The sequence below is a fragment of the Nycticebus coucang genome, chromosome 10 (assembly GCF_027406575.1).
Source record: "Nycticebus coucang isolate mNycCou1 chromosome 10, mNycCou1.pri, whole genome shotgun sequence".
Classification (NCBI taxonomy): domain Eukaryota; kingdom Metazoa; phylum Chordata; class Mammalia; order Primates; family Lorisidae; genus Nycticebus; species Nycticebus coucang.
In genome coordinates this window covers 103,522,634-103,666,812 of record NC_069789.1, presented here as the reverse complement: position 1 = coordinate 103,666,812, position 144,179 = coordinate 103,522,634, and the positions used below count along the sequence as shown (strand labels likewise).

The 144,179-nt window shown below is 41.4% G+C and overlaps 2 protein-coding genes across 5 annotated transcripts; both read left to right on the top strand.

The window, feature by feature from the left end:
* Positions 1-61,741: 61,741 nt before the first annotated feature.
* On the top strand, positions 61,742-137,404 carry LOC128596736 (T-lymphocyte surface antigen Ly-9-like). Of its 4 annotated transcripts, none has more exons than XR_008383137.1 (7): positions 61,742-61,901; positions 94,737-94,835; positions 124,370-124,759; positions 126,353-126,655; positions 128,578-128,663; positions 128,755-128,831; positions 129,124-129,158. XR_008383137.1 is itself a non-coding variant. In XM_053606404.1 (7 exons), the coding sequence occupies exons 1-7, from the start codon at positions 61,892-61,894 to the stop codon at positions 129,214-129,216; spliced, it is 1,113 nt and encodes a 370-aa protein (XP_053462379.1). In that variant the 5' UTR covers positions 61,750-61,891; the 3' UTR covers positions 129,217-137,403. The 4 variants fall into 4 exon arrangements, 2 of the variants coding, with proteins under 2 accessions (XP_053462379.1, XP_053462380.1); XM_053606404.1 differs by lacking the exon at positions 128,578-128,663 and adding an exon at positions 128,414-128,554 and having other exon boundaries at positions 61,750-61,901; positions 129,124-137,403; XM_053606405.1 differs by lacking the exons at positions 61,742-61,901; positions 128,578-128,663 and adding exons at positions 110,619-110,783; positions 128,414-128,554 and having other exon boundaries at positions 94,757-94,835; positions 129,124-137,404.
* Positions 100,342-104,638, top strand: LOC128596737 (ras-related protein Rap-2a-like). Its single transcript, XM_053606406.1, has one exon. The coding sequence runs from the start codon at positions 100,510-100,512 to the stop codon at positions 101,125-101,127; it is 618 nt and encodes a 205-aa protein (XP_053462381.1). The 5' UTR covers positions 100,342-100,509; the 3' UTR covers positions 101,128-104,638.
* Positions 137,405-144,179: the final 6,775 nt, after the last annotated feature.

Below are 144,179 nucleotides of genomic sequence, written 5' to 3'. Positions count from 1 at the left end.
TTTCCACTTTATTAGCAGTTTCCTTCATTGTTTCCATCATTTCTTTCATTGTTTTCAACATGTGTATTCTAAATTCCCTTTCTGTCATTCCTAACATTTCTGTATAGGTGGAATCCTCTGCAGTAGCTACCTCATGGTCCCTTGGCGGGGTCGTTCTGGACTGGTTCTTCATGTTGCCTGGAGTTTTCTGCTGATTCTTCCTCATGAGTGATTTCTTTTATCTGTTTCCTTGCCCTAATTTTCCTTTCACTTCCTCTTGCTCTTTAAGATCTTGTGCCTGTGGACTAAGGGTTACAGGACCAGAAGGGTGAGAAGATTGAAGAGCAAAAAAGGGATGAAAGAAAGGAGGACCGAGTGATAAGAAAAAAAAAAAAAAAAAAAAAGAAAGATAGAGAAAGGAGAGGGGGTGGGGATAAGGAATATTGACAAAAAGAAGAGAGGCACAGAAAGAGGGAGACAGGGCAATATAGGTGTACAGTAGGGTACTATGACACAACCTTAAAAAACCCCACCTTCTGGGGGTGCCCCAGTTGGGTGGTTCCCTTGAGGTCAGCAGCTCTTTGCTAACCTGATCAGACACAGTACCCCACCTCCACCAAGTAGAGAGGAAAGACAAAAATGCTATAAATCAAACCAAAAGAAGCAAACAGAAAACTTTACGGGGATACAATGGGGTGAAAAACCAAATGATAGCGGTAGAAACACTAGCAAAAATGAAGTTGTAGTTATTAAAAAAGGCAGCAATGGGAAATTATAATTAAACTAGAAAAATTGAGAAAGAAAAAGGGATCTGTATGGAAAAGATTGAAATTAAAAAACAAAAGAACATCAACAACGTCAAAATAAACAAGCAAAAAAAAAAAATACACAACCAAAAACAAAGCAGTTTGTATATGTTATTGAATATTGTCTGGGCAACACGTGGTCTTATGGGGTATGAGATGTTAGTCACAGTTCTGATACGACTGGAGGCAGCTGATTTCTCAAACCCCAGCAGGTAGACACCCTAAATCTCTCTTCAGCCCACTTAAAAGGCACTTTGAACTTGTAAACTTGCTGAGCAGAAGCTTTCCCAGCTTTCTTGCTGGAATCACTGCTGAAGTGGCTATCCACTTACCCAGGGTGCCAAAACCGGTCTCACTCTGCCCCTGAGGGTTAGGGCTGCAAGGCGGCTCAGACCCCACCCTTAGGCTACTTGGTTGCTGGGTTACCAGCTCCCACCCGTTTCTAGCTCTGCGACCCTGAGGGCGGAGCTTGCCGGGGCAGATCACTGACAATGGATCTGTGTGACCCACCGCCAAACACTATTAGCTCTGTCTGGCTCAGCGGCTCAGACTGGGGCCCTAGACAACGGCCAAAGTTCTCCGCACTCCCGCTCAGGCCTTCCCCAAGGCAGTTCAACTCAGTGCCAAGTCCAAGGACATCAAAACAGTTCACAGGTAAGGCCTTTCTGGTTTGCAGTCTCGCTGCTACTGAACTTACAGTTGTGGGCGGGTTTAGACGGATTGAACACACGCGACCACTTGCCGGTTTTCCACTGTTTTAGTCCTCCTCTTGGGGTCCAGAAGTCTCTCGCTGACTCCCTGTAGCCTCATAGGAGTGATGATAGGCAGTTCCCACCAGCCAGAGATGCCTGGAGTCCTATCTCCCCCGACTCATGGTGCCCAGATGCAAGGAAGCTGTTACTCGGCTGCCATCTTGCTCCGCCTCCCTCGATTGTTGGCTTTTTTCATGTGTATTAATTTGAGTTCTCTATAGATCCTAGTTTTCAAGCTTTTGTCTGATTCAAAATATGCAAATATCCTTTCCCATTGTGTAGGTTGTCTCTTTGCTTTGGTTGTTGTCTCTTTGGTTGTACAGAAGCTTTTCAGTTTAATGAAGTCCCATTTGTTTATTTTGGTTGTTGTTGCAATTGCCATGGCAGTCTTCTTCATGAAGTCTTTCCCCAGGCCAATATCTTCCAGTGTTTTTCCTATGCTTTCTTGGAGGATTTTTATTGTTTCATGCCTTAAGTTTAAGTCCTTTATCCATCTTGAATCAATTTTTGTGAGTGGGGAAAGGTGTGGGTCCAGTTTCAGTCTTTTACATGTGGATATCCAGTTTTCCCAACACCATTTATTGAATAGGGAGTCTTTCCCCCAAGGTATGTTCTTGTTTGGTTTATTGAAGATTAGGTGGTTGTAAGATGTCAGTTTCATTTCTTGGTTTTCTATTCGATTCCAAGTGTCTATGTCTCTATTTTTGTGCCAGTACCATGCTGTCTTGAGCACTATGGCTTTGTAGTAGAGACTAAAATCTGGTATGCTGATGCCCCCAGCTTTATTTTTATTACTAAGAACTGCCTTAGATATACGGGTTTTTTTCTGGTTCCATATAAAACGCAGAATCATTTTTTCCAAATCTTGAAAGTACAATGTTGGTATTTTGATAGAAATGGCATGGAATAGGTAGATTGCTTTGGGAAGTATAGACATTTTAACAATGTTGATTCTGCCCATCCATGAGCATGGTGTGTTCTTCCATTTGTTAAAATCCTCTGCTATTTCCTTTCTGAGGATTTCATAATTTTCTTTATAGAGGTCCTTCACCTCCTTCGTTAGGTATATTCCTAGGTATTTCATTTTCTTTGAAACTATGGTGAAGGGAGTTGTGTCCTTAATTAGCTTCTCTTCTTCACTGTTATTGGCATATACAAAGGCTACTGATTTGTGGACATTGATTTTATATCCTGAAACATTACTGTATTTTTTGATAACTTCTAGGAGTCTTGTGGTTGAGTCCTTGGGATTCTCTAAGTATAAGATCATGTCATCAGCAAAGAGGGAGAGTTTGACCTCCTCTGCTCCCATTTGGATTCCCTTTATTTCCTTGTCTTGCCTAATTGTATTGGCTAGAACTTCCAGCACTATGTTGAATAGTAAAGGTGACAGAGGACAACCTTGTCTGGTTCCGGTTTTAAGAGGAAAAGCTTTCAGTTTTACTACATTCAGTAAAATATTGGCTGTGGGTTTGTCATAGATAGCTTCAATCAGTTTTAGAAATGTGCCACCTATGCCTATACTCCTCAGTGTTCTAATTAGAAAAGCATGCTGGATTTTATCAAATGCTTTTTCTGCATTTATTGAGAGGATCATATGATCTTTCTTTTTGCCTCTGTTAATATGGTGGATAACATTTATGGACTTGCATATGTTAAACCAGCCTTGCATCCCTGGGATGAAACCTACTTGATAATGATGTATGACTTTTTTGATGATGAGCTGTAATCTATTGGCTAGGATTTTGTTGAGAATTTTTGCATCTATATTCATGAGTGAGATTTGTCTGAAATTCTGCTTTTTAGTTGAATCTTTTCCTGGTTTTGGTATCAGGGTGATGTTTGCTTCATAGAATGTGTTGGGGAAGATTCCTTCTTCCTCAACTTTTTGGAATAATTTCTGCAGTACAGGAATAAGCTCTTCCTTGAAGGTTTGATAGAATTCTGGTGTGAAGCCATCTGGACCAGGGCATTTTTTGGTTGGAAGATTTTTTATTGTTTCTTTAATCTCAGTGCTTGAAATTGGTCTGTTCAGGAGCTCTATTTCTTCCTGGCTAAGTCTAGGGAGAGGGTGTGATTCCAAATATTGATCCATTTCCCTCTCATTGTCAAATTTCTGGGCATAGAGTTTCTGGTAGTATTCAGAGATGATCTCTTGTATCTCTGTGGGATCAGTTGTTATTTCCCCTTTATCATTTCTGATTGAGGTTACTAGAGATTTTACTTTTCTATTTCTCGTTAGTCTGGCCAATGGTTTATCTATTTTATTAATTTTTTTAAAATACCAACTCCTTGTTTCATTAATTTTCTTAATGATTCTTTTGCTTTCAATTTCATTGATCTCTGATTCGATTTTGGAGATTTCTTTTCTTCTACTGACATTAGGCTTAGATTGTTCTTCTTTTCCCAACTCCATAAGATGGCTTGTGAGTTTGTTGATGCGCTCTCTTTCTGTTTTTCGAATGTAGGCATCTAAAGCGATAAATTTTCCTCTCAAAACTGCTTTTGCAGTATCCCACAGGTTTTGGTAGCTTGTGTCTTCATTGTTGTTATGCTCAAGGAAGTTAATGATTTCCTGTTTTATTTCTTCCTTCACCCATCTGTTATTCAACAGAAGATTGTTTAATTTCCATGTCTTTGTGTGGGGTCAAATGTTTTTGTTAGAGTTGAGTTCCACCCTTAGTGCCTTATGGTCTGAGAAGATACAAGGTAAAATTTCAATTCTTTTTTTTTTTATTAAATCATAGCTGTATACATTGATATGATCATGGGGCATCATTCATTAGCTTCACAGACCGTTTGACACACTTTCATCACACTGGTTAACATAGCCTTCCTGGCATTCTCTCAGTTACTGTGCCAAGACAATTACATTCCACATTTACCAATTTTCACATATACCCTTGTAAGATGCACGACTGGTGTAATCCCACCAATCCCCTTCCCTCTACCCACATCCCCCCTCCCTCACCTCCCTTTCCCCCTTCCCACTATTCTGAGGTTGTAACTGGGTTATAGCTTTCATGTGAAAACCCTAAATTAGTTTCATAGTAGGGCTGAGTACATTGGGTACTTTTTCTTCCATTCTTGAGATACTTTACTAAGAAGAATATGTTCCAGCTCCATCCATGTAAACATGAAAGAGGTAAATAAAGTCTCCATCTTTCTTTAAGGCTGCATAATATTCCATGGTGTACATATACCACAATTTATTAATCCATTCATGGATTTTCCAGATATACAATCATATCATCTGTGAAGAGTGAAAGTTTGATCTCTTCTGACCCTATATGGATACCCTTGATCGCCTTTTCTTCCCTAATTGCGATGGCTAAAACTTCCATTACAATGTTAAAAAGCAATGGAGACAATGGGCAGCCTTGTCTGGTTCCTGATCTGAGTGGAAATGATTCCAATTTAACTCCATTCAATATGATATTGGCTGTGGGTTTGCTGTAGATGGTCTCTATCAGTTTAAGAAATGTCCCTTCTATACCAATTTTCTTAAGTGTTCAGATCATGAAGCGATGCTGGATATTATGAAAGGCTTTTTCTGCATTGATTGAGAGAACCATATGGTCTTTGTTTTTTAATTTGTTTATGTGCTGAATTACATTTATAGATTTATGTATATTGAACCAGCCTTGACACCCTGGGAGAAAACCGACTTGGTAATGATGTATAATTTATTTGATGTGTTGCTGGATTCTGTTTGTTAGGATCTTGTTGAATATTTTTGCATCTATATTCATTAGTGATATCGGTCTACAATTTTTTTTTCTCGTTGGGTATTTCCCTGGTTTGGGGATCAGGGTGATGTTTGCTTCATAGAACGTGTTGGGTACTCTTCCTTCTTTTTCTTCCTTTTGCTACAGGTTGAGTAATATAGGTACTAATTCCTCTTTAGAGGTTTGGTAGAATTCTGACCTGAAACCATCTGGTCCCGGGCTTTTCTTTTTAGGGAGGTTTTGTATCGTTGATGCTATTTCCAAACTTGATATGGGCCTGTTCAACATTTCCACTTGATTCTGGCTAAGTCTTGGAAGGTGACGTGCTTCCAAGTAGTGGTCAATTTCCTTCAGATTTTCATATTTCTGAGAATAAAGTTTCTTGTAATATTTTCATTAAGGATTTTTTTTGATTTCTGAGGAGTCTGTTGTTATTTCATCTTTGTCATTTCTCATTGATGAGATTAGAGATTTTACTCTTTTTTTCCTCATTAGGTTGGCCAAAGGTTTATCTATTTTATTGACCTTTTCAAAAAACCAGCTTTTTGATTTATTGATCTGTTGTATTATTCTTTTGTTTTCAATTTCATTTAATTCTGCTCTAATTTTGGTTATTTCTGTTCTTCTACTGGGTTTGGGGTTGGAATGTTCTTCCTTTTCCAGTTGCTTGAGATGTCCCATTAAGTTGTTAACTTCTTCTCTTTCCCTTCTCTTGAGGAAGGCTTGCAGCGCTATAAATTTCCCTCTTAGAACTGCCTTTGCAGTGTCCCAGAGGTTCTGATAGTTCGTGTCTTTATTGTCGTTTTGTTCCAAAAAATTGGCGATTTCTTTCTTAATCTCATCTCTGACCCAGCTATCATTCAGCATAAGGTTATTTAACTTCCATGTTTTTGTATGAGTATGCAGATTCCTGTTGTTACTCAGCTCAAGTTTTTTTCCTTGGGGGTCCGAGAAGATGCAGGGAATAATTTCTATTCCTTTAAATTTACTGAGGTTAGACTTGTGATCTAAGATGTGATCGATTTTGGAATAAGTTCCGTGGGCTCATGAGAAGTATGTGTATTCAGTTTTGTTGGGATGAAATATTCTGTAGATGTCTGCTAAATCCAAATGTTGGATGGTTAGGTTAAATGTAAAATTTCTTTGCTCAGCTTCTTGTTGGAGGATCAATCCAACACTCCCAAGAAGTGTTGAAATCTCTGACTATTATGGAGCTGGAGGAAATCAAGTTGCTCATGTCTGTTAGAGTTTTTCTTATAAATTGAGGTGCATTCTGGTTGGGTGCATAGATATTAATAATTGAAATCTCGTCATATTGAGTATTACCCTTAACAACTATGAAGTGACCATTCTTGTCCTTCCTTACTTTTGTTGGTTTAAAGCCTATTGTATCTGCAAATAAAATTGCAACACCTGCTTTTTTCTGATTACCATTTGCCTGAAATATGGATGACCATCCTTTCATCCTGAGTCTGTATTTGTCTTTTAAGTTAAGATGTGACTCTTGTAGGCAACAAATATCTGGCCTGAGTTTTTGTATCCAGTCAGCTAACCTATGCCTCTTTAGAGGACAGTTTAAGCCATTCACATTAATGGAGAATATTGATAAGTTTGATCAAATTTTGGGTATCGAGTTTTTCAAAAGTCCAGTGGACATTTTTAATCCTTTCACCAGTGTGGAAGTTGGAGTTTGATCAAAAGTTTCTGAGTGAGTTTACTTTTGTGGTAAAGGATTGGGTTGATCATTATAGAGGATAGGTCTGAGAATATCCTGAAGAGCTGGTTTGGTTATGGCAAATTTCTTCAACATATGAATGTCATTACAGTATTTAATTTCTCCATCATAAATGAAACTCAGTTTGGCTGGATATAAGATCTGGGGTTGAAAGTTATTTTGCTTTAGGAGATTAAAAGTCGGTGACCACCCCTCTTCTGGCTTGCAAAGTTTCAGCAGAGAGATCTGCAGTCATTCTAATATTCTTCCCTTTGAAGGTAATGGTTTTCTTTCTCCTGGCAGCTTTGAGGATTTTCTCCTTCATATTAACTTTAGTGAAGTTAATTATGATATGCCTGGGGGATGTCTTATTGGGGTTGAGTCGTGCTGGGGTTCTGAAGCTGTCTGCTATCTGAATTTCAGAATCTCTAGGCATGTCTGGAAAATTCTCTTCCATAATTTCATGCAGAAGGGCCTCTGTGTCCAGCGAGGCCACTTCATCTGTTTCTGGAACTCCTATGATTCGGATATTCACCTTCTTTGAATTATCCCAGAGCTCTCGGAGAGAATGATCCATTTTTGCTCTCCATTTCTCTTCCTCTTTGAGAGTTTGTGAGCATTCAAAGGCTTTATCTTTGATGTCAGAAATCCTTTCTTCTGCTTGCTTCATTCTGTTGCTGAGGGATTCTACTGTATTTTTCATACCTTTGAGGGCTGCAAATTCTTGCTTCAGTGTGTCTAAGTCTTTGGTGGTTTTGTCTTTAAATTCATTAAATTCTTGAGACAAATTTTGAATTTCTCCTCAAATTCCTAATTCCACTTTGTTAATCTTGTCTACAATCCAAATTCTGAATTCGATTTCTGACATCTCAGCCAGTTGTTTATGAATGGGATCTTCAATTACATCTGCCATATCTTTCCTTAGATCCTAACCTGATCTATTCTGGTTATTCATGTTACCAGAGATTTCCGCTGATTCTGCTCCATGGTTGTTTTACTCCCCTTGATTTTTTTCTCCTGGGGCTTTGTCGAAGGCCTGAACAGTGTTGTGGCCTGGGGCCACAACTGGGGCCCTGTCTGGTGTGGTGGGGCTAAGTGGTTCTGCCTTGTTTTTAGCTGGTTTCTGTTCCACCCTAGTGAAACAGATACTCTGGATTGAAGTCTCAGCTGTGCAAAATATCAGCAATTAAGTCACCCTGCCCACCACTGGCAACAATAGGAGAAGGAAAATCAAACCTTCCTACAACTGCGCACCCAGGGTACCACCTGATTTGTCCTCAGTTGATTGATTCAGTTCAAAAGGTCCAAATCAATTGTCTCAGTCTGCACCTGTCTCAGGTGAGAGAGTTTAAGAGGTTTCTGGGAACTGGATCACAGGGGTCTGGTGACTACTCTGATGTTGTTTGCTCCAGTGCTGCGTGGAGTCAGGAGGAGCCACCCAGCCAATAGATCAGTCTGGGAAGGTTGATGCCTCCTTCCCCACCGTGCACCACTGTCACACCCAGTCACCGATAGCTCTGCAGTTGGCTGACCTGGTTGCCTGTAGTGAACTGATACTCCAGGAGTTTGCACCTGCCTGAATCACAAGGAAGCCTGCCATGCCTCTGCATACTGCCTCTCTCTAGCAGGAGGAGGTGAGGCCTAACAAACTTGGGCACTTGATGAAGGTTGGGGGGTTTTCACTCAGGTGCAGTCTCGCCCCTGATTAATGTTACTGACAGAGCAGGACAGAACAACTTTGTGGTTCCCCTGTAGAAGAGAAGCTCAACTGAGTTCCAAATCAACTTGTCTTTGTTTTTGTATTGTCTATAGGCTGACGATCCCCTGAGGGCCAGATGTGTCTTAGGCTCAGTAAAGCGGACCTCTGGGTCAGCCCCGCCCTGGGAGTTTCCCCAGTTTGCAAGTTGGTGTTGCCTCAGGCAAGTCCTTTACTCACAGTCTCTGGTTGTCCAGGGAGACGGGGGTGTGGCTTCAGAATATCCAGTAGTGAGCCATATTGCTGCCAAAAGAGGGCTGCTGTTTTATGCCTCAGGGAACCACTTTTGTGGTGTGGCTCCCGCCCAGCCAACCATCTTCTCTCCGCTCCTGTGCCCCAGAGTCTGCACCGACCGGCTGCAGCCCCGGCACTGTCCACACCCCTCGAGCAATTGCCCAGGAGTCTGGACTCTTCGGGGACAGGACTCCAGACGTTGGAGTGAGAGTGGAGGGGAGCACTGGGAGCCCAGGGTTGTGGGCAGAGAACACACAGTTTTATGCCTGGCTGTATTGTTGCCAAAAGACGGCTGCTGCACTGTGCCTCAGGGAACCGCTGCTCCGGTGTGGTTCCCTCTCAGCCAACCGTCCTCTCCTTGCTCCCGTGCCCCAGAGCCGGCGCCGACCTGCTGCAGTCCAGGCACCATCCACATTCCTTGAGAAATCACCCAAGACTCTGAATTCCTGGGGGACTGGCCTCCAGACCTCAGTATAAGTGGAGGGGAGTGCTGGGAGCTCAGAATTCCAGGTAGAGACTATTATGCAGGGCAGGAGAATGCCGTGGCACCCTAGTAGGGGAGGTAGGTCCAGTTTTTAGAGGGTCTCTCCCGTGGAGTGTAGTGGGAGGACCTTTGAACTCTGCCTGATTGTTTGAGGGGCACTCCAAGCCGTTCTCATGGGGGAGAGGACTCCCATCCACTTGGTGATGGATTTTGTATCTTTTGTTTGTATCCTTGTGGTCACAGCTTGCCTCAGCGGGGTTGACGTGTGTTCTTCAAAGTTCTCTCTTAGTGCAGCTCAAATCCACCAGGTTACTTGCTAAATTTTTGTCCTTTAATTCTCCTTCTGGACAGGAGCCTCTGTGGAAAGCTGGCTTCAGTCAGCTATCTGACTCCTCCCCCTAAAATTTCAATTCTTTTGATTCTGTTGATTTTTGTTTTGTGTCACAGGATATGATCAATTTTGGAGAATGTTCCATGGTGTGATGAGAAGAATGTGTATTCTTTATCTTTGGTATGGAGTGTTCTATATGCATCTATCAAGCACAGTTGTTCTAGGGTCTCATTTAAATCTCTTATATCTTTGTTTAATTTCTGTTTAGAGGATCTGTCCAGCTCTGTAAGAGGAGTGTTAAAGTCCCCTGTTATTATGGTATTATCAGATATCATATTGCTCAGACTGAGTAAGGTCTGTTTCAAGAATCTGGGAGCATTTAAATTGGGTGCATAAATATTTAGAATTGAAATGTCTTCTTGTTGTATTTTTTCCTTGACCAAGATAAAGTGACCATCTTTGTCTTTTTTGACTTTAGTTGCTTTAAATCCACATGTATCTGAAAATAAGATTGCAACTCCTCTTTTCTTCTGAATTCCATTTGCCTGAAAAATTGTCTTCCAACCCTTGACTCGGAGCTTTAATTTGTCTTTTGAAGCCAGGTGTGTTTCTTGCAGACAGCAAATGGATGGCTTGTGTTTTTTAATCCAGTCAACCAATCTATGTCTCTTCAGTGGGGAATTCAAGCCATTAACATTTATGGAGATAATTGATAAGTGTGGTAGTATTCTATTCATCTTATTTTGTGAGAGTCCATTGCTTAGTTTTATCTTTTGCATCAGTGTGGAGGTTAGGTTCTGTCCTTTAATTTCTGAGTTTTTACTTTGCTGCTGATCCATTGTGATGGTCAGTGTGTAGAACAGGTTGAAGTATTTCCTGTAGAGCTGGTCTTGTTGTGGCGAATTTCCTCAATGTTTGTATATCCATAAATGATTTGATTTCTCCATCAATTTTAAAGCTTAGCTTAGCAGGATAGAAAATTCTGGGCTGGAAATTGTTCTGTTTAAGTAGATTAAAGGTAGATGACCATTGTCTTCTTGCTTGGAAAGTTTCGTTAGAGAAGTCTGCAGTCACTTTGATGGATTTGCCCCTGTAGGTCAACTGGTACTTACTTCTGGCAGCTTGCAGAATCTTTTCTTTTGTCTTGGCTTTGGACAGGTTCATCACAATGTGTCTTGGAGAACCTCGGTTAGAGTTGAGGTGCCCTGGGGTCTGATATCCCTCTGAAAGCAGTGGGTCAGAATCTTTGGTGATATTTGGGAAATTTTCCTTTATAATATTCTCTAGTATGGCTTCCATTCCTCTGGGACATTCTTCTTCCCCTTCTGGGATTCCTCTAACTCGTATGTTGGAACACTTCATAAGGTCCCATAATTCTGACAGTGAACGTTCTGCTTTCTCTCTCTTCTTTTCTGCCTGTTTTACTATCTATGTTATCTCAAGAAGTTTGTCTTCTACCTCTGAAATTCTTTCTTTTGCATGGTCTAACCTGTTGCTGATACTTTCCATTGCATCTTTAAGTTCCCTGATTGACTGCTTCAGTTCCTTCAGCTCTGCTATATCCTTTCTATATTCTTCATATCGTTCATCTCTTATTTGATTCGGTTTTGGATTTCCTTTTGGTTATTTTCCACTTTATTAGCAATTTCCTTCATTGTTTCCATCATTTCCTTCATTGTTTTCATCATTTGTATTCTAAATTCCCTTTCTGTCATTCCTAACATTTCTTTATAGGTGGAATCCTCTGCAGTAGCTACCTCGTGGTCCCTTGGCGGGGCTGTTCTGGACTGGTTCTTCATGTTGCCTGGAGTTTTCTGCCGATTCTTCCTCATGGGTGATATCTTTTATCTGTTTCCTTGCCCTAATTTTCCTTTCACTTCCTCTTGCTCTTTAAGTTCCCATGCCTGTGGACTAAGGTTTTGATGAGTCCTTTTGTTATAAGATCAGAAGGATGAGAAGGTTGAAAAGCAAGAAGGGATGATGGAAAGAAGGAAAGAACAAAAAGAAAACAGAGAAAGGAAAAGGGGTGGGTAAAAGGAATATTGACAAAAAGAAGAGAGGCACAGAAAGAGGGAGACAGAGTAATATAGGTGTACAGTGGGGTACTTTGACACAACCTTAAAAAAACCCAACCTCTGGGGGTGCCAAGTTGGGTGGTTCCTTTGAGGTCAGCAACTCTTTGCTAACCTGATCAGACACAGTACCCTACCTCCACCAAGTAGAGAGGAAAGACAAAAATGCTATAAATCAAACCAAAAGAAGCAAATAGAAAACTTTATGGGATAAAATTGGGTGAAAATCAAATAATAGGGGTAGAAACACTAGCAAAAATGAAGTTCTAGTTATTGAAAAAGGCAGCAATGGGAAATTGTATTTATACTAGAAAAGTGAAGAAAGAAAAGAAAAAATCTGTACAGAAAAGGTTGAAATTAAAAAACAAAACAACAACATCATTAAAATAAACAAGAAACAAACAAACAAAACAAAACAAACAAGCAAACAAAAAAACAACCAAAAACAAAGCAGTATATATATCTTGTTGAATATTGTCAATAGGTGGTCTTCTGGGGTATGAGTTGTTAATTACAATGCTGATATGACTGGAGGCCTCCGCTGATTTCTCAAACCCCATAGGGTAGACATCCTAAGTCTCTCTTCATCCCTCTTAAAAGGCACTTTAAGCTTCTAAACTTGCTAAGGAGAAGCTTTCCCAGGAAAGTGCTTATTGCTGGAATCACTGGTGAAATGCTATCCACTTACCCAGTGTGCCAAAACCGGTCTCACTCTGCCCCTGAGGATTAGGGCTGTAAGGAGGCTCAGACCCTGCCTGTAGGCTGCTCAGTCACTAGGTTACTAGGTCCTGCCCAATCCTTGCTCTGCAACCCCTAGGGCAAACCTTGTTGGGGCAGTTCTCTCACAATGGCTCCCTGTGGCCCATAGCCAAACACTATTAGCTCTGTCCGTCCGGCTTAGCGGCTCAGTCTGGGGTCCCAGACCAGGCTCAAAGTTCTCTGCACTCCTGCTCAAGCTCTCCCCAAGGCAGTTAAACTGAGTGCCAAATCCAAAAACACCAAAACAGTTCACAGGTAAGGCCTTTCCAGTTTGCAGTCTTGCTGCTACTGCACTTATAGCTGTTGGCAGGATTAGACTGATCGAACACATGCGATTACTTGCCAGTTTTTCACTGTTTTTGTCCTCCTCTTGGGGTCCAGAAGTCACTCGCTGACTCCCTGTATCCTCAAAGGGATGATTATAGGCAGATCCCACCAGCCAGAGATGCCTGGAGTCTTATCTCCCCAGACTTATTGTGCCCAGATGCAAGGAAGCTGTTACTCAGCAGCTATCTTGCTCTCCACCAATTTTCTGAATTTCTGTGAATGTCTGTTGTTATTTCATCTTTGTCATTTCTGATTGATGAAATTAGAGATTTTACTCTTTATTTCCTGGTTAGGTTTGCCAAAGGTTTATCTATTTTATTGACCTTTTAAAAAAACCAACTTTTCGATTTATTGATCTATTGTGTAATCCTTCGTTTTCAATTTCATTTAATTCTGCTCTCATTTTGGTTATTTTTTTCTTTCTGCTGGGTTTGGGGTTGGAATGTTCTTCCTTTTCCAGTTGCTTAAGATGTCCTATTAAGTTGTTAACTTCCTCTCTTTCTGTTCTCTTGAGGAAGGCTTGCAGTGCTATAAATTTCCCTCTTTGGACTGCCTTTGCAATAGAGGTTCTCATAATTCATGTCTTCATTATTGTTTTGTTCCAAAAATTTGGTAATTTCCTTCTTAATCTCATCTATGACCTAGCTATCATTCAACATAAAGTTATTTAGCTTCCATGTTTTTGTATGAGTATGCAGATTCTTGTTGTTCCTGTGTTCAACTTTTATTCCATGGTGGTTCAAGAAGATGCAAGGAATAAGTTCTATTCTTTAAATTTTACTGTGGTTAGACTTGTGACCTAAGATGTGATCAATTTTGGAGTATGTTCTGTATGCTGATGAGAAGAATGTGTGTTCAGTTTTGTTAGGATGAAATGTTCTGTAGATGTCTGTTAAATCCAAATGTTGAATGGTTAAGTTTAAATCTAAAATTTCTTTGCTGAGTTTCTTATTGGAGGATCTATCCAACACTTCAAAGGAGTGTTGAAATCTCCAACACTTATGGAACTGGAGGAAATAATGTTGCTCATGTCTGTTAGAGTTTCTCTTATAAATTGAGGTACATTCTGGTTGGGTGCATAAATATTAATAATTGAAATCTCAACATATTGAGTATTACCCTTAACAAATATGAAGTGATTATCCTTATCCTTCCTTACGTTTGTTGGTTTAAAACCTATTGTATCTGTGAATAGAATTGCAACACCTGCTTTTTTCTGATTTCCATTTGCCTGGAATATAGATGACCATCCCTTCACCCTGAGTCAATATTTATCTTTTAAGGTAAGATGAGATTCTTGTATGCATCAGATGTCTGGCCTGAGTTTTTGTCTCCAGTCAGCCAACCTGTGCCTCTTTAGAGGAGAATTTAAGCCATTCACATTAATGGAGAATATTGATAAGCCTGGTAGAATTTTGGGTATTGAGTTTTTCAAAAGTCCAGTGGACATTTTTAATCCTTTCAACACTGTGGAAGTTGGAGTTTGATCAAAAGTTTCTGAGTGAGTTTACTTTGGTGGTGGAGGATTGCACTGGTCATTATCCTGGAGAGCTGGTTTAGTTATGGCAAACTTCTTCAACATGTGAATGTCATTAAAGTATTTAATTTCTCCATCATAAATGAAACTCAGTTTAGCTGGATACAGGATCCTGGGTTGAAAGTTATTTTTGTTTTAGGAGATTAAAAGTCAATGACAATCCTCTTCTAGCTTGAAAGGTTTCAGCAGAAAGATCTGCAGTCATTCTAATATATTCCCCTTGGAGGTTATGGTTTTCTTACGTCTGGCTGCTTTCAGAATTTTCTCCTTCATATTAACTTTAGTGAAGTTAATTATGATGTGCCTGGGGGATGTCGTATTCAGGTTGAGTTGTGCTGAGGTTCTGAAAACTGTCTGCTATCTGAATTTCACAATCTCTTGGCATGTATGGAAAGTTCTCTTTCATAATTTCATGGAGAAGAGCCTCTGTGTCTTGCAAAGCCAGTTCATTGCCTTCTGGATTCCTATGAGGCAAATATTAGTTTTCTTTGAATTATCCCAGAGCTTTCTGAGAGAATGATCCATTTTTTTGCTCTCCATTTCTCTTCCTCTTTGAGAGTTTGGGAGCGTTCAAAAGCTTTGTCTTCAATGTCAGAAATCCTTTCTTCTGCTTGCTCCAGTCTGTTACTGAGGGATTCCACTGTATTTTTCAGATCTTTGAGGAGTGCAAATTCTTGCTTCAATGTGAAAATCTTTGGTGGTTTTGTCTTTAAATTCATTGAATTCTTGAGACGACTTTTGAAAGGCACCTTGAATTTCTACTTCCAACTTATCCTCTATTCTATTAATCTTGTTTGCAATCTGAATTCTGAATTCAATTTCTGACATCTCAGGCATTTATGAATGGGATCTTCAGTTGTGTCTGCCATATCTCTCCCTGGTGGGGAGGGGGTTGATCTACTCTGGTTATTCATGTTACCGGAATTTTCCCGCTGATTCCATCCCATGATTTTTTTGCACCATTTGACTAGGTGAGAAGATAAAGAGAAGTTGGGTTGGGGGCTCCAGGAGTAGTGATTAGCCAGCCCTTTGCCCAAAAGCTGGGACTGGTGTCTGTTCCTTTTCCCCTAGAGTTTTGCCAAGGACCCGTATAGTGTTATGGCCTGAGAAATTCGGGACCTGCTTGGTGTGGTGGGGCTAAGTGGCTCTGTCTTGTTTTCAGCTGGTCTCCATCCTACCCTAATGAATCAGTTACGCTGTGTTGAAGTCTCAGCTGTGGATAATTAAGCCACCCTGTCCCCCACAGGCAACTACTGGAAAAGGAAACTCAAACCTTCCCACAACCACTCACCCAGGGTACCACTTGGATAGTCCTTGGGTGATTGGCCTAGTCAAGAGGTTCAAATCAATTGTTTCAGTTAGCACTGGTCTCAGGTGGGAGAGTTCAAAAGGTCTCCAGCAACTAGATAGCAGGGGTCTGCTGGCAGCTCAATATGACTCACTCTGGTGCTCCATGAGGTCAGAGGACCCACCCAGCAAATAAATTTGTCTGGGAATGTTGATGCCTCCTTCCCCACCTTGGACCTCTGTCACACCCAGTCACTGGTAACCCCGCAGAGCTGTGACCTAGTTCCCTCCAATGAGCAGATGCTCCAGGTGTTTGTGCCTACCTGAGTCATAGGGAGATCTATGTCTTCTCATCCAGGTCACTGCTCTCTGCCACTATCTGGTAGGGGGAGTTGAGGCCTGACAACCTCAGGTGCTTAATGGAGTCTGTGGTGGTTCACTCAGTTCCAGCCCCACCCCTGATTGATGTTGCTGACAGAACAGAACAATTTCACAGAATTTGTTTCTGTCCTGGCTATATTCCCCTGCAGATCAGACACTGTTTGAGTTCACAGAAACTGCAACTCAGTCCTGGTCTGTGCCGCTGCCCGGTCTTGGCTGCAGTTTGTATTGGGGCAGAACAGTTAGCTGTCAGTTCCAGCCTCTGTCTGCCTATCTTTGTCTCAGCTATGATCCCCTGAGGGCTGGATGTGTCTTAGGCTCAGTAAAGCAGTCCTCTGGGACAGCCCTGCCCTGGGAGTTGTCATCTCTGCATGTGTATTCTAGTTCCTGTGCTCCAACCAGGCCTGTACTGCCTCAGGCATACCCTTTACTCATGGGGCCTGCGTTTCCATCCCACATCTGTTCTGCCAGTGGCTGCCACTGGAGAAGATGCCCAGCCTCTTCTAGTTGCCAAGAGAGACAGGGGGTGTGACTCCCGAATATCCAGGGGTTTGAGCCCTTTGTTGCTGCTGAGGCTGCTGCTCTGTGCCTCAGGGCACCACCTCTCCTGTATTGTTCCCTCTCAGCTGACCTTCCTCTCCTTACTCCCATGCTGCAGAATGAGCACTGACCAGCAGCAGTCCATGCCCTGTCCACACCTTTCAAGAAAATACCCAAGAATCTGGACTCCATGGAGGACAGGCTTCCAGACCTCAGGGTGAGAGTGGAGGGGAGTGCTGGGAGTTCAGAATTGCAGGTAGAGAATATATACAGTTTTATACAGTTTTATGCCTGGCAGGAGAGTGCTGGCACCTTAGTAGGGGAAGGAAGTCCAGTTTTTAGAGGGTCTCTGCCATGGGATAAAATGGGAGGGCTTTTGAACTCTGCTCGCTTGTTTGTATGGAGTACTGTGAGACATTCTCATGGGGGAGGGGACTCCTGTCTACTTGGCGATGGATTTTGTGCCTTTTGTTTGTATCCTTGGGGTCGCAGCTCACCTCAGCATTGTTGATGTGGGTTCTTCAACCTTCTCTCTTGACTAGGCTCCAATCCACTGGCTTACTTGCTAAACTTCTGTCCTTTAACTAACTCTCCATCTGGATAGGAGCCTCTGTGGAAAGCTGACTCCAGTCAGCCATCTTGCCTCCTCACATTTCTATTTTAATCCACAGATTTCATTGAGTGGAAGCTTGTAGCCCATTCTAGTCTGTCAATATCTTTTGTTCTGGGCCTTGATTTCCTTCCAGGCCAAGTTGAGAATTGTCTGGAATCCATAGTTCTCAAATTTTAATTCACTTTAAAATCCACTGAACACCTTGTTAAATCACAGGTTACTGGCCCTTCCCCCACTTCCAAGATTTAGCCAGAATCAAGTGGAAATGTTGAACAGGCCTATATCAAGTTCTGAAATAGCATCAACTATACAAAATCTCCCTAAAAAGAAAAGCCTGGGACCAGATGGCTTCACGTCAGAATTTTACCAAACCTTTAAAGAGGAACTAGTACCTATATTACTCAACCATTTCCAAAATATAGAAAAAGAAGGAATACTACCCAACACATTCTATGAAGCAAACATCATCTTGATCCCCAAACCAGGAAAAGACCCAACAAGAAAAGAAAATTATAGACCAATATCACTAATGAATATTGATGCAAAAATATTCAAAAAGATCCTAACAAACAGAATCCAGCAACACATCAAAAAAATTATATACCATGACCAAGTCGGTTTTATCCCAGGGTCTCAAGGCTGGTTCAATGTACATTAATCTATAAATATAATTCAGCACATAAACAAATTAAAAAACAAAGACCATATGATTCTCTCAACTGATGCAGAAAAAACTTTTGATAATATCCAGCATCCCTTCATGATCAGAACACTTACGAAAATTGGTATAGAAGGGACATTTCTTTTTTTTTTTTGTAGTAACTGTATGATACAGTGTAGAAGGGACATTTCTTAAACTGATTGAGGCCATCTACAGCAAACCCACAGCCAATATTGCGTTGAATGGAGTTAAATTGAAATCATTTCCACTCAGATCTGGAACCAGGCAAGGTTGCCCATTGTCTCCACTGCTCTTTAACATTGTAATGGAAGTTTTAGCCACTGAAATTAGGGAAGAAAAGGCGATCAAGTGTATCCATATAGGATTAGAAGAGATCAAACTTTCAGTCTTCGCAGATGACATGCTTGTATATCTGAAAAACACCAGGGACTCTACTACAAAACTCTTAGAAGTGATCAAGGAATATAGCAGCAGCATCTCAGATTACAAAATCAACACTCATAAATCAGTAGCCTTTATATATACCAACAATAGTCAAGCTGAAAAAACAGTTAAGAACTCTATTCTGTTCACAGTAGTGCCAAAGAAGATGAAATATTTGGGAGTTTATCTAACAAAGGACATGAAAGATCTCTATAAAGAGAACTATGAAATGCTAAGAAAAGAAATAGCTGAAGATGTTAACAAATGGAAAAACATACCATGCTCATGGCTGGGAAGAATCAACATTGTTAAAATGTCCATACTACCCAAAGCAATATACAATTTTAATGCAATCCCTATTAAAGCTCCACTGTTATACTTCGTTTTATGTGGAATCAGAAAAAACCTTGAATAGCCAAGACATTACTCAGAAATAAAAACAAAGCAGGAGGAATCATGCTACAAGACCTCGGACTATGCTATAAACAGACAGCATGGTACTGGCACAAAAACAGAGAGGTAGATGTATGTATCAGAATAGAGAACTAAGAGATTAACCCAGCTACTTACCGTTATTTGATCTTTGACAAGCCAATTAAAAACATTTAGTGGGGAAAAGATTCCCTATTTAACAAATGGTGCTGGGTGAACTGGCTGGCAACCTGATGAAGACTGAAACTGGATCCACCTATAATCTCAGTGGATTAAAGATTTAAACTTAAGACATGAAACTATAAAAATAATAGATGAAAGTGCAGGGAAAACTCTTGAAGAAATCGGCCTGGGAGAATATTTTATGAGGAAGACCCCCCAGGCAATTGAAGCAGCATCAAAAATACACTATTGGGACCTGATCAAACTAAAAAGCTTCTGCACAGCCAAGAACACAGTACGTAAAGCAAGCAGATAGCCCTCAGAATGGTAGAAAATATTGCAGGTTATGTCTCCGACAAAGGTTTAATAACTAGAATCCACAGAGAACTCAAACGTATTAGCAAGAAAAGAACATTAGCCCATTTCAGGGTGGGCAAGGGACTGAAGAGAAACTTCTGTGAAGAAGACAGGCACATGGCCTACAGACACATGAAAAAATGCTCATCATCCTTAGTCATCAGAGAAATGCAAATCAAAACCACTTTGAGATAATCATCTAAGTCCAGTAAGATTAGCCCATATCACTAAATCCCAAGACCACAGATGTTGGCATGGATGTGGAGAAAAGGGAACACTTCTACACTGCTGGTGGGAATGTAAACTACTACATTCCTTTTGGAAAGATGTTTGGAGAACGCTTAGGGATCTAAAAATAGACCACCATTCAATCCTACAATTTCTCTACTAGGTATATATTCAGAAGACCAGAAATCACAGTATAACAAAGATATTTTACCAGAATGTTTATTGCAGTGCAATTCATAATTGCTAAATCATGGAAGAAGCCCAAGTGCCCATTGACAAACAAATGGATTAATAAATTGTAATATATCTACACCATGGAATATTATGCAGCCTTAAAGAAAGATGGAGACTTTACCTCTTTCATGTTTACATGGATGGAGCTGGAACATACTCTTCTTAGCAAAGTATCTCAAGAATGGAAGAAAAGTATCCAATGTACTTAGCCCTACTATGAAACTAATTTATATTTTTCATATGAAAGCTATAACCCAATTATACCCTAAGAATATGGGGAAAGGGGAAAGGGAGTGGAGGGGGGAGGCTTGGTGGAGGGAGGATAATTGGTTGGACCACACCTATGGTGCATCTTACAAGGGTACATCTGAAACTTAATAAATGTGGAATATTAATGTTTTAACACAATAACTAAGAAACAGCCAGAAAGGCTATGTTAACCAGTTTGATGAAAATATTTTAAATTTTATATAAAACCAGTGCATGGCACCGCATAATTGCATTAATGTACACAGCTATGATTTAATAAAAAAAAAATGGGCAAAGGCCCAGAAAAGGCATTTTCCCAAAGAAAATATACAGATGGCCACAGGTATATGAAAAGGTCAATATCGCTCATCATTAGGGATCCAAATCAGCATAAGCTGTTATCTCAGGGTGCCTTATAAAAAATACAAGAGATAACAAGTGTTGGCAAGGACGTGGAGAAGAGGGCACACTCGTATACTATAGTTGGGCATGTAAATTGGTACAACTATTATGAAAAACATCATGGAAGTTCCTCACAAGGTTAATGATGGAACAACCAATAATCCCTCTTCTGGGTTTATTTCCAATGAAAGTGAAATCAGCATCCATCTCAAAATGATACTTGCATAGCCATGTTCATTATAGCACCATTTACAGTAGCAAAGATATGAAAACCACTTAGGGTCTGTCAACAGAAGAATGAAGAAAGTGTGGTGTATAGATCTACAAGGATTTTATGCCAAGTAAAATCAGCCAGACATAGAATAAAAAATTCAGCATTATCACTTATATGTGAAATTGGTAGGAACTGATCTCATAGAAGCAGAGAGTAGAATGGTGGTTGCCAGGGGCTGGGAAGAGGTTGGTCAAAGGGCATAAATGTTCATTTATAAGATCAATAAGTTCTGGGTATCTAATGCATAGAATGGTGACTATAGATTAAAGATAATCCTATCATATCATATTATTTACTTTACATAAACTGAGTGCAGTACTTAAGGGTTTAATGCCCCCCCCATTACCCTAGGTGGAGTGATGGATGCATTAATAATTAATTTGTGGCAGTCAGCTCAAATAATCACTTTGTATTCCTTGAATACTTAGCATTTTTCCTTGTCAATTATACATCAAGAAAGCAGGAAAAAAATTGGACACTTGGCTGTTAACATTTCTTCTCTTTTCTCTTTCTAGAAATTCATTATACATATATTGGTACGGCTGACAGTATCCAACATGTCTCTGAAGATTTGTTTTTATTTCTTCACTTTTTAAATTTCTATTCCTTAGACTAGATAATTTAAATTCACAAATATTTAAGTTCACTGATCATTTTTATGCCTGTTCATATCTGTTGTTGAGCCCTTCTAAGTGATTTTTTACATTTTTTTGCTCTTTTTTATTAATATTAAATCATAGCTGTGTACATTAATGTGATCATGGGGCACCATACACTGGTTTTATAAACAGTTTGACACATTTTCATCACACTGGTTAACATAGCCTTCCTGGCATTTTCTTAGTTATTGTGTTAAGACAATTATATTCTACATTTACTAAATTTCACATGTACCCTTGTAAGATGCACCGCAGGTGTAATCCCACCAATCACCCTCCCTCTGCCCATCCTCTTTTACATTTTTTGTTATTACATTCTTCAACTCTGATTTTTACTTAGTTTTACGTTATAATTTCTATCTTTACTGATATTCTCTACTTGTTACATTGATCTTATACTTTTCTTTAGTTCTTCATAATTGGGTTTCTTTAGTTCTCTAAATTTATTTATTTATTTAATTTTCATTTAAAATCATAACCGTATACACTTATGGAATACAATACGATGATTTGATATATAATGTGGGACTGATTAACATAACCATCACCTCACTTAGTTATTTTTTTGTGGTAAGACATTTAAAATTACTCTTAGTTATTTTGAAATATACCCTCGCATTGTCTACATTAGATGAGATCTCAGGAAATGCCCTCCCTCCTCTCACCAATCACCCAGCCCCCTTCTCTCCCCTCCTCCTTGCTAAACTATATTTTTGTTTTATCATTTATATGAGTGTGTAATCCCATATATTTAAATCAGACAATTTAAGTCTTTGTTGAGTGAGCCTGGGATTCCTTGGTGATATTTTGTACTGATTGATTTTCTTGTTTTGTGTATAAATCACATATTCTTGTTTCTTTGCGTGTCTTCTAATTTTGTGTTGACTATTGGTCATTTAAAATGATACACAGATGTTTCTTGACTTACAGTGGAGTTATGTCCCCATTCTTAGATAAACCCATTCTAAGTTAAAAATATTGTAGATTTAAAATACATTTAATACACCTAACCTACCAAACATCATCATTTAACTTAGCCTGCCTTAAATGTTCTCAGAACACTTACACCAGCCTATAATTGGGCAAAATCATCTAACATAAAGCCATTTTATGAGAAAGAATTGAAAGTCTTATGTATCCTATTGGATACAATGCTGAAAATGAAAAAGAGCATGAAGATTTGGGTACTCAAAGTGTGGTTTCTACTTGATTGTGTATTGGTTTTGTGTGATTGTAATGTGAAGAAATTCTAAGTTGAACCACTATAAGTTGGGGATTGTCTGCATCTGTCATGTGGCAACTCTGGAAATCCAATTGTTCCCTGTGACAGGGCTGTTTATTGTTGGTCTTTGCTGTCATTAAAAACAAAATTTGTTTAGTTACATTTCTGAACTATCTGCTATACTTGTATTCTTTGTTGTGTGTGGCTAGTGAACTGTGTGCTCTGTTAGCTCAGTGTCAGGTTGTTGTTGGGCAGAGGTGTCACTAAATGGCTGGAATAATAAGCCTCCTAGTATATGCTGGGTCTTTGCACAGGGGACTGGCCTGAGGTAGTAGTGCAGGCAGTTGGCCAGTCTGCCTTAGACTTCACTTCCTGCTGTGCACAGCCCCAAAGTCAGCCAGAGGAGAAGATTGGGGCACTCATAGCCCTATTCCTCTGTTTGGACTTACAGATCCCCAAAATCTGTCAGAGCTTTTCCAAGTCTGTCTAGGCATCTCCTCCCCAGCTTTTCCTCTCAGGGATTTAGTAGCTGGGTTGTTGCCTCTCCTGTTATTCTCTTCCTCAGATCATGAATGCAATAAATATTGCCTGCAATTTTATCCTTCTAAATGAGGCATTGTGACTACCCCACCCACCATCTTGTTATATTTTTTCTTTTACCAAGAATTGGGCAGTAGATTTATAGAGGAGGAGGAAGGAGGAAGGTGTAGAAGTGAGCCTGTGGACCACCAGTGTGCCCTGTGCTGTTTGGTCCTCTCTCCAGCCCACTTTCAGGCTGCCTCCACACTCTGTCGCAGAACCTGCAGGGCTGGACTGGTGGCTCTGCTCTTTACCACAGGTGGCAAGTCAGGGAAAAAACAATTCAGAAATTCTCTCCAACCTTCCTTTCCTGGATGCCTGACTGTCCTCCCACATCAGAAAATAGCTGCCCTGTCTCTCCCCACCACTCCCCAGAGAAGGTGCCCAGATCTGGATTCCATGTGAGGCTTTTCTGACTACGGAATTCATTTAATCACTTTTTGAAATGACTTTCTCCATTACTAGGTGGAGAAGGGGGATCAAGCAATGTTGAATGTTCTCTTTTCTGGGAATCTGAAAAACAGTTTGGCCATGAGTGTTGTGTGACTGGAGACGCGAATGAACAGCAGCTTTGCCGTGGGTGTAAACTCGCTCCTGTAATTATGAAGTCAAGAAACAGACTACACAAAGTGGGATGGTGTGTAGCGAAATTCTTTATTCAGGGTTTAGATTTTATACTTTTCTAGTCTCGTATACACTTAATCTATCATCTGTTAGTTCCATTATTGTCTTATTTTACCTATTTGAAATTAACTTGAAAGGAAATATTTTGTTATCATGTCAATAGGATCACTTTTGTAGTAAACCTCTTCTTCTAAACACTGACTAATCTCTGGGCAGGTATCTAAATAAAGATCACAAAGAACAAAGTAGCCACGGGGGACATAGTTAATGGAAGACTATCTTCAAGCGTTCACTCAGTTTACTCAGTATGAAGTAACGACTGTGTCTTTCCCTCAGGGCAGATACCTATAGACCTCTGACAATATGTTGTTAACATATGTCAACCCTCTGGTCCATATCTCTGAGGAAGGGTGGTATGCCCTTTGATCTCAGGCTTCACAGGGTGCACAGCTTCAGAGAATGGAGTTGTGGAATTTTTAACTCCAGGCAAGCTGACTCTGCATGTGTCCCAGGGTGGCCCAGGTCCCTTAAGCCTCTGGAAGAAAAGCAAGTCATTTTAAACTCACACTGAGTTCACTTTGTGTGCTTGATGTAGGATATATTTATTTCTAAATATTATCCTACACATGAGGACAGATTGGACTCCAGGTGACTTGTTTGAGAGCACTCAGCAGGATGGGAGACCAGAGGTGATGTCGAGGAATGAGTCCTGAGCTACTGGTCAGGGGTCCAGACCTTGTCCTTTGATGAGCTGGCTGACCTTTTGCAGTCTGAGGCCAGCCTGAAGATCCCTCTGTGGGGGGTATTCTGCCAGGACAGCCCTTGGGGAAGCCTCAGTGGGGAGGAGAAGGTGGCACTGCACAGGGGTGGAGTTTGGCTTTGGCTTGAGTGTGTGGAGAGGATGGTTGGTATTAGTGGTGACTGAGGGAGACATAGGGCTGCCAGAAGAAGATGAGTGCTGACATTTTGGTCAGCTAAAATGCTAAAGAGAATTGGGTGTACCTGCCCAAATAGACCTACCCCGCCATGGCAAGGTCAGGTTCATGACCCGCCCAGGAAGGATCAGACTCATGTCCCTCCCAGGAAGTAGGAATGCCGCCAATTGCTGCCCTCCCTGACCCTTTAAATTTCCATCCATCATAACCCACGTGTGGAATTCCTTTCTTGATTTCACCCCATCTGCATCCATGTGGAAATAAGGACCACGTTATTTTTACAGAATGGAGATTCCATTTTCCTTTGTTTCGTGCTTTGGGATACTCTTTCTTTCTTGGGTCCAGAACCTTTCAATATTTACACAGGGAGTGGTAGGGTGAGAACATCCAACAGGAGCTGGTATATGACAAGGGAAGAAATTCTCTGGGTGAAGATTAGGATATAAATATTTAGACTTCATTTTAGAAGGAGAGAGAGAGAAGGGAGCAAGAAACTGTGGGACATCCCTAAAGGAAGAAAGAAGGAATGCCCACAGTTGAGGTCACGTGGCCAGCTGAATGTTGAAGGGGAGGGGGGCAAAAAGCTAATTGCAGGTGATTCAGGTGGTTTCCATAAAGGGAAAGAATTAACATTTCCTTTTTGACTTGCTGAGTTCCTCAATGGCTATGAAAACTGAAATCCATGGGGGGTGGGGCAGGGAGGCTGCTGTCAAGAGAAAGACAGCTGGCTGAGGGATTGGTTTGTTTTGTGCTTACTGAAAAACTATGAGTTAGAATTTTATTATTATTTTCCTAGAAAGGCTGACGATCCTTACAAGGAGTGTGGGTAGATAACACTCTACAGAAAAAGCTTTATTCTTTGGCTGGTAACTTCTTACTTAGGAAACAGATAGTTGATATTTTTGAAAAATGAGAAAAAGACTTTGATTTATTAAGTGGGGTATGGACAGAGGAAAGCCCCCAACCTCATGACGGGTCTCACCCAACTTGGGTGTAAGCATGACTTCTGGGGCCTCTCAGTGAGCCCAGGACAGCAGGTAAGCATCAGGGAAGGGTGCATGCAAGACACAGGCTGGCTGTGACTACAGGGATCTGGTCAACGTAAGGTGATTGGCTCTTTCTCTAGACTGATGGGCTGCTTCCCCAGTGGTAGCTAACTTGCTAGTCCCTCCCAGGGAAAGCTCCTGTGAGACCTTCTTGCTTCTTCCCCTATGCTTTCTGTGCATGACAGAGCAGAGATCCTGGGAACAAAGCTCAGGCTTATCTTAAAAGTGCTTGTGTAGTTTGCATTAGTTTCCATTTTAAAATGCTAAAGAGAGCACATTTTCTCAGGTGAGATGAAGCCTGTGCCCTTTCTCATTCCCATAGTCACCTTTCCCTCCACCTTGAGGTTGTGCTGCTCAGGCTCTGGAGGCCCTTAGGAAACCATGTTCATGACAGCATTGTACTAAGGAAAGCCCTGTGACAAAAGAGGTGCCCATCAGTTTGGGATGATTGAAGAAATTGAGAAGTATCTTGTACCAGGGAATATTAAGAGGCCTAACAATGCAAATGTTTTGTTTACCTGGGAAGAATTTTCAGTTTTCACTTTGTCTTAAAAATTAAACCATAGCTGTATACATTAATGTGATTATGGGGTACAATGTGCTGGTTTTATATACCATTTGAAATATATTCATCAAACTGGTTAACATAGCCTTCACGGCATTTTCTTAGTTATTGTGTGCAGACATTTATATTCTACACCTAGTAAATTTCACATGTACCCTTGTAAGATGCACCATAGGTGTGGTCTCACCAATTACCCTCTCTCCCATCCTCCCCCCTCCCCTAACCTACCTCTCCCCTTTCCCCTTCTTCTTGGGCTATAGTTAGGTTGTAGCTTTCATATGAAAGCTATAAATTTGTTTTGTACTAGGGCTGTGTAAAATGAACACTTTTTCTTCCATTCTTGAGATACTTTGCTAAGAAAAATATGTTCCAGCTCCATCCATGTAAACATGAAAGAGGTAAAGTCTCCATCTTTCTTTAAGGCTGCATAATATTCCATAGTGTACATATACCACAATTTATTAATCCATTCGTGCGTTGATGGGCACTTGGGCCTCTTCCATGACTTAGCAATTATGAATTGGGCTGCAATAAACGTTCTGGTACAAATATCTTTGTTATACTGTGATTTTTGGTCTTCTGGATATATACGAAGTAGAGGAATTGTAGGATCAAATGGCAGGTCTATTTTTAGTTCTCTAAGTGTTCTCCAAACATCTTTCCAAAAGGAACATATTAGTTTGCATTCCCACCAGCAGTGTAGAAGTGTTTCCTTTTCTCCACATCCACGCTAACATCCCTGGTCTTGGGATTTTGTGATATGGGCTAATCTTACTGGGGTTAGCTGATATCTCAAAGTAGTTTTGATTTGCATTTCTCTGATGATTAAGGATGATGAGCATTTTTTTCATGTGTCTGTAGGCCTTGGGTCTGCCTTCTTCAGAGAAGTTTCTCTTCAAGTCCCTTACCCAGCCTGTGATGGGATCACTTGTTCTTTTCTTGCTAATATGTTTGAGTTCTGGGTGGATTCTGGTTATTAAACATTTTTTGGAGACATAACTGGCGTATATCTTCTCCCATTCTGAGGGCTTTCTATTTGCTTTACTTACTGTGCTTTTGGCTGTGCAGAAGCTTTTTATTTTGATGAGATTCCAATAATGTATTTTTGGTGTTGCTTCAATTGCCTGGGAGGTTTTCCTCATAAAATATTCACCCAGGCCAATATCTTCAAGAGTTTTCTCTGCACTCTCTTCTAGTATTTTTATAGTTTCATGTCTTAAGTTTAAATCTTTAATCCATTGAGAGTCTATCTTAGTTAATGTTGAAAGGTGTGGGTCCAGTTTCAGTCTTCTACAGATCGCCAGACAGTTCACCCAGCACCGTTTGTTAAATAGGGAATCTTTTCCCCACTGAATGTTTTTAATTGGCTTATTGAAGATCAAATAATGGTAAGTAGCTGGGTTCATCTCTTAGTTCTCCATTCTGTTCCATACATCTACTTTTCTGTTTTTGTGCCAGTACCATGCTGTTTTGATCACTATTGATTTATAGTATAATCTGAGGTGTGGTAGCGTGATTCCTCCTGCTTTGTTTTTATTTCTGAGTAATGTCTTGGCTGTTTGAGGTTTTTTCTGATTCCATATAAGACGAAGTATTATTTTTTGAGATGTTTTAAGTATGACAGTGGAGCTTTAATAGGGATTGCATTAAAATTGTATATTGCTTTGGGTATTATGGACATTTTAACAATGTTGATTTTTCCCAGCCATGAGCATGGTATTTTTTCCCCTTTAACATCTTCAGCTATTTCTTTTCTTAGAGTTTCATAGTTCTCTTTATAGAGATCTTTCACATTCTTTGTTAGGTAAACTCCCAAATATATATTTTTTTAACTCCCAAATATTTAATCTTCTTCGACATTACTGTGAATGGAATAGAGTCCTTGACTGTGTTTTCAACTTGACTATTTTTGGTATATATAAAGTCTACTGATTTATGAGTGTTGATTTTGTAACCTGAGATGCTGCTGTATTTCTTGATCACTTCTAAGAGTTTTGTAGTAGAATCCCTGGTGTTTTCAGATATACGATCGTATCGTCTGTGAACAGTGAAAGTTTGATCTCCTCTGACCTTATAGTGATACCCTTGATCACTTTTTCTTGCCTAATTGCAATGGCTAAGACTTCCATTACAATGTGGAAAAGCTGTGGAGACAATGGGCAACCTTGCCTGGTTCCTAATCTGAATGGAAATGATTTCAATTTAACTCCATTCAATACGATATTGGCTGTGCGTTTGCTGTAGATGGCCTCTATCAGTTTAAGAAATGTCCCTTCTGGGTGGCACCTGTGGCTTAGTGAGTAGGGCGCTGGCCCCATATGCCGAGGGTGGCAGATTCAAACCCAGCCCTGGCCAAACTGCAACAAAAAAATAGCCAGGTGTTGTGGCGGGCGCCTGTAGTCCTAGCTACTCGGGAGGCTGAGGCAAGAGAATTGCTTAAGCCCAGGAGCTGGAGGTTGCTGTGAGCTGTGTGATGCCACAGCACTCTACCAAGGGCCATAAAGTGAGACTCTGTCTCTACAAAAAAAAAAAGAAATGTCCCTTCTATACCAATTTTCTTAAGTGTTCTGATCATGAAACGATGCTGGATATTATCAAAAGCTTTTTCTGCATCAATTGAGAGAGTTACATGATCTTTGTTTTTTAATTTATGTGTTGAATTATATTTATGGATTTTTGTATATTGAACCAGCCTTGAGACCCTGGGACAAACCCCCCCTTGTTCATGGTGTATAATTTGTTTGGTGTGTTGCTGGATTCTGTTTATTAGAATCTTGTTGAATATTTTTGCATCAATATTCATTAGTGATATAGGTCTATAATTTTCTTTTTTTGTTGGGTCTTTTCCTGGTTTGGGGATCAAGGTGATGTTTGCTTCATAGAATGTGTTGGGTAGTATTCTTTTTCTGTATTTTTGAAAAGGTTGAGTAATGGGTACTAGTTTCTTTTTAAAGGTTTGGTAGAATTTTGATGTGAAGCCATCTGGTCCCAGGCTTTTCTTTATAGGGAGATTTTGTATAGTTTATGCTATTTCACAACTTGATATAGGCCTGTTCAACATTTCCACTTCATCCTGGCTAAGTCTTGGAAGGTGGCATTCTTCCAAGTATTGGTCTATTTTCTTCACATTTTTGTGTTTATGAGAATAGAGTTTCTTGTAATATTCATGAAGGACTTTTTTTGAATTTCTGAGGAGTCTGTTGTTATTTCGTCTTTGCCAGTTCTGATTGATGAAATTGGAGATTTTTCTCTTTTTTTCCTGGTTAGGTTAGCCAAAGGTTTATCTATTTTATTGACCCTTTCAAAAAACCAACTTTTTGATTTATTGATCTGTTGTATAATCCTTTGTTTTCAATTTCACTTATTCTGTTCTAATTTTGATTATTTCTTTTCTTCTGCTGGGTTTCAGGTTGGAATGTTCTTCCTTTTCCAGTTGCTTGAGATTTCCCATTACGTTGTTAACTTCCTCTCCTTCCAGTCTCTTGAGGAAGGCTTGCAGTGCTATAAATTTCCCTCTTAGGACTGCCTTTGCGGTATCCCAGAGGTTCTGGTATTTCATGTCTTCATTATCATTTTGTTCCAAAAATTTGTTAATTTCTTTTTTAATCTCATCTATGACCCAGTTATCATTCAGCATAAGGTTATTTAGTTTCCATGTTTTTTTTTTTTTATGAGTATGCAGATTCCTATTGTTATTGAGTTCAACTTTTATTCTATGATGGTCCGGGCAGATGCTTGGAGTAATTTCTATTCTTTTAAATTTGCTGAGGTTAGACTTGTGACCTAAGATGTGATTAATTTTGGAGAATGTTCCATGGGGTGATGAGAAGAATGTGTATTCAATTTTGTTAGGATGAAATGTTCTGTAGATGTCTGTTAAATCCGTTTGTCAAATGGTTAAGTTTAAATCTAAAATTTCTTTCCTGAGTTTCTTATTGAAGGATGTGTCCAACACTGCCAGAGGAGTGCTAAAATCTCCAACTATTGTGGTGGGGGAAAAAATCAAGTTGCTCATATCTGGTGGAGTCTCTCTTATAAATTGAGGTGCATTCTGGTTGGGTACATAAATGTTAATAATCGAAATCTCATCGTGTTGAGTGTTACTCTTAAGCAGGGGTCCTCAAACTGTGGCCCACAGGCCACATGAGGCGGTGTGATTGTATTTGTTCCCTTTTTGTTTTTTTACTTCAAAATAAGATATGTGCAGTGCGCATAGGAATTTGTTCATAGTTTTTTTTTTTTTTTTTTTTTAAACTATAGTCTGGCCCTCCAACCATCTGAGGGACAGTGAACTGGCCCCCTGTTTAAAAAGTTTGAGAACCCCTGCCTTATGAAATATGAAGTGTCCATCCTCATCTTTCTTTACTCATGTTGGTTTAAAGCCTATTGTATCTACAAATAAAATTGCAACACCTGCTTTTTTTCTGATTTCCATTTGCCTGGAATATAGATGACCATCCCTTCACTCTATATTTATCTTTTAAGGTAAGATGAGATTCTTGTATGCAGCAGATATCTGGCCTGAGATTTGTATTCAGTCAGCCAATCCGTGCCTCTTTAGAGGACAATTTAAACCATTCACATTAATTGAGAATGTTGATAAGCCTGGTAGAATTTTGGGTATTGAGTTTTTTAAAGCCTAGTGGACATTTTTAGTCCTTTCACCACTGTGGAAGTTGGAATTTGATAAAAAATTTCTGAGTGGGTTTACTTTTGTGGTGGAGGATTGCACTGGTCATTATGGAGGATAGGTCTGAGAATATCCTGGAGAGCTGGTTAGTTATGGCAAATTTCTTCAACATGTGAATGTCATTAAAGTATTTAATTTCTCCATCATAAATGAAACTCAGTTTGTCTGGATACAGGATCCTGGGTTGAAAGTTATTTTGTTTTAGGAGATTAAAAGTTGATAACTACCTTCTTCGAACTTGAAAGTTTTCAGCAGGGAGATCTGTAGTCCTTCTTACATTCTTCCCCATGTAAGGTTATGGTTTTCTTACATCTGGCTGCTTTCAGAATTTTCTCCTTCATATTTGCCCTGGTGAAGTTAATTATAATGTGTCTATGAGATATCTTATTTGGATTGAGTAGTGCTGCAGTTCTGAAACTGCCTGTTATCTGAATTTCACAATCTCTTGGCATGTCTGGGAAGTTCTCTTTGATTATTTCATGGAGTAGAGCATCTGCACCTTTTGAAGCCACCTTGTCACCTTCTGGGATTCCTGCAAGGTGAATATTAGTTTTCTTCAAATTATCCCAGAGCTCTCTGAGAGTGATCTGTTTTGGCTCTCCACTTCTCTTCCTCTTTGAGCATTTGGGAGCGTTTAAAAGCTTTGTCTTCAATGTCAGAAATTCTTTATTCTGCTTGGTCCATTTTGTTACCAAGGGATTCTATTGTTTTTCTCAGATCTTTGAGGGCTGCAAATTCTTGTCTCAATGTGTCAAAATCTTTGGTGATTTTGTCTTTGAATTCATTAAATTCTTGAGACAACTTTTGAAATGCTCCTTAAATTTCTAATTCCAATCTTATTTCCCATCCAAGTTCTGAATTCAATTTCTGACATCTCAGCCATTTGTTTATGAATGAGATCTACTGTTGTATCTGCCATGTCGTTCCTTGGGGGAGTTGAGTTACTCAAATTATTCATGTTGCCAGAGTTTTCCTGCTGATTCTGTCCCATGATTATTTTACACCATTGCCTAGATGAGCAGATAAGGCAGAGTTGGGTTGGAGGCTCCTGGAGTAGGGATTAACCAGCTCTTTGCCCAAGATCTGAGACTGGTGTCTGTACCTTTTCCCCTAGAGCTTTGCAAAGGACCCATACAGTGCTACAGCCTGAGAAACTGGGGACCTGCTTGGTGTGGTGGGGTTAAGTGGCTCTGTCTTGTTTTCAGCTGGTGTCTGTCCACTTCTAGTGAATCAGTAACTGTGGGTTGAAGTCTCAGCTATGGAGAAATATCAGCAACTAAGTCACCCCTTCCACCAAAGGCCACAACTGGAAAGGAAAATCAAACCTTCCCACAACCACACACCCAGGGTATCATTTTGGGTAGTTCTTGTGTGATTGGCCCATGTGAGGAGTTCCAAATCAATTGTCCCAGTCAGCACCCAGTCTCAAGTGGGAGAGTTGAAAATGTCTCCAGCAATTAGAAAGCAGGAATCTGTTGACAACTCGAGTATGACTTGCTCCCCTGCTCTGTGGAGTCATAAGGACCCACCTAGCAAATGAATTAGTCCAGGAAGGTTGAATTAGTCCTGGACTAATTCATTTGCTAGGTGGGCAAATGAATTCAGCTCACATGTGAGCTGAATGTGTTAAAGCTCACATTCAGCTCCTTCCCCATCTTATACCTCTGTCACACTAGTCACTGGTAACCCCGCAAGACTGTGACCCAGATCCCTCCAATGAGCAGATGCTCCAGGGATTTGTGCCTCCCTGAGTCACAGGGATATCTATGTCTCCTCGGCCAGATGGTCACACTCTGCCACCAGCCAGCAGGAGAAGCTGAAACCTGACAACCTTGGGTACTTAATGGAAGCTGGGGCAGTTCCCTCAGTTCCAGACCCACCCCAGAATGGTGTTGCTGCCACTTATATTTTGGCAGAATTAGTGATTCTGTCCCAGCTATATTCTCCTGCGGGCCAGGCTCTGTTTGAGTTCACAGAAACTGCAGCTTGGCCCTGCCTTGTGCCACTGCTGTTGTGCCAGTTCTCACAGAGCTGTTGTCTCTGTCTTGGTTGTACTCTGTGTTGGGGCAGGTGTGGTTAAAGCTCACATTCAGCTCTCAATTCTTGCCTCTCCCCGTGCTGGTGCAGTTGCCCTACCTGCTTTTGTCTCAGCTATGATATCCTGGTGGCCAGGTGCTTGTTAGGCTCACTAAAGCAGCACTTCTGACTCAGCCCCATCCTGGGAGTACACCATCTCTGTGCGTGTATTCTAGTCTCCATCCCCCACAGTGACCTGCCCAGGTGGGTACCTCCTAAGGCATATCCTTTACTCACAGGGCCTGCATTTCCATCCCAGATCTGTTCCACCAGTGGCTGCCACCAGTTGCCAAGAGAGGTGGGGAGTGTCTCTCCAAAATATCTACAGGGGTGTGAGCCCTATTGTTCCCACTATTGCTGTTGCTGCTCTGTGCCATGGGGCACCACTTCTCCCTCTTGGTCCACAGTCCTCTCTTTATCCCTGTGTCAGAAAATCAGCACAGACTTGCAACAACCCACATCTTGTCCTCACCTCTCGAGAAAATTCCCCAGAATCTGGACTCCATGGGGGACAGGCTTCCAGACCTCAGGGTGAGAGTGGAGGGAAGTGCTAGGAGTTCAGAATTGCAGGTAGAGAAATTGTAGTTTTATACCTGTCAGGAGAGTGCCACTAGTGTTAGTGGGTTCTCTCTGGGGGAAGGAGTTCTGGATTTTAGAGGGTCTCTCCCGTGGGATAAAATAGGAGGATATCAGAACTCTGCTTGCTTGTTTGTAGGAATATACTGTGAGACGCTCTCATGGGGGAGGGAACTCCTGTAGGCTTGGCGATGGATTTTGTACCTATTGTTTGTTTCCTTGGGGTTGCAGCTTACCTCAGCAGGGTTGATGTGCATTCTTCAACCTTTTCTCTTGGCTCAGCTCCAAACCATCAGCTTACTTGCTAAACTTCTATCCTTTAACACTCCTTCTGGATGGGAGCCTCTGTGGAAAGCTGGCTTCAGGGGCCATCTTGCCTCCGCCCAAATTTTCAGTTTTCAAGAAGTAAAACACATGAATTGCCATCGGCAAGATTTAGAAAACTGAATACAATGCAATCTGTATTTTGTAAAAGGAAAGCAGCCTCCAAAGTTGTGGTACCCACATGTTTATAAGAATATGCTGAAAATGTGGAAGAACCAGTAGATTGCCAAAATGGGCTATAGGAGGGCATATAGGGGAGCCCTCGGCCAGGGGAGGGAACTGGGCTTCAGATCTGGCTATGTCCTGGGTAGGCCAGGACAGTCCACCAGAGAGTGCCCCCTCCTCTGTAAATGGAGGGGTGTGAGCTTATCACTTCTGAGCGCTCCCCACTGTGAGGTCCCAGGATTTCGTAACTCCAACCAGACAGGATTCTTTTGTGGCTAAGTCAAGGTCTCTGCTCTGCCTCTCCCACGCCATCCTGTTACATTCCTGGGGGCCCAACAGGGACTGAGAGCTGGCGAGCCTGTTTAGAGTGTCTTCAGAGAGAATGCCCCTGGGAAGTCCCTGTGGCCACTTCCTCAGCCCCCAGGGGAGGAAGGAGAATACTTCTCTTCCAGCCCCCACCACCTGACCCTCTGCTTTCTCTGCCTCTGCTGTTGAGTGGGGTGTGGGGGCCAGTGCCCTCAGATAACCTGGGGAAGGTCATTATCTCCCACAGCATGTGGAAACATATTGTGGGGACTGAACTCAGGAAGGAAACTACAGCTGTGCTTTTGGAAGCAGACAATAAAATCCTTGGCTGGACCCTTTTAGTTCCTGTCTGTTTAGCAGAAAACACTAGTTTATTTCTATTTATTTATTTATTTATTTATTTATTTATTTTTAAACCATAGCTGTGTATTTATTTATTTTTAAACCATTAATGCTATCATAGGGCACCATACACTGGTTTTATAGACCGTTTGACACATTTTCATCACACTGGTTAACATAGCCTTCCTGGCATTCTCTTAGTTATTGTGTTAAGGCATTTACATTCTACATTTACTAAGTTTCACATATACCCTTGTAAGATGCACCACAGGTGTAATCCCAAAATCACCCTCCCTCTGCCCACCTCCCCCCTCGCCCCTCCCTCCCCTCCCTTTTTCCCTTTCCCCTATTCTTAGGTTATAACTGGATTATAGCTTTCATGTGAAAGCCATAAATTAGTTTCATAGCCAGGCTGAGTAAATTGGATACTTTTTCTTCCATTCTTGAGATACTTCACTAAGAAGAATATGTTCCAGCTCCATCCATGTAAACATGAAAGAGGTAAAGTCTCCATCTTTCTTTAAGGCTGCATAATATTCCATGGTGTACATATACCACAATATATTAATCCATTCATGGATCGATGGGCACTTGGGCTTTTTCCATGACTTAGCAATTATGAATTGGGCTGCAATAAACATTCTGGTACAAATATCATTGTTATGATGTGATTTTTGGTCTTCTGGGTATATGCCTAGTAGACGAATTATAGGATTGAATGGCAGATCTATTTTTAGATCTCTAAGTGTTCTCCAAACATCTTTCCAAAAGGAATGTATTAATTTGCATTCCCACCAGCAGTGTAGAAGTGTTCCCTTTTCTCCACATCCATGCCAACATCTCTGGTCTTGGAATTTTGTGATATAGGCTAATCTTACTGGAGTTAGATGATATCTCAAAGTAGTTTTGATTTGAATTTCTCTGATGATTAAAGATGATGAACATTTTTTCATATGTCTGTAGGCCATGTGCCTGTCTTCTTCAGAGAAGTTTCTCTTCAAGTCCCTTGCCCAACCTGTGATGGGATCCCTTGTTCTTTTCTTGTTTATATGTTTGAGTTCTCTGTGGATTCTGGTTATTAAACCTTTGTCAGAGACATGACCTGCAAATATCTTCTCCCATTCTGAGGGCTGTCTGCTTGCTTTACTTACTGTGTTCTTGGCTGTGCAGAAGCTTCTTAGTTTGATCAAGTCCCAGTAGTGTATTTTTGAAGCTGCTTCAATTGCCCAGGGGGTCCTCCTCATAAAATACTCACCCAGAATGATTTCTTCAAGGGTTTTCCCAGCACTCTCTTCTTTTTATAGTTTTTATAGTTTCATGTCTTAAGTTTAAAATTTTAATCCAGTGAAAGTCTATCTTAGTTAATGGTGAAGGTGTGAGTCTAGTTTCAGTCTTTTACAGGTTGCCAGCCAGTTCACCCAGCACCATTTGTTAAATAGGGAATCTTTTCCCCACTGAATGTTTTTAATTGGCTTGTCAAAGATCAAATAACGGTAAGTAGCTGCGTTCATCTCTTGGTTTTCTATTCTGTTCCAGAGGTCTACTTCTCTCTTTTTGTGCCAGTACCATGCTGTTTTGGTCACTATCGATTTATAGTATAGTGCGAGGTCTGGTAGCATGATTCCTCCTGTTTTGTTTTTATTTCCGAGTAATGTCTTGGCTATTCGAGGTTTTTTTCTGATTCCATATAAAACGAAGTATTATTTTTTCAAGATCTTTAAAGTATGACAGTGGAGCTTTAATAGGGATTGCATTAAAATTGTATATTGCTTTGAGTAATATGGACATTTTAACAATGTTGATTCTTCCCTGCCATGAGCATGGTATGTTTTTCCATTTGTTAACATTTTCAGCTATTTATTTTCTTAGAGTTTCATATTCTCTTTATGGAGATCTTTCATGTCCTTTGTTAGATAAACTCCCAAATATTTCATCTTCTTTGGTATTACTGTGAACGGAATAGAGTCCTTAACTGTTTTTTCAGCTTGACTATTGTTGATATATATAAAGGCTACTGATTTATGAATGTTGATTTTTTAACCTGAGATGCTGCTGTATTCCTTGATTACTTCTAAGAGTTTTGTAGTAGAATCCCTGGTGTTTTCCAGATATACAGTCATATCATCTGTGAAGAGCCAATGTTTGATCTCTTCTGACCCTATATGGATACCCTTGATCGCCTTTTCTTCCCTAATTGCAATGGCTAAAACTTCCATTACAATGTTAAAGAGCAGTGGAGACAATAGGCAGCCTTGTCTGGTTCCTGATCTGAGTGGAAATGATTTCAATTTAACTCCATTCAATATGATATTGGCTGTGGTTTTGCTGTAGATGGCCTCCATCAGTTTAAGAAATGTGCCTTCTATACCAATTTTCTTAAGTGTTCTGATCATGAATGTATGCTGTATATTATCAAAAGCTTTTTCTGCATCAATTGAGAGAACCATATGGTCTTTGTTTTTTAATTTGTTTACGTGCTGAATTATACTTACAGATTTACATATATTGAAGCAGCCTTGGGACCCTGGGATAAAACTGACTTGGTCATGATGTATAATTTTTTTGATGTGTTGCTGGATTCTGTTTGTTAGGATCTTGTTGAATATTTTTGCATCTGTATTCATTAGTGATATTGGTCTATAATTTTCTCTTCTTGTGCGGTCTTTTTCTGGTTTGGGGATCAGGGTGATGTTTGCTTCATAGAACGTGTTGGGTAGTCTTCCTTCTTTTTCTACATTTTGGAACAGGTTGAGTAATATAGGTACTGATTCCTCTCTAATGGTTTGGTAGAATTCTGACGTGAAGCCATCTGGTCCTGGGCTTTTCTTTTTAGGGAGGTTTTGTATGGTTGATGCTATTTCCAAACTTGATATTGGCCTGTTCAACATTTCCACTTGATTCTGGCTAAGTCTTGGAAGGTATTGTGCTTACAAGTATTGGTCAATTTCCTTCTGATTTTCATATTTCTGAGAATAAATTTTCTTGTAATATTTTCATTAAGGATTTTTTGAATTTCTGAGGAGTCTATTGTTATTTTGTCTTTGCTATTTCTGTTTGATGAGATTAGAGATTTTACTCTTTTTTGTCCTGATTAGGTTAACCAAAGGTTTATCTATGTTATTGACCATTTCAAAAAATCAACTTTTTGATTTGTTAATCTGTTGTATAATTCTTTTGTTTTTAATTTAATTTAATTCTGCTATTATTTTGATTATTTCTTTTCTTCTACTGGGATTGGAGTTGGAATGTTCTTTCCTTTCCAGTTGCTTGAGATGTCCCATTAAGTCGTTAACTTCCTCTCTTTCCATTCTCTTGAGGAAGGCTTGCAGTGCTATAAATTTCCCTCTTACGACTACCTTTGCGGTATCCCAGAGGTTCTGACAAGTCGTGTTTTCATTGTAGTTTTGTTCCAAAAATTTGGCAATTTCCTTCTTAATCTCATCTCTGACCCAGCTATCATTCAGCATAAGGTTATTTAACTCCCATGTTTTTGTATGACTATGCAGATTCCTGTTGTTACTGAGTTCAACTTTTATTCCATGGTGTCCAATAAGATGCAAGGAATAATTTCTATTCCTTTAAATTTACTGAGGTTATACTTGTGACCTAAGATGTGACTGATTTTGGAGTATGTTCTGAGCGCTGATGAGAAGTATGTATATTCAGTTTTGTTGGGATGAAATGTTTTGTAGATGTCTTCTAAATCCAAATGTTGGATGGTTAGGTTTAAATCTAAAATTTCTTTCCTCAGCTTCTTATTGGAGGATCGATCCAACACTGCCAAAGGAGTGTTGAAATCTCCAACACTTATGGAGCTGGAGAAAATCAAGTTGCTCATGTCTGTTAGAGTTTCTCTTATAAATTGTGGTGCATTCTGGTTGGGTGCATAGATATTAATAATTGAAATCTCATCATATTGAGTATCTCCCTTAACAAATAGGTAGTGACCTTTCTTATCTTTCTTTACTTTTGTTGGTTTAAAGCCTACTGTGTGAGCAAATATAATTGCAACACCTGCTTTTTTCTGATTACCATTTTCTTGAAATATGGACCACCATCCTTTCACCCTGAGTCTATATTTATCTTTTAAGGTAAGATGTGCCTCTTGTATGCAGCAAATATCTGGCCTGAGTTTTTGTATCCTGTCAGCTAATCTGTGCCTCTTTAGAGGACAGTTTAAGCTGTTCACATTAATGGAGAATATTGATAAGTCTGGTGCAATTTTGGGTATCGAGTTTTTTCGAAAGTCCAGTGGATATTTTTAATCCTTTCTGCATTGTGAAAGTTGGAATTTGATCAAAAGTTTCTGAGTGTGTTTAGTTTTGTGGTAGAGGATTGGGCTGGTCATTATGGAGGATAGGTCTGAGAATATCCTGGAGAGCTGGTTTGGGTATGGCAAATTTCTTCAACATATGAATGTCATTAAAGTATTTAATTTCTCCATCACAAATGAAACTCAGTTTAGCTGGATACAGGATCCCGGGCTAAAAGTGATTTTGCTTCAGGAGATTAGAAATCGATGACCACCCTCTTCTGGCTTGAAAAGTTTCAGCAGAGAGATCTGCAGTCATTCTAATATTCTTCCCTTTGTAGGTAATAGTTTTCTTACGTCTGGCTGTTTTCAGAATTTTCTCCTTCATATTAACTTTAGTGAAGTTAATTATGATATGCCTGGGGGATGTCTTATTCGGATTGAGTTGTGCTGGGGTTCTGAAACTGTCTGCTATCTGAATTTCAGAATCTTTTGGCATGTCTGGAAATTCCCTTTCATAATTGCATGGAGAAGGTCCTCTGTGCCTAGTGAGGCCACTTCATTGGTTTCAGGGATTCCAATGAGTCGGATATTAGCCTTCTTCAAATTATCCCAGAGCTCTCTGAGGGAATGACCCATTTTTGCTCTCCATTTCTCTTCCTCTTTGAGAGTTTGGGAGCATTCAAAGGCTTTGTCTTCAATGTCAGAAATCCTTTCTTCTGCTTGCTTCACTCTGTTACTGAGGGATTCTACTGTATTTTTCAGACTTTGAGGGCTGAAAATTCTTGCTTCAGTGCTTCAAAATCTTTGCTGGTTTTGTCTTTAAATTCATTAAATTCTTGAGACAACATTTGAATTTCTCCTTGAATTTCTAATTCAGACTTTTGAATTGCTGCTTGGATTTCTAATTTCAAATTTTCCTCTATTTTATTAATCTTGTTTGCAATCCAAACTCTGAATTCGATTTCTGACATCTTGGCCACGTGTTTATGAATGGAATCTTCAGTTACATCTCCCATATTTTTCCGTTGGTGGGGGCTGATCTATTCTGGTTATACATGTTATCAGAGTTTTTCTGCTGATTCCACCTTATGGTTGTTTTACACCATTTTATTTTTCCACTGGAGGTTTGTTGAGGACCCATACAGTGCTATGGCCTGAGAAACTGGGGTCCTATTTCATGTGGTGGAGCTAAGTGGTTCTGTCTTGTTTTCAGCTGGTCACTGTTTGACCCTAGTGAAACAGTTTCTCTGGGTTGAAGTCTCAGGTGTGGAGAAATACCAGCAATTATGTCACCCCGCCCCCAACAGGCAACAATTGGAAAAGGAAAATCAAACCTTTCTACAACCACACACCCCGGGTACCACCTTAATAGTCCTCGGGTGATTGGCTAAGTTCCAAAGGTCCAAATCAATATTCTCAGTCAGCACCTGTTTCAGGTGGGAGAGTTCAAAAGGTTTCTGGCAACTGGATCTCAGGGGTCTGGTGACTACTCAGATATGGCTTGCTCCAGTGCTCTGTAGAGTCAGGAGGACCCACCCAGCAAATAGAACAGTCTGGGAAGGTTGGTGCCTCCTTCCCCACTTTGGACATCTGTCACACCCAGTCACTGATAGTCTTTCAGGGCTTTGACCCAGTTGCCTGTAGTGACCAGATACTCCAGGGGTTTTCACCTACCTGAATCACAAGGAAATCTATTTCTGCTCAGCCAGGCTGCTGCGCTCTGCCTCTATCTAGCAGGGGGAGGTGAGGCTTGACAACCTTGATGGAGGTTGGGGGGCTTGACAACCTTGATGGAGGTTGATGGTGCTTGATGGAGGCTGGGGGGCGTCACTCACTTCCAGCCCCTTCCCTAATTGATGTTACTGACAGAACAGAGTGCAACAACTTTGTGGGAATTTGTTTTTGTCCCTGCTAAATTCCCCTGATGAAGAGAAGCTGTTTTGAGTTCACAGAGCCTGCACCTCAGGCCCTGTCTTTGCTCCTGCAGGTTTGTATTCAGTTACCTGTCAGTTCTAGCCTCCTGTTTTCCTTTGTCTATAGGCTGACGATCCCCTGAGGGCCGGGTGTGTCTTAGGCTCAGTAAAGCGGTCCTCTGGGTCAGCCCCACCCTGGGAACTTGCTGGCTCTGCATGTGCATTTCTAGTCCCCGTGTTTCACCAGGCCGATACCGCCTCAGGCAAGCCCTTTACTCAAGGAGCCTGCGTTTCAGTCCCAGATCTGTTCGTGGTGGTTGCCACCTGAGTAGATGTCCGGCCTCCTCTGGTTGCCCAGGGAGACAGGGGGTGTGGCTTCAGAATATCTGGGAGTGAGCCCTATTGTTGCCAAAAGACAGTTGCTGCTCTGCGCCTCGGGGCACCACAGCTCCAGTGTGGTTCCCTCTCAGCCGACCGTCCCCTCCTCACTCCCATGCCCCAGAATCAGCACTGACAGCTGCAGTTTAGGCTCTTTCCACACCCCTCGAGAAATCACCCAAGAATCTGGACTCCTGGGGAACAGGCCTCCAGACCTCAGAGTGAGAGTGGAGGGGAGTGCTGGGAGCTCAGAATTGCAGGTAGAGAATATATACAGTTTTATGCCTGGCAGGAGAATGCCGTGGCACCCTAGTAGACCCTCCAGTTTTTTTATTTTTTTCTTTATTGTTGGGGATTCATTGAGGGTACAATAAGCCAGTTACACTGATTGCAATTGTTAGGTAAAGTCCCTCTTGCAATCATGTCTTGCCCCGATAAAGTGTGACACACACTAAGGCCCCACCCTTCTCCCTCCATCCCTCTTTCTGCTTCCCCCCCCATAAACTTAATTGTCATTAATTGTCCTCATATCAAGATTGAGTACATAGGATTCATGCTTCTCCATTCGTGTGATGCTTTACTAAGAATAATGTCTTCCACTTCCATCCAGGTTAATACGAAGGATGTAAAGTATCCATTTTTTTTAATAGCTGAATAGTATTCCATGGTATACATATACCACAGCTTGTTAATCCATTCCTGGGTTGGTGGGCATTTAGGCTGTTTCCACATTTTGGCAATGGTAAATTGAGCTGCAATAAACAGTCTAGTACAAGTGTCCTTATGATAAAAGGATTTTTTTCCTTCTGGGTAGATGCCCAGTAATGGGATTGCAGGATCGAATGGGAGGTCTAGGTTGAGTGCTTTGAGGTTTCTCCATACTTCCTTCCAGAAAGGTTGTACTAGTTTGCAGTCCCACCAGCAGTGTAAAAGTGTTCCCTTCTCTCCACATCCACGCCAGCATCTGCAGTTTTGAGATTTTGTGATGTGGGCCATTCTCACTGGGGTTAGATGATATCTCAGGGTTGTTTTGATTTGCATTTCTCTAATATATAGAGATGATGAACATTTTTTCATGTGTTTGTTAGCCATTCGTCTGTCATCTTTAGAGAAAGTTCTATTCATGTTTCTTGCCCATTGATATAAGGGGTTGTTGGCTTTTTTCATGTGCATTAATTTGAGTTCTCTATAGATCCTGGTTATCAAGCTTTTGTCTGATTGAAAATATGCAAATATCCTTTCCCATTGTGTAGGTTGTCTCTTTGCTTTGGTTATTGTGTCCTTAGCTGTACAGAAGCTTTTCAGTTTAATGAAGTCCCATTTGTTTATTTTTGTTGTTGTTGCAATTGCCATGGCAGTCTTCTTCATGAAGTCTTTCCCCAGGCCAATATCTTCCAGTGTTTTTCCTATGCTTTCTTGGAGGATTTTTATTGTTTCATGCCTTAAATTTAAGTCCTTTATCCATCTTGAATCAATTTTTGTGAGTGGGGAAAGGTGTGGGTCCAGTTTCAGTCTTTTACATGTAGACATCCAGTTCTCCCAACACCATTTATTGAATAGGGAGTTTCCCCCAAGGTAAGTTCTTGTTTGGTTTATCAAAGATTAGGTGGTTGTAAGATGTTAGTTTCATTTCTTGGTGTTCAATTTGATTCCAAGTGTCTATGTCTCTGTTTTTGTGCCAGTACCATGCTGTCTTGACCACTATGGCTTTGTAGTACAGACTAAAATCTGGTATGCTGATGCCCCCAGCTTTATTTTTGTTACTAAGAACTGCCTTAGCTATACGGGGTTTTTTCCGGTTCCATACAAAATGCAGAATCATTTTTTCCAAATCTTGAAAGTACGATGTAGGTACTTTGATAGGAATGGCATTGAATAGGTAGATAGCTTTGGGAAGTATAGACATTTTAACAATGTTGATTCTTCCCATCCATGAGCATGGTATGTTCTTCCATTTGTTAATATCCTCTGCTATTTCCTTTCTGAGGATTTCATAGTTTTCTTTATAGAGGTCCTTCATCTCCTTCGTTAGGTATATTCCTAGGTATTTCATTTTCTTTGAAACTATGGTGAAGGGAGTTGTGTCCTTAATTAGCTTCTCATCTTGACTGTTATTGGTGTATACAAAGGCTACTGACTTGTGGACATTGATTTTATATCCTGAAACATTACTGTATTTTTTGATGACTTCTAGGAGTCTTGTGGTTGAGTCTTTGGGGTTCTCTAAGTATAAGATCATGTCGTCAGCAAAAAGGGAGAGTTTGACCTCCTCTGCTCCCATTTGGATTCCCTTTATTTCCTTGTCTTGCCTAATTGTATTGGCTAGAACTTCCAGCACTACGTTGAATAGTAAAGGTGACAGAGGACAACCTTGTCTGGTTCCAGTTCTAAGAGGAAAAGCTTTCAGTTTTACTCCATTCAGTAAAATATTAGCTGTGGGTTTGTCGTAGATAGCTTCAATCAGTTTTAGAAATGTGCCACCTATGCCTATATTCTTCAGTGTTCTAATTAGAAAAGCATGCTGGATTTTATCAAATGCTTTTTCTGCATCTATTGAGAGGATCATGCGATCTTTATTTTTGCCTCTGTTAATATGGTGGATAACGTTTATAGACTTGTGTATGTTAAACCAGCCTTGCATCCCTGGGATGAAGCCTACTTGATCATGATGAATGACTTTTTTGATGATAAGCTGTAATCTATTGGCTAGGATTTTATTGATAATTTTTGCGTCTATGTTCATGAGTGAGATTGGTCTGAAATTCTCCTTTTTGGTTGGGTCTTTTCCTGGTTTTGGTATCAGGGTGATGTTTGCTTCATAGAATGTGTTGGGGAAGATTCCTTCTTCCTCAGGTTTTTGGAATAATTTCTGCAGTACAGGAATAAGCTCTTCCTTGAAGGTTTGATAGAATTCTGGAGTGAAGCCATCTGGACCAGGGCATTTTTTGGTTGGAAGCTTTTTTATTGTTTCTTTGATCTCAGTGCTTGAAATTGGTCTGTTCAGGAGGTCTATTTCATCCTGGCTAAGTCTAGGGAGAGGGTGTGATTCCAAATATTGATCCATTTCCCTCTCATTGTCAAATTTCTGGGCATAGTGTTTCTGGTAGTATTCAGAGATGATCTCTTGTATCTCTGTGGGATCAGTTGTTATTTCCCCTTTATCGTTTCTGATTGAGGTTATTAGAGATTTTACTTTTCTATTTCTAGTAAGTCTGGCCAATGGTTTATCTATTTTATTTATTTTTTCAAAAAACCAACTCCTTTTTTCATTAATTTTCTGAATGATTCTTTTGTTTTCAATTTCATTGATCTCTGATTTGATTTTGGATATTTCTTTTCTTCTACTGAGTTTAGGCTTAGATTGTTCTTCTTTTTCCAATTCCATAAGATCTCTTGTGAGATTGTTGATGTGCTCTCTTTCTGTTTTTCGAATGTAGGCATCTAAAGCGATGAATTTTCCTCTCAAAACTGCTTTTGCAGTATCCCACAGGTTTTGGTAGCTTGTGTCTTCATTGTTGTTATGCTCAAGGAAGTTAATGATTTCCTGTTTTATTTCTTCCTTCACCCATCTGTTATTCAACAGAAGATTGTTTAATTTCCATGCCTTTGGGTGGGCTTGAGCATTTTTGTTAGAGTTGAGTTCCACCTTTATTGCCTTATGGTCTGAAAAGATACAAGGTAAAATTTCAATTCCTTTGATTCTGTTGATATTTGTTTTGTGTACCAGGATATGATCAATTTTGGAGAATGTTCCATGGGGTGATGAGAAGAATGTATATTCTTTATCTTTGGGGTGGAGTGTTCTATATGCATCTATCAAGCATAGTTGTTCTAGGGTCTCATTTAAATCTCTTACATCTTTGTTTAATTTCTGTTTAGAGGATCTGTCCAGCTCTGTAAGAGGTGTGTTAAAGTCCCCTGTTATGATGGTATTATCAGATATCATATTGCTCAGACTGAGTAAGGTCTGCTTCAAGAATCTGGGAGCATTTAAATTGGGTGCATAAATATTTAGAATGGAAATGTCTTCTTGTTGTAGTTTTCCCTTGACCAATATAAAGTGACCATCTTTGTCTTTTTTGACTTTAGTTGCTTTAAATCCACATGTATCTGAAAATAAGATTGCAATTCCTCTTTTCTTCTGCATTCCATTTGCCTGAAAAATTGTCTTCCAACCCTTGACTCGGAGCTTTAATTTGTCTTTTGAAACCAGGTGTGTTTCTTGCAGACAGCAAATGGATGGCTTGTGTTTTTTAATCCAGTCAGCCAATCTATGTCTCTTAAGTGGGGAATTCAAGCCATTAACATTTATGGAGATAATTGATAAGTGTGGTAGTATTCTATTCGTCTTATTTTGTGAGAGTCCATTGCTTAGTTTTATTTTTTGCATCAGTGTGGAGGTTAGGTTCTGTCCTTTGATTTCTGAGTTCTTACTTTGCTGCTGATCCATTGTGGTGGTCAGTGTGCAGAACAGGTTGAAGTATTTCCTGTAGAGCTGGTCTTGTTGTGGCGAATTTCCTCAATGTTTGTATATCCGTAAATGATTTGATTTCTCCGTCAATTTTGAAGCTTAGCTTAGCAGGGTACAGAATTCTGGGCTGAAAATTGTTCTGTTTAAGTAGATTAAAGGTAGATGACCATTGTCTTCTTGCTTGGAAAGTTTCATTAGAGAAGTCTGCGGTCACTCTGATGCATTTGCCCCTGTTGGTCAACTGGCGCTTACTCCTGGCAGCTTGCAGAATCTTTTATTTTGTCTTGACTTTGGACAGGTTCATCACAATGTGTCTTGGAGAAGCTCAGTTAGAGTTGAGGCGACCCGGGGTCCGATATCCCTCTGAAAGCAGTGTGTCAAACTCTTTGGTGATGTTTGGGAAATTTTCTTTTATAATATTCTCTAGTATGGCTTCCATTCCTCTGGTGCATTCTTCTTCCCCTTCTGGAATTCCTATAACTCGTATGTTGGAACACTTCATAAAGTCCCATAATTCTGACAGTGAACGTTCTGCTTTCTCTCTCTTCTTTTCTGCCTCTTTTACTGTCTGAGTTATCTCAAGAACTTTGTCTTCTACCTCTGAAATTCTTTCTTCTGCATGGTCTAACCTGTTGCTGATACTTTCCATTGTATCTTTAAGTTCCCTAATTGACTGTTTCAGTTCCTTCAGGTCTGCTATATCCTTTTTATATTCTTCATATCGTTCATCTCTTATTTGATTCTGTTTTTGGATTTCCTTTTGGTTATTTTCCACTTTATTAGCAATTTCCTTCATTGTTTCCATCATTTCTTTCATTGTTTTCAACATGTGTATTCTAAATTCCCTTTCTGTCATTCCTAACATTTCTATACTGGTGGAATCATCTGCAGTAGCTACCTCATGGTCCCTTGGTGGGGTTGTTCTAGACTGGTTCTTCATGTTGCCTGGAGTTTTCTGCTGATTCTTCCTCATGAGTGATTTCTTTTATCTGTTTCCTTGCCCTAATTTTCCTTTCACTTCCTCTTGCTCTTTAAGTTCTTGTGCCTGTGGACTAAGGGTTACAGGACCAGAAGGGTGAGAATGTTGAAGAGCAAAAAAAGGGGATGAAAGAAAGGAGGACCGGGTGATAAGAAAAAAAGAAAGAAAGAGAAAGGAGAGGGGGTGGGTATAAGGAATATTGACAAAAAGAAGAGAGGGGGAGACAGGGCAATATAGGTGTACAGTAGGGTACTTTGACACAACCTTAAAAAACCCCACCTTCTGGGGGTGCCCAGTTGCGTGGTTCCCTTGAGGTCAGCAGCTCTTTGCTAACCTGATCAGACACAGTACCCCACCTCCACCAAGTAGAGAGGAAAGACAAAAATGCTATAAATCAAACCAAAAGAAGCAAACAGAAAACTTTACGGGGATAAAATTGGGTGAAAAACCCAATTATATTGGTAGAAACACTAGCAAAAATGAAGTTGAAGTTATTAAAAAAGGCAGCAATGGGAAAGTATAATTAAACTAGGAAAATTGAGAAAGAAAAAGGGATCTGTGTGGAAAAGATTGAAATTAAAAAAACAAAAGAACATCAGCAACGTCAAAATAAACAAACAAAAAAAACAACCAAACAAAAAAAAAAAAAAGAAAAAAATACACAACCAAAAACAAAGCAGTTTGTATATGTTATTGAATATTGTCTGGGCAACACGTGGTCTTCTGGGGTATGAGATGTTAGTCACAGTTCTGATACGACTGGAGGCTGCTGATTTCTCAAACCCCAGCAGGTAGACACCCTAAATCTCTCTTCAGCCTACTTAAAAGGCACTTTGAACTTGTAAACTTGCTGAGCAGAAGCTTTCCCAGCTTTCTTGCTGGAATCGCTGCTGAAGTGGCTATCCACTTACCCAGTGTGCCAAAACTGGTCTCACTCTGCCCCTGAGGGTTAGGGCTGCAAGGCGGCTCAAACCCCACCCTTAGGCTACTTGGTTACTGGGTTACCAGCTCCCAACCGTTTCTAGCTCTGCGACCCTGAGGGCGGAGCTTGCCGGGGCAGATCACTGACAATGGATCCGTGTGACCCACCGCCAAACACTATTAGCTCCGTCTGGCTCAGCGGCTCAGACTAGGGCCCTAGACAACGGCCAAAGTTCTCCGCACTCCCGCTCAGGCCTTCCCCAAGGCAGTTCAACTCAGTGCCAAGTCCAAGGACATCAAAACAGTTCACAGGTAAGGCCTTTCTGGTTTGCAGTCTCGCTGCTACTGAACTTACAGTTGTGGGCGGGTTTAGACGGATTGAACACACGCGACCACTTGCCCGTTTTCCCCTGTTTTAGTCCTCCTCTTGTGGTCCAGAAGTCTCTCGCTGACTCCCTGTATCTTCATAGGAGTGATGATAGGCAGTTCCCACCAGCCAGAGATGCCTGGAGTCCTATCTCCCCAGACTCACGGGGCCCAGATGCAAGGAAGCTGTTACTCGGCTGCCATCTTGCTCCGCCTCCCTCAGTAGACCCTCCAGTTTTTAGAGGGTCTCTCCCGTGGAGTGTAGTGGAAGGACCTTTGAACTCTGCTCGTTTGTTTGTGGGGCATTTCGAGCCATTCTCATGGGGAGGGGACTCCTGTCCGCTTGGTGATGGATTTTGTACCTTTTGTTTGTATCCTTGGGGTTGCAGCTTGCCTCAGCAGGGTTGATGTTCATTCTTCAACCTTTTCTCTTGGTCAATACTAGTTTATTTCTTGATTACCCTTCCTACATCACTGCCTGGGAGAAAGACAAACATCATTTCCACCATCATTTCCTTCCTAAGGTCTGTGAAAATACTTTAGGAAGCTTCCCCATTTGGCCATTTGGCATCTGATGTCATCTCTCAGGGAGCCCAGCTGTCCTATCTTTCCTGTGAGAAATGAGGGCTATTTTTTAAAAGCCCTATGGGTAAGCAGAGCTTGTAGGTTTAGTGTCCATTTTTGCACTGAGAATTGTATATTACACCATGTGATTAGCACTGAGTGCATGGGTGACTGAGATGTAGAAGGATACTTTTATTTTGTTCACTAATTGATGAGGGAAGCAGGAGGATGTCACAACTGGTTCAATGGGAGCATCAAAGTACACTAACAGGAATGCAACAGGATCACATGTTGGTGGCCTGTGCTCTGGCAGATTCATGGTACTCACAGGTACAGAGGTAGGTGTCTGGGAGTGCCTGGCATTCACAGTGCTTTCCTTTGGGATGAGGCGCACTTTGGACTTTAGTTTAAGTGGCTCCATATCCTGTACAATAGTTTTTGATAGAATATACAATACTTTTATATTACAAAACAACCTATTAAAGAGAGCGGAATATAGACAAACCAAGTAGAGTTAATGCAAAATTTATTTTGGAGAAGCTTGGGGGACAAGTATTCTGCCCTTGCCTTTCTCTTTACCACTTACCCAGCTACACAGTTGTCCTCAGCTACTTGGTAGGTTACATGGGAGTGGATGATGGCTATGTCCTCAACTGTAGACCTAGAACAAGCAATTTCCTTTTTTTTTTTTTTTTTTTTTTCAGTTTTTGGCCGGGGCCAGGTTTGAACCTGCCACCTTTGGTATATGGGGCCAGTGCCCTACTCCTCTGAGCCACAGGCACTACCCCAAGTGATTTCCTTTTAAACTCGGGGCTTTGATAAACAGGAAGACCTTGGCTGGACCTTGACACCCTGCAGCTACCTATGGAATTGAACCTACAGAAATTTCACTCCCTGGAACCCATCCTGACCCAGGAGGGGACCCCTGAGAGGGAAGCTGCTGTGGAGGAAAGGGCACCAGCCTTGGAACTGGGACATTTGGTTCTGACCCCAGGTGGGCTCAGTTACTTAATCCTCATCATGGTGATGTGAGCAGCTAACATCAAGAGAACAATTATTGAATTCTGTGCTGGAAACTTTTCTCTCTGTATGTCAAGGACCAGTCCCGGGAGGTGTGCATGTTATTGTTTCTGTTTCACACATGAGAAAGCTGAAGCCAAAGAGGTTAAATGATTGCTCAAGTTCATGTACCCAGAAAATGAACGACCAGACTTAAATGTCACACACTCTAAAATACAGTCTTTTGATCACTCTTCCTTCTATTTTTGGAACAGAGGCCCTTATAGGTCTGATCAGTGTGCATGCAGGTAGGTTTAGGGAGAGCTTCCCTCTCTGACCTGGTGATCACTGTCTTATTCTGTCCAACTATGTCACTTTGCTGACTCCAAAATAAATTTTGGATGTATCTAAGGGCAAACATAAATATTAAAATCATGACCATACTTAAAGTAAACAAGAGAGAATTAAAAACCTACTTTAAAAAAATGGGAGCTTTTATTTTATTTATTAATCTTTGCAGTTTTTGGCTGGGGTCAGGTTTGAACCCACCACCTTTGGTATATGGGGCCAGTGGCACAGCCCCCAAAATGGGAGCTTTTAAAGCAAGGCATAAAATAAAGAAGCCATAAATAATCTGATATGAAAATGCCATTTTGGCCTGGCAAATAGTTCATAGGTGAAATTCAAAGAAAAAAGTTTAATACATTCAATTATGTATGCTAGAGAAAAGGCTAACTTTTAAAACATATGTCTAACTTATACCAACTAATAGGGAAAAAATGAGAAAGGACATTAGCAGACATTTCATAATTCACAAAAAAGGTCCTAAAAATGATTTAATATAAAATGATGAGGATGAATTTCATGTATAGAAGAAATATCCATTAAAGCTCTAATGAGATATAATTTTCATTTATCAGTAGGAGTGTAGATAGAAGCACTATTTTTTTGGGCCACATTAAAAAAATCAGATTAAGGGCAGTGCCTGTGGCTCAGTGAGTAGGGCGCCGGCCCCATATACCAACAGTGGCAGATTCAAACCCAGCCCCCGCCAAACTGCAACAAAAAAATAGCCAGGCATTGTGGTGGGTGCCTATAGTCCCAGCTACTTGGGAGGCTGAGGCAAAAGAATTGTGTAAGCCCAAGAGCTAGAGGTTGCTGTGAGCCGTGTGACGCCACGGCACTCTACCGAGGGCAGTAAAGTGAGACTCTGTCTGTACAAAAAAAAAAAAAAAAAAAATCGGATTAATATGAGGGTTCCACAGTTTGCACTTGTAAGGTCAAGTTTGAGTTGTACTTGTTTCCTTCACCAAGGAAGTGTGCAACCCACCCGTGCTTTGTTCCATTTGGGTGGAAACTTGCCAAACAATCTTCCCCTTCTCCCCTTTTTGAATTTAATTGATTTTTCCTCTCAAGTGAGCATGAAGTTGTTAAGTTGTTAATCTACTAGTTTCAGTTTAGTATTAAGCACATGTGATGCTTGTTTTTCTGTTCCCATGGTACTTTATTTAGGAGAGTGTTCTCCAAAGCCATGCAGTTTTTACAAAAGATTCTTTATGACTGAATAGCATTCCATGGTATACGTATACCACAGTTATTAATCCATTCATGTGCTGAAGGACATATGGGTTGTTTCCACATGTTTGCAATTGTGAATTAGGCTGCTATAAACATTCGAGTGTAAATATCTCCATGGTAAAATGAATTTTTCTTTTGGATAGATACCTAGTAACAGGATTTCAGGATCTTTGGGGATGCTCCATCCTTATTTCCATAAAGGCTGTACTAATTTGCAGCCCTGCTAACAGCACATGAGTGTTCCCTTCTCTCTCCACACCAATATCTGTTGCTTTGGGACCTTGTGATGTGGGATGTTCTCACTGGGGTTTGGTGATATGTCAAAGTGGTTTTGATTTTCATTTCTCTGATCATTAGAGATAATGAGCATTTTTCCATGTGTTTTTTTGTCCATTTGTGCTCATGAGAGGAGCATCTGTCTCTTGCCCAGTTTTTAATGGGGTTGTTTGCTTTTTTTTATTGATTTTCTTGAGTTCTGTGTAGTAGAACTCTTTGGAGGAGTACAGTGGAGTAGAAGAGTAGACTCTTTGGAGGTAGGTATTTAATAATATTGATCAAAGGTATATATATATATATATATATCTCCTTTGATGCTTTAGAGCCTCCCTAATGATTTTTTCCTATTTTATACACATCCATGTGTGCAAAGGCTCCAACATGAAGATATTCCTTGTGACATTGTAGTGACAAGCAACAGCTTAAATATCAGAAGCAGAGGGTCGTGAGAACCCTCATGGAACAGTGTGCAGACAGTTAACGAGACACACTGTGTGTGCAGAGCCACAGTGAGTGCCAATAAGGGTTGCTATGAGAAAGGCAAGGAGCAGACCAGTGGGTACAGAGTGTGTTGTGTATGTGGAGATACACACGTGTGTTTGTAAATGTGTAGCTTGTCTCTGGGTAGATGCACAAGATGCTGATAATGGTGCTGCTTCTGGGAAAGGGAACTGGACAATGGGAGGCAGAGATGGGGAGAGAGAATTAATTGTCAATCTCCCTAAATATCTTCTAATTTAAGGAATTGTGTGAATGTGTAATTTGACTAAAAAAAAATTAAAACCACTTGGTGTTGCTGAAATGCATTTTCCTGTCCTGGGGATCATGGACATTTGGTATCTGAATGAGCTGTTGAAATGCAGGGACTGAGAATTATGTTCATGGTGGGGAGGTGTACGCCCCCTCTTTTCCCAGGGAGGGAAATCATCAGGAGAAATGCAGCTACAATTACTGGTCATTCCACAGCAGATGGGCACTAATAATTCTCATTATAACATCACCTGAACACATACTTCTGTGTGCTTTTAAAAAATACATATCATCTCAGAGTGCTCCAAGATGGTGGACTGGAGATATCGTCTCATGAGCCTCTCTTAGTAAGGTTGGGGAGAGGAGTCTCCAGCCACTTCTATCTAGATCATCCCACCCAGATACAACATTGGGATGGCACAGTGAGGCAGTATGGGACACCTGGAACCAGAAAAGATTAGAAGGGTTGGAGGCCTGTACAGAATGTAGGGGCAAGGGAGCACTGTACCCAAGGACAGAGCCCCCCCTGGAATCCCTTGGGGAATAAGTCCACAGGAGATTCTTCTTCACCATCTTCCCCATGGCACCCTATGGGGCTGGACCAGGGATCAGACCAAACTGTGGGAGAGTCTGTCCCTGTAGATGTGGGGTATAGCATGAAACAAGCAGGAATGGAGGACCCAGAGTACTCTCAGGTGCCCAGAAGCTGGCCCTTTGTTAGAGGGCTAGAGAGTACATCCTGCTTCTTTGGGAAAGAGCTGGAGAATTGAGCTCACACACTCACAGAAGCAGCACCAGGCAGGTTGAAATGTGGAGCTTACTCACCAGGCAACAAGGCTGCTGGGCTCCCCACCACCTAGGGAAAGCCACAGGAGAGGAGCAAACAGTACCAAAACCTTGAGCTACTAACAACCAGCAGGGTCCAGTTTGGAGCAGCTTTCCAGGTTCCCAGTATGGACCAGCTTCGAGGCTTGGCCAGAAATCCCCGGGCTGACTCCAACAGAGATGCAGGCCACACAGGGCAGATGCCAACTTCCACACAGACCCCCTGGTAACCCTTGTCTAATGTTTGGATAACTGAGATGTATACCCAAGAAAACCTGTAATTTTTAGGACTGTACCTCCTCTGCCTCATGGAGATTCAAATGTCCTTTAGCATCCACACCCAGATTAAAAATTTATAAAATCAGGAAAAAAAGACCAGGTCTCCATATCAACTAGTGTGTATGTGTAACTTCCTGCCTCCACCACATCTACAAGGTGATGTATTTTTTTTTTTTTTTCAGTTTTTGGCCGGGGCTGGGTTTGAACCCACCACCACTGGCATATGGAGCCAGTGCCCTACTCCTTTGAAACACAGGCGCCACGCTTGTTTTTTTGTTTTTTTTTTTTTTACCCAGGAGCACCACTTAGTGCCTATCAATTTTTTTTCTCTTCTTCTTTTCCTAACCCTGGAGTACCACCTGGTATCCATGCAATATATAATTTTAAATATTAATTTTTTGGTTTGTTTTCTTTTTTCTTTTTAAATTTTTGTTATTTTTTATTTTTCTATTTTCCTCATCTTTTTTTCTCATAACTCTCTTAGACAACCAACCAAGTTCTCCTTATTTTTATTTATTTTTTATTTTTTGGAAAGAGTCTTTCTATGTGTCTTGGGAAGGAGTGCCATGGCATTGGCCTGGCTCACAGAAGACTCAAACCCCTGGGTTTGGACAACCCTCTTGCTTCAGCCTCCAGAGTGCTTGGGTCTACAGGTCTCCTCCCACCCCATGGCATGCAGCTGATTTTGTCTATTTTGGTGGAAGTAGGGTCTCACTCTTCTTCAGGCTTGTCTCAAGGCCCTGACCTCAGGTGATCCTCCTGCCCTGACCCCTAAGAGTGGTGGGATTGCTGGTGTGGGCCACTGCCCAGACTGTTTCTATTGTGATTGTGACTATTTTTTCTTTATCTTTTTGTTATCTTCTTTTCTTTTCTCTTCTTTTTGTCCCTGTACCAAAGACCATTTCGACATCAAAGCACAGAGATGAGGAAAGTTGAAGGGAGGAAGGAAATAAGAAAAGTAAGTAGGGGGAGGAAGTAAAGAAGAAGTCGCCACACATGTGGAGTAACCACCAAAAAAATTCTGGCAACATGAAAAATCAGAGCAGATCAATCCCCCAAAGGGATCATAACACAGCTTCAGGTGATCCCTTCTATAAAGAAATTATGAAAATTAGCAAAAGGGAATTTAGAGTATGAATGGCAAAAATGATGAAGGAAATTGATGGGAAAGTGGAAATCCACCAAAAGGAAATAAAAAATTGACTCAAGAATGAAAGACATGATGAAAAGAGAAAGGATGTGATGGAACTTAATGAATCGAAGGAGTCATTCAGGGAGTTTTAAAATGCAGTACAAAGATTCAATAACAGATTAAGCCATGAGAAATAAGAATCTCAGATCTTGAAGGCAAGGCTCTTGAGCTAACTCAGTCATTTAAAGAGGCAGAAAGGAAGAGAGGGAAAGCAGGGTAATCTCTTAGAGAAGTATGGGACTACATAAAACATACAAACACAGGGATATAAGTATCCCTGAAGGAGAAGAAAGAGACCCAAAGTCATGGAAGCCATACTAGAAGATATCATAACTGAAAATTTCCCAAGCATCACCAAAGATTCAGACACACCTTTGGACAGATATTGAACCCTGGTCCATCTCAATTCAAATAGAGACTCTATTAGACACATTGTAATTACCCTGCTCAAAGTCAAAATGAAAGAGAAAATTCCATCAGCAGCTAGGCACAAGCACCAGCTTACCTACAAGGGTGAGTCACTTTAGGGTTACTGTGGACTTTTCAGCAGAAACTTTATAAACCAGAAGAGAATGATCATTTGTCTTTTGTCTTCAATCTCCTCAAATAAAACAACCTCCAACTGAAGATTCTGTATCCTACTAAAATAAGTTTCATACTTAATGAAGAAATAAAAAAAATTTTTTTTGAGACAGAGTTTCACTTTGTTGCCCTGGGTAGAGTGCTGTGGCACCATAGCTTACAGCAAACTAAAACTCCTATGCTCAAGGGATCCTCTTACCTCAGCCTCCCAAGTAGCTGTACTACAGGTGCCCACCACAATGCTCAGCTATTTTTTCTTAGAGATGAGGTCTTACTCTTGCTTTGGCTGGTCTTGAACTCCTGAGCTCAAGCACTCCACCCACTTTGTGGTCCCAGAGTTCTACTACTACAGGTGTGAGCCACTGTGCCTGGATGAGAAATCAAAGCTTTTACTGACAGTCAAACATTGAGGAATTTTGCCACTATAAGACCAGCTCTACAGGAATTATTCAGACCTGAATAATCATCGCAATAAACCACCAGTAAAGATAAGACACCTGGAAACAAAAGGACAAAGCCTTCCTTCTACAATGGCCCAAATGATAAAACTAGGCACCTCCACAAAACAAGATGAACAGAACTCCACCTTACAATTCTCTCTTAGTAAATGTGAATCGCTTAAATTCTCCACTTAAGAGCCACAAGCTGACTGACTGGACAAAAATGTACAAGCAAACTATATGCTATCTTCAAGAAGCACAAGTAAACTCCAAGGACAAAAAAGACACAGGGAGAAGGGTTGGAGAACAATATTTCAGGAAAATCGCAGTCAAAAGAAAGCAGAATTCATGATCCTTTTTGTGGATGCAATTGGATTTAAAGCCATAAAAGTAAAGAAAGAGAAAGATGGGCACTATATACTGGTCAAGGGAACAATATAACAAGAAGACATTTCAATCCTAAATATTTATGCACCCAACTTAAATGCTCCAAGATTTATAAAAAGAACCCAAAGTGGCCTGAACAATACAATATCCTATAATAACATAATAGCTTGAACCTTCAGCAACCTACTGACAGAACTGGACAGATCCTCCCAGCAGAAACTAAACAAAGAAACGATGGACTTAAACATGCTCTAGAACAAATGGACTTAATAGACATATATAAAACATACCACCCCAATAATACTGAGTATATGTTCTTGTCAGCTTGTGGATCAGTCTCCAAAATTGATCATATCTTAGGACACAAATTATATCTCAGCAACTTTAAAAGAATAGAAATTATACCTTGTATCTTTGTGGACCATAGTGGAAAAAAAGTAGAAAAGGTACTCCAACAAAAAGCTTCACTCCCACACAAACTCATGGAGACTATACAACCTTCTACTGAAGGACAGCTGGGTCAAGTAGAAAATGAGGAAGGAAATCATTAGATTCCATGAACAAAATGACAATGAAGCCACAAGCTATCAAAACCTGTGCGATACTGCAAAAGCAGTCCTAAGAAGGAATTATATTTCATTAACTGTCCATAACCCCAAAACAGACAGAGTGCAAATCAACAACATAATGAATAATCTCAAAGAACTGGAAAAAGAAGAGCAATCACAAATCTAGCAAAACAATAGAAATAACCAAAATGAAATCAGAATTAAAGGAAATCAAGAGCATGAGAACCACTTGCAAGATTAATAAAGCAAAAAGTTGCTTCTATGAAAAGATAAATAAAATTAACAAACCTTTGGTTAGATTAACTAGAAGCTTAAAAATAAGCTCTCTAATAACATGAATCAGCAGCAATGAAGGGGAAACAAGTGATACTACAGAGATAAAAAAGATCTTCACTGATTACTGTAAAAAAACTCTATGCTCAGAAATTTGACAATGTAGAGGAAATGGACCAATACCTGGAATCACACCACCTCCCTAGAGTTAAACAGGAAGAAATACACCTCTTGAATAGACCAGTATCAAGCACCAAAATTGCAACAACAATAAAAAAGCTTCCAAGAAAAAAGGAGTCCTGGACCACATGGTTTTACACCAGAATTCTATGAAACCTTCAAAGAAGAGCTCTTACCAATATTGGTCAACCTATTCAAAAACATTGAGAAGGATGGAACTCCCCTCAACTCCTTCTACAGAGCAAATATCACCTTGATATCAAAAGCAGGAAAGGCCCCAACAAAAAAAATAAAACTATCTCATTAATGAATGTGATGTAAAAGTACTCAGTAAAATCCTAGCAAATAGAATACACCTACACATTAAAAAAATTATACATCATGATCAGGTTGGCTTTATCTCAGGGATGGAAGACTGGTTCAACATATGCAAATCCATAAACATAATTCAACACATAAATAGAAGAAAAAACAAAGCCCATATAATCCTCTCAATAGATGCAGAAAAATCATTTGACAAAATTCATCATTCTTTTTGGATAAGGGCACTTAAGAAAATAGGCATAGATGGGAAATTTCCTAAATTGATAGAAACTGTCTAAGACAAACCCATAGCCAACATCATTCTGCATGGAATAAAACTGAAAGCATTTCCATTCAGAACTGGAACGAGACAAGGAAGTCCATCATTACTATTCCACATAGTGCTAGAAGTCCTAGCCAATGCAATTAGTCAAAAGATAGATATCAAGGGTACCCAAATGGGGACAGAGAAGGTAAAACTTTCATTCTTTACCAATGACATTATCTTATACTTAGAAAACCCCAGGGACTCAACCATGAAATGCCTAGAAGTGATCAAGAAATACAGTAATGACTTGGGATATAAAATCAATGTCCATAAATCAGTATCCTTCATACATGTCAACAACAGTCAAGCTGAAAATCAAATCAAAGACACAATTCCCTTCATAGTAGCTTCAAAGAAAATGAAATACCTTGGAATATACCTAAGAAATGATGTGAAGGATCTCTGCAGAGAACCATAAAACCCCGAGGCCAGAAACAGCAGAAGCTATTACAAATGGAAGACAATACCATGCTCATGGCTGGGAACAATCAACATTGTTAAAATGTCTATACTATCCAAACAGATTTAACTCAATCCCCATTAAAACAGCAAAGTCATAGTTTGAAGGACTTGAAAAAACAGTTCTTCATTTCATATGGAACCAGAAAAAATCCCAAATAGCCAATGTAATTCTAAGAAATAAAAACAAATCTGAAGACATTCTGTAGACTTTAGGTTATGGAAGAAGTGGTCACAATAGCATGGTATTGGCATAAAAATAGAGACATAGGTTCATGGAACAGAATAGAGAACCTAGTGATAAAATCAGCCTCATATTGCACCTGATATTTGATAAACCAAACAAAAGCATACACTAGGGAAAAGAATCCCTGTTCAATAAATGGTGTTAGGAGAACTAGTTTGCCACATGTAAAAGACTTAAACTGGACTTACACCTCACAACAAAAATTAATTCATGCTGGATAAATGATTTAAATCTAAGATACCAAACTATAAAAACTCTGGAAGTAAATGTAGGGAAAGCTCTTATTGATATTGACCTGGGGAAAGAGTTGATGAAGAAGACCCCATTGTCAACTGCAGCAATAACACAAATAAATACATGGGACCTGACCTAGCTTAAAGCTTCTGCACAGCTAAGGATACAATAAATAAAGCAAACAGACAGCCTTCAGGATGGGAGAAGATATTCACATGCTAGGCCTCTGACAAAGGGCTAATAAATAGAATCTACAAGAGACTCATGCAATCAACAAGAAAAGAACAACCAACCCCATTAATCAATGGGTAAGAGAAATGAACAGAACTTTCTCCCAAGAAGACAAATGAATGGCCAAGACAAACATGAAAACATCCTCATCATCTCTAATCATCAGAGAAATGTACACCAAAACCACCATAAAGTCCCAAAGCTGCAGATGTTGCTGAGGGTGCAGAGAAAAGGAAGCAATTATATGTTGTTGGTGGGATTGCAAACATTTTTGAAAAGAAATGTGGAGAATCCTCAAAGATCTAAAAGTAGACGTTCCATTTGATACCACTGTCCCATTACTAGGTAATTACCCAGATGAAAAAAAATCATTTTACCATAACGACATTTGCGCTTGAATGTTTATAGTAGCTCATTTCACAATCACAAAGATGTAGAAACAATCCACATGCTTATTAATCCATGAATGGATTAATAAACTGTGGTATATGTATAGCATGGAATACTATTCAGCCATAAAAAATGAGACTTCACATCTTTTGTATTTATGCGGATGGAGCTGAAGATCATTCTTCTTAGTAAAGGCATCTCAAGAATGGAAAAACAAGCATCCCATGTTCTCAATACTAATTTTATACTAGATGAACAGCTACAGGTGCCACGTGAGAAAAACCACAATTAAATTCAGGAAGGTAAGAGAGAGTGAGGAAGAAGAGGCTCAGGAAGCTCCCTTGCAGGGAGTACAGTGTAGGAGTAAATGGCACACCTCCTGGGTGAAGGGCTCTATTACAACCCATACTTTACCTTCCAAATGCAAATGATGTAATCTAATCACATATACTCTTTTGTATATAATCTTATTTAATGCTGTGGGAGCCCTATGAAAACTGACTGATATTATCCCCATTTTTCATATGTGGGAACTCCAGGTTTAGACAGTTTAGGAACTTGGTAAAGATCACCTAGCCAGTAAAGGATGGGTCTGGAACCTAAACCCAAGCCTGTCTCACTGCAGAGTTCACACCTTGTGTAATGTGCTTCCAAGGGCTCTATCCTGGTTCTCCAGGAGTCCTTCTAAGGATCCTTGGGTGCCACCATTCCCAAGCTCCTGTATTAGTTCCCCAGGATTGTCATAACAGATACCAAACACTGCATGGCTAAGACAATGGGAATTTACTGTCACACACTTTAGGAGGCTGGAAGACCAAAATCAAGGTGTTGGCAGGGCTATGCCTCTTTGAATCCTGCATGAGTATATGTATGTGCCTATTAGTCAGCTCAGTGTATCATGACAAAATGTTATAGACGGGTTTAAGAGAGAGAAAGTTGTTTTCTCACAGTTTTGGAGGCTGGAAGATCAAGCCAACTCAATTTCTGGAGAGGGCTCTCTTCCTGGTTTGCAGAAGGTTGCTTTCTGACCACATCCTCATGTGACCTTTCATCAGTGTGTGTCCATGGAGAGAGTTTGCTTGGTAAGTATTTAAAAACTCTCCCATAAGGACACTAATCCTATTGGTTTGGGTCCCATACTTGTGACCTCATTTACCCTTACTTCATAAAGGCCTCATTTCCAAATACAGTGTTAAAACTTCAACATGTGAACTTTGAGGGGAAACACAAATATTCAGTATGTAACAAGGGGAACCCTTCCTGGCCCCTTCGTTGGTCTGGTGCTTGCTGGCCATCAGTGGTGTCCCTTTTCTTGCACCTGCATTAGTCCAACCTCCCTGCATCTTTCTTGTGTCTCTCCACAACAGCTTCCTCCTATGCATGTCTTTGTATAAATTTCCCCTTTGCATAAAGACATTGTCATATGGGAGTAGGGCCCAGCCTAATGACCTCATCTTAACATGACTCTGTCTGCAAAGAATCTGTTTCCAAACAAGGCTACCTTCTGAGGTGGTGGGTTTAGGGTTCCAACGTGTCTTTTCTGAGGAACACCATTCAATCCATAACAGCTCCCACCCCTGGCAAGAACATGTCTCCCTGACTTGGGGACCTATGTTTTGATAAATATTGTCTGTCACCTCGTCTTACAAGCATCCTGGGGAATAGCGTTGGAGACTAAATTTGTGTTGGTGTCTTTCTCCTTTGTTAATAAATATTGCCAGATGAATATTTAAATAAACCATCAAAAATAAACCCTGAAAATTAATCAAAAAATTTCTCAAGTAGTTAAGAAAATATAGTGTGTGTGGGCTCCTCTCTGGGGAGGAAGAACTAGACCTTGAGGGCTTCACACAGGTAAAAGCACCTCTTCACTTCTCCTGTGTTCTGTTCCATAGAAGCAGGTCATGGGAGCAGCCCGCACTCCAGGGCAGGGGTCACCCACTGACACGCACATGAGGAGGGAGAGTCCTTTGGGAAACTCTTTAGAAGCCTCCTCCTACATTTCTGCACTTAGCATGTGCCGGGAACTGTGCCAAGTTCTCTTGACTCATGATCTCATTGAATTCATGCCATCATTTGGTGTGGTCAAGGAAACTGAAGGACAGGCAGTTTAAGTAACCTGCTTTGTTCTCCAGTAGAAGCAGACTTGATTCCAGGATTACTTCTAATTCATTATACTGAGCTGCCTTCCTAGGAAGATTTCTGGATGCACTTCATTAGAAAGAAAAGTTATGTGGCTCTCTTCCTTGTTCTTGATGAGAAAACACTCCTGTTTCCTGTTTCCAATGCTCCAGGTGTCTGCAGTACTGTGGTCAAGAGTCCTGAGGCACATGGCCCTGGAATTAAGGATTCTGGAGTCCACACTCCTCTGGAGGGGATCTGAGGAGGTGCTGTCTTGTTTCATGTGACCAAGAAGCCAGGAGCAGCTCCAGAAGATGAGGTGGAGAAGGTGTTGTGGACCTTTGGCCCTGGATCAGACTACAGAGAAATGTTTGAAGTCTTGTGGGACAATCAGGTGGGTCGGCCTCCAAGGAGAAATTGAAGCAGAGGGTCCATGTGCTCAACATGACCTCCCTGAGGATTGAGAACCTGACCCTCGAGGACAGTGGGCCGTACTGATTTCAGTGCAAGTTAACAGGAGGAAAAGGATTTGTCCAGATTTTCCACCTAATGGTGTATGGTGAATGACAGCCCTTCCCTCCATCCCAGGGCTTACCTCCTTCTTTGGTCTCTAGGAGTCACACAGGTCCTTTGTGCAGGGTCCGTTCAGGCAGAGCTGTCAGAGTCTACTATTCCCCCTGAAAACAGGGAAAGTGAGGGGACCAGAGATGGAGACCAGAGCTGAGATTCATACCGGGGAGAAAATCACTTCAGTGCTTTGGGAGAGGAAATGGAACTTGGGTGAATAGTAATTTTTCCAATATCATTAATCATTCTTTATGTGACCAGTATTATTTAATTTGTGTATTAGTTTTCTATTGTTGCCAGAACAAATTACTGTGAATTAGTGGCTTAAAACAACAGAAATGTTCTATTTTACTGTGCTGGAGGTCTGAGGTGTGACATTGGTTTCACTGGGCTAGAATTGAAGTGTTGGCAGGCTGCGTCGTTTCTGGAGGCTCCAGGTGAGAATCACTTTCTGGCATTTTTACCTACTGGTGGCTGTCTGCTCCCTCAGCTGTGGCCACCTTCCCCTATCTTTAAAGCTGGTCACGAGTCCTTCTCACATTGCACCCCTCTCACCTCCTGTCCTTCCTTCATTCATTATTTTTTTTTTGCAGTTTTTGGCCGGGGCTGTATTTGAACCTGCCACCTCCGGCATATGGGGCTGGTGCCCTACTCCTTTGAGCCATAGGCGCCACCCCCTTCATTCACTTTTAAAGATCCTTGTGGTTACATTGGGCACATCTGGATAATTCAGTATAATCTCATGTTTTGAAGGTTAGCTAAAGGTGATTGGTAGTTTTAATTCTATTTGTTAGCTTAATTCTTCCTTCCACATAACCCAGCCTGTGCCCAGGTTCCCAGGACTAGATCAGGGACATCTTTGCATTATTATTTTGCCTTCTATGTTTCAGAGTCCACAAATATGGAATGCTCCCCAGCCCCTCTCCTTTCAGCCCCAGAGATGGAGACCAGAGCTGAGATTCACAGCCCCTCACTCACACAGGACTCCATAAATCCAGCTCTGGAAGCCTGGATAGATGTAGGAGAATGTTCACACAATATTTCTTAGGACACATGTTTATCCAAGTCTTTCTTTCTCTAAAGTTTCTCTCTGCCTAGGGAAATATCTTGTTATGGGAGAGTGGTTTTGCAGCTTTAGGTCCCATGTGACTTCTAAGACTGGCTTGTAAATCTGGCTTCTCTTCCTGTCTGTGCCACAAACACAGGGCGTGTTTTAACCACACGTGGAGATGATACTCCTGTTGGTTTCACTGCCTCTGCCACAAATATGTCTACTTTGGTCAGCGTGGGGCTGTCTCTGGTCTCCCAGACCTGGCCTAAAGCCCTGCCCACAAGGGCTGTGCAGTCCCAGAACTCATCTCATCTAGACATGAGGGGATGGACCCGGGAGCAGGACAAGACCTTTTGTCCCAGACTTCTTCCCCTTCCAGGACAGACCCCCATTTATTAGAAATAATGGGCCTTGGGTAGGTGGAGTTCAACTTTTATTTGGGGGGGAAGATTTTAAAGAGTTGTTCAATCTAGAAAAACCACACAGAGTGGAACTCAGGGGGTCCCCCTCTTGTCATAAACACAGTATTTGGCTTTAGAACAACTGTCTTTTACTTGTAAAACACACCCACTTTTGTTAGAGGGTGCCTGCTATGGCTTCAGTGAGAAAATGAGGAGAAAGAACAGTGAGTGGTGTTCTCTACATGCGATGCTTCTTTCTTTTGTCCCCATCCTACCCCAGAGCTGTCCCCTCTCCACATCCAGGCTGGGTCACCGTCCCTCACACCAGACTGTGCAATGTCACTCTGGAGTGCAATGTCACTGTGGAAAGCAGGACCTCAGGGACCACAGAAGATCTGAATGTGATCTGGAAGAGCAGGGAGCTGGAGCAAGGAGGGACACCAGAGCCAGCCCTCAACTCCTGGACCCGGGCTGTGAGCCTGCCCCTGAGTCAGCCCACTGCCAGGTACACCTGTGTGGTCAGCAACCAGGTGGACCACCAAAGACCTTAGGGACATCTGTGGGGACTTAAGTGGGGAGGGGCATCCAGAGCTCTAGCAGCCCTGGGTTCTGCAGGTCTGTGCTTTTTTTCTGCCATGTGTAGTAACACTGCTGCCCCTTTGGTCTCGCAGTCACAGTGACCTTGCTTCTGTCTTTGACTGTCTCTCCCATCTATTCCCTCCTCTCCCACCAAACCTGAATTAGGCTCAGGTGTGCTCTGGAAATATTTTCTGAGTGGAAAGCAGTGCAGGCTGCGACCTGCAGTTCAGCTGAAAGCTACTTGTCTTGTACCTGAGCATTCAGGACATCCCAGGGTCTTTTAGACAACCCTCTGACAGCTGTGAGAACCCGGAGCCCCCACCTCCATCAGGGCGGGGCAGTGTTGGCTTCCCAGAAGCCCTGTGAGCTGCACATGATTGGCAGACATTTGATGGGGGACTGTAGGAAAGGTCTTACTCCAAGGACTGGGTTTTACTCCTAGGCTGGAGACTGACCTGGTGTCTTTCTGAGGTCCATAAGGAACAAGGTTGGCCCCATAAATGGGGAGTAGCTTTCCCAGTGAACAGCCCTGCTGGGCTCTCCCTCCCCTCTGTGCCCCATCTGGAGGGGCCCCAATGGCTTGTGGGCACGTTCTGGGGCCAAAGGGGACTATGGAGTTCATGCTCTTCCTAGTAGGGTGCAGTGGCTGTGGTGTGGGCCTGGTGGTTCAAGGTTCTGTTGGATGACGTGATCTTTCCTTCCTGCTGGACAGAGGAGAGATGCTCAGGACTGGGGAGACAGGACCTATGAGGGGTAATCTTAGGACAAAGGAAGGCTTGTAGAATGGGCTTATCAGGGTTTTCCAGAGACACAGACTCAGTAAGACACACATGTAGTAGTTGCACACGACCCATGCCCATCCTTCAGCATACGTCCAGTCACTTCTAGATTAATTATAATACCTAGTACACTGTGAATGCCATGCAAATAGTTGTTAAGCTGAGTTTTAAACATTTGTATTGTTTTATTACTTTTTTATCTTTCCAAATATTTTTGATTCACAGTTGGTTGAATTCACTGATGGGAATCCTGGGGCTATGGAGGGCCAACTGCATGTGAATAGGTAGGAAGGATTAACAATGTAGCAGTAGTAAGTTCACATGATTACTGAGGCTGATCCACTGTCTGCAAGCTGGAGACCCAGGGGGGCTGGTGGGGTAATGCAGTCTGTGTCTCACCTGGGAACCTGTGGGACCTCTGGTGTAAGTCCCAGTGTCAAGGGCCTGAGAATCTGCAGGGTGGATGTCTGAGGGCAGGAGAGACAGACATCCTGGCTCTAGAAGAGAGAGTGAAATCAGCTTTCCCTGGCTTTTTGTTCTACTCAGGCCTTCCATGGACAGGATGATGCTCTTTAGCGAGGACAGACCTTCTTTACTCAGTCTGTTGATTCATACACAAACCTCTCCAGAAACAGTTTCACAGATATCCCCAGCAGTAATGTTTTACCAGCTGTCTGTACTTGTCTTAGCTGGGGCTTGTTTTGTCCCAAAGCTGGCTGTCTCAGGGCTTAATTGATGTGGCTGGGGTGTGAGTGTCACCGACACACTGGGGTGGGGCAGGAGCCCTGTGCAGGAGCCACATAGGATGAGCCTGCTCTCCCCAGGGGTGTTTCTAGCCCCAGAGGTAATGCGGGCCTCCCCACACACTAGGGCAGGGCTCAAGGCCTGCAGTCACAGATGTGAGGGTCCCCAGCCCTACCGGAAGTCCAGCCCAGGCTTCTCAGGCGTGCAACCTTTGCAAGTATGGGGTGGGCTGGAGGCAGAGGCCTGTTTGTACCTCACTACATGGGGGATGGTTGCTGCGGTTGGCCAAGGCCGCCTTGCTCAGATGCAGGCCCAGGCCTGGGGGTGGGTGAGGGGGTGAGATGCTGCTGGGAGAGGACCAGCTCCCTCCCCCAATGTGGCTGCTAAAGGTCTGAAGCCATGTTAGTAGGGGAGGCAGACATCAAGGAGACTGATGGTAAAGGGTATGTTTAAAAAACCCTCAGTTAAAATCATACTTAATGGTGAAAAACTGAACGTTTTTTCTCTAATGTTGGAAACAACAAAGGTGCTCAATTCACCACTCCTATCCAACATTGTGCCTTATAGCCTACCTAATACATTAAGGCCAGAAAAAGATATAAAAATTATGCAGATTGGAAAGTGGAGAAAATCTCATCATTATCTGTACATGACAGTTTGTCTTAGAATACCTTCCAGAACTAATAAGTAAGTTTAGCTAAATTTCAGGACACAAAACCAATGGGAAGAAATGGATCATCCCTCCATATACTGGTGAAGAGCATGGACACTAGGATACAAAGTTCGGGCTGGAGGCTTTGGGAGTTCCTTGTGGTTCTTGAGGGGTCTGCAGAGAGGGAAATTAATCAGTCCTGGTCTGCAAGAAGTGCCTTGAGGGCATGTCAGGGCTCTGGTGGCTGGAGCCCAGTTAGGATTTGTAGCAATGGTTGTGGACTTGTGTGCTCACCTCTAGTCCCTCCTCCATCCCTCTTACTATTAGGTGTAAGTTGAAAATGTGAATCATTTCTTTTTTCTCTTTTTTTTTTGAGACAGAGTCTCACTATGTTGCCCTCGGTAGAGTGCTGTGGCATCACAGTTCACAGCAACCTCTAACTCTTGGGCTTAAGGAATTCTCTTGCCTCAGCCTCTCAAGTAGCTGGGACTACAGGGGCCCACCACAGTGCCTGGCTATTTTTTTTTGTTGTTGTTGCAGTTGTCATTGTTGTTTAGCTGGCCCGGTCTGGGTTCCAACCCACCAGCCTCGGTGTTTGTGGCTGATGCTGTAACCACTGTGCTATTGGAGCCGAGCCAAAAATGTGAATCATTTCTTTATTAAGTTGGGGGCATTTCTTCCACAGATTGCAGACTAGTTAATAATATCACTTCCTGCTGTAATTAATGTAGCTCAATGTCCTTGGAAAGATTCCTGCAGACTCCTTGCCTACCAGCAAGGCAGAGCTTCTAGAACTCTGGGGATGAAAGTGAGTTCAAATCATGTACTGCATAATTCACAGAGACAACTCTGCCTTCTGACCCATCTAGAAGACAACAATGTTCTCAGGTACTTAGAATCCTCCGTTAGTTTGTAATCTGCACGTGTTGAGATGACCTGAGTTATAATTCAAACACAGTAGCACAGCTAGAGGCTTGGGGTGTATGCGCGCACATGTGTGTCTGTGTTTTGTGTATTTGTGTGTGTCTGTAGTGTGTGTGTGTGTGTGCGCACGCGTGTGCGCTCCTTTGCAAGGGGTGGGGATGACAGGTGATAACCTTGCCCAGTTTCCTCTGATCTCTGACTGCTGCACTTGGAACTACAGGCTAATCTGGATAGATTGAAGGGAAGATACATAAGGGAAGAGACAGTTTTGTCTTACTTGCATTAAAAATTTGAGCAAATAGCAGGCTGTTGTGTTTGCAAGAAGGGCAGGTAAACGTGGCAGTCAGGACAAGGAGAGAGAACTTGCTGTGAAGGAGGGGGTAATTACCAAGCCTTTTTAGTAGGCCAAGTTAAGTCACCTGAAATATTCTAACTTTTCCCACGAATTGAAAACTGGTTTATTGACAGATAACCCGCCACAGTAGCTTCTGCTTTCATTTCCTGGGAGAGAATAATGCATCTTCTTTCTCCCCAAGTTCCATATAACACAAAAGAGGAAGCTGGCATGTAGAGTGTGATAAGAGGGTAGTGGAGGACACAAGAGGGGCATGTCCACTGTGTGGGGCAGGGCGAGGGGTGAGGCAGGGCAGCCTGTTCCAGAGTGGGTGGGGGGAAGCTGAGAACATGTGTGCTGGCTGAGGGAGCTCTGCTTCAGTGTCCTGACCAGTAAGTGCTAGAAAGAGCTGAAGTTTCACTCTTTCCTCCCTCTTAGATTGTGAGAATAGAAAAAAATCTTTGCATGTGAGGAGCAATGGATCTGACCCCAGTGAGAATTGCTATAAGAAAGACAAAAAAGGAGAACTGCTGAAGAGGATGCAGAGAAAAGGGAAGTCTTATATGTCATTGGTGGGAATATTTAGTTTCTTATAAAACTAAAAATAGAATTATCATATGATCCAGCAATCCCACTACTGGGTATTTATGAAAAGGAACGAAAATCAGTCAAAGAGATATTTGCACTCCCATGTTTAAGAAGCAATATTTACAAGAGCCACAGTACAGAACTACGTAGGTGCTCATCAGTGGATAAATGGATGAAGAAAATGTATATGCAAGATGAAATACTATTCAGACTTTAAAAGAATGAAATACTGTCATTTGCAGCAACATGCATAGAACTGGAAGTCATCACGTGTGGTCAAATAAACCAGGTACAGAAAGGCAAATATATGTAACCACTCATACAAGTGGGAGCAAGAAAGGTTGATCCCTGGCTGGGTGTGATGGCTCATGCCTATCTATAATCCTCTCTGGGAGGCCAAGGCAGGAGGATCCCTTGAGCTTAGGAGTTTGAGACCAGTCTGAGCAAGAGTGAAAACGTGTCTCTATTAAAAATAGAAAAATTAGCCTGCATTGGGGTGGGTGCCTATAGTCCCAGATATGTGAGAGGCTGAGGCAGGAGGATCACTTGAACCCAGGAATTTGACATTGCTGTGAGCTAGGCTGACACCACAGCACTCTTTCCAGGGTAACAGCGTGAGACTCTGTCTCAAGAAAAAAAAATAAAAAAAAGAAATGTTGATCTTATGGAGATAGAGAGTAGAGTGATGGTTACTAGAGGCAGGGGGAGAGCTTGGATGAAGGGTACACACATGCAGCGTGATGTAAGGAATAAGTTCCAGTGTCTGAGAATGTTTGATAACACAGCAGGATGACTATAGTCAATAATAATTTAATGTATATTTCAAAATAGGTATAAGAGTATATTTAAAATGTTCAAACAGAAATGTTAAATGTTTGAGATGGAATATCTCCCAATTATCTTGATATGATCACTGCGCATTATATGTATGTGTACATATAATGTATGTATGTATCAGAATATCACATGTACCACATAAATATGTAAAATTATTGTGTATCATTAAAAATGAAAAAAACCCCAAAGTCATATATGATTATCTAAATAGATGCAGAAAAAGCATTTGTCAACATATGACATTCTTTCATGATCAAACCCTATAGTTTTGATCTATTAGGTATATATGGAATGTACCTTAACAAAATAAATACCATATATGACAGGCCCACATCCAACATCATATTCAATGATAAAAAGTCAAAGGTGTTCTTTTGGAGATCAGAAACAAGACAAGGACACCTCCTTTCATCTTCTCCATTTAATGTAATTCTGGAAATGCTAGTCAAAACAATTAGGCAATGAAAGTTAGCAAAAAGGGACTAGATGAAAGATGGCAGCCGAGTAACAGCTTCCCTGCAACTGGGAACAGTGAGTCTGGGGCGACAAGACTCCATCTCTGGCCAGTGGGATCTGCCTATAATCATCCCTTTGAGGATACAGGGAGCCAGCAAGGGACTTTTGGACCCCAAGAGGAGGACAAAAACAGTGGAAAACTGGCAAGTGGTTGCATGTGTTCAATCGACCTAATCACGCTGGCAACCATAAGTACAAGCAGCAGTGAGACTGCAAACTGGAAAGGCCTTACCTGTGAACTGTTTCGGTGTTCTTGGAGTTGGCACTCAGTTGAACTGCTTTGGGGAGAGCTTGAGCAGGAGTGTGGAGAACTTTGGGCATTGTCTGGAGCCCCAGATTGAGCCACTGAGCTGTGCACAGGAAGCCATTGTGAAAGAACTGCCCTGGCAAGCTCCGCCCTCAGGGTCTCAGAGCAAGGATTGGGCAGGTCAAAGTAACCTACTGACTGAGCTGCCTTACAGCCTTAATCCTTAGGGGCAGAGTGAGACAGTTTTGGCACACTGGAGCCTTGGGCTGTTGCCCTGGGTAGAGTGCCGTGATGTCACAGCTCATAGCAACCTCAAACTCCTGGGCTTGGTGCCGCCCAGACCTCCATAAGAGCTGTGCAGCAACCCCTGACTGGTGACCCACACCCACTGGGCCTCCACATTCCCTGACCAGGAACTGCGGGAGCCACGTAACCCTGCGTCCTCCCTCCTGTATCCTCCCAGCTTCCACACTAGCCCATTCATCTGGACAGGGACTCTGGTAGCTGTGTGCCATTTGGAGCCCTCCCTGCCTCTGCACAGAGCTCTTCTCCTTGCCAGAGACTACTGGAGCCTTGGGCTCTCTGTGCCAAAGTCACTGGGTGCCTGGCACTCCCAGAACTGTGCGCACCACCCCAGCCCTGTTGCTGGATCTGGGTGTGTGACAAACCGGAGCTGCTTCCACAACCAGAACATCCTAGTTAGAGCAGCCCCAGAGGAACTACACAGGGTCACTCCATACAAAGATCCAGCAACAATAGAGTGATCCTGCTGGGGTTTAATCTTGGAGAGACACCTCCCCAACTCTGAGGACGGCCAGAGGCAATGGTGAAAAACAATCATGAGGCAAAATCAACAGAAAACTCTGGCAATATGAACAATCAGAGTAGATCAACTCCCCCATGGATCAATGGGGCAGAAACAGCACAAGACCCCATGCACAAACAAATAGCTGAGATGTCAGAAATTGAATTCAGGATCTGGATAGCAAATAAGATCTAATTAGAATTCCAAAAGTAATCTCAAGACTTCAGTGGATTCAAAGACCAAATGACCAAAGATTTTGACACATTGAGACAAGAAGTTGCATCCCTCAAAGATCTGAGAAACACAGTAGAATCCTTCAGTAACAGAATGGAGCAAACAGAAGAAAGGATTTCTGACATTGAAGACAAAGCTTTCGAATGCTCCCAAACCCTCAAAGAAGAGAAATGGAGAGCAAAAACAGACCACTCTCTCAGAGAGCTCTCTGATAATTTGAAGAAAACTAATATTTGTCTTATAGGGATCCCTGAAAGTGATGAAGTGGCTTCACAAGGCACAGAGTCTCTTCTCCATGAGATTATGAAGGAGAACTTTCCAGACATGCCAAGAGATTCCGAAATTCAGATAGCAGACAGTTTCAGAACTCCAGCACGACTCAACCCAAATAAGACATCCCCCAGACACATCATAATCAATTTCACTAAAGTTAATATGAAGGAGAAAATTCTGAAAGCTGCCAGATGAAAGAAAACCATTCCCTACAAGGGGAAGAATATCAGAATAACTGCAGATCTCTCTGCTGAAACCTTTCAAGCTAGAAGAGGATGGTCATCGACTTTTAATCTCCTAAAACAAAATAACTTTCAACCCAGGATCCTGTACCCAGCTAAACTGAGCTTCATTTATGATGGAGAAATTAAATACTTCAACAACATTCACATATTGAAGAAATTTGTCACAACTAAACCAGCTCTCCAGGACATTCTTAGACCTATCCTCCATAAAGACCAGTGTAATTCTCCACCACAAAAGTAAGCCCACCCAAAAAATTTCTGATCAAATTCCAACTTCCACAGTTGCAAAAGGATTAAAAATGTCCGCTGGTCTCTTGAAAGGCTTATCAATACTCTCAATTAATGTGAATGGTTTAAATTGTCCTCTAAAGAGGCATAGGTTGGTGGACTGGATACAAAACCTCAAGCCAGATATCTGCTGCATCCAAGAATCGCATCTTACATTAAAAGACAGATATAGACTCAAGGTGAAGGGATGGTCATCTATATTCCAGGCAAATGGAAAGCAGAAAAAAGCAGGCGTTGCAATCCTGTTTGCAGATGCAATAGGCTTTAAACCAACCAAAATAAGGAAGGATAAGGATGGACACTTCATATTTGTTAAAGGTAATACTCAATATGATGAGATCTCAATTATTAATATTTATGCACCCAACCACAATGCACCTCAATTTATAAGAGAAACTCTAACCAGACATGAGCAAACTCGATTTCCTCCACTTCCATAGTAGTTGGAGATTTTAACACCCCTTTAGCAGTGCTGGATAGATCCTCCAAAAAGAAGCTAAGCAAAGAAATTTTAGATTTAAACTCAACCATTCAACATCTGGACTTAACAGACATCTACAGAACATTTCATCCAAAAAAACTGAATACACATTCTTCTCATCATTCCATGGAACATACTCCAAAATCAACCAAATCCTAGGCCACAAATCTAACCTCAGCAAATTTAAAAAAATAGAAATTATTCCTTGCATCTTCTGAGACCATCATGGAATAAAAGTTGAACTAAATAACAACAGGAACCTGCATACCTATACAAAAACATGGAAGCTAAACAACCTTATGCTGAAGGACACATGGGTTATAGATGAGATTAAGAAGGAAATCACCATATTTTTGGAACAAAACAACAATCAAGACACAAGCTACCAGAACCTCTGGAATACTGCAAAGGCAGTCCTAAGAGGGAAATTTATAGCACTGCAAGGCTTCCTCAAGAAAACGGAAAGAGAGGAAGTCAATAACTTAATGGAACATCTCAAGCAACTGGAGAAAGAAGAACACTTCAACCCCAAACGCAGCAGAAGAAAAGAAATAACCAAAATCATAGCAGAATTAAATGAAATTGAAAACAAAAGAATTATACAACAGATCAATAAATCTAAAAGCTGGTTTTTTGAAAAGATCAATAAAATAGATAAACCTTTGGCCAACCTAATCAGGAAAAAAAGAGTAAAATCTCTAATTTCATCAATCAGAAATGGTAATGATGAAATAACAACAGACCCCTCAGAAATTCAAAAAATCCTTAACAAATACTACAAGAAACTCTACTCTCACAAATATGAAAATCTGAAAGAAATCGACCAATACCTGGAAGCACGCCACCTACCAAGACTTAGCCAGAATGAAGTGGAAATGTTGAACAGGCCTATATCAAGTTCTGAAATAGCATCAACTATACAAAATCTCCCTAAAAAGAAAAGCCCAGGACCAGATGGCTTTATGTCAGAATTCTACCAAACATTTAAAGAAAAACTAGTACCTATACTACTAAACCTCTTCCAAACTATAGAAAAAGAAAGAATATTATCCAGCACATTCTACGAAGCAAACATCACCTTGATCCCCAAACCAGGGAAAGACCCAACAAGAAAAGAAAATTATAGACCAATATCACTAATGAATATAGATGCTAAAATACTCAATAAGATCCTAACAAACAGAATCCAACAACACATCAAAAAAATTATACACCATGACCAAGTGGGATTTATCCCAGGGTCTCAAGGCTGGTTCAATATACGTAAATCTATAAATGTAACTCAACACGTAAACAAACTTAACAATAAAGACCATATGATTCTTTCAATTGATGCAGAAAAAGCTTCAAATATCCAGCGTGCCTTCATGATCAGAGCACTTAAGAAAATTGGTATAGATTTATATTCGAAGATGGCAGCCGAGTAACAGCTTCCTTCATCTGGGCACCGTGAGTCTGGGGAGATAGGACTCCAGGCATCTCTGGCTGGTGGGAACTGCCTATCATCACTCCTATGAGGATACAGGGAGTCAGCGAGAGACTTCTGGACCCCAAGAGGAGGACTAAAACAGTGGAAAACCGGCAAGTGGTCGCGTGTGTTCAACCCGTCTAAACCCGCCCACAACTGTAAGTTCAGTAGCAGCGAGACTGCAAACCAGAAAGGCCTTACTGTGAACTCTTTTGATGTCCTTGGACTTGGCACTGAGTTGAACTGCCTTGGTGAAGGCCTGAGTGGGAATGCGGAGAACTTTGGCTGTTGTCTAGGGCCCCAGTCTGAGCCGCTGAGCCAGACGGAGCTAATAGTGTTTGGCGGTGGGTCACACGGATCCATTGTCAGTGATCTGCCCCGGCAAGCTCCGCCCTCAGGGTAGCAGAGCTAGAAACGGGTGGGAGCTGGTAACCCAGCAACCAAGTAGCCTAAGGGTGGGGTCTGAGCCGCCTTGCAGCCCTAACCCTCAGGGGCAGAGTGAGACCGATTTTGGCACACTGAGTAAGTGGATAGCCACTTCAGCAGTGATTCCAGCGAGAAAGCTGGGAAAGCTTCTGCTCAGCAAGTTTACAAGTTCAAAGTGCCTTTTAAGTGGGCTGAAGAGAGATTTAGGGTGTCTACCTGCTGGGGTTTGAGAAATCAGCAGCCTCCAGTCGTATCAGAACTGTGACTAACATCTCATACCCCAAAAGACCACGTGTTGCCCAGACAATATTCAACAACATATACAAACTGCTTTGTTTTTGGTTGTGTATTTTTTTTTCTTTTTTTTTTGTTTGGTTGGGTTTTTTTGTTTGTTTATTTTGACGTTGTTGATGTTCTTTTGTTTCTTAATTTCAATCTTTTCCATACAGATCCCTTTTTCTTTCTCAATTTTTCTAGTTTAATTATAATTTCCCATTGCTGCCTTTTTTAATAACTACAACTTCATTTTTGCTAGTGTTTCTACCGCTATCACTTGGTTTTTCACCCAATTTTATCGCCATAAAGTTTTCTGTTTGCTTGTTTTGGTTTGATTTATAGCATTTTTGTCTTTCCTCTCTACTTGGTGGAGGTGGGGTACTGTGTCTGACCAGGTTAGCAAAGAGCTGCTGACCTCAAGGGAACCACCCAACTGGGCACCCAACCCCCAGAAGGTGGGGTTTTTTAAGGTTGTGTCAAAGTACCCTACTGTACACCTATATTGCCCTGTCTCCCTCTTTCTGTGCCTCTCTTCTTTTTGTCAATATTCCTTATCCCTACCCCCTCTCCTTTCTCTATCTTTCTTTTTTTTCTTATCACTCGGTCATCCTTTCTTTCATCCCTTTTTTGCTCTTCAACCTTCTCACCTTTCTGGTCCTGTAACCCTTAGTCCACAGGCACAAGAACTTAAAGAGCAAGAGGAAGTGAAAGGAAAATTAGGGCAAGGAAACAGATAAAAGAAATCACTCATGAGGAAGAATCAGCAGAAAACTCCAGGCAACATGAAGAACCAGTCCAGAACAACCCCGCCAAGGGACCATGAGGTAGCTACTGCAGAGGATTCCACCTATACAGAAATGTTAGGAATGACAGAAAGGGAATTTAGAATACACATGTTGAAAACAATGAAAGAAATGATGGAAACAATGAAGGAAACTGCTAATAAAGTGGAAAATAACCAAAAGGAAATCCAAAAACAGAATCAAATCAGAGATGAACGATATGAAGAATATAAAAAGGATATAGCAGAGCTGAAGGAAATGAAACAGTCAATCAGGGAACTTAAAGATGCAATGGAAAGTATCAGCAACAGGTTAGACCATGCAGAAGAAAGAATTTCAGAGGTAGAAGACAAAGTTTTTGAGATAACTCAGATAGTAAAAGAGGCAGAAAAGAAGAGAGAGAAAGCAGAACGTTCACTGTCAGAATTATGGGACTTTATGAAACGTTCCAACATACGAGTTATAGGAATTCCAGAAGGGGAAGAAGAATGCCCCAGAGGAATGGAAGCCATACTAGAGAATATTATAAAAGAAAATTTCCCAAACATCACCAAAGATTCTGACACACTGCTTTCAGAGGGCTATCGGACCCCAGGTCGCCTCAACTCTAACCGAGCTTCTCCAAGACACATTGTCATGAACCTGTCCAAAGTCAAGACAAAAGAAAAGATTCTGCAAGCTGCCAGGAGTAAGCGCCAGTTGACCTACAGGGGCAAATCCATCAGAGTGACCTCAGACTTCTCTAATGAAACTTTCCAAGCAAGAAGACAATGGTCATCTACCTTTAATCTACTTAAACAGAACAATTTTCAGCCCAGAATTCTGTACCCTGCTAAGTTAAGCTTCAAAATTGATGGAGAAATCAAATCATTTACGGATATACAAACATTGAGGAAATTCACCACAACAAGACCAGCTCTACAGGGAATACTTCAACCTGTTCTGCACACTGACCACCACAATGGATCAGCAGCAAAGTAAGAACTCAGAAATCAAAGGACAGAACCTAACCTCCACGCTGATGCAAAAGATAAAACTAAGCAATGGACTCTCACCAAATAAGACGAATAGAATACTACCACACTTATCAATTATCTCCATAAATGTTAATGGCTTGAATTCCCCACTGAAGAGACATAGATTGGCTGACTGGATTAAAAAACACAAGCCATCCATTTGCTGTCTGCAAGAAACACACCTGGTTTCAAAAGACAAATTAAAGCTCCGAGTCAAGGGTTGGAAGACAATTTTTCAGGCAAATGGAATTCAGAAGAAAAGAGGAGTTGCAATCTTATTTTCAGATACATGTGGATTTAAAGCAACTAAAGTCAAAAAAGACAAAGATGGTCACTTTATATTGGTCAAGGGAAAACTACAACAAGAAGACATTTCAATTCTAAATATCTATGCACCCAATTTAAATGCTCCCAGATTCTTGAAACAGACCTTACTCAGTCTGAGCAATATGATATCTGATAATACCATCATAACAGGGGACTTTAACACACCTCTTACAGAGCTGGACAGATCCTCTAAACAGAAATTAAACAAAGATATAAGAGATTTAAATGAGACCCTAGAACAATTATGCTTGATAGACGCATATAGAACACTCCACCCCAAAGATAAAGAATATACATTCTTCTCATCACCCCATGGAACATTCTCCAAAATTGATCATATCCTGGGACACAAAACAAATATCAACAGAATCAAAAGAATTGAAATTTTACCTTGTATCTTTTCAGACCATAAGGCACTAAAGGTGGAACTCAACTCTAACAAAAATGCTCGACCCCATACAAAGGCATGGAAATTAAACAATCTTCTGTTGAATAACAGATGGGTGCAGGAAGAAATCAAACAGGAAATCACTAACTTCCTTAAGCATAACAACAATGAAGACACAAGCTACCAAAACCTGTGGGATACTGCAAAAGCAGTTTTGAGAGGAAAATTCATCGCTTTAGATGCCTACATTCGAAAAACAGACAGAGAGCACATCAACAATCTCACAAGAGACCTTATGGAATTGGAAAAAGAAGAACAATCTAAGCCTAAACTCAGTAGAAGAAAAGAAATCTCCAAAATCAAATCAGAGATCAATGAAATTGAAAACAAAAGAATCATTCAGAAAATTAATGAAACAAGGAGTTGGTTTTTTGAAAAAATAAATAAAATAGATAAATCATTGGCCAGACTAACTAGAAATAGAAAAGTAAAATCTCTAGTAACCTCAATCAGAAATGATAAAGGGGAAATAACAACTGATCCCACAGAGATAGAAGAGATCATCTCTGAATACTACCAGAAACTGTATGCCCAGAAATTTGACAATGTGAAGGAAATGGATCAATATTTGGAATCACACCCTCTCCCTAGACTTGGCCAGGAAGAAATAGACCTCCTGAACAGACCAATTTCAAGCACTGAGATCAAAGAAACAATAAAAAAGCTTCCAACTAAAAAATGCCCTGATCCAGATGGCTTCACTCCAGAATTCTATCAAACCTTCAAGGAAGAGCTTATTCCTGTACTGCAGAAATTATTCCAAAAAATTGAGGAAGAAGGAATCTTCCCCAACACATTCTATGAAGCAAACATCACCCTGATACCAAAACCAGGAAAAGACCCAAACAAAAAGGAGAATTTCAGACCAATCTCACTCATGAATATAGATGGAAAAATTCTCAACAAAATCCTAGCCAATAGATTACAGCTTATCATCAAAAAAGTCATTCATCATGATCAAGCAGGCTTCATCCCAGGGATGCAAGGCTGGTTCAACATACGCAAGTCCATAAACGTTATCCACCATATTAACAGAGGCAAAAATAAAGATCACATGATCCTCTCAATAGATGCAGAAAAAGCATTTGATAAAATCCAGCATCCTTTTCTAATTAGAACACTGAAGAGTATAGGCATAGGTGGCACATTTCTAAAACTGATTGAAGCTATCTATGACAAACCCACAGCCAATATTTTACTGAATGGAGTAAAACTGAAAGCTTTTCCTCTTAGAACTGGAACCAGACAAGGTTGTCCTCTGTCACCTTTACTATTCAACATAGTGCTGGAAGTTCTAGCCAATACAATTAGGCAAGACAAGGAAATAAAGGGAATCCAAATGGGAGCAGAGGAGGTCAAACTCTCCCTCTTTGCTGACGACATGATCTTATACTTAGAGAACCCCAAAGACTCAACCACAAGACTCCTAGAAGTCATCAAAAAATACAGTAATGTTTCAGGATATAAAATCAATGTCCACAAGTCAGTAGCCTTTGTATACACCAATAATAGTCAAGATGAGAAGCTAATTAAGGACACAACTCCCTTCACCATAGTTTCAAAGAAAATGAAATACCTAGGAATATACCTAACGAAGGAGGTGAAGGACCTCTATAAAGAAAACTATGAACTCCTCAGAAAGGAAATAGCAGAGGATATTAACAAATGGAAGAACATACCATGCTCATGGATGGGAAGAATCAACATTGTTAAAATGTCTATACTTCCCAAAGCAATCTACCTATTCAATGCCATTCCTATCAAAGTACCTACATCGTACTTTCAAGATTTGGAAAAAATGATTCTGCGTTTTGTATGGAACCGGAAAAAACCCCGTATAGCTAAGGCAGTTCTTAGTAACAAAAATAAAGCTGGGGGCATCAGCATACCAGATTTTAGTCTGTACTACAAAGCCATAGTGGTCAAGACAGCATGGTACTGGCACAAAAACAGAGACATAGACACTTGGAATCGAATTGAACACCAAGAAATGAAACTAACATCTTACAACCACCTAATCTTCGATAAACCAAACAAGAACTTACCTGGGGGGAAAGACTCCCTATTCAATAAATGGTGTTGGGAGAATTGGATGTCTGCATGTAAAAGACTGAAACTGGACCCACACCTTTCCCCACTCACAAAAATTGATTCAAGATGGATAAAGGACTTAAATTTAAGGCACGAAACAATAAAAATCCTCAAAGAAAGCATAGGAAAAACACTGGAAGATATTGGCCTGGGGGAAGACTTCATGAAGAAGACTGCCATGGCAATTGCAACAACAACAAAAATAAACAAATGGGACTTCATTAAACTGAAAAGCTTCTGTACAGCTAAGGTGACGATAACCAAAGCAAAGAGACAACCCACACAATGGGAAAGGATATTTGCATATTTTCAATCAGACAAAAGCTTGATAACCAGGATCTATAGAGAACTCAAATTAATCCACATGAAAAAAGCCAACAATCCCTTATATCAATGGGCAAGAGACATGAATAGAACTTTCTCTAAAGACGACAGACGAATGGCTAACAAACACATGAAAAAATGTTCATCATCTCTATATATTAGAGAAATGCAAATCAAAACAACCCTGAGATATCATCTAACCCCAGAGAGAATGGCCCACATCACAAAATCTCAAAACTGCAGATGCTGGCGTGGATGTGGAGAGAAGGGAACACTTTTACACTGCTGGTGGGACTGCAAACTAGTACAACCTTTCCGGAAGGAAGTATGGAGAAACCTCAAAGCACTCAACCTAGACCTCCCATTCGATCCTGCAATCCCATTACTGGGCATCTACCCAGAAGGAAAAAAATCCTTTTATCATAAGGACACTTGTACTAGACTGTTTATTGCAGCTCAATTTACAATCGCCAAAATGTGGAAACAGCCTAAATGCCCACCAACCCAGGAATGGATTAACAAGCTGTGGTATATGTATACCATGGAATACTATTCAGCCATTAAAAAAAATGGAGACTTTACATCCTTCGTATTAACCTGGATGGAAGTGGAAGACATTATTCTTAGTAAAGCATCACAAGAATGGAGAAGCATGAATCCTATGTACTCAATCTTGATATGAGGACAATTAATGACAATTAAGGTTATGGGGGGGGGAAGCAGAAAGAGGGATGGAGGGAGGGGGGTGGGGCCTTAGTGTGTGTCACACTTTATGGGGGCAGGACATGATTGCAAGAGGGACTTTACCTAGCAATTGCAATCAGTGTAACTGGCTTATTGTACCCTCAATGAATCCCCAACAATAAAAAAAAAAAGAAAAAAAGAAAAAAAAAAAAGAAAATTGGTATAGAAGGGACATTTCTTAAACTAATAGAGGCCATCTACTGCAAACCCACAGCCAATATCGCATTGAATGGAGTTAAATTGAAGTCATTTCCACTTAGATCAGGAACCAGGCAAGGTTGCCCATTGTCTCCATTGCACTTTAACATTGTAATGGAAGTTTTAGCCATTGCAATTAGGGAAGAAAAGGCGATCAAGGGTATCACATAGGGTCAGAAGAGATCAAACTTTCACTCTTCGCATATGATAAGACTGTATATCTGGAAAACACTAGGGATCCTACTACAAAACTTTTAGAAGTGATCAAGGAATACAGCAATGTCTCAGGCTACAAAATCAACACCCATAAACCTGTAGCCATTATATATACCAACAATAACCAAGCCAAACAGTCAAGGACTCTATTCCTTTCACAGTAGTGCCAAAGAAGATGAAATATTTGGGAGTATACCTAACAAAGGATGTGAAAGATCTCTTTGTGAAAGAGAGGCTCTGTGAATTTCTGTGAAGTCAAAATAGCTTCTCTTCTGCAGGGGAATTTAGCTGGGACAGAAACAAATTCCACAAATTTGTTCTGTTCGGTCAGTAACATCAATCAGGGGTGGGGCTGGAACTGAGTGAACACCCCCCAGCCTCCATCAAGCCCCTGAGATTGTCAGGCCTCACCTCCCCCTGCCGGATAGAGTCAGAGAGCAGCAGCCTGGCTGAGGAGACATAGATTTCCTTGTGATTCAGGGAGGTGCAAACCCCTGGAGTATCTGGTTATTGCTGGCAACTGGGTCACAGCCCTGCGGGGTTATCAGTGACTGGGTGTGACAGAGGTGCAAGGTGGGGTGTGACAGAGGAGCACTCCTTTGTGAAAGATCTCTACAAAGAGAAATATGAAACTCTAAGAAAAGAAATAGCTGAAGATGTTAACAGATGGAAAAACATACCATGCTCATGGCTGGGAAGAATCAACATTGTTAAAATGTCCATACTGCCCAAACAATATATAATTTTTATGCAATTCCTATTAAAGCTCCATTGTCATACTTTAAAGATCTTGAAAAAATAATACTTCGTTTTATATGGAATCAGAAAAAACCTCGAATAGCCAAAACATTACTCAGCAATAAAAACAAAGCAGGAGGAATCACGCTACCAGACCTGAGACTGTACTGTAAATCCATAGTGATCAAAACAGCATGTTACTGGCACAAAAGCAGAGAAGTAGATGTCTGGAACAGAATAGAGAACCAAGAGATGGATCCAGCTTCTTACCGTTATTTGATCTTTGACAAGCCAATTTAAAACATTCAGTGGGGAAAAGATTCCCTATTTAACAAATGGTGCTAGGTAAACTGGCTGGCAACCTATAGAAGATTGAAACTCGACCCACACCTTTCACCATTAACTAAGATAGACTCTCACTGGATAAAAGATTTAAACTTAAGACATGAAACTATAAAAATACTTGAAGAAAGTGCAGGGAAAACTCTTGAAGGAATTGGCCTGGGTGAATATTTTATGATTAGGACTCCCTAGGCATTTGAAGCAGTATCAAAAATACACTACTGGGACCTGATGAAACTGAAAAGCTTCTGCACAGCCAAGAACATAGTGAGTAAAGCAAGCAGACAGCCCTCAGAATGGGAGAAAATATTTGCAGGTTATACCTCTGATAAAGGTCTAATAACCAGAATCCACAGAGAACTCAAACGTATTAACAAGGAAAGAACACGTGACCCCATCTCAGGGTGGGAAGGGACTATAAGAGAAAGTTCTCTAAAGAAGACCGACGCAAAATCTACAAACACATGAAAAAAAGCTCATCATCCTTAATCATCAGAGAAATGCAAATCAAAACTACTCTGAGATATCACCTAACCCCAGTAAGAGTAGCCCACATAACAAAATCCCCAAACCAGAAATGTTGGTGTGGATGTGGAGGAAAGGGCACACTTCTACACTGCTGGTGGGAATGGCCACTAATACGTTCCTTCTGGAAGGATGTTTGGAGAATACTTAGAGACCTAAAAATAGACCTGCCATTCGATCCCATAATTCCTTTACTAGGTTTATACCCAGAAGACCAAAAGTCACAATATAACAAAGACACCTGTACCAGACTGTTTATTGCAGCCCAATTCATAATTGCTAAGTCAGGAAGAAGCCCAAGTGCCCATTGACCCACGAATGGACTAGCAAATTGTGGTACATGTATACCATGGAATACTATGCAGCCTTAAAGAAAGATGGAGAGTTTACCTCTTTCATGTTTACATGGATGGAGCTGGAACATATTCTTCTTAGCAAAGTATCTCAGGAATGGAAGAAAAAGTATCCAATGTACTTAGCCCTACTATGAAGCTAAATTATAGCTTTCACATGAAGACTATAACCCAACTATAGCACAAGACTATGGGGAAAGGGCCAAGGAACGGGAAGGGAGGGGGGAGGTTTTGGTGGAGGGAGGGTAATGGGTGGGGCCACATCTATGGTGCATCTTAGAATGGGTACAGGCAATTGCACTGATGTACACAGCTATGATTTAACAATAATAAAAGAAAAGTTAGCAAAAAGTATTTAAATAAAAGAGGAAGAAGTAAAATTATCCCTGCTTCCAGATAATATGTTCTTATACATAGGAAACCCTGAAGATTGAACCAGAAAACTCTGGGAAGTAAGAAACAAATTCAGTAGAGTTGCAGGATATTATTTTGACATACAAAAATCAGTGGCATTACTATACACTAACAATGAACTACACTCTCCCCCAATTAGGAAAAGATTCTATTTACAATAGTACCAAAAGAATAAAATATGTAGGAATAAATTTAACCAAGGAGGCCAAAGATCTGTTTACTGAAAACTATAAAATATTGGTGAAACATGGAAGATGACGAAAATAAATGTCAAGATAATTATTGATCAATTCACTAGAGAACTAATTAATATTATTAAAATGTCCATATTATCCAAAGCCATCTACAGATTCAAGAAATTCCTATGGAAATTTCAATGGCATTTTTCACAGAAATTGAAAAAACTCAACATTTATATGGAATTACAAAGACTCTAAATAGCCAAAGCAATTTTGAGCAAGAAGAAGCTAGAGGCATCAGACTTCCTTGTTTCAAACTATATGTGACAAAACTCTAGTAATGACAAACTCTAGTTATCAAAACTCTAGTAGTCAGAACTGTATAACAAAACTTTAGTAATTGAAACATTTGGCTTATACCAACCCCAGAAATAAACACGTGTCCATAAGTTCATCTGATCTTTGAAAAAAGCACCAAAAATACACAATGGGGGAAAGGATAGTCTCTTCAACAAATGGTCCTTAGAAAATGTGATATCTATGTGCAAAATTATGAAATTATATTCATACAAAAACTAACTCGAAGTTCATTATGGAAATAAATGTAGTACATGAAACCATAAAAGTAAAAGAAAACAGGGAAAAAGCTCTTTGACATGGGTTTTGGCAATGGTATTTTGGATATGACATCAAAAGCATAGTCATCCAAAACAAAAATGAATAATTGGGATTATATTAAGTTACAAAGTTTCTATGTTACTAAGCACAGCAAAGGACATTATAAACAAAGTGAACAGACTACCTACGGATTTTGAGAAAATATTTGCAAACCATTTGATAAGTAGTTAATATACAAAAAATATGAAATTCATATAATTTAATAAGAACAAACAAAATAAATAATTTAAAAATGGGCAAAGGCCCTGAATAGGCATTTTCCCAAAGAAGATATACAGATGGAGGGGAGGAGACAAGATGGCTGACTGAAGCCAGCTTTCCACAGAGGTTCCCATCCAGAAGGAGAGTTAGAGGACAGAAATTTAGCAAGTGACCTGGCAGATTAGAGCTGCGCCAAGAGAGAAGGTTGAAGAATGCACATCAACCCTGCTGAGGTGAGTTGAAACCCCAAGGATACAAACAAAAGGTACAAAATCCATCACCAAGTGGACGGGGGTCCCCTCCCCCATGAGAATGGCTTGGAGTTCCCCATAAACAAAGGAGCAGAGTTTAAGAGTCCTCACATTATACTCCACAGGAGAGACCCTCTAAAAACTGTACCTACTTCCCCTACTAGGGTGCCATGGTGCTCTCCTGCCAGGCATAAAACTGTGAGAAACTGTATATATTTTCTACCTGTAATTCCAAGCTCCCAGCACTTCCCTCCACTCTCACTCAGAGGTCTGGAGGCCTGTCCCCCAGGAGTCCAGATTCTTGGGTGATTTCTTGAGGGGTGTGGACAGGGCCTGGACTGCAGCTGGTTAATGCTGATTCTGCAGCACAGGAGTGAGTAGAGGATGGTCAGCTGAGAGGGAACCATGCCAGAGTGGTGGTGCCCCGAGGTGCAGAGCAGCAGCCATTTTTGGCAACAATAGGGCTACCCCTGGATATTCTGGAGTCACACCCCCTGTCTTTCTGGGCAACCAGAGGAGGCTGGACATCTCAGGTGGCAACCACCAGCAGAACAGATCTGGGATGGAAATGCAGGTCCTGTGAGTAAAGAGTTTGCCTGAGGCGGTACCGGCCTGGGTGGAGAGCGGGGACTAGAAAATGCACCGCAGTGCTGGCTGACTCCCAGGGTGGGGCTGACCCAGAGGACTGCTTTACTGAGCCTAAGATGCACCCAGACCCCAGGGGATCATCAGCCTACACAAAGGAGGGCAGGAGGCTAGAACTGACAGCTAACCATGCTGCAAATACATGCAGCCACAAAGACAGGGCCTGAGGCGCAGGTTCTGTGAAGTCAAAATAGCTTCTCTTCTGCAGGGGAATTTAGCTGGGACAGAAACAAATTCCACAAATTTGTTCTGTTCGGTCAGTAACATCAATCAGGGGTGGGGCTGGAACTGAGTGAACACCCCCCAGCCTCCATCAAGCCCCTGAGATTGTCAGGCCTCACCTCCCCCTGCCGGATAGAGTCAGAGAGCAGCAGCCTGGCTGAGGAGACATAGATTTCCTTGTGATTCAGGGAGGTGCAAACCCCTGGAGTATCTGGTTATTGCTGGCAACTGGGTCACAGCCCTGTGGGGTTATCAGTGACTGGGTGTGACAGAGGTGCAAGGTGGGGTGTGACAGAGGAGCATAAACCTTACCAGACTAATCTATTTGCTGAGTGGGTCCTCCTGACCTCACAGAGCACTGGAGCAAGTCATATTTGAGTTGTCAGCAAACCTCTGCAATCTAGTTGCCAGAGACCTTTTAGACTCTTCCACCTGAGATAGGTGCTAACTGAGACAATAGATTTGGACCTTTTGAACTGAGCCAATCGCCCAAGGACTATCCAAGTGGTGCCCTGGGTGTGTGATTATAGGAAGGTTTGATTTTCCTTTTCCAATTGTTGCCCGTGGGGGGTGGGGTGACACAATTGCTGGTATTTCTCCACAGCTGAGACTTCAACTCACTGTAATTATTTCACTAGGGTTGGACAGAGACCAGCTGAAAACAAGACAGAACCACTTAGCCCCACCACACAAAACAGGTCCCCAGTTTCTGAGGCTGTAGCACTGTATGGGTCCTCAGCAAAGCTCCAGGGGAAAAGTCAAATGGTGTAAAATAATCATGGAGTGGAATCAGCAGAAAAACTCCGGTAAGATGAATAACCAGAGTCGATCACCACCCCCCGCCCAAAGAAAGATATGGCAGATGTAACTGAAGATCCCATTCATAAACAGATGGCTGAGATGTCAGAAATGGAATTCAGAATTTGGATTGCAAACAAGGTTAATAGAATGGAGGAAAATTTGGAATTAGAAATTTGAGAAGCAATTCAAAAGTTGGAATTAGAAATTCGAGGAGAAATTCAAACGTTATCTCAAGAATTCAATGAATTTAAAGACAAAACCAGCAAAGATTTTGAAGCACTGAAGCAAGAATTTTCAGCCCTCAAAGATCTGAAAAATACAGTAGAATCCCTCAGTAACAGAGTGGAGCAAGCAGAAGAAAGGATTTCTGACATTGAAGACAAAGCCTTTGAATGCTCCTGAACTCTCAAAGAGGAAGAGAAATGGAGAGCAAAAATGGATCATTCTCTCAGAGAGCTCTGGGATAATTCGAAGAAGCTAATATCCAACTCATTGGAATCCCTGAAACCAATGACGTGGCCTCACTAGGCACAGAGGCCCTTCTCTATGAAATTATGAAAGAGAATTTTCCAGACATGCCAAGAGATTCTGAAATTCAGATAGTAGACAGTTTCAGAACCCCAGCACGACTCAATCCAAATAAGACATCCCCCAGGCATATCATAATTAACTTCACTAAAGTTAATATGAAGGAGAAAATTCTGAAAGCAGCCAGATGTAAGAAATCCATTACCTACAAAAGGAAGAATATTAAAATGACTGCAGATCTCTCTGCTGAAACTTTTCAAGCCAGAAGAGGGTGGTCATCTACTTTTAATCTCCTGAAGCAAAATCACTTTCAACCCCGGATCCTGTATCCAGCTAAACTGAGTTTCATTTGTGATGGAGAAATTAAATACTTTAATGACATTCATATGTTGAAGAAATTTGCCATACCCAAACCAGCTTTCCAGGATATTCTCAGACCTATCCTCCATAATGACCAGCCTAATCCTCTACCATAAAGGTAAACTCACTCAGAAACTTTTGATCAAACTCCAACTTCCACAGTGGGAAAAGGATTAAAAATATCCACTGGACTTTTGAAAAACTCAATACCCAAAATTTTACGAGACTTATCTATATTCTCCATTAATATCAATGGCTTAAACTGTCCTCTAAAGAGGAACAGGTTGGCTGACTGGATACAAAAACTCAGGCCAGATATTTGCTGCATACAAGAATCAAATCTTACCTTAAAAGATAAATACACACTCAGGGTGAAAGGATGTTCGTCCATATTTCAGGCAAATGGTAATCAGAAAAAAGCAGGTGTTGCAATTTTATTTGCAGATACAATAGGCTTTAAACCAATTAAAAGTAAGGAAGGATAAGAATGGTCACTTCATATTTGTTAAGGATAAAACTCAATAGGATGAGATTTCAATTATTAGTATTTATGCACCCAACCAGAATGCACCTCAATTTATAAGAGAAACTCTAACAGACATGAGCAACTTGAATTCCTCCAGCTACATAACAGTCATAGATTTTAGCACTCCTTTGACAGTGTTGGATAGATCTTCCAATAAGAAGCTGAGGAAAGAAATTTTAGATTTAAACCTAACTATCCAACATTTGGATTTAGCAGACATCTACAGAACATTTCATCTCAACAAAACTGAATACACATGCTTCTCATAAGCCCATGGAATGTACTCCAAAATCGATCACATCTTAGTTCACAAGTCTAACCTCAGTAAATTTAAAGGAATAGAAATTATTCCATGCATCTTTTTTCTCGGACCATCATGGAATAAAAGTTCAACTCAGTAACAACAGGGATCTGCATACTCATACAAAAACATGGAAGTTAAATAACCTTATGCTGAATGATAGCTGGGTCAGAGATGAGATTAATAAGGAAATTGCCAAATTTTTGGAACAAAACAACAATGAAGACACAAATTATCAGAACCTCTGGGATACCGCGAAGGCAGTTCTAAGAGGGAAATTTATAGCACTGCAAGCCTTCCTCAAGAGAACAGAAAGAGAGGAAGTTATCAATGTAATGGGGCATCTAAAGCAACTGGAAAAGGAAGAACATTCCAACTCCAAACCCGTAGAAGAAAAGAAATAACCAAAATTAGAGCAGAATTAAATGAAATTGAAAACAAAAGAATTATATGACAGATCAATAAATCAAAAAGTTGGTTTTTTGAAAAGGTCAATGAAATAGATAAACCTTTGGCTAACCTAATGAGGAAAAAAAGTGTAAAATCTCTAATTTCATCAATCAGAAACAACAAAGATGACATAACAACAGACTTCTCAGAAATTCAAAAAATCCTTAATGAGTATTACAAGAAATTTTATTCTCAGAAATATGAAAATCTGAAAAATTGACCAATACTTGGAAGCACATCACCTTCCAAGACTTAGCCAGAATCAAGTGGAAATGTTGAACAGGCCAATATCAAGTTCTGAAATAGCATTAACCATACAAAATCTCCCTAAAAAGAAAAGCCCGGGACCAGATGGCTTCACGTCAGAATTCTACCAAACCTTTAAAGAGGAACTAATACCTATATTATTCAACCTGTTCCAAAATATAGGAAAAGAAGGAAGACCACCCAACACATTCTGTGAAGCAAACATCACTGTGATCCCCAAACCAAGAAAAGACCCAACAAGAAAAGAAAATTATAGACCAATATCACTAATGAATATAGATGCAAAAATATTCAACAAGATCTTAACAAACAGAATCCAGCAACATATCAAACAAATTATAGATCATGACCAAGTTGGTTTTAACCCAGGGTCTCAAGGCTGGTTCAATATTCGTAAATCTATAAATATAATTCAGCACATAAACAAATTAAAAAAACAAAGGCCATATGATTCTCTCAACTGATGCAGAAAAACTTTTGATAATATCCAGCATCCCTTCATGATCAGAACACTCAAGAAAATTAGTATTGAAGGGAAATTTCTTAAACTGATAGAGGCCATCTACAGCAAACCCACAGCCAATATCATATTGAATGGAATTATATTGAAATCATTTCCACACAAATCAGGAACCAGACAAGGTTGCCCATTGTCTCCACTGCTCTTTAAGATTGTAATGGAAGTTTTAGCCATCGCAATTAAGGAAGGAAAGGCAATCAAGGGTATCCATATAGGGTCAGAAGATATCAAACTTTCACTCTTCCCAGATGATATGATTGTATATCTGGAAAACACCAGGGATTCTACTACAAAACTCTTAGAAGTGATCAAGGAATACAGAAGCAGGGTCTCAGGTTACAAAATCAATGTTCATAAACTGGTAGCCTTTATATATAACAACAATAGTCAAACTGAAAAACAATTAAGGACTCTATTCCATTCACAGTAGTGCCATAGAAAATGAAATATTTGGGAGTTTATCTAACAAAGGATGTGAAAGATCTCTATAAAGAGAACTATGAAACTCTAAGAAAAGAAATAGCTGAAAATGTTAACAAATGGAAAAACATACCATGCTCGTGGCTGGGAAGAATCAACATCGTTAAAAATGTCCATATTACCCAAAGCCATATACAATTTTAATGTAATCCCTATTAAAGCTCTACTGCCATACTTTAAAGATCTTGAAAAAAATAATACTTTGTTTAATATGGAATCATAAAAAAACCCAAATAGCCAAGACATTACTCAGTAATAAAAACAAAGCAGGAGGAATCACGCTACCACACCTCAGACTCTACTATAAATCGATAGTGATCAAAAAAGCATGGTACTGGCACAAAAACAGAGAGGTAGATGTATTTAACAGAAGAATGAAGAGATGAATCCAGCTACTTAGCGTTATTTGATCTTTGACAAGCCAATTAAAAACATTCAGTGGGGAAAAGATTCCCTATTTAACAAATGGTGCTGGGTGAACTAGCTGGCAACCTGTAGAAGACTGAAACTGGACCCACACCTTTCACCATTAACTAAGATAGACTCTCACTGGATTAAATATTTAAACTTAAGACATGAAACTATAAAAATACTAGAAGAGATTGCAGGGAAAACTCTTGAAGAAATCGGTCTGGGCGAGTATTTTAAGAGGAGGACCCCCGGGCAATTGAAGAAGCTTCAAAAATACACTACTGGGGCCTGATCAAACTAAAAAGCTTCTGCACAGCCAAGAACATAGTAAGTAAAGCAAGCAGACAGCCCTCAGAATGGGAGAAGATATTTGCAGGTCATGTCTCTGACAAAGGTTTAATAACCAGAATCCACAGAGAACTCAAATGTATAAGCAAGAAAAGAACAAGTGATCCCATCGCAGGCTGGGCAAGGGACTTGAAGAGAAACTTCTCTGAAGAAGACAGGCGCATGGCCTACAGACATATGAAAAAAATGCTCATCATCCTTAATCATCCAAGCAATGCAAATCAAAACTACTTTCAGATTTCATTTTACTCCAGTAAGATTAGCCCATATCACAAAATCCCAAGAACAGAGATATTGGCATGGATGTGGAGAAAAGGGAACACTTCTACACTGCTGGTGGGAATGCAAATTGATACATTCCTTTTGGAAAGATGTTTGGAGAACATGTAGAGATGTAAAAATAGATCTGCCATTCAATTCTATAATTCCTCTACTAGGTACATGCCCAGAAGACTAAAAATCACATTGTAACAAAGATAGTTGTACCAGAATGTTTATCGCAGCCCAATTCATATTTGCTAAGTCATGGAAAAGCCCAACTGCCCATTGATCCATGAATGGATTAATAAATCATGGTACATGTACACCATGGAATATTATGCAGCCTTAAAGAAAGATGGAGACTTTACCTCTTTCATGTTTACATGATGGAGCTGGAACATATTCTTCTTAGTAAAGTATCTCAAGAATGGAAGAAAAAGTATCCAATGTACTCAGCTTACTATGAAACTAATGTATGACTTTCATATGAAAGCTGTAACCCACTTATAACCTAAGAATCTGGGGAAGAGGGAGAGGGAAGGGAAGGAGATGGAGGGGAGGGAGAGGGAAGCGAGGGAGGAGGGAGGAAGGGCGGAGGGAAGGTGATTGGTGGGATCACAAGGGTACATGTGAAACTTAGTAAATGTAGAATATAAATGTCTTAACACAATGACTAAGAAAATGCCAGGAAGGCTACGGTAATCAGTGTGATGAAAATATGTCAAATGGTCTATAAAACCAGTGTATGTTGCCCCACGATCACATTAATGTACACAGCTATGATTTGATTAAAAAAAAAAAAGAAAGGAACATCTTAAAGAATATAGGTACAAAAAAAGGACAAAGGTGTAGAACTGATCTGGGAAGATTGCTAGATATAATATTAAATGAAAAAAATAATGTAAAAAAAAAAGAAGATATACAGATGGCCAACAGGTATATGAAAAGGTTAACATCGCTCATCTGGGGCGGCGCCTGTGGCTCAGTGAGCAGGGCGCCGGTCCCATATGCCGGAGGTGGCGGGTTCAAACCTAGCCCCGGCCAAAACCAAAAAAAAAAAAAACAAAAAACAAAAAAAAACATTGCTCATCATCAGGGAAATGTGAACCCAAATCACCATAAGCTGTTATTTCACATCTGTCAGGGTGGGTCTTATAAAAAATGCAAGGGATAACAGGTGCTGGTAAGAGAGTGTGGAGAAGAGGGCACACTTGTACACTATTGCTGGGTATGTAAATTGGTACAGCTATTATGAAAAACAGTATGGAAATTCCTCAAAAGACCAACAATGGAACAACAAATAATCCCTCTTCTGGTTCTATTTCCAATGAAAGGGAAATCAACGTCCATCTCAAAAAGATATTTGCACAGCCATGTTTGTTATAGCATCATTTACAATAGTAAAGAAATGAAAACTTAGGGGTCTGTCATCAGATGAATAAAGAAAATGTGGTGTATAGATATACAAGGATTTCATGCCAAGTAACATCAGCCATACAGAATGATCACTTACATGTGAAATCTGTAACAACTGGTCTCATAGAAGCAGAGAGTAGAATAGTGGTTGCCAGGGGCTGGGGAGAGGTTGGTCAAAGGGTACAAATGTTCATTGATAAGATCAATAAATTCTGGGTATTTAATGCATAGCATGGTGGCATACCTTAAGGTTCATCCTACCATACTGTATTATTTTTCTGACATAAGCTGAGTGTAGTACTTATGAGTCTGACCCCCCACCCTCAATTACTGTAGGTGTGTTGATGGATGTGTTGATAATTTGTGGTAGTCAGCTCAAATCATCACTTTGTATTCCTTGAATACTGAACATTTTTTCCTTGTCAATTATACCTTAAGAACGCAGGAAAAAAATTCGGGTACTTGGCTGTTAACATTTCTTCTTTCACTCCTTCTCTTCTCCGTCTGGATATTCATTATACATATATTGGTATGGCTGATAAGTGTCCAACATGTGTCTGAAGATTTGTTTATATTTCTTCACGTTTTTTCTTTCTATTCCTTAGACTAGATAATTTAAATTCACAAAACTTTAAGTTCGCTGATTATTTTTCTGCATGGTCATATCAGTTATTGAGCCCTTGTAAGTGATTTTTTTTCATTTTTTGTTGTTACATTATTAAATTGTGTAATTTTTGCTTGGTTCTATGTTATACTTTCTATATTGATATTCTCTACTTGATGTTACATTGATCTTATACTTTAGTTCTTCATACTTGGGTTTCTTTAGGTCTCTGAATGTATTTATTTATTTATTTAATTTTTAATTAAAATCATAACTGTATACATTTATGGGGTACAATGTGATGATTTAATATACAATGTGATAGGCTTAAACCAAATTGATTAACAACCATCATTTACTTAGTTTTTTTTGTGGTAATACATTTAAAATTTACTTAGTTATTAGTTAGTAACTCTTAGTTACCCTCCTCCCAGTGTCTGCTCTGTTAGCTCAGCATCCAGCTGTTGTTGGGCAGAGGTGTCACTAAATGGCTAGAATGATAAGCCTCACAAGGATCTGCTGGGTTTCTGTGTAGTTAACTTGGCCTGCGGTAATCTTGCAGGCAGTTGACAAGTCTGCCTCAGACTTCACTTCCTGCTGTGTATAGCCCCAAAGTCAGCCAGAGGAGAGGATTGGGGCTCTCACAGCCCTATTTCTATGTTTGGATTTACAGATCCCCAGGAATCTGTCAGAGCTTTAGCTTTTCCAAGTCTGTCTAGACATCTCCCCAGATTTTCCTCTTAAGATTTAGTTACTCTAAAACATCCTTTTTTTCTCTTCCTCAGATTGTGAAGACAGTAAATAGTGCCTGTAATTTTATCTTTCTAAATGAGCCACCCATCATTTTGTTATTTTTTTTCTTTTGCCAAGAATTGGGCAGTGGAGTTATAGAAGAGTGGGGAAGGTGGGCAGTGAGGGCCATCAGTATGCCCTGTGCTGCCTGGTCCTCTTCCCAGCCCACTTGCAGGTTGCCTCCACACTTTGCCATAGACCCTGCAGGGCTGGGCTGGTGGCTCTGCTTTTTCCACGGGTGACAAGTCAGGGAAAAGACAATTCATAGCTTCTCTCTAACTTTCCTTTCCTGGACATCTGACTGTCCTTCCACATCAGGAAATAGCCATCCTATCTCTTCCCATATGTCACCAGAGAAGGTTCCAGGTTCTGGATACCATGTGAGAAATTTCTGAGGAACACATTTAACAACTTTCTCCATTACTAGGTGGAGAAGGAGGATCAAGGCAATGTTGAATGTTCTCTTTTCTGGGAATCTGCAGAACAGTTTTGGCCATGAGAACAGACTGGACTCCAGGTGACTTTTTTGAGGCCATTAAATGAGATGGGAGACCAGAGGTGATGTTGGGGAATGAGTCCTGAGCTGCTGGTCAGGAGTCCAGACATTGTCTTTTGATTAGCTGGGTGACGGTTTACAGTCATGGGCCAGCCTGCAGAGCCTCCTTTGGGGGAATTCTGCCAGGACAGCCATTGGGGAAGTTTCAGTGGGGAGGAGAAGGTGGCACTGCCCAGTGGGTGGGAAAATGTGGAGCTACCCAGGGTAACAGGACATAAGAGATGGGGCTGAGCCTCAATAGGTGGTGGTGGGTTGGGGGCAGACGAGGCTGTGGCCAGAGGGCACGGGGGCAGGGCTGGCAGAAGCTCAGGGGAAAAGCCACTATTTAATCCAGCCACGAGCCTGTCAGCTTCTGTGGAGTTTGGCTTTGGCGTGAGTGTGCGGAGAAGATAGCTGGTATTAGTGGTGACTGAGGGAGCCATATGGCTGCCAACAGAAGGTAAATGCTGATATTTACCTGATATTTGCACAGTGAGTGATAAAGTGGAAACACCCAACAGGAAGTTGGCCTAGGGACGGATGAATTTCTGTGTCAAGGTCAGGATATAAATGTTTAGACTTCATTTTAGAAGGAGGGAGGCAGAGAGAGAGGAAAGAGAGTAGGGAAAGAGAGAGAGAGAAGAGAGCAAGGAAAGGTGGAATATCCCCAAAGGAAGAAAGAAGGAACGCCCACAGTTGAGGTCCAGTGGCCAGCTGAATTAAAGAGGGATGGGGGACAAAAGCTAACTGTAGCTGGATTTGGGAGGTTTCCATAAAGACTTGACATTTCCTTTTTGGCTGCTGAGTTCCTCTGTGGCTGTGAAAATGGAGGTCCATGGGGGTGAGGCTGGGGGAGGAGCAGGGAGGCTGCTGTCAAGAGAAAGACAGCTGGCTGAGGGATTGCTTTGTTTTGTCCTTACTGAAAACTTTGAGGTAATTACTTTTCTGTTATTTTCCTAGAAAGGCTGACCATCCTTACAGAGAGTGTGCATAGTTAACAGTCTCCAGAAAAAGCTTTATTCTTTTGCTGGAAGCTTCTTACTTAGGCAGCAGATAGTTGATATTTTTGAAAAACGAGAAAAGGACTTTGATTTATTAAGTCAGGTGTGGACAGAGGAAAGCCCCAAACTCAGGAGGGTCCTCGCCCCGCTTTGCTGTAAGAGTGACTACTGGGGCAGCGCTGCTAGCCCAGGACAGCAGGTAAGCATCAGGGGAGGGTACATTTGAGACACAGGCTGGCTGTGACTGCAGGGAACTGATCAACATGAGCTGAATGGCTCTTTCACCAGACTGATGGGTTGCTTCCCCTGTCAGCAGTAGTCCCACCCGCCCTGGGAAAGCTTATATAAACCCTTTTTGCTTCTTCCCCTTTGTTTCCTCTGTAGCTGACCAGGCTGCCAGCAGCCTTGTCATGGGACCCTGCTCATGGGACGGCCCGTGTTGCTGGGCCTCCAGTGTCCTGGAGTTCATCAGTCTCCTCCTGAGTGAGTAGCTGGGGGCCCCCGGGAAGGGAGAGCAATTGTGTGGGGCTGGGGCCACTGGGAGGGCTGTTCAGGTTCTGATGCCTGGGAGAAACAAAAAAAGAAAGCCATTCCTTTAACATTTACAAATGCAGCGTATTTGGCTAGACTCCTAGGGGAAACGGGAAGAACAAAATGGTCTTTTGGTGGCCAGGAGGCTGGGGACACAGAACTCAGGCATCCTCTGCTGCATTAAGGGGGCCCTCCCTCAGGAGGTGAGGGGCTTCTGCTGCATCGGCAGGGAAGCCCACAGAGCCTGGGGCTGCCTAGAAAGAGGGATGCAGAGGGGTAAAGTAGCTGCCTCCAGGGAAAGAGGGGTTGAGGTGTTGTATTCCTGGCCTGGATCTCAGAGGTGTCCTGACAGTCCCTGCACTGTTCTGTGGAGGAGGGGACAGAACTAGAATCCAAGTCTGGATCTGTCCTGTGTAGGCCAGGGGGAGTCTACCTGAGAATGCCCCCTCTTCTGTAAAAGGAGGGTCTTGGGCTTAACAGTCTGAGCCCTCCCCACTGTGAGGTCCCAGTATTTGGTGACCCCACCCAGAGAGAATCCTCCTGTGTTTGACTCAAGGTCTCTGTTCTGCCTCTCCCATGCTGTCCTGTCACAATTCTGTGGTCCAAAGTGGACTGACAGCTGGTGAGCCTGTTCAGGGCTCCTTCAGAGAGAGGGCCCTGGGCAGAACCTGTGGCCACTTCCTCAGACCCCAGGGGAGGAAGAGGCATCCTTCTCTTTGAGCCCCCTCCACCTGCCCCTCTGCTTCATCTGCCTCTGCTCTTAAGAGGATGTGGGGGCAGTGCCCTCAGATCACCTGGCGAGGGTCATCGTCTCCCACAGTGGATGGAAACATGTTGTGGGGACTGTACTCAGGAAGCAAGCCATGGCTGTGCTTTCAGAAGCAGACAGTAAAATCCTTGGCTGGACCCTTTTAGTTCCTGTCCGTTCGGCAGAAAGCACTAGTTTATTTCTGACCCCTCCTACATCATTGGCTGGGAGAAAGACAAACATCATTTCCACCAGAATTGTCTGTGAAAATACCTTAGGAAACTTTCCCCTTTGTTGTCTGAGGTGATCTCTCGGCGAGCCCAGGTGTCCTATTGTTCCCATCAGAAATAAGGGCTATTTTTTCAAGCCCTACATTAAGCAGAGCATGTAGGTTTAGTGTCCATTTTTGCACCGAGAATTGTATATTCAACCATGTGATTAGCACTGAGTGGCATGACTGACTGAGATGTAGGATACTTTTACTTTGTTCACTAATTGATGAGGGAAGCAGCAGAATGTCACAACTGGTTCAACGGGAGCATCAAAGCAGACCAGCAGGAATGCGACAGGATCACAAGTCAGTGGCCTGTGCTCAGGCAGATTCATGCTACTTGTGGGGACAGAGGTGGGTGTCTGGGGGTGCACAGCATTCACAGTGCTTTCCTTTGGGATGAGGCGCACTTTGGACTTTCACTTAAGCACCTCCGTATACTATACAATAGTTTTTGATAGAATATACAATACTTTTATATTACATAATAACCTATTAAAGAGAGCAGAAAATAGACAAACCAAACAGAGTTAATGATGCAAAATTTATTTAAGAGAAGCTTGGGGGACAAGTATTGTACCCTTGCCTTTATCTTTACCGCTTTCCTGGCTACACAGGTGTCCTCAGCTCATTGGTAGGTTACAACTGTGTCATCAACCAGAGGCACAGAACAAGCAATTTCCTTTTAAACTCAGGGCTTTGGTAAACAGGAAGGCCTTGGCTGGACCTTGACACCCTGCAGCCACCTATGAAATTGAACCTACAGAGATTTTACTTCCTGGAATTCATCTTGACTCAGGAGGGGACCCCTGAGAGGGAAGCTGCTGGGGAGGAAAGGCACCAGCCTGCGAACTGGGGCATTTGGTTCTGACCCCACGTCGGGTTGGTCACTTAATCTTCATCATAGTAATGTGAACAGCTAATATCAATAGAACAATTATTGAATTCTGTGCTGAAAACTTTTCTCTCTGTATTCAAGGACTAGTCCTGCAAAGTGTGTATTGTTATTGTTTTGGTGCCACGGATGAGAAAGCTGAAGCCAGAGAGGTTAAATGATTGCTCAAGTTCATATAGCCAGAAAAAGAAGTACCAGACTTAAATGTCACTGACTGTAAAGTTCAGTCTTTTGATCAGTCTCACTCTCTCTCTGTTTTTTTTTTTTGGAACAGAGGCCTTATATTGGTCTGATCAATGTGTATAGTGGTAGGTTCAGGAAGAGCTTCCCTCTCTGACCTGGTGATCAATCTCTTATACTGTCCAACTATGTCAACTCGCTGACTCCAAAGTAAATTATTGGTATATCTAAGGGTAAACATAAATATTAAAATCATAAACATACTTAAAGAAAACAAAGGAGAACTAAAAACTTACTTTTAAAATGGGAGCTTTTAAAGCAAGGTATAAAATGAAGAAGCCTTCTGATTCTGATAGGACAATGCCATTTTGTCCTGGCAAATAGTCCATAGGTGAAGTTCAAACAAACAAGTATAAAGAATTGTATTATCCATGTTAGAGAAGAGGCAAATTTTTAAAATATATGTTTAATTCATACCAAGTAATAGTGAAAAAATGAGAAAGGACATTAGCAGACATTTCATAGTTCACAGAAAAGGCACTAAAAATGACTTAATATAAAATGATGATGATGAATTAAATGTATAGAAGAAATATACATTTAAAAATATAATGAGATATAATTTTCTTTTATTGGTAGGAGTGTGGATAGAAGCACTCTTTTTCTGGCACATTAAAACAATTGGATTAATATGAGGGTTACATCATCTGCATTTTTAGATTAAGTTTGACTTCTACTTGTTTCCATCACCAAGGAAGTGTGCCAGACACTCATGCATTGTTCCATTTGGGTGGAAACTTGCCAAACTATCTCCTTCTTCTCCTTTTTGAATTTAATTGAATTTTTCTCTCCAGTGAGCTCCTAGTTGTTAATCTACTAGTTTCAGTTTAGTATTAAGTACATGTGATACTTGTTTTTCTGTTCCCGTGATATTTTATTTAGGAGAGTGTTCTCCGAATCCATCCAGGTTGTCACAGAAGATACTTTATGGCTGAATCCATGGTATACATACACCACAGTTATTAACCCATTCATGTGCTGACGGGCATTCGAATTGGTTCCACATCTTTGCAATTGTGAATTAGGCTGCTATAAACATTTCAGCGCAAATATCCTTATGGTAAAATGAATTTTTCTTTTGGATAAATACCTATTAATGGGATTTCAGTATCGTTGAGGATGCTCCATACTTCTTTCCATAAAGGCTGTACTAATTTGCAGTCCTGCTAGCAGCGCATAAGTGTTCCCTTCGTTCCCTTCTCTCTGCTCCCACACCAGCATCTGTTGCTTTGGGACCTTGTGATGTGGGCTGTTCTCACTGGGGTTAGGTGATATGTCAAACATTTGCATTTCTCTGATAATTAGAGATGATGAGCATTTTTTCTTTTTTTTTAGTTTTTATTTTTTACTTATCTTTAAATTTTTTTTTAAACTTTATTCAAATTAACATGAGGGTGCAATATTTAGGTTACACTGCCCTCATTTTCTAGGGTAAAGTTCCATTTGGAGAAGAGCCCCTCACCCCGGGGGTGTGTTATACACCCTCACAATGTGCACGTTAGCTGAGATCTCGCCCCATGCCCTCCCTCCCCCTGCCAAACATCCTCCCCCTTCCCCATCCTGCTTCCCTCTACCCCCGAACTGGACTAAAATAGTGTTTTTATTGTTCTTAGGAACATGTAATTGTTTATATATTGATTTTATATTAGTACGGAGTACATTGGATATCTATTTTTCCATTCTTTTTTTTTTGCAGTTCTGGCCGGGGCCGGCACACCCATATTGTTAGTAATTTAGGTTTGTTTCCACTTTTTGCTCTAAAATAATATTCCTACAAGCAGTGTGTCTATCACACACACATCTATGTACACATGCCTAGAAGTGAAAGCAGTGGGTACTGGGATATTTTAAGTTACGAAAATACTGCCACGTTACCTTCCATATGAAAAGTTGAACAACTTTCTCTATAAGTGGGCAAGAGATTTGAACAGAAACTTCTCCAAGGATGACAGCTGAATGGCCAACAAACACATGAAAAAATGTTCATCATCTTTAATCATCAGAGAAATGGAAATCAAAACCACTCTCAGGTATCACCTAACCCCAAGAAGATTAGCCCACATCTCAAAGTCCCAGGACACCAGATGCTGGTGTGGATGTGGAGAGAAGGGAACACGTCTGCACTGCTGGTGGGATTGCAAACTAATGCAGCCCTTTTGGAGAGAAGTATGGAGAATCCTCAAAGATCTAAAAGTAGAACTACCATTTAACCCTGCAATCCCATTACAAGGTATCTACTCAGAAGAACAAAAATCGTTTTACCACAAAGGCCTGTGCTCTCGAATAAACATTGCAGCTCAATTCATAATTGCCAAGTCGTGGAAGCAACCTAAGTTCCCATCAACTCATAAATGGATCAACCTATGGTGGTATATGTATACCAAGGAATATTATTCAGCTATTAAAAAAGATGGAAACTTTACATCTTTTACATTTACCTGGATGGAGCTGAAATACATTCTTCTTAGTAAAGTATCACAAGAATGGAAAAATAGGGGCAGCGCCTGTGGCTCAAGGAGTAGGGTGCTGGCCCCATATACTGGGGGTGGCAGGATGAGCATTTTTTCATGTGTTGGTTTGCCATTTGTCCTCATGAGAAAAGATTCTGTTCGTGTCTCTTGCCCAGTTTTTAATGGGGTTGTTTGTTCTTTTTTGTTGATTTTCCTGAGTTCTTTGTAGTAGAATGACTCTTTGGAAGTACTTAATAATATTGATCAAAGGTTCAAACCTGAATATATAATTCAGGTATATATGCTTTTGGATCAAAGGTGTATATATATTCAGGTGTATATGCCTTTGATCCTTTAGAGGCACCCTGAAGATTTTTCCCAATTTATACACATCCATGTGTGCAAACGCTCCAAGGTGAAGATATTCATTGCAACATTGTTTGTAGTGACAAGCAACGGCCTACATATCAGAAGCAGAGGGTGGTGAGAGCACCCATGGAACAGTGTGCAGAGAGTCAATGAGTTAACTGCAGAGCCACAGTGAGTGCCAATAAGGGTCACTATGAGAAAGGCAAGGAGCAGACCAGTGGGTACAGAGTGTATTGTGTATGTGGAGATACACACATGTGCTTGTAAATGTGTAGCTTGTCTCTGGGTAGATGCACAAGATGCTGATAATGGTGCTGCCTCTGGGAAAGGGAACTGGACAATGGGAGGCAGGGATGGGGAGACAGAATTAATTGTCAGTCTTCCTAATGATCTCTTCTTTTTAAGAGACTGCATGAATGTACAATTTGACTAAAATAAAAAAATTAAAAACCACTTGGTGTTGCTGAAATACAGTTTCCTGTCCTGAGGATCATTAGACATTTTGTATCTGAACAAGCTGCTCAAATGCAGGGACTTGGAATTATGTTCATGGGGATGGGGTGTGCCACCTCTTTTCCTAGACAGGGAAACCATCAGGAGAAATCCAGCTACAATTACTGGTCATTCCACAATAGGCGGGCCTAATAATTGTCATGATAAAAACACCAAAACACATACCGTTGAGTGCTTTAAAGAATACATATCGCCGTGGAGGGACGATGCGGGAGTACAAAGTGGTGGTGCTGGGCTCGGGCGGGGTAGGCAAATCCGCCCTGACCGTGCAGTTCGTGACCGGCACCTTCATCGAGAAATACGACCCCACCATCGAGGACTTCTACCGCAAGGAGATCAAGGTGGACTCGTCGCCGTCGGTGCTGGAGATCCTGGACACCCGGGGCACCGAGCAGTTCGCGTCCATGCGGCACCTGTATATCAAGAACGGCCAGGGCTTCATCCTCGTCTACAGCCTCGTCAATCAGCAGAGCTTCCAGGACATCAAGCCCATGCGGGACCAGATCATCCGAGTGAAGTGGTATGAAAAAGTGCCAGTCATCTTGGTTGGGAACAAAGTGGACCTGGAAAGTGAGAGAGAAGTGTCGTCTAAAGAAGGCAGAGCCCTTGCTGAAGAGTGGGGCTGCCCCTTTATGGAGACTTCTGCTAAGAGTAAAACAATTGTGGACGAACTCTTTGCAGAAATTGTGAGGCAGATGAACTATGCTGCTCAGCCTGATAAAGATGATCCATGCTGTTCTGCATGTAACATACAATAGCACCCGAATATGGCTGTACTGGACAGGATTTGCCCAGTATCATAGGCGATAGAAAACCCATCTACAGCAGAGTTTGCGGGATGCATGGTTTGAATCCACAGAGAACTGCAGCCCTTATTCAGAATTGAGCAGTGTTTGGCAGTTGGTGTCTCTGAGTGACATTTGGGTTCAGTAACCACAGTTGTCACCATTGTCCTCAGTCCCCTGTGTGCATCTGCAACTTCAAGGCATAGCCCATCGATCTACAGGGTGATCTCATTTGAAAGCTGTGATGGCATTGTCACTGAGTTGACAGAAGCAACTATTGTATAAATTAGAAATAATCATGAGGGAGAAACCAGAAGAATTCCTGTGACCACTTACAATTAAAATATTTTATCTTCTTTAAAAAAAATAAGTAAAGGAGAAATATTTTCCTACAAGAGTACTGAATTTCGGGAATTGGGATAGAGCTTTTAATCAATGTATTCCTTCAAGTGGGATAATAACAGCTGACCTGCCAACAGCATTACAGGGAGAGATTCTTTGCTCAGCTGAGACATTTCTGTTGTTCAAAATGATGCTTAATTGTAGATGTTATCCTAATTTGTGACATGGAACTAACTCATGCTTTGATCCTTAATAGAGCAAAAGTCAGAACAGGTTGTGTTAAAATACAGTCTGGCTTTAGTATTTGTAAATCACCTGCTTTGCCACAAAGTAGAGGCTCTCACAAGGGTTTGGTCAGAATTGAAACCCCAAACCCATCCTCTGTTAACCGTGCCGGGGTGGTCATTATTACTTTACTGAAAAGAAGGAAGCAACTGTGATGGAAAGAGATTGCCTAGCCTTACTAATAAGAACCATTTTAATAGATAAACTAGTATCATCCTGTAAGGAAAATGAAGCCATGTTGCATCCACATGTTCCCATTTGCAGAAACCTCACAGGACAGTACAGATATGTGGCATTTTTAAGTTTGTTAATGCAGCAGATTCCTTCTTGCCTTTAAAGGCTATGGTTGCAGTGTGACCTTTGGCTAACCTGCTTTCAAAATCAAGTTTGCTGTAGCAGAGCTGTATTGCAGACATTTAAAAAATTGAATAACCATGTGAAATAATTGGGGCTTAAAAGTAGAACATAAATTACAGAGTGGAAGGTAAGGGACAAAAAGCCTTTTATCTTTAATTTTCTTGGAGAATTATATAAAAATTACAACAATTTTGCCCTGATTACTGAAGTGGCAAATAAAGCGAGAGTGAATATTTTGTTTTGAAAAGGCGCTCAAGCTCTGACATTTTTGGTTTCCGTAGCCATGAAGTATTTATCATTTGCATGACTAATGGCACAGGAAAAACCTATTTGTAAGTTTTACAATCAAGTATAGAAAGGTTTTCAACTAACTTCAGAGTTATAAATGCTGAAATTTTCTTGAGCTGGGCCTCTGGAGATAAATTTGGCCTTCAGAGCTGCAATATCACTGAGCCTGCGATCTGCATACCACCCACATTTTGTTGGCTTCAGTCTTGTGCAAGTAACCTCTGGTCTTACGTGTGTAACTGAGAGAAGGGTGTATGTTTGTGTGTGCATGTGTGTTTATTGTTCCTAAGAATTTGGCACAAGTCAGAGATAATTGCCTATACTGAGAATCTATACTGCAGAATTTAGTGTATCAGAAACACTTTTTCTTTTCAATTATTTAAGTGTCTTTTATGCATTATTGAAATCGTTGGTAGCCCCCAAATGTTTAATAACTGACATTAAGCTTAGATTTTTAAAAAAGGTTGATAGTAGTTTTCATAGATGAGAAAACTGAGGGGATAGGTGGGTGAAATCAGGCCTTGGTTGTCAAAAATCTTTTGAATTGTGAATATTTTACTTCTTCAGTACAATTTTTTATAATCCTCAATTATGAAGCACATTGTTCATAGGACAAAGAATGTTAGCCCATCTTATTGAAACAGATTTCATTATGTAAAAGTTAATTTGACTTAGACATATAGAGAAATCAAAGATTCAAGAAGTATGATTTATCTACTGAAGCAGAAATATTTGTTAGTGAATTGGATGAGTTTTGAACCCTAACTTCTGAGAACAATTTATAATTCATAACAGTTTATGACAACTAAGATTGTGTATTAGAAATACCTATAAGGATTCCACAGTTTTACATTACAGATTGCTATGCAGATATGAAAAACAGGTTAAATAATGTGAATGACATGGCAAAATAGACGATGGAAAAGATTATCTAAATTTTGGAGTTATAGTTAGAAGTGTTTGTGTCAGACAGGAAGGTGGGCGTTTACTGTAAGGATGTTAATAATAACTGATTTGAAGCCTGATCAGTGCTTCCATATAGCCCTGCATATTCGGTGACAAGCCACCAAAGACATCTAAAAACTGGAAATCCTCCTGCGCTTTTCCCCTCGGTATTCACCTGTTATGACTGTAACTCAGCTTGAATGAATGTGCTTGTTGAGGTGGTAATAAAAAGCTTAAGAGCAGGAAGGTTACGTTTGTTGGCACATGAAATATTGGTGGCTACAGAGGAAAGTTGGTGACCTTGGGTCACTATTTATTTTATGCCCTGATCAGACTAGCAACTAGTTAAGTGAACGTTTTTCTAACATGCCTTAAAAATATTATGGTTTGATCCAAAGACCCACTTTTTCTTTAGCTGTTGTAATAAGGTTTTCTTTTGTTTTTGTATTTTTATACAAAGGCAGCATGTTTAAGTATTTTTTTTTCTTTTAAAGTTGCGACTTTCTTGTTCTTTTAAGCTGTAATAGGGATGGTAACTAATGCCTTTCATTTGGTCACCTTCCACAAACAAGCCAGCATCTGATCAAAAATGTTACATAAAATGTTTTCTTAACACTATTGAAAGGTTCTTTGATGATTTTCTCCTTTGGTTTATAGAATTAGTGCTGAATTTTTTACTCTCAATTGCTACAGTTGCCATCACTTTTCTGTGGTAATACTACTGACATTTGCTTTTCTCTATAAAGAAATGTTGCCTGAGGCTGCCTGGCGTTTGTTTTCAAGGGTGTTCCAGTGTGAATGTGGTCAGTGTATGTTTTGTTTTGTTTGTTGCTATTGGGTTATTTGTTTCGTTCCTTCGTTTTTTGTTTTTCTCAGTAGTCTTGTGTTAGCACTGGGTAAGCTTTAATTGTCTCCTTAGCCAATCAAATGTTAAAGACTATGGGGGTCTTTTTTTTTTTTTAATGTGTCATTGTGCATCTATTAAATCTCGATCAGGGTTTCAAGAATGACTGCAGTGGGTTTTGGAAACAGACTTATCATTATTGATTTGAGGTTTCCCAGAGATATAGTTCACAGTTAATTGTTGAGCTCTAATACAACTGACCATTTAAAATTGAACAGCAGTTTATTGTTTTGTAACAACGTCAGTTGTTAAATCTTGACATTTCAATTAAAACATGAATTGTAGTTATAACTCAATGCAAATTCAACAGTTGTATTTGGAGTTAAATTATTTTAACAAATAAATTTATTTAATGAAAAAAAAGAATACATATCATCTCAGAGTGCTCAAAGATGGTGGACTGGAGGTATTGTCTCGTCAGCCTCCTTAGTAAGTTTGGGGAGAGGAGTCTCCAGCCACTTCCACCTGGATCATCCCACCCAGATACAACATTGGGATGGTACAGTGAGACAGTGTGGGACACTGGGGGCCAGAAAAGATCAGAAGGGTTGGAGATCTGCACAGAAATTGGGGCAAGGGTGCATCGGACCCAGGGACAGAGCCTATATGTGGAATCCCTGGAGGATTATTCCACAGGAGATTTTTTTTTTTAAATTAAATCGTTAACTGTGTACATTACTGCATTTATGGGGTACAATGTGCTGATTTTATATACAATTTGGAATGCTTACATCAAACTGGTTAACATAGCCTTCACCTCACATATTGTGTTAAGACATTTATACTCTACTCTTAATAAATTTGACATGTACCCTTGTAATATGCACAACAGGTGAGGTCCCACCGATTACCCTCCCTCCACCCAGCCACCTCCCTTCCCTCCCCTTGCCCTTCTTTTCTCTCCTTCACTCAGGGGTATAGTTGTATTTTTATCATTCGTGTGAAAGTGTGGGTGATTATATATTGGTTTCATAATAGTACTGAGTACATTGGATACTTTTTTCTTCTATTCTTGAGATACTTTACTGTGAAGAATATGTTCCAGCTCCATCCATGTACACATAAAAGAGGTAAAGTCTCCATCTTTTTTATGGCTGCATAATATTCCATGGTATACATATATCACAATTTATTAATCCATTCATGGGTCAATGTGTACTTGGGCTTCTTCCATGACTTGGCAATTATGAATTGGGCTGCAATAAACATTCTGGTGCAAATATCTTTGGTGTAAAATGATTTTTGGTCATGTGGGTATATACCTAGTAGAGGAATTGAAGGACTGAATGGTAGGTCTACTTTTAGGTCCCTGAGTGTTCTTCAAACTTCTTTCCTTCTTTTGCTTTTAAAAGTGACGTATTAATGGGCAGCACCTGTTGCTCAGTGGGTAGGGCATTGGCCCCATATGCCAAGGGTGACAGGTTCGAATCTGGCCCCGGCCAAACTGCAACAAAAAAATAGCTGGGCATTATGGCGGGTGCCTGTTGTCCCAGCTACTCAGGAGGCTGAGGCAAGAGAGTTACCTAAGTCCAGGAGTTGCTGTGAGCTGTGACAGCACAGCACTCTACCAAGGGTGATAAAGTGAGACTCTGTCTCCAAAAAAAAAAAAGTCACGTATTAGCTTGCATTCCCACCAGCAGTACAGAAGTGTTCCCTTCTCTCCACATTCATGCCAATATCCGTAGTTTTGGGATTTTGTAATTTTGGCTAATCTTACTGAAGTTAGATGATATCTCAAAGTGGTTTAGATTTGCATTTCTCTGATGATTAAAAATGAGCATTTTTTTCATGTGTCTGTAGGCCATGCACCTGTCTTCTTCAGAGAAGCTTCTGTTCAATTCTTTTGCCCACAATGAAATGGGATCACTTGTTCTTTTCTTATTAATTAGTTTGCGTTTTCTGTGGATTCTAGTTATCAAACCTTTGTCAAAAACATAACCTACAAATATCTTCTCCCATTTTGAGGGATGTCTGCTTGCTTTACTTATTGTGTTCTTGGCTGTGCAGAAGCTTTTTAGTTTGATGAAATCCCAGTAATCTATTTTTGGTGTTGCTTCAATTGCCAGGGGGGGTCCTCTTCATAAAATATTCTCCCAGGCCAATTTCTTCAAGTGTTTTCCCTGAACTCTCTTCTAGTATTTTTACAGTTTCGTGTCTTAAGTTTAAATCTTTTATTCAGTGAGAATCAATTTCTGTTAATGGTGAAAGGGAAGGGTCCAGTTTTAGTCTTCTACATTTCGCCAGCCAATTAACACAGCACCATTTGTTAAACAGGGAATCTTTTCCCCAATTTATGTTTTTATTTATTTATTTATTTTTTGAAGTAGAGTCTCACTATGTTGCCCTCAGTAGAGTGCTGTGATGTCAGAGCTCATAGCAACCTCAAACCCTTGGGCTTAAGTGATTCTCTTGCTTCAGCCTCCCAAGTAGCTGTGACTACAGGTGCCTGCCACAAAGGCTGGCTTTTTTGTTGTAGTTGTCATTGTTGTTTAGCAGGCCTGGGCTGGATTCAAACCTGCCAGTCTTGGTGTATGTGGCCGACACTGTAACCATTGTTCTATGGGCATCAAGCCCAATTTATGTTTTTGATAGGCTTATCAAAGATCAAATGATGATAAGTAAGTGGCTGGGTTCATCTCTTGGTTCTCTATTCTATTCCATACATCTAACTCTCTGTTTTTATGCCAGTACCATGCTGTTTTGATCACTATAGATTTATAGTATAGCCTGAAGTCTGGTAGCATGATCCGTCCTGCTTTGTTTTTATTTCTGAGTAATGCCTTGGCTATTTGAGGTTTTTCTGATTCCACATATAAAACAAAGTACTATTTTTTCCAGATCTTTAAAGTATGACTTTGGTGCTTTAATAGGGATTGTATAAAATTTGTATATTGCTCTGGGTAGTATGTTGATTCTTACCAGCCATGAGCATGGTATGTTTTTCCATTTGTTAACATCTTCGGTTATTTCCTTTCTCAGAGTTTCATAGCTCTCTTTATAAAGATCCTTCATGTCATTTGTTAGGCAGATTCCCAAATATTTCATCTTCTTTGGCACTACTCTAAAAGGTATAGAGTTCTTGACCTTTTTTCAGCTTAACTAGTGTTGGTATGTATAAAAGCTACTGATTTGTAAATATTGATTTTGTAGCCTGAGATGCTGCTGTATTCCTTGATCACTTCTAAGAGTTTTGTAGTTGAGTCCCTGGGGTTTTCCAATTATAAGATCATATCATTTGCAAAGAGTGAGAGTTTGATCTCCTCTGACCCCATTTGGATAACCTTGATTGCCTTCTCTTGCCTGATTGTGATGGCAAAGACTTCTGTTACTATGTTGTATAGGAGTGGAGCCAATAGTTATCCTTGTCTAGTTCGAGATCTGAGTGGAAATGTTTTAAATTTTATTCCATTCAATATGATATTGGCTGTGGGTTTGCTGTAGATGGCCTCTATCAGTTTAAGAAATGTCCCTTTTATACTTATTTTCTTAAGTGTTCTGATCATGAAAGGATACTGGATATTATCAAAAGCTTTTTCTACATCAATTGAGAGAATCTGGTCTTTGTTTTTTATTTTGTTTGTGTGATGTATTATATTTATAGATTTACGTATGTTGAACCAATCTTGGAACCTTGGGATAAAACCAACTTGATCATGGTGTATAATTTTTTTGACATTCTTTGAATTCTGTTTCCTAGGATTTTATTGAATATTTTTGCATCAATATTCATTAATGATATTAGTCTATAATTTTCTTTCTTTGTTGGATCTTTTCATGGTTTGGGGATCAGGGTGATATTTGCTTTGTAGAATGTGTTGGGAAGTATTTCTTCTTTTTCTATGTTTTGGAAAAGTTTATGTAATATGGGTACTCTTGGAAGGTTTGATAGAATTCTGATGTGAAGACTTCTGGACCTGGGCTGTTCTTTTTTTGGGAGATTTCTTATAATTGATGCTATTTCAGTGCTTGATATAGGTCTATCAAGATTTCCAATTATTTCTGGCTGAGTCTAGAAAGGTGGTGTGCTTCCAGGTATTGGTCTACTTCCTCTAGATTTTCATATTTCTGAGAATAGAGCTTTCTTTTAGTAACCATTGAGGATTTTTTGAATTTCTGTGGTATCTGTTTTTACTTCTCCTTTATCATTTCTGATAGACGATGTTCAAGATTTTACTTTTCTGTTTCTGGTTAAGCTAGCCAAAGGTTTATCAATTTTATTAATCATTTCAAAAAAACAACTTTTTGTTTTGTTGATCTTCTGAATGATTCTTTTGTTTTCAATTTCATTTAATTCTTCTCTAATTTTGGTTATTTTTTTCTTCTGCTGGGTTTGGGGTTGGAATGTTCTTCCTTTTCCAGTTGCTTGAGATGACACATTAAGTCGTTGACTTCCTCTCTTTCTGTTCTCTTGAGGAAGGCTTGCAATGCTATAAATTTCTCTCTGAGGACTGCCTTTGCAGTATCCCACAGGTTTTGTTAATTCATGTCTTCATTGTCATTTTGTTCCAAAAATTTGGTGATTTCCTGTTTAATCTCATCTTTGACCCAGCTGTCATTCAGCATAAGATCATTTAGTTTCCAGGACTTTGTTTGAGTATAAAGATTCCTGTTGTTGTTGAGTTCAACTTTTATTCTGTCCACAGGAGATTACTGTCCACCATCTTCCCCAAGGCACTTTGTAGGGATGGACCAGGGGTCACACCAATCTGAGGGAGGGCCTGTCCCTCCAGACATGATGTGTAGCATCAAACAAGCAGGAATGGAGAACTCATAGGATTCTGAGGTGCAAAAAAGCCGTCTCTTTGTCGGAGGGCTGGAGAGTACATACTGCTTCTTTGGGACAGAAGAATTGGGCCCAGACACTCATAGGAATAGCACCAGACAGGTGGAGATTCATTACTCACCAGGAATCATGGCTCCTGGGATCCCTGCCACCTTTGGAAAGCTGCAGGAGAGGAGCAAATAGTACTGAAAACTTGAGCTGCTAACACCCAGCAGGGCCCAGTTTGGAGAAGCTTTCCAGGCTCCCAGTGCAGACCAGCTTTGACTCTGCCTACTAGGCTCAGCCACACAACCCTGGGCTGACTCTGACAGAGATGTGGGCCACACTGGCAGATCCCAGCTTTCACGCAGACTCACTTGCAACCCCCAGCTAATGTTTGGATAATGGAGACATGTCCACCTGATAACCTGGTGTAATCTTCGAGATTATAGCTCTTCTGTCCTATGGGCATTGAACACTCCTGTAGTAACCATGCCCAGACTAAAATTTTAAAAAATCAAGAAAAAAAAGACCAGGTCTCCATGGCAGCTAGGGAGTAACTTCCTGCCCCCACCACATCTAGATGGGGATGTATTTTCTTTTTTTAATTAATAAAAAATTTTTCCTCTTCTTTTCCTAATCCTGGAATACCACCTGGTATCCATGCAATATATATATTTTTATTATTAAATAATAGCTGTGTACATTAATGCAATCATGGGGCACCATACACTGGTTTTATATACCATTTGACATATTTTCATCACACTGGTTAACATAGCCTTCCTGGCATTTTCTTAGTTATTGTGTTAAGACATTTATATTCTACATTTACTAAGTTTCACATGTACCCTTGTAAGATGCACTGTAGGTGTGATCCCACCAATCACCCTCCCTCCACCCATTCTTCCCCCTCCCCTCCCCTCCCTCTCTCCCTTTCCCATATTCTTATATTATATTCCCATATTATATCTGAATTATAGCTTTTATATGAAAGCCAAAAATTAGTTTCATAGTAGGGATGAGTACATTGGATACTTTTTCTTCCATTCTTGAGATACTTTACTAAGAAGAATATGTTCCAGCTCCATCCATGTAAATATGAAAGAGGTAAAGCAATATATATTTTTAAATATTACCTTTTTTGTTTTCTTTTTGGTTATTTTTCTATTTTCCTCATAACTCTCTTAGGCAACTAACCATGTTATCCTTTCTTTTATTTATTTATTTTTTGGACAGAGTCTTTCTCTGGATCCTGGGATGGAGGGCCATGGCATTGCTTAGCTCACCTTGTGTTTCGGTGGCCCTCCCACTTCAGCCTCCAGAGTGGCTGGGTCTGAAGGTCTACCCACCATGGCACACAGCTGATTTTGTGTATTTTTGGTGGAGGTAGGGTCTCACTCTTCTTCAGGCTTGTCTCAAGGCCCTGACCTCAGGTGATCCTCCTGCCCTGCCCCCCAAGAGTGCTGGGATTACTGGTGTGAGCCTCTGCACCCAGCCTATTACTATTGTAATTATAACTATTTTATTCTTTCTCTCCCTGCTGTCTTCTTTTCTCTCCCTTTTGTTCCTGTACCAAAGATCATTTCAACATCAAAGTACAATGAGGAAGTGAGAGAAGTAAGTAGGGGAAGGAAATAAAAGAAAAGTAGCCACACATGAAGAGGAACCAAGAAAAAAATTCTGGCAACATGAAAAATCAGAGCAGTTCAACTCCCCAAAGGGATCATAACACATCTTTCACAGGTAAACCCATGTATAAAGAAATTATGGAAATGAGAGAAAGGGAATTTAGAGTATGGATGGCAAAAATGATGAAGGGAATTGGTGGGCAAGTGGAAAACCACTGAAAGGTAATAAAAAATTGACCTAAGAATGAAAGATATGATTAAAATAGAAAGAATATAATGGAGCTTAATGAATTTAATGGAGTCATTCGGGGAGTTTCAAAATACAATAGAAAAATTCAATAATAAATTAAGCCATGGGGAAGATGAAATGTACAAATATACAAATTATAAGTATCCCTGAAGGAGAAGAAGAGAGACCCAAAGTCATGGAAGCCTTACTGGAGGATATTATAACTGAAAATTTCCCAAGCATCAACAAAGATTCAGACACACTGCTTTGGACAGATATCGAGCCCTGGTTCATCTCAATTCAAACAGAACATCTACTAGACACATTGTAATGTGCCCTAGGTTAAAATGAAAGAGAAAATTCTATAAGCAGCTAGGCATGAGCACTGCTTATGTACAGGGGCATGTCACTTTAGGGTGACTGTGGACTTTTTAGTAAAACCTTTACAAGCCAGAAAAGAAGGTCATTTGTCTTCAATCTCCTCAAATAAAACAATATCCAACTTAAGATTCTGTTTCCTGCTAAAAGAAGTTTCATACTTAATGAAGAAGCCAGAAAAAAAAATTTGAGACAGAATCTCACTCTGTTGCCCTCTGTAGAGTGCTATGGTATCATAGCTGACAGCAAACAGAAACTCCTGGTCTCAAGTGATCCTTTTACCTCCGCTTCCCGAGTAACTAGGACTACAGGGGCCCACCACAAAGCCCAGATAATTTTTCTGTTATTAGTAGACACCAGGTCTCACTCTTGCTCTGGCTGGCCTTGAACTCCTCAGCTCATGCAATCCACCTACTTTGTACTCCCCAAGTGCTAGGACTACAGGCATGAGTCACTTTGCCTGGTTGAGAAACCAAATCTTTTGCTGACAAACAACATTGAGGAAATTTGTCACTATTAGATCAGTTCTGCAGGAATTACTCAGACCTGTGTTATTCAAAGATCATCACAATAAACCACCAGGGAAGATAAGAAACCTGGAAACTAAAGGACAAAGCCTAGCTTCTACAATGGCCCAAGTGATAAAACTGGGCAACAGACCTCCACAAAACAAGATGACCAGAACTCTACCTTACAATTATTTCTTAGTAAACGTGAATTGCTTAAATTCTCCACTGAAGAGGCACAAGCTGGCTGAATAGATAAAAAAGCACAAGCCAACTGTCTGCTATCTTTAGGAAACACAAGTAACTTCCAAGTCCAAAACAAGACAAGGGAGAAGGGTTGGAAAACAGTATTTCAGGTAAATGGGAATCAATAGAAAGCAGAAGTCACAATCTTATTATTGGATTCAATTGGATTTAAAGCCACAAATGTAAAGAAAGAGAAAGATAGGCACTATATACTGGTGAAAGGAAAAATACAACAACAAGACATTTCAATCTTAAATATTTTTTGAACCCAACTTAAAGCTCCAAGATTTATAAAAAGAACCCAAAGTGGCCTGAACAACATGATATCTTATAATACCATAATAGCTGGGGCCTTCAGCACCCCACTGATAGAACTGGACAGACCCTCCCAGCAGAAAACAAACAAAGAAATGATAGACTTAAACATGACTCTAGAAAACATGGACTTAACAGACATATTCAGAACACACCAACCCAATAATACTGACCATGTGTTCTTGTCAGCTCATGGTTCATTCTCCAAAATTGAATCTCCTAGGACACAAATTAAATCTCAAAGTTTAAAAGAATAGAAATTATAACTTGTGTCTTTTTGGGGCATAATGGAATAAAGGTAGAAGTCTACTTGTACAAAAACCTTCATCCCTCCACAAAGTCATTGAAACTAAACAACCTTATGCTGAAGGCCAGCTGTGTCAAGGAGAAGATGAAGAAGGAAATCATCATATTCCTGAACAAAATGACAATGAAGACACAAGCCATAAAAACCTATTGGATACTGCAAAAGCTGTCCTAAGAAGGAACTATATTTCATTAAATGCCCATAACCTCAAAACAGAGTGCAAATTAACAACCTAATGAATCATCTCAATGAACTGGAAAAGGAAGAGCAATCTCATATCTAGCAGAAGAAAAGGAATAAACAAAAGTACATCAGAATTAAATGAAATCAAGGAGAAAAGAACCATTTACAAGATTCATGAAACAGGAAGTTTGGTCTTTGAAAAGATAAATAAAATTAATAAACCTTTGGTCATATTAACTAGAAACAGAAATGTAAGCGCTTTAATAACCTGAATCAGAAGCAACCAAGGGGAAACAACAAATGATACCAGAGAGATACAAAAGATCATCACTGATTATTGTAAAAAATACTTTGCCCAGGAATTTGACAATGTGGAAGAAATGGACCAATACCTGGAATCACACCACCTCCATAAACTTGACCAGGAAGAAATAGAACTCTTGAACAGACTAGTATCAAGCACCAAACTTGCAACAACAACAAAAAAGCTTCCAAGAGAAAGAAAAGTCCTGGACAAGATAGTTTTTCACCAGAATTCTACCAAACCTTCAGAGTACAGCCCATACCTATGTTGCTGAACCTATTCCAAAACATTAAGAAGGATAGAACTCTCCACAACTCCTTCTACAAAGCAAAGATAACCTTGATAGGAAAACCAGGAAAGGCCCTAACAACAAAACTATCTCATTAATGAATATTAATGCAAAAGTACTCAATAAAATCCTAGAAAATAGAATATAGCTGCTCATGAAAAAATTATGCATCACGATCAGGTGGGCTTTATCCAAGGAATGCAGGATTGGTTCAACATATGGAAATCCATAAAAATAATTCAACACATAAATAGAAGCCAATACAAAGACCATAAGATCCTCTCAACAGGTGCAGAAAAGCATTTGACAAAATCCATCATTCTTTGATAAGATCACTTAAGAAAATGGGCATAGAGGGGACATTTCTTATATTGATAGAAGCCATTTATGACAAACCTACAGCCAATATCATTCTGAATGGAATAAAATTGAAAGCATTTCTTTCTTTTTTTTTTTTTTATTAAATTATAGCTGTGTACAATAATGCAATAATGAGGTACAATGTGCTGGTTTTATATACAGTTTGAAATATTTTCATCGAACTGGTTAACATAGCCTTCATGGAATTTTCTTAATTATTGTGTTTATATTCTACATTTATTAAATTTCACTTGTACCCTTCTAAGATGCACCATAGGTTTGGACCCATTAATTACCCTCCCTCCACCCATCCTCCTCCTCTCCTCCCCTCCCTTCCCCCTTTCCCCATATTCTTGTGCTGAGATTGGGTTATAGCTTTCATATGGAAGCTATAAATTACTTTCATATTAGGGCTGAGTACATTGGGTACTTTTTCTTCCATTCTTGAGATACCTTGCTAAGAATATTTTCCAGCTCCATCCATGTAAACATGAAAGAGGTATAGTCTCCATCTTTCTTTACGGCTGTATAATATTCCATGGTGTACATATACCACAATATATTAATCCATTCATGAGTTGATGGGCACTCGGGCTTTGTCCATGACTTAGCAATTATGAATTAAGCTGCAATATACATTCTGATACAAATATCTTTGTTATAATGTGATTTTTGGTCTTCTGGATATATACCTAGTAGAGGAATTGTAGGATCGAATGGCAGGTCTATTTTTAGATCTCTAAGTATTCTCCAAACATCTTTCCAAAAGGAACATATTAGTATGCATTCCCACCAGTAACATAGAGGTGTTCCCCTTTCTCCACATCCACACCAACATCTCTGGTTTTGGGATTTTGTGATGTGGGCTAATCTTACTGGAGTTAGATGATATCTCAAAGTAGTTTTGATTTGCATTTCCCTGGTGATTAAGGATGATGAGCATTTTTTCATATGTCTTAGGTCATGTGCCTGTCTTCTTCAGAGAAGTTTCTCTTCAAGTCTCTTGCCCAGCCTGAGATGGGATCACTTGTTCTTTTCCTTCTTATATGTTTGAGTTCTTTGTGGATTCTGGTTATTAAACCTTTGTTGGAGACATATCCTGCAAATATCTTCTCCCATTCTGAGGGCTGTCTGCTTGCTTTACTTACTATGTTCTTGGCTGTGCAGAAGCTTTTTAGTTTCATCAGGTCCCAGTAGTGTATTTTTGATGCTGCTTCAAGTGCCCAGGGGGTCCTCCTCATAAAATATTCACCCAGGCTGATTCCTTCAAGAGTTTTCCCTGCAATTTCTTCTAATATTTTTATAGTTTCATGTCTTAAGTTTAAATCTTTAATCCAGTGAGAGTCTATCTTAGTTAATGGTGAAAGGTGTGGGTTTAGTTTCAGTATTCTAAACGTTGCCAGCCAGTTCACCCAGCACCATTTGTTAAATAGGGAATCTTTCCCCCATTGAATGTTTTTAATTGGCTTGTCAAATATCAAATAACGATAAGTAGCTGGGTTCACTTCTTGGTTCTCTATTCTGTTCCATACATCTACCTTTCTGTTTTTGTGCCAGTACCAAGCTTTTCTGATCACTATTGATGTATAGTATAGTCGGAGGTCTGGTAGCGTAATTCCTCCTGCTTTGTTTTTATTTCTGAGTAATGTCTTGGCTATTCAAGGTTTTTTCTGATTCCATATAAAATTATGTATTATTTTTTGAGATCTTTAAAGTATGATAGTGGAGCTTTAATAGGGATTGTATTAAAACTGTATATTGCTTGGGTAGTATAGACATTTTGACAATGTTGATTCTTCCCAGCCATGAGCATGGTATGTTTTTCCAATTGTTAACATCTTTAGCTATTCCTTTTCTTAGAGTTTCATAGTTCTCTTTATAGAGATCTTTCATGTCATTTGTCAGGTAAACTCCCAAATATTTCATCTTCTTTGGTGCTACTGTAAATGGAGTAGAGTCCTTGATTGTTTTTTCAGCTTGACTATTGTTGGTATATATAAAGGCTACAGATTTATGAGTGTTGATTTTGTAACCTGAGATATTGCTGTATTCCTTGATCACGTCTAAGAGTTTTGTAGTAGAATCCCTGGTATTTTCCAGATATACGATCATATCATCTGTGAAGAGTGAAAGTTAGATCTCTTCTGACCTTATATGGATACCCTTGATTGCCTTTTCTTCCCTAATTGCAATGCTAAAACTTCCATTACAATGTTAAAGAGCAGTGGAGACAATGGGCAACCTTGCCTGGTTCCTGATCTAAGTGGAAATGATTTCAATTTAACTCCATTCAATACGATATTGAAGGTTGTAAGTTTATTGTAGATGGCCTCTATCAGTTTAAGAAATGTCCCTTCTATATCCATTTTCTTAAGTGTTCTGATCATGAAGGCATGCTGGATATTATCAAAAGCTTTTTCTGCATCAATTGAGAGAATCATATGGTCTTTGTTTTTTAATTTGTTTATGTGCTGAATTATATTTATAGATTTACATATATTGAACCAGCCTTGAGACCCTGGGATAAAACCCACTTGGGTCATGGTGTATAATTTGTTTAATGTGTTGCTAGATTGTGTTTGCTAGGGTCTTGTTGAATATTTTTGCATCAACATTCATTAGTGATATTAGTCTACAATTTTCTTTTCTTTTTGGGTCTTTTCCTGGTTTGGGGTTCAAGGTGATATTTGCATCATAGAATGTGTTGGGTAGTATTCCTTCTTTTTCTGTATTTTGGAAAAGTTTGAGTAATATAGGTACTAGTTCCTCTTTAAAGGTTTGGTAGAATCATGATGTGAAGCCATCTGGTCCCGGGCTCTTCTTTTTAGGGAGATTTTGTATAGCTGATGCTATTTCAGAACTTGATATAGGCCTGTTCAACATTTTCACTTCATTCTGGATAAGTCTTAGAAGGTGGCATGCTTCCAAGTATTCGTTGATTTCCTTTAGATTTTCATATTTCTGAGAAGAAAGTTTCTTGTAATATTCATGAAGGATTTTTTGAATTTCTGAGGAGTCTGTTGCTATTTCGTGTTTATCATTTCTGATTGATGAAATTAGAGATTTTACTCTTTTTTTCCTGGTTAGGTTAGCCAAAGGTTTATCTATTTTATTGAAAAAACCAACTTTTTGATTTTTTGATCTGTTGTATAATTCTTTTGTTTTCAATTTCATTTAATTCTGCTCTAATTTTGGTTATTTCTTTTCTTCTGCTGGGTTTGGGATTGGAATGTTCTTCCTTTTCCAGTTGCTTGAGACGTCCCATTAAGTTGTTAACTTCCTCTCTTTCTGTTCTCTTGAGGAAGGCTTGCAGTGCTATAAATTTGCCTTTGTGATATCCCAGATATTCTGATTATTCATGTCTTCATTGTCATTTTGTTCCAGAAATTTGTTAATTTCATTCTTAATCTCGTCTGTGACCCAGCTATCATTCAGCATGAGGTTATTTAGTTTCCATGTTTTTGTATGAGTATGCAGATTCTTGTTGTTACTGAATTCCACTTTTATTCCATGATGGTCCGAGAAGATGCAAGGAATATTTTCTATTCTTTTAAATTTACTGAGGTTAGATTTGTGACCTAAGATGTGATCAATTTTGGAGAATGTTCCATGGGCTGATGAGAAGAATGTGTATTCAGTTTTGTTAGGTGAAATGTTCTGTAGATGTCTGTTAAATCCACTTGTTGGATGGTTACATTTAAATCTAAAATTTCTTTGCTTAGATTCTTATTGGAGGATGTATACAACACTGCTAAAGGGGTGTTAAAATCTCCGACTACTATGGAGCTGGAAGAAATCAAGTTGCTCATGTCCGTTAGAGTTTCTCCTATAAATTGAGGTGCATTTTGGTTGGGTGCATAAATATTAATAATTGAAATCTCATCATATTGAGTATTACCCTTAACAAATATGTAGTGACCCTCCTTATCTTTCCTTACTTTTGTTGGTTTAAAGTGTATTGTATGTGCAAATAAAATTGCAACACCTGCTTTTTTCTATTTTACATTTGCCTGGAATATAGATGACTATCTCTTCACCCTGAGTCTATATGTATCTTTTAAGGTAAGATGAGATTCTTGTATGCAGAAAAATATCTGGCCTAAGTTTTTGTATCCAGCCAGCCTGTGCCTCTTTAGAGGACAATTTAAGCCATTCACATTAATTGAGAATATTGATAGGCCTGGTAGAATTTGGGATATCCAAACCAATTGTCCCAAACAGCACCCACTGTCTAGCTGGAGAGTTCAAAAAGTCTCCAGCAACTAGATATTAGGAGTCTACTGGTAGCTCAAGTGTGGTTTGAGCACCTCTGGTTTCCAAGGAGTCAGAAGGGCCCATCCAGTAGGATGTTTGGAGCAAGGGGGTTGATGCCTTTCTCCACTTTGCTCACCCTTCACCACCAGACTCTGGTCACCCTAGTTTCTGGTAGCCCCACTGGCAGTCTCTGTTAACCCAGTCTCCATGGCCCAGTTCTGTCCAATAAGCAAATGTGCCAGGGCTGTGTGTCTGCCAGAGTCAAAGTAAGGTCACTGTCTCCACCTTGTTGTTACCACAGTCTGCCACTATCCAGCAGGGGAAGCTGAATTCTGCCTGCCTCAGGCGCTCAATGGCAGCTGAAGAAAGTGCCACCAGAGTGCAATCTAAACTTGAGGATATCCAGACGGCAAAAGAATTTCTCCCTCAGTCACTGCACCTTTGTTGCTGCTGTTCTGCAGCTAAGTCATGGAAAAGCCCAACTGCCCATCGATCCACAAATGGATTGATAAATCATGGTATATGTACACCATGGAATATTATGCAGCCTTAAAGAAAGATGGAGACTTTACCTCTTTCATGTTTACATGGATGGAGCTGGAACATATTCTTCTTAGCAAAGTATCTCAAGAATGGAAGAAAAAGTACCCAATGTACTCACCCCTACTATGAAACCAATTTATAGCTTTCATATGAAAGCTATATATATTTTTGGGCTATATGAAAGCTATAACCTAATGATAGCCCAAGAATATGGGGAAAGGGGAGATGGAGGGGAGGGAGGGGAGAGGATGGGTGGGGGGAGGGTAATTGGTGGGACCACACCTATGGTGTATCTTACAAGGGTACATGTGAAATATACTAAATGTATAATGTAAATATCTTAACACAATAACTAAGAAAATGCGGTGAAGGCTATGTTAACCAGTTTGATGAAAATATTTCAAATTTTATATAAAACCAGCACGTTGTACCCCATGAATTGCATTGATGTACAGAGGTATAATTTAATAAAAAAAAAGAAATACAGTAATATCTTGGCATATAAAATCAATGTCCACAAACCAGTTGCCTTCATATATGCTAACAACAGTTAAGCTATGAATCAAATCAAAGATATGTTTCCCTTCATAGCAGCTTCAAAGAAAATGAAATACCTTGGAATATACCTAACAAATGATGTGAAGGATCTCTACAGAGAGGACCACAAAACCTTGAGGAAAGAAACATCAGAAGCTGTTAACAAATTTAAGATCATATCATGCTCATGGCTGGGAACAATCAACATTTTAAAAATGTCTATACTATCCAAACAGACTTATTGTAATCCACATTAAAACATCAAAGTCATACTTTGAAGAACTTGAAAAAAACAGTTTTTCATTTCATGTGGAATCAGGAAAACTCCCAAATAGCCAATGCAATTCTAAGAAATAAAAAGAAATCTGGAGGCATCATGTTACCAGACTTTAGGTTATATAACAAATGATCAAAATAGGATGGTATTGGCATAAAAATAAAAGACATAGATCTATGGAACAGAATAGAGAACCTAGAGATGAAGTCAGCCTCACATTGACATCTGATCTTTGATAAACCAAACAAAAGTATACACTGGGGAAAAATATCTCTATGCAGTAAATGTTGTTAGAACTAATTGAAAAAACAGTTTTTCATTTCATGTGGAATCAGGAAAACTCCCAAATAGCCAATGCAATTCTAAGAAATAAAAAGAAATCTGGAGGCATCATGTTACCAGACTTTAGGTTATATAACAAATGATCAAAATAGGATGGTATTGGCATAAAAATAAAAGACATAGATCTATGGAACAGAATAGAGAACCTAGAGATGAAGTCAGCCTCACATTGACATCTGATCTTTGATAAACCAAACAAAAGTATACACTGGGGAAAAATATCTCTATGCAGTAAATGTTGTTAGAACTAATTGAAAAAACAGTTTTTCATTTCATGTGGAATCAGGAAAACTCCCAAATAGCCAATGCAATTCTAAGAAATAAAAAGAAATCTGGAGGCATCATGTTACCAGACTTTAGGTTATATAACAAATGATCAAAATAGGATGGTATTGGCATAAAAATAAAAGACATAGATCTATGGAACAGAATAGAGAACCTAGAGATGAAGTCAGCCTCATATTGACATCTGATCTTTGATAAACCAAACAAAAGTATACACTGGGGAAAAATATCTCTATGCAGTAAATGTTGTTAGAACTAATTAGCCACATGTAAAAGAATTAAAGTATATTAACACCTTTTAACACTGACACAATTAATTCACACTGTAGAAAAGATTTAAATCTAAGACACAAAACTATAAAAACGCTGGAACAAAGTGTGGGGAAAATTCTTAATGATAGTGGCCTGAGGAAAAATTTTTTGAAGAATACCCCATTATCAATTGCAGCAATAACACGAATAAATAAATGGGCCTTGATCAAGCTTAAAAGCTTCTGCACAGCTAAGGACACAATAAATAAAGCAAACAGACAGCCTGCAGGATGGGACAAGATATTCACATGCGAGGACTCTGACAAAGGGCTAATAATAGAATCTACAAAGGACTCAAGCAATCAACAAGAGAGGAGCAAACAGTGCCATTAATCACTGGGTAAGAGAAATGAACAGATCCTTCTCCCAAGATGACAAACAAATGGCCAACAAACACATGAAAACATGCTCATCATCTCTAATCATCTGAGAAATGTACATCAAAAACACCCTGGGCTATCACCTAACCCCAGTGAGAATAGTCTATATCCTAAAGTCCCAAAGCTGCAGATGCTGCTAAGGGTATAGAGAAAAGGAAACAATTACACACTGTTGGTGGGATTGCAAATGAATACACCCTTTTTGGAAAGAAGTATGGAGAATCCTCAAAAACTAAAAGTAGACATTGCATTTGTTCTCACTATCCCATTACTAGGTATCTACCCAGAAGGAAAAAAAAAATCATTTTACCATAACAATATTTGTACTTGAATGTTTATAGCAACTCAATTCATAATCACAAATATGTGGAAACAAACCACATGCTCATCACAGGCACATATACCATATACATGTACATATACCACATGCACATATACCATATACATGTGGTATATGTATTGCATGGAATACTATTCAGCCATAAAAAATGAGATTTCACACCTTTTGTGTTTATATGGATGGAGTTGAAGAAAATTCTCCTTCGTAAATCATCTCAGGAATGGAAAAACAAGCATCCCACGTACTCAATACTAATTTTTTTTATTAAATAATAACTGTTGTTGTCATTGATGCATTTATGGGGTTCAATGTACTGATTTGATATACAATGTGAAATGCTTACATCAAACTAACATATCTGTCACCTTGCTTATTTATTTGTTGTGGTAAGACAATTATACTCTTTTCTTAATAGTTTTGAAATGTACCATTGCATTATGCACATTAGGTGAGGTCCTCCCTAATACCTTCCCTCCTCCTGGCCTGCCCCCTTCCCTCCCCTCTCTCTCCTCTTCCCTTCTTCTTTCTGACTATAGGTATGGTTTGCCATTCATATGAATGTGTAGATGGTTATATATTGAATTCATAGTAGTATTGAGTACATTGGATACTTTTTTCCCCATTCTTGAGATATTTTACTATGAAGAATATGTTCAGTTCCATCCAGGTAAACATAAAAGATGTGAAGTCTCCATCTTTTTTATATGGCTGCATAGTAGTCCACAGTGTACATATACCACAATTTGTTAATCCATTCATGGGTCAATAGGCACATGGGCTGTTTCCATATCTTGGCAAGCATGAATTGGACTGCAATAAACATTCTGGTGCAAATGTCTTTGTTGTAAAATGATTTTTGGTCATCTGGATATATACTTAGTAGAGGAATTGTAGGATCAAATGGTAGGGCTACTTTTAGTTCCTTGAGTATTCTCCAAACTTCTTTCCAAAAAGGTCATATTAGCTTGCATTTCCACCAGCAGTGTAGAAGTGTTCCCTTCTCTCCGCATCCACACCTGTAGTTTTTGGATTTCGTTATGTGGGCTACTCTTACTGGAGTTAGATGATATCCCAAAGTGGTTTTGATTTGCATTTCTCTGATGATTAAGGATGATGAGCATTTTTTTTCATGTGTTTTTAAGCCGTGCACCTGTCTTCTTCAGATAAGTTTCTGTTCAAGTCTCTTGCCCACATAGAAATGGGGTTATTTTTTCTGTTTATGTGGTTGGAATAGAAGAAAATTCTCTGTAGTAAAGCATCTCAGGAATGGAGAAACAAGCATCCCATGTACTCAATACTAATTTTAAAGTAGATGAACAACTACAGGCCCACATGTAAGAAAAAACATAGTCAAGTTAAAGAAGGGAAGAGGGGGTGAGGGGAAGAGGCTCAGGAAGCTCCTACACAGTGTGTAGAGTGTAGGGGTGTATGACACACCTCCTGAGTGAAGGGGCTCAAATACCACCCAGACTCACAAATGCAAATAATGTAACCTAATCATAGGTACCCTTTTATATAGAATCTGATTTGATGCTTGTGGGAGCCCTATGAGCACTGACAGATATTATCCCCATTTTTCATATGTGGGAACTTAAGGCTTAGACAATTTAGGAACCTGGTAAAGATAACCCAGCCAGTAGAGGATGGGTCTAGAACTTGAACCCAGGCCTGTGTCACTGCAGAGTTCACACCTTGTATTATGTGCTTCCCAGGGCTCTGTCTTGGTTCCAGAATTCACTCAAGGGGTCAACATGTAGTCCCTGGGTGCCACCATTCCGGAGCTCTTGTATTAGTTCCCCAGGATTGTCAAAACAGATATCACACACTGCATGGCTAAAACAATTGAAATGTACTGCCACATACTTCAGGAGGCTGGAAGCCCAAATCAAGGTGTTGGCAGGGCAGTGCTCCTTTGAAGCCTGCAGGAGTATACCTACATATGTATTGTACTCAGTGAACCATAACAAAATGCTAGAGATGGATTGGCTTAAGTGAGAGAAAGTTGTTTTTTCACAGTTCTGGAGGCTGGAAGATCAGGACAACTCAATTTCTAGAGAGGTTTGCAGAAGGCTGCCTTCTGTCCACGTCCTCAAGTGACCTCTCCTAAGTGTGTGTGCATGGACAGAGTTCGTTCACTTGGTCTTTGGAGACTCTCCCATAAGGACACTAGTCCTGTTGGATTGGGCCTCACACTTATGACCTCATTTACTCTCACTTCATAAAGGCGTCATCTCCAAATACAGTGTTAAAACTTTAACATGTGAACTTGTGGGGAAACACAAATATTCAGTTTGTAACAAGGGCAGCCCTTCCTGGCCCCTTCCTTGGTCTGGTGCTTGCTGGCAGTCTTCAGTGTTCCTTTTCTTGCACCTGTGTCAGTCCAACCTCCCTCTTCACATGCATCCTCCCCGTGTCTCTCCACAACAGCTTCGCTCTGTGCATGTCTGTGTGTAAATTTCCCCTTTTCATAAGGACACTGTCAAATGGGAGTAAGGCCCAGCCTAATGACCTCATCTTAACATAACTATCTGAAAAGACCGTTTGCAAACAAGTCCACCTTATGAGGTGCTGGGTTTAGGGCTCTAACATGTCTTTTCTGAGGAACACAGTTCAATCCATTACAGCCCCACACCCCTGGCAAGAACATGTCCCCCTAACTGGGGGACCTTAGATTTTGGCAAATAGTCTGTAACCTCACCTCACAAGTATCCTGGGGAGCAATGTGTTGGCGTCTTTTTCTTCTTTGTTAATAAATACTGCCAGATGAATCTTAAATAAAATAAACCTCAAAAAAGTCCTGAAATTTTTTCTCAAGTAGTTATGAAAATATTGTGTGTGTGGGTCTCCTCTGTGGGGAGGAAGAATTAGACCTTGAAGGCTTCACACAGGTAAAAGCGCCTCCTCACTTCTGCCGTGTTTTGTTCCATAGAAGCAGGTCACTGGGAGCAGCCCACGCTCCAGGGAGGGGTCACCCACTGACATGCACATGAGGAGGAAGAGGCCTTTGGGAACCACTTTAGAAGCTGCTTCCTACATTTCTGCACTTAGCATGTGCTAGGAATAGGTTTTCTTGACCTATGATCTAATTGAATTCATGCTATCATTTGGGGAGGGCAAGGAAACTGAAGGTTAGGCAGTTTAACCTGCTTCATACTCCACTAGAACCAGACTTGATTCCAGGATTACTTCTAATTCATTATACTGAGCTGCCTTCCTAGAAAGAAAAATTCTGGATGCATTTCATTAGAAAGAAAAGTTATGTGGTTCTCTTCCTTGTTCTTGATGAGAAAACACTCCTGTTTCCAATGCCCCAGGTGTCTGCAGTGCTGTGGTCAAGAGTCCTGGGGCACATGGCCCTGGAGTCAAGGATTCCAGAGCCCACACTTATCTGGAGGGGATCCAAGGAGGTGCTGTTTTGTTTCATGTGACCGAGAAGCCAGGAGTAGTTCCAGAAGCTGACCTGGAGAAGCTGTTGTGGAGCTTTGGCCCTGAGTCAGGCTACATAAAAATGTTTGAAGTCTCGTGGGATGAGCTCCCAAGGTGGGTTGGCCTCCAGGAGAAATTGAAGCAGAGGGTCCATGTGCCCAATCTGACCTCCCTGAGGATTGAGAACCTGACCCTTGAGGACAGTGGGCAGTACCGAGCTGAAGCCACATTAACTGGAGGAAAAGGATTTGTCCAGGTTTTCCACCTCATGGTGTATGGTGAGTGACAGCCCTTCCCTCCATCCCAGGCCTTACCTGCTTAATTGGTCACATGTGCACAATCCATTAAGACACAGTCTTCAGATTCTATTGTCCCCCCTGAAAACAGGGCAAGTGAGGGCACCAGAGATGGAGAGCAGAGCTGAGAGATTCATACCACAGAGAAAATCACTTCAGTGTTTTGGGAGAGGAAATGGAAATTGGGTGAATAGCAATTTTTCCAATAACATCAATCATCCTTTATATGAATAGTGTTTCTTAATTTGTGTATTAGTTTTCTATTGTTGCTAGAACAAAGTACTGTGGCTTAATCAGTGGCTTAAAACACCAGAAATGTTCTATTTCACTGTGCTGGAGGTCTGAGGTGTGACGCAGGTTTCACTGCAATCAAAGTGTTGGCAGGCTGCGTCGTTTCTGGAGGCTCCAGGTGAGAGTATTTTTGGCCCTTTTCACCTGCTGGTGGCTGTCTATCTCTTTCAGCTGTGGCCACTTTCCCCCATCTTTAAAGCCAGCTGAGGTGGTTCGAGTCCTTCTCACACTGCATCCCTCTTACCTCCTGTCCTTTCTTCATTCACTTTTAAAGATCCTTGTGGTTACATTGGGCACATCTGGATAAATCAGTATAATTTTCATATTTTGAAGGTTAGCTGAAGCTGATTGGTAGCTTATTTCTATCTGCTACCTTAATTCCCCTTTCCACATAACCGAGCCTACTCCCAAGTTCCCAGGACCAGAAAATGGACATCTTTGGGGTCTGTATTCTGCCTTCCAAATTTGAGAGTCCACACATATGGAGTCCTCTCTGGCCCTCTCCTCTCAGTCCCAGCCCCTCACTCACACAGGACTCTGCTAATCCAGTTCTGGAAGCCTGGATAGGTGTAGAATGTTTATATACAACACTTCTTAGGACACATGTTAATCAGAGTCTTTCTTTTCCTAATGTTTCCCTCTGCATAGGGACATATCCTGCTGTGGAGACAGTCGTTTTCCAGTTTTAAGTCCTGTGTGACTTCTAAGACTGGCTTGTAAATCTGGCTTCTATTCTTGTCTGTGCCACAAACTCAGGGCATGTTCTCACCACACATGGAGATGTTGCTCCTATTGCTTCCAGGGCCTCTCCCACAAATCTGTCTACTTTGGGGAGTGTGGGGCTGTCTTTGGCCTGCCAGAGCTGGCCTGAAGTCTTGCCCACAGGCCTGTGCAGTCCCAGACCTCCTGTCATCTTGAGATGAGGAGTCAGACCCCGGGGCAGGACAAGTCCTCTGTCCCAGACTTCATCCCCTTCCAGGAAAGACCCAAATTTATTAGAAATAATGGGCCTTGAATAGGTGGAGTTCAGCTTTTGTTTTTGTGGGGAGATTTTTAAAGACTTGTTCAATCTAGAAAAACCACGTAGAGCTGAACTCAGGGATTCCCCTTCTTCTCGTCATCAACTCAGTATTTAGCTTTAGGAAAACTGAGTTTTATTTGTAAAACACACCCACTTTACTTAGAGGGTGTCTGCCATGACTTCAGTGAGGAAATGAGGAGAGAGAAGAGTGTGTAGTGTTCTCCACATGTGATGCTTCTTTCTTTTGTCCCCTCCTGACCCAGAGCCAGTGCCCCATCCCCACATCCAGGCTGGGTTACTGTCCCTCACATCAGAATGGTGCAATGCAACTCTGGAGTGCAATGTCATTCTGGAGAATAGGACCTCAGGGACCACAGAAGATCTGAAGGTGACCTGGAAAAGCAGGGAGCTGGAGCAGGGAGGGACACCAGGGCCAGCCCTCAACTCCTGGACCCTGGCTGTGAGCCTGCCCCTGAGCCAGCTCAACACCAGCTTTACCTGTGTGGTCAGCAACCGGGTGGACCAGAAAACTGCCACCAAAGACTTTAGGGACATCTGTGCCCAAGGTAAGTAGGGAGGGGCATGAAGAGCTCTAGCAGCACTGGGGCCTGTGCTTCTGGGCTATTCTCTGCCATGTGTGGTAGCACCGCTGTTCCCCTACTCTCAGAGCAACAGTTACCTTGCCTTTCACTGTCTCTCCCATCCATGCCCTCTTTTCCTACCCAACCACCATGTCCCTGCTGGTCCAGGCAGTAGTCTTCCTGTAGCTCTCCCACCCCATCTGTCCTCTACTGGATGTCCAGCGTGGGCTCTGGGGAGAGCAGGTGGGATCGTGTTATTGTTTGTGTCCTCTGTGGGAACTTGATCCCAACCCCCACCCTCAGTAAGATTCAGAGGTTAGATATTCCTTCACCCCCATTGCTGGCTGCAGTTCCCCTGAATGTGTCCGGTCATTGCAAGAGTCTGAGCTCTGGACATGCTGTGTGCTCTCCCATCAGCTTCCCAAGTCCCATGTCCTTCCCTTCCTGACTTCCTCTCACTGAAGGATCCCCGAGGGAGGCTTCATGGGGAGAAGACTAGTCAGTGGCACAGGGCCCCTTGCCTAAAGGACTTGGCTTAAAGTCCTGCATTAGTAAGTCTGTACTGGGCTCCCTGCTTTCATTCTGTGCAGGGCTTTGCAAGTGATGTGGCCCATCCTGTCCTTACGACTCCCCTGAGGGAGCTGTTTGGGGCCACCACACTGAGCAGTGATGATGTGCTTGTGTCCTGTCTTCTTCGTAGACTGGACAGCCTTGAGGCCAAGGCCATGTCTTGTTTCCCTTTGAATCCCTTTGCCACACCAGCTTCTGGCAAAGTTTGCTCACAGTATTCATAGAACAAGGGGATGATGTGGGCCCTGTGTGCAGCCCTGTCCTCTTGAACTTTCCTCCAGGAGCCACAGGGGGATCTGCTGTGTCAGTGTCTATGTAACTGCCTGTGACCTCCTCTTCTGATCCCGTTGTAGAATCTCAGCTAATGGCCAACACTTGGCCTGGGCAAAAGACTATCTGGACACAGATGCCTACCTTCCTTTGACCTTGCTCCCTGCCATTACTCCCGCCACAGTGGGGTGTTGGCAACTCTATTTTCTAAACGTGGTGCTCCCCATTCCTGGAGTGACCCCCTTGGATATCTGGAAACTTTTACTTCCCCTTCAAAACACAGTCTGCCAGCCCCTCCTCTGGGGAGACCCCTCCCGAACATGGAGCACAGGGTGTGAACCTCCACTGCAGTGGGTGCCTCTGTCTGGAGGTTGACATTTTCTCTCTTCCCTCCTAGTGCTGAGATGCTTTACACACCTTCTTGTTCGTCTCAGTATCCCTGGCACAAGCTGCAGCTCAGTGACTGGCTGAATGAATGGACCTGCCCTGCTCCTCCCTCTTCAGCTTCTGTGCCAGACCCCTTTGCACTCATCCACCTGCTTCTCCCGCTGCCTCCTCTTGAAAATGGGTATCTCCGGGGTTGCCCCTGTGGCTCAGTGAGTAGGGCGCCGGCCCCATATACCGAGGGTAGTGGGTTCAAACCTGGCCTTGGCCAAACTGCAACCAAAAAAAAAAAAAAATAGCTGGGCATTGTGGTGGGCGCCTGTAGTCCCAGCTGCTCGGGAGGCTGAGGCAAGAGAATCGCGTAAGCCCAAAAGCTTGGAGGTTGCTGTGAGCCGTGTGACGTCATGGCACTCTACCGAGGGCGGTAAAGTGAGACTGTCTCTACAAAAAAAAAAGAAAATGGGTATCTCAGGTTCTCTCTTGCCTTAATCTTGCTCATTCTTTGTTTGAGAAAATTAGGTTCAGGTGGATGGGACATGGACAGGCTGCGGCCAGGCATCCTAGGGGCTACTGTGGTTTTGTTGCTGATTCTGGAAGCTGGATTATACCTTTGGAACACACGTGGGAAGAAGAGGAAGAAGAAGTTGGAACCTAGAATAGGCAGGTTGCACTTCTCTTTCCAGGTCCAGATACCTCGCCTTGTCCACTAGAACCTCAGTTCCCTTCCTCCTAAATTTGGGTGCCAGGAGGGTCTTCTGTAGAGGGGAAGGTGTGTGTTGCCATGGCCTTGGGATTCATGGCAGTGGGAGGGACACAGATCTCCAAAGCACAGATTTCAGCTTGGCCTGTGTGTGACTCAGGTGCAGGATTGCAGGAGGAGCACAGGGCTGATGCTGGTGATGTCCACTATGCAGACCTGATAGAGCAGGAACCTCAGGTGGGTATGAAGAAGGTTGGGGCCACTGGCCATCCTGGGCACTCCTAGGTCCCTCAGTGCTCAGCTCTAGGCTTCTAAACTTAGACATCTACCACTTATGTCCCCACTGCCTGTTCATCTGTTTCTGGACAATCAACAGTATTTACTAACAAAATTTGTAACTGGTGTCAATGTAATGCTGGGCGCTTTGGGGAATTTCATAAGCACAGCAGTTCAGTGGGCACTGGTTCCACGGACCCTCTGGGTTGCTCGACCCTCAGCTGCTCCAGGGCCTCTCTGTCTTTCATTCCAGGGCATCGGTGAGGTGCATGTGCAAGAAAAGGGGCCTCTCAAATCTGTTTATAGTGAGGTCCGTAACCCAGGCCAGATCGTCAAGAAGAATTAATTGGAGGCAGCGGGAGAATCCGGTATCTCTGAGCCTGAAGCCTGCAGATACTTGACTCTCCAAGCTTCAGTCCAGTACCAGCTGTCTCTAGTCTACGTTACCCTGACTTGGCAGCCACACGCTCTATGGGTGCTCAGGGCCTGGCTGAATTCTGCGACCCCTCCCCAAACTGCCCTCCCATTCAGGATCCTCACACCTGCTGGGTGAGGGCTCTTTGCTTATCCTCCACAAGGATCCTACACTTGTCCAAAAACTTTCTCAAGGGGACCATGTCTGATTGTGCAGGTGGCAAGTCTCCTCCTCTGTGTGTCACTAGTGTGCGTAATTCCACAAACATGAGCCAGGTGCAGGAACTGTGCAGGGCAGTGGACTGTGCCATGGAGGAGGGAATGAAGACCTAGGCTCTGGGGACTGAGTTGGAGTCAAAAGCGGCAGCATGGTGGGACCACAGAGGGGCCGTCCTGAGCAGTCTGTGCGTTTGGGGGATGGTCAGGGCACATTCTACATCTTAACACAAGGTGCCTTCATTTTTACCCAGGCTATTCTGAACCTAAGCTTCAGCCTTAGTCCATGGACTTATCTTCCTGTGGAGTGAAAAGAGGAATTTCCCTTCTCCCCAGCCTTCTGTTTCTCAGAGAATGACCTTAAGAGCCAAAGTTGGGGGCAGCCCCTGTGGCTCAAAGGGGTAGGGCGCTGGCCCCATGTGCTGCAGGTGGTAGGTTCAGACCCAGCCCTGGCCAAAAACTGCAAATAAATAAATAAATAAAAAGAGACCAAAGTTGGGGGTTGTCTTAGGAAAACAGCTCAGGTCTTCCCCTGGCCTGGGATGGGAGCACTTGGAGGTAAAAGTGATGCTGAGTGCTCCCCACTTTTCTTGGTAGGTGCTGCCTTGGGGTCTGACAGCAAAACTATTGGGAAGGTCTGAGCCAGCTCTCCGGCTTCTCATCCTGCCCGCAGACCCTGTTGTTCTGCTGGCTGCATACCCTGGGTCAACCTCTTCTTTTCTCCCTGCATCCCTGCACCTGAAATCACTGTTTTCCTATCCCTGTTCCTCACCTTCACCCCTGCCTGTTGAAATGCTACCATTCTGTCCAAAGTCCAAAGCCCCCTTCCAGGATACAGTTCATGGAGTTTCTGAAGTTTTGGAAACGGTCTCCCTGCTCGGATCTTTCTGAACACTTTGAACATTATGGAAGGAAGGCGCCTACTCAAGATTTCCTGGGTTGCAGCCATGACTCTTCCTGCAGGGTGACCTGGCTCTGCACAGCATAGTGCTCTGGTCTGGATGAGCAGAGAAGAACTCAGGCACCCAGGGCAGGTGCTACATGTGTGCTCAGCTCTTGGTGACAGGGGAGCCAGCATGGGCAGTCTGCTCTTAACCAGCTCCTGGCTGACGGCGAGCTACAGAGGAGGTTCTCACAAACAGAGGGTCCTGTGCACATTTAAACCCAGGGGGACAAGAGTGGCAAAGTGCCAAGCAGCAGTTACAGAAGCATGACATCACTGTGCACAGTTATGTCATCACAGAAAAACACAGTGACTTCTGGTAGCATGTGGGTGAGAAAGCCCAAACAATTTTGTCTGGCCCTGCAGGCTTCCTCAGGTGGATAATGGGGCTGGGGGAGGACAGAGCCAAGGAGATGAGCACTTTTGGTGTGGAGGGCCTGGGCTGCTCTCAAACTTCTGAGCTCGAGGAACCTCCTGCCTCAGCCTCCCAGAGTGCTGGGATAGGTGTGAGCCACCTTGCTTGGCCTGGTGATTCCATAATATTATAATGGAGCTGAAAAACTCCTATTGCCTGGTAACATCATAACCATCACAACGCCATGGTGCAGTGTATTGCTCATGTGTTTGTGGTGATCCTGGTGTAAACAAACCCACCACACTGCCAGTCATTTAAGAGTCTAGCGCGTATAATATGCATAGTACATAATACTTGATAAGAAATGACTATGTTACTGATTTGTGTATTTACTGTACTCTTCTTTTTATCATTATTTTATTTTATTTTATTTTGAGACAGAGTCTCACTTTGTCACCCTCGGTAGAATATCATGGCATCACAGCTCACAGCAACCTCAAACTTTTGAGCTTAAGCGATTCTCTTGCCTCAGCCTCCCAAGTAGCTGGGACTACAGGTGCCTGCCACAACGCCTGGCTATTTTTGTTTTTAGAGATGGGGTCTCTCTCTGGCTCTGGCTGAGGCTGGTCTTGAACACATGAGCTCAGGCAATCCACCCACCTCTGCCTTCCAGAGTGCTGGGATTACAGGCGTGAGCCACCATACCTGGCCTCATCATTATTTTAGAGAGTACTCCTTCTACTCATTAAAAAAAAAAAAAAATGCAAAACAGCCTCAGGAAGGTCCTTGGGGAGATGTTCCAGAAAAGCACTATTATCACAGGAGATGATGGCTCCGTGCACGTTACTGCCTCTGAAGACCTTCCAGTGGGACAAGATGTGGATATGGAAGACAGGGGTATGGATGATCCTGCTCCAGTGTCAGCCTAGGCTCATGTGTGTGTTTATGACTCAATTTTAACACAAAATTTAATAAGTAAAAAAAGAAAAAGCTTTTTTAACATGGAAAAAAGTTTATAGATTAAGAATATAAAGATTTTTTTAAAATAGCTTTAAATTGCTTTTGTGTTTTAAGCTCTATTATAAAGAAATCTAAAATTAAATTTTTTTTAAAGTTTATAAAGTATAAAAGTTATAGTTAGCTAGGGTTAATTTACTACTGAAGAATGAAAAATATATTTTCAAAATAAATTTAGGGTAGTAGCCTAAGTGTACAGTGTTTACGAAGTCAACACCAGTGCACAACAATGTCCCAGGCCTTCACCTTCTCTCACCACTCACTGACTCACCCAGAGAAATTTCTGATCTTTCAAGTTCCATTTATGGTAAGTGGCCTATATGGGGGTACCATTTTTTATCCTTCATACCATATTTTCAGTGTGCTTTTTGATGTTTATATATATATAGATACGCAAATACTTACCTTTGTGTTGCAATTGCCTGTAACTCTGGGAGCAAAAGGCTGCATCATACAGCCCAGGTGTGTACTGGGCTACACCATCTAGGTTTGTGTAACTGTACTCTGTGATGTTTGTATAATGGTGAACTAGCCTAATGATGCATTTCCCAGAATGTATCAGCATTAAAGATGCCTGACTGTATATTTTTATATATTTAAATGGGAAGATGTCCATGAAATATTAATTGTGTAATATAGCAGCATGTATAGGATGACCCTTGTTACATGCACCCTGAAATATTTAATCTATATGGAGACTTCTTAAAATTCAAATAGGAATGTATGTGGCAAGGACAGGCTGATAGTTTGCACTCTAAGATAGTAATTCTCAGCACGTAGCTGAGTAAATGCTGATTGAGTGAAGGAATGAATGAATGATGAGGTCCCTCAGGTTATCATTATTTTGATGTATTTAGCAAGGCTCTGAATCTGATCCTCAGACTCTAAGACTGAGCCCAGAAACTTCATCATATTCATTGTCCAGGTTTAGCTTTCCTTGGAGATGCAAAAGCTTGCTAGAGAATGTTATAAGACAGTGATAGACAAAATCAGAATGGTTTTTCATAATTTACGGTAAGAAGTGTACTTTTCAACTGGACTGGATATTTCTGTTAGCCTGATCAGTCAATCCTCTTCCCAAAGACAGGCCACATAAGGAGCTATCTTAGCCTGTTAATGCTGCTTTAATGAAACACCTGAGACTGGGTAATTTATGAACAGCAGATATTTACTTCTCAGTTCTGGAGGATGGGAAGTCCAAGATCAAGGTGCTACTAGGATTGGTGTCTGTGAGGACTGCTCTCTGCTTTCAAGATGGTGCCTTGTGGCTCATCTTTCAGAATGGAGGAATGCTGTGTCCTTACATGGCAACAGGGATGAAAGGCAAGAGAGCGGTCCCTTCAACCTTGAGCTCTTGGATAGGGTGTTTGTACCATTCACGAGGGTAGAGCTCACTGATTTAATCACCTTCCAAAGCCACACCTCTTTTATTTATTTATTTTTTTTGAGAAAGTCTCATTATGTTGCCCTCAGTAGGGTGCCATGGTGTCACAGCTCATAGCAATCTCCAACTCTTGGACTGAAGTGATTCTCTTGCCTCAGCCTCCCAAGTAGCTGGAACTACAGGCGCCCGCCACAATGTCCAGCTATTTTTTGTTGCAGTTGTCATTGTTGTTTAGCTAGTGTGCACCAGGTTTGAGCCCGCCAGCCTGCTGACTCCGTAACCACTGTGTTATGGGCGCCGAACCCATACCTCTTAATGTTGTTGCTCTGGGCCTTAAGTTTACACATGAGTTTTGGAGGTGACATCATCATTAGAACCAAAACAGAAGCCAAAATATCAGTGGGCTGCTTGGGGAGCCAGGAGTCAGGGAGGGTGGGCAGATGCTGCTGGTGTGGATTTCACCAGCCTTCTGGATTCTGCACTCTCCATTTCCATGTAAGATTTACTTGAACAGGGCACAGGTTTCTCCTGCCAGCCTAACAGAGAACTTCATTTATCTGTCATTCGCCTTTCTTTATCCTCCATGTCTTATTAACCTTCCTCCTGATTGATGTTTCTTCTTTGATTATATTCATAATGAGAGTAAGTCGGGCGGCACCTGTGGCTCAAGGAGTAGGGCTCTGGCCCCAAATACTGGAGGTGGCGGGTTCAAACCCGGCCCTGGCCAAAAACTCTATAATGAGAGTAAGTCTTACCTCATCTATGAGTTGGAATAGCTACATGCCTCTCCTGTACTCCAGATGGGTGGCGTTTTATTTCATTTACATACACCACCACCTCCACCAATAACACCACCAAAATTCCCACCCACTGCTACTTCCCTCATTTCTTTTTTTTTTTTTGTAGAGACAGAGTCTCACTTTATGGCCCTCGGTAGAGTGCCGCGGCCTCACACAGCTCACAGCAACCTCCAACTCCCGGGCTTAAGCGATTCTCTTGCCTCAGCCTCCCGAGTAGCTGGGACTACAGGCGCCCGCCACAGCGCCCGGCTATTTTTTGGTTGCAGTTTGGCCGGGGCCGGGTTTGAACCCACCACCCTTGGTATATGGGGCCGGCGCCTTACCGACTGAGCCACAGGCGCCGCCCTACTTCCCTCATTTCTAAGTTCTAGCAGAGGGTGTGGAGGGAGCATACATCTTCTTGATACACCATATACTACCAGCTAAATCACCAATCACAATACTCAGTGAGAAAAACTGAACTGGTGAATGAGATTTGGTAGTTCTAAAGGTTGGAATCTTCATCTGATTTATCACTAAGCTGTTCAGTAAGCAAAATAGCAACAATGAAACTCTAAGAGAATGCAGTACGTAATTGATGTTCAATTTAAAAATCATCATGAAATGACACATTTCTGGAAAAATATATATTACTAAGATTTATCTACATCTCTAACCTCAAAAAACCATCACAGAAAATATTTTAACACACATAAGTATTACTATTTTCTTGATTAAGGGCATAAGGGCCAAATCCTATTAACAGTGGATTTCTTGAAATCTTTGAAGAATAGCTCATTTCTGTGCTAACCATGAGTTTTAAAGCTGGAAAGAAGATACAGGGCATTCATTTATGATTTATAATACTTGACATCCAGTCGTTAAGGCTGCGTGAGCAACTCTCACTTCCCTTCTTCTGCTGGAAACTTTCCTAATGAACTCAACTCCCAGCATCCCATGGAGCCCGAGATGCAGAAGGCCTTTTGGCAGCAGGGTGCACAGTAGTGGGAATCAGAATGAGCTCTAGCCCCTGTAGGCTCAGAGACAGAGGAGGGAGAGTGAGGGAGCTTCTGGGAGACACGTTCATTGCTGCTGTGCTCCCTGCAGGGGCCGGTGCAGTGTCAGGTGCTCGGCTCCACCTCTGGTTCTGAGAAGCTGGGACTCTGGGTCTGGGAATAATCCTTTGTGGTTTTGACGCAGAGAGTTTCCTAGAGTCTAAAAATGTTCCCTTTGGAAGGAAACTCATCACCAGGTCCTACTCCAATCTGTGCTTTAAATCAGCAGTCCCCAGCATTTTTGGCACCAAGGACAAGTTTCATGAAAGACAATTTTTCCACAGCCTGTTGGACCGGGTGGGGAGGCAGAGGGGACAGGGAGATAGGGGGATGATTTGGAGATGATTTAAGTGCATCCCATCTCCACCTCAGATCATCAGGCATTAGATTCTCATGAGGAGAGCAATCTAGATCACTCAGAGTCGCAGTTTACAATATAGAGTTCGTACTCCTATGAGAATCTAATGCTACCACGGATCTGACAGGAGGCAGAGCCCAGGCAGCGATCCCAGTGATGGGGAGCAGCTGTAAACACAGATGAAGCTTCACTCATTCACACACTACTCACCTCCAGCTGTACGGCCTGGGTCTTAACAGGCCATGGACCAGTACTGGTCTGGGGCTTGCAGGTTGGGGACCACAGGTTTACATAACAACAACCCCACCAAGTGACCATGCTGGTAACAGGGACCTCACGGTGCCCCAGAGCAGTCCATTCCATTTTCGAATGGCTCTAACTATGGAAAGCTGTCCTCTAATACTGTGAGTGAATTGCTTACCACTCCAGCTTCCTCCTCCGAGACTAGTTTCCCTTTTGAAGTCACTCATGGCCAATATGACTCTGTGTTCACTCAAAGACACTTCAAGAGGGACTTGAGTAAAGCAGAAATGAGCATCAGTCCATGTATGCCTGCTTTTTTCCCCTTCTTAAAAGTCCTGATTTCTCCCTCCCTAGACCCCCTTCATGGTTTCCTAGGGCACAAATCAACTTTTGCTGTCTCTGGATTTCCCAAGGGGTTTGGAAGTTTGGATATCACATTTCCTGAGAAGTGTGAGCACCCCACCTACCCTCAGTCTTTTGGGAGAAGAGTGTTCCCAGAACTAGAACTAGAAACACAATATTGGCTGGCTGATTTCCTGAGTACCACAGATGTCCCCAAGGCCTTTGGTGGCAGTTTTCTGGTCCACGTGGTTGCTGACCCTGGGCCAGGGCCCGGGGGTCAGGGGCTGGTCCTGGCATCCTTCTTTGCCCCAGATCCCTGGGGAGGTCCCTACTCTCCCAAGTCACAGTTAAGTCCCTCATGACCCCTGGGGCCCTTCACTCCAAGGTGATGTTTCACAAGCCTAGTGTGATGGATGGTGCAGGGGCTCTGGGGCAGGAAGGGACAGGAGAATTGTGACTGCATTTGCAGGGCAGCCTCTCCATTCATCACATCAGTTGTCTCACCTAACCCATGGTGGGGCACCTCTCACCCAAAGAAACGGGCTTGGAGAAGTGAAATGGTTTGTCCTAAGTCATATACTGAGAAAGGGCACAGAGTGCCAGATTTAGAGAAGGGATGGCAGCTAGAGCCTCTCGGCTCCCTTCACCCCCTCCCCCTGCCCTCTGCACACCTTATCGTATCCTTCACAACCTCACAGCACTTAGAAGGTGAGAAGAAAATGTCTTGGGCAAATACCTCCCACATGAAGAATTTGCAAAGGAGTTTCTGAAAATACACTGTGAGACTCTTAAGCTCTGAGAGACTCTGAAGGCACAGAAAGGGTAGCATTTGAAGAAGAGCTGGAAGATGATTTTTTCTGTGGGGGAGAGCTATGTTTTCAGTTGCCTTGCCACCCCCTGAGTGCCGGCTCCTCACCTCACCTCAATCCTGGTAACAGTGGGTGAGAGAGCCTGAAGTGAGTCCCCTGCAGCCTGGGGATACACTGAATAGGTGTCTGATCTGCACCCGAGACAGCCAAAAGAGGAGGTGCTGCTGAAACAGCCTGTGGTGGCAGATGGGGGGTGAGGGCTGCCAGCAGGGAAGAAATTGCATCACCATGGAAAAGCCAAATGAACATATTCTTTATCATGTAGATGCAGGACCTTAAGAGAACTTTGTTGAGAGAGCCACATGGAGGAGGGATAGAACCCAACAGAAAGGGACCAGCCAAGAACTAGGGGCCAGAGAGAGAGCCATCAGTGGTCACCCTGAGAGTGCATTACCTGTGAGGAAGCAGGTGGCAACTTCCCAGCACGGAGAAGGAGGATGTCCAAGAAAGCTGTGAAAATGCCCCATGAGACAGAAAATCAGTGTAGACACTGTCAGGCCCAGAGAACCAATTGCTGGATGACCACAAGCCATCAGGAAGGCCGTCCTGTCTCCTCAGCCTCCATCCGCTTTCCTGTTCCTCCCTCTTTCTCTATCCCTGTGGAGTTGGGGGTGGCATTCCATTATTTTGCTCTTCTCTATAATTAATAAAATCATTTCATAAAATATTGCTCTTGTCCTTTTTAGAAGGTAAGTATGAATGCTGATTTCTGTGTTTTCTGTGGGTTTCCAGCCTCTGGCTGAAGCAATGGCACCGGGGAATGGGAGGCTTGTGTGTGACAGGACTGGCACGGAGACGGTGCTTTGGGAACTGTCAGTTCCCAAAGTTCAACGGTGCCTGAACTGACTCAGGAAGCCCCTCTTCACACTCTGACCACCCAATAATGCTCGGTAAAACTGTGACCAAAATGTTCTGTGTTATTTTGCATCAACAAAACTTCAGTTACTGTGATGAGAGGGAACTCTGTGTTGAAGCAGTGAATGGAGCTGGAAGTTCTGGTGTCTCCAGGTGTCACCAGACCTGGACCTTGGATCCTGTGTTACGTGTCCCCAGATGGGATGAGGGAAGCTGCGTAAGCCAGATGAGGGGCTGGAGTAGGCACAGGAGGAGAACGCTTCTGTCTTCTGGCCTGGGGAGTCACCAAGGGACTGCTGTCTGCTCTGCCCCATGAGTGCGACACGCACATGCGAGAAATTGGAATCCCAGTGGGTGCTGTATGTATGTGCGTGTGCACACGTGTGTGTGTGTGTGTGTGTGTGTATGTGAATTCTCACCACATGCTGGAACTCTGAGCTCAGAAACTACCTTAAGATAGGTGAAGTCTAGTGCCCTGGTTGAAGAAACGGTGAGCTGGCCCAGCAGGGAGAATCCTTCAGCTCAGAACACATGTAGATTCTTGTAGAGGACAATTACTGCTGAAAGTAGGGTAACAGTACAAAATTACCAGCACTATAGGAAATGTACCTCTCACTGAGGGTCAGCAGAGGCCATAAAAGGGAAGCTGCAGCCTGAGAACCGCAGTTAACAGTAAATTGTGGACAGAAACTTAGGAGAACTACCCTCATGCTCTTCAAAGAGCCAAAGGGAGGCATCAAGCCTGTGACACAGAAGCAAAACATTCTGGACAAAGAACAGGTAGCGGGTGGGGGTGGGGGGGCAGTGAGAAGAAGAAATATTGAGTGAAAAAGTAGATTTAAGACATTGGTAAATTAAAAAAATTTTAAATGTATTGATGATATATATGTGCATATAAACACACGATCAGATATTTCAAACTTATCTGCAGTCCTTCCCCCTAGGGAGGTGGCTGTAAGAAACCCAGGGAAGCCTAACCTTGGAGCCTGGGCCTGTCTGCAGTGGACCTCTGCTGACTGAGCATCACAGTAAGGGCTGCAGGAGGACTGGGCGCCACCGGGAACCCCGGGGCCAGGAGGTGCTCTCACCCTGGGGTAGAAGCAGGAGGCTTGGCTGGCCCCAGACACCTGCTCTAGACTCGGGCTGCCCACTTTCCCCAGGGGCCTCTTAATCCTTCCCTATGTGCATTGCTTTCTGGGAAGCATTGATTGTGTTCATTCTCCTCTTAGTCTACCACCTGGTCTAACCTTCTCAGCTCCTCATTTGACATTTGCTTTGCCTCCCACGGGGGCAATTCCCCACCTACACCAGATGTACTATAGCTTGAGTACATCCCGTGAACAGATAACATTTCGTCCAAAGACAGAAATAATAAAGACGAGGATTCAGTAGATACAGCCACAGAAAAAATTAAAATTTCTTACTGGCATCGATCGGTATGAAAAACGTTAAAAGCAAAAAAAAGGTGTAGCTGTTTGCACGTTCATGACGGCAGCCTGCTCCTCTGACTGTGCTGAGCTGCAGCTGTGAGCGTCATTCCCACTCTCTTACCTAAAGCTAATTTGGTTGTATTGTACCGTATATTTTCTAGATACTGCAGTTTATTGGTGGGTTCCAAGAGGTATGTGTGGGCTTGGCCCTTATTCTTCTCTTGTTCTGTGTATGTATCCTTTCTTCCACGCAGGAAGCCCCTGAGCTCTGGGTTCGTGCTTAAGAAGGGGAAGGGGGTCCCAGAGATCTCAATTATATTAAATTATGCCGAGAATGGCTAATTTTAAGTAAATTAAAATTAAGCATTCAGTTTCTTTGCTGGTGTGAATCACATTTAAGCTTATGTGTGGCTGGCGGCAGCACAAATGATCACAAATGGCACCACAATGATCACCGGCCAGTCTGTGTTAGATCATGCCACCAGGCGATCCCCCCACCCCTTTTTTTCTACCTTTAAAAACTTTTGTGGTCTGTAGTAGAAAATACTCAACTTCAGAGTCAGAGAGGTCTGACTTGTGTTGTTGTCTTTGCATTTAAAATCTGCTTGGCTTTGAGCATATCCTTAGCTATAAAATTAGTTTGAATCGTGAAGTCTCTCCATGTCATTCTCGCTCCTTACAATTTTCTTACAGAAATTAGAGCTAGTGAAGATAGCATACCTTATACGGTGTCCACAGCGGGCACTTAAGAAATGGTCACTGTGATTCTTTCTTTAATGAGCCAGTAAATATTTCTTTGCTAATGCTCTTCTTATTTAGATATTAGCTCCAATATAATTTTTAATGGTTGATGCTATTTTACAGCTTTAAGTGGCACTTCTTTTCTTTTAAAAATATAATGGAGTACTATTTTAAAAAATTACTGATACTTCTTTTTCTCTTTGACTTTTCCGAATATAAATATATACACACACACAAATATATATACGCATACACACAAATTTTTAGGAGACATAATTCTCACTTCCAGGGTAAAGTTCCAGTTATAAAAGAACCCCTCACCCAGGGTGGGGGGTGTTATACACTCTCAAAATGTGCACAGTAGGTGAGATCCCGTCTCATGCCCTCCCTTCTTCTGCCAATCATCCTCCTCTTTCTCCTCCCCCTTCCCCCATACTGGACTATATTCGTGTCTCACTGTTCATATGAGCATGTAATTATTTACACATTGATTTCGTATTAGTATATGAGTACACTGGATATTTATTTTTCCATTCTTGTGATACTTTACTAAGAAGAATGTGTTTAGGCTCCAGCCAGACATGTGGCTGAGGGAGATTAGAATAAAGAAATGGAATGAGGAAGAACAGAAATCTTCAGCTTCTGGCAGGCAAATAGGAAAACAGGAAGTTCTAGCCAGAATGTGTGCACATGAGAAGAGACGGGTCTGTGTTGGCCTGAGTTTGTCAGGGTACAGTGAATAAGGAAAAGAAGCGGCAACAGCAGTGGTAGGATCCAGCTGGGGGGTGTAGGATAGGCCAGAGTGTAGGGTGTCAATTTCCATGGATGGTGAGGTGGAAAACTTGGGTAGAATGCTCTTTCTCCATTTAACCTGATGTGAGCCAGGAACTGCCCACTGTCCTCAAGGGTCAGGTTCTCAACCCTCAGAGCTGTCATCTTGCATCTTCTGCTTGAACTTTGGTCCTGGAGGCTGACTTAATTGGAGATTGGGCCTCCCTCTGGACTCAAAACGTGTCTGTGTAGCCTGACTCGGGGCCAAGGTCCCAGGGGAGCTTCTCCAGCTTGGCTTCTGGAGTTTCTACTGGCTTTTTGGTCACATGAAACAAGACAACACCTCTTGGTGTTGTGGAGTGTGGGCTTCGGAATCCTTCACTCCAGGGCCATGTGTCCCAGGATTCTTAGTCACAGCACTGCAGACCCCTGAGGCATTGGAAACAGGAAAGGACAGTGTTTTCTCCTTGAAAATAAATGAGAGAAACACAGAACCTTATTAAATGGAACCCATCCCTTCTGTCCCGTGATTCTGGGTATGTAGATCAAGTGTATTAAAATCCAAGTAAGACCTGTGTTCAGATTTCTAATTTAAGCCACAGTTTGCTCTCTCCCAATGGGGCTGACAATGCTTCTCAGTGTCTCTGCTCTGGTGAGATGAGACAGAGTCCCAAACACCCAGTCTGGTGCCTGGTGCCTGGAAAGTGCTGGATCCTCATTTCCTGCTTCTTGGGAGCTGTGCCCTGGACAGTCCCAGCTAGGCCGTCCCCCAGGCTGCTGCAGAGCTATAGTGGTGAACTGCTCCAGGACCTTCTCCTGAGCCCTGACCTGCTCACAGCCACTGCCCAGACCAGATCAGGCCCAGGAAGAGGAACCGTGGAAGCTGACTCTGCCCTCCTTTCAACAGGTGCAGGATGCACTTGGGTCTGCCACAGCCTGGCCCCAGAACCAGCTGACTCAATCAGTTATGTTGTATCCTGCCTACTTCCCTTATGCTTAAACTTTAATTAAATTGAACTATTCTGGGCCCTCTCTGGGGGCAGGGAATTGTGCATGAGTAGCTTCAGGGGCAGCACCCTGTCAGATGGGTTATTCCTACTGATTAATTAATGCACTCAACCAAGTGCCTACTGGGATCCAGGCCCTGGGGGACGTGCCCTAGGGAATCATAGGAGAGATTTGGTATGGAACAGCCTCATTACAAGGCTGAACACCACAAAAGGTATTCTAAGAAGGTGATACAAAGCCATTCAAAGGAAGGAGAGGCCACTTCTTGCTGGTGGAACTGGGAAAGGGTTCTTGGAGGAAGTGTCATGTGGACTGCTTCTCTAGGCTGAAGTATGCCCCTCACTTCAGCTCCGCTCAAGGTGACCTAAGGGAGTCACCTTCAGGACCTACCTCACTAGGGTCAATGCAGAGCCTGTTTTTACCTTGGGCCATCCAGGTAAGCTTTCTCCCAAGTGCAAGGCCCCTTTCTTCTCTTCCTGCACATGTGTCCCCCACTCCTTCCTCTGCTCATCCAGTCCTGGGCATGGGTGAGGGGGAGTTAGGGCAGAGGAACCTGGAAATAGAGACCCAGAAATGCAGCTGGCAGCCAGTAATACTGGGAGAGAGTCAGCTTCCACACTGGCAGAATTCCAGGGGATTTTTTTCTTTTTTTAACTTTAGGTTAATGTGACAACCAGGTCACAATATTTGACCCCACCCCACTCCTAGGCATCTCCCCAGAAGAAAAAAATCCTCTTATCATAAAGACAGTTGCATTAGATTGTTTAATGCAACTCAATTGAAAAATGCCAAGATGTGGAAGCAACCTAAATGCCCATCAAGCCAGGGGCTTTTTAAAAGCTCTGATCTCAATGTTCCATTCATACGTACCCATGCACAGGCCAACAACGAAACCAATCCACAGCCTGGCGCCAGTAATAATGTGAGCAAATAAAGGAAGGCAGACCTTTATCTGCAGCAGCAGCTGTGTGTTCGTGTACAACAGGTAATAAAATAATGTGGTGTTCAGTGAAATGGAACATCCATAAGAGAGAGATCTCAGAAGTGCCTGTGAGAATGTAATCCCCTAGGAACTTACAGATTTATAAGGAAGGCTCTGGACTTTTTAAAGACATGGGATAGGTGATTATATTTCTCTTTCTATTCTCTATATTGGAATCCCAGCTGACAGGACACTCAAGCTAAGAGCTGGGTTACATGAGGCATGTATTTATTGAATATTTACTTTATTCAGTGGCTTTGTGTGCGTTATTCCAATTAAGGCATGATGTACCTTTCATGGAATCCTCAAAATAACCCCATTGTGATCATTATGTTCACCTTACAGATGATACATGCTATAGTTTGATGTATTTTTTTTTTTTTGTCCTCTTTTCCCCCAGAGCCCAAGTCCCTTTCCCACATGTGGCTGAGTCACTGTCGAGGGTGGTGCAATGTCCTTCTGGATTGCAGGGCCCCAGGGTCCTCAGAAGGTCTGAATGTGACGTAGAGTGCCGGAATCTCCCCATGGAGTGAAGCAGGGAGGGATACTAGGGTCAGCCCCTGAGCCCTGGGCCCTGGCTGGGATCCCACCCTTGAGCCTGCCCACTGCCAGCCTCACCTATGTGGTCAACAACCATGTGGACCGGAAAACTGTCATGTTAGATTTCGGGGAAGTCTGTTTAGCTTAGGAAATTGCCCAACAAGGTGAATTTGCCCAGCACTAGAGATTGGGGTGCCGTGGGTTGGTGTTCACCATCTCCAGGAAATATCCAGCCTTTCCAGCCCTAAGAGCGTACTGGGGGAGGAGAACCAGAGATATCACAGTTGCATGTTTCCCAGAGAACTGTGGGGAAAGAGAGAAAATGGAGCTTTGGGGAAGAGAAAAGAATAGCTGTGGCAGCCACTCACCTCTGTCCGTTGTGAATTGCATTGGAACAGCTACAGGGAGAAAGAGGAATCATGTTTGTAAGGAGAGACCTCTGGAAGAAAACTAGCATCAGAGGTTTAAGATAGGAGGAGACATGTTTTGACTCATTACATTAAAGGAGAGCTTTCTACAGTCAGAGTTGTCCAAAAAAGGACAGAAGGTTTGGGGCACAGTGAGGTCCCCGACACTGATGATGTGTAAGCACTTGTGGGGTTGTTACAAAGGACGGAATGAGCTGGGTTTTCTGCCGGTGGTGACCTCCAACCATAAAATTATTTTCGTTGCTACTTCATAACTGTAATTTTGCTACTGTTATGAATTATAATGTAAATATCTGATATGTAGGATGTTTTAAGGCGACCCCCGTGAAAGGGTCGTTCGACCCTCAAAGGGGTCACGACCCACAGGTTGAGAATTGCTGATCTAGATAGATCCAGAGATGTTTAGAAGTGATTTTAATAAAGGCCTTGAAGGGGTCCTTTCAACACAATGAAAGTGAAAGCCTGAACAGATACTTTCACTGGTTTCTAAGAAAATAATCTTCCTGTTGGCACATATGTGGATTAATCTTTCTGAAGTATGGTTGCGATTATACCACTGTGATGATCTTTCCTTTTGAT

Bases quoted from the DNA above. Each gene is read 5' to 3' on its own strand.
- LOC128596736 (XM_053606404.1), top strand. The intron at 94,836-124,369 runs GTGAGTAGCTGG...CCAATGCCCCAG, and splicing joins GTTCATCAGTCTCCTCCTGA to GTGTCTGCAGTGCTGTGGTC. The intron at 128,832-129,123 runs GTGGGTATGAAG...CTTTCATTCCAG, and splicing joins TGATAGAGCAGGAACCTCAG to GGCATCGGTGAGGTGCATGT.
- LOC128596737 (XM_053606406.1), top strand. From the start codon at position 100,510: ATGATAAAAACACCAAAACACATACCGTTGAGTGCTTTAAAGAATACA.